This window comes from Xyrauchen texanus, chromosome 6 (assembly GCF_025860055.1).
Source record: "Xyrauchen texanus isolate HMW12.3.18 chromosome 6, RBS_HiC_50CHRs, whole genome shotgun sequence".
NCBI lineage: Eukaryota > Metazoa > Chordata > Actinopteri > Cypriniformes > Catostomidae > Xyrauchen > Xyrauchen texanus.
Window position 1 is genome coordinate 36,221,542 of NC_068281.1, and position 144,179 is coordinate 36,365,720.

A 144,179-nucleotide genomic window follows, 5' to 3' on the forward strand; every position below is an offset into this window, starting at 1 on the left:
GTTTGTGAGAAACAGACTGAAATTTAAGTTGTTATTCACTGCAGCTGTGTTGTTTGAAACTATGTGTTTTGTATCAACAATGTCAAACCTGGTGCAATGCTTCAATGCACCACTAATGGCAAAGGAGATATGAGAGCTTTGGACGAAGGCAAGATTATCAGAGAATAACATTTTATATATCAGTCTGCTTCTCACACAAAAATATCGTATGACTTCAAATCCTGGTGGAGAGTATATACCTGAAAGTAGCAACGCTACTAACTTACTATACTACTATATTTTTGAGAAGTATGACTGTGACTACAGTTATCACCACAGTGAACTGTAGATTTTCCAGCAACAAGCTACATTTTGCAGCAATTAGCGCTACTTCATTGTACTGCGAACGCAGCAATGGAGCAGGGGGAGTAATCAAAAATGCTCACCTAAATCTTCTCTCATGTAGCGCTGGGAAAATAGTTAATTTAAATCATTTAAATTTAAATGTATAAAATACAAAAGTAAAAGAGCAAAAAATGACAGATTTACCATTTTTGGGTCAACCTTTCCTTTAATGATTTATTTTTTGGTTTTATTCGGTGACATTTTTGGGAAGTACTACATTTGTATATACTGAGGACAGTGATGCGACCGCAGGTGTTAAGTGTGCATGGGCTTCAAGTTCTTCACACACACATTGTGCATCCCACACATTCATGTCAGCCTCACTGGCTGTGGAACAATATTGCCCTTCCTATTGCTGATATGCATGTGTTCTTTGGAGCTAATGTCACAAAACTAGTTTCTCTCTCCAATAGCTTTTCCAGCTGAATTATTCCCCTCACTCACTGTAACTACAGGAACGCATCTGCCACTGGGGCAATTAAAACCATCTATCTCCCCCCTTGTTCATTACACACACCTCCATGTCAGTCCATGGGGGCTGAACTATGTAAGCTCTGAATATATTTATATAATAGAGAGAGAGAGAGAGAGAGAGAGTGAGAGAGAGAATCATAGAAGTTATTAGGCATAATGTTCATGCGGTTTTTTTTTTTTAAGTAAATGGGTACACGGTCAAGCTCCACCAATGACAAAAAAAGCACTATTTAAGTATCATAAAGTAGTCCATATGATGTTTGCATATGATAGCTTTATGTTCACAACACCCCAAGTTTAAGCTGTTATTCACTGACAATCATACACTGTTTGTGTGTTGTGTGTTAACGTATATTAGATTACGACTTAGACTTTAGTGTGTTCCTCACAATAAGTATAGTATGTAGCTTCAGAAGACTGAAGGTAAGTAAATGATGATGAATTTTTATTTTAGGATGAAGTAGACTATTCCTTTAAAAAAGTTCAGGATCACATGTATCTGGGTGATCTTGTGATTTTGAACAGTTTACTTTGGCTATTACTTAATCGCAGAAGCCATGTACATATATTATGTATATATACTGAATATGTATGGAAATGTTTTGTCTCTTTGGAAAGTCTATTAATTATTTATGATGTGAGAAGGTGAATAATTAACATGTATTATCAGTGCTCATGGTTCATCCTCTTCCTCTCCCCATGTTAGGGTATGTTCTAGTATACTCCTACTATTTCTGTGCTATATTGAGCACAGTGTGAAAATCATCTGTGTGCATAGAATACCTACTGACCTACTTCTGGACATATGCTAAAATGTGCAGTATACAACAGAGTGCACGGCATGGGATAATGTATACCACAATGTGCTGTGTTTGATTTTGCCCTTCAATTTCTATTAATTCCAGGGTGATGAATGAACTGGAAGAAATATAAGCTGAAATATTTAACACTTCTTTCTTGATTCAATGATTGGAATGCCAAAATTTAACACATTTTACATAACATTTCAAATTACTTTTTTTGTGGAAGATGGGAATCTCAATGAATTAAACATGCAATGTGAGAGTGTTATAACAATGTAGCTACCACTACTTGAAATGTTAATCCTTACTGCGTAGTTTTTTTAGACACAATTTTGTTTTTAAGTAGGCAGTATACAGTATATACTGCACAGTAATCTGCAAGCTGTGTGCTAGTATTCCATTCCAGAGATTGTCTAGCTATACGGAGAACTGAGACTTTTCACAGTGGCCAGTCAAGTTGTGTGACGGTTGTCCAAACCAAGTACAGGTTAAGTCAGTAAAAACAAAACAAAACATAAAAAAACATTAAACAAAACACAAACACAAAAATCCCCCAAACCAAACACAAAAACAAAAAAACAAAACACGAACCAAACACAAACAAAAATAAAACAAACCAAACACAAACAAAAAAAAATCAGTAAACAAAACACAAAAAACCAAACCAAACACAAACCAAAAAAATCAGTAAACAAAACACAAAAAAACACAAACCAAACTCAAACCAAAAAAATCAGTAAACAAAACACAAAAAAAACCAAACCAAACACAAACCAAAAAAATCAGTAAACAAAACACAAAAAAAACACAAACCAAACGCAAACAAAAAAAACCCAAACCAAAAAAATCAGTAAACAAACACACAAAAAAAACAAACACAAAACAAAAAAACACAAACCAAACACAAAACAAACAAATCAAAACAGTAATCAAACACACCCCTGCTATTTAATCTTGGATTTCCTTGATCTTATGGTGAGACACCTGATTTTTGACCATGTGAACATTTAAATAGCAAACTGAAAATGGCTATTTTAGATGCATCAAAGTAAGACGAACATCACTATATATGATCTAAACAGTTCAATTAAGTACTGTTCATTTGATTACATGGCCCTCTGGAATACTTGATTCCGATCGCTCAACTGTGGCATACAGTGGTGAAATATTTCTGAATAATGATGTTGTCCTGGCAACACTGCATAACTGACCAGCCATCTGGGAGTTATTTCCATCATAGCTGTGCTCCGCAGTCTTTACAAGTAAGCTAATAAAATTATTTTACCTCAGTATTTCATGTCCGGTTATTTATTTATTTGGTATGTAGCTGTGTAATAAGTAGTATAATATTATCACAAAATTAGTGATCAGGACCCTGGTGCAAAGCGGATAATGACTGGCTGAATGTACATTATCCCTTAAGAATTAGAGTATATGCATATGTGAAACATATAGCAGGGGATTATCCGATTTGGGTGGAAATGGGCCAGCACTGTTTTTCAGTCCCAGTCCATCCGTGTTCCATTCTAAACACAGCCTCAGATTTTCAATACATAAAATACAGTCTTCCATTCATCAGTTCCTGATCTGCCCTATTTATTGAAGCACATCTCCAAGAGCGTATTGTTACAAAATGTGTGCTTGATTCAGTATGACATTTATAATGTTATAACTAATTACATTTTTTCCAAGCGTGTTCCACACAAAGAGCATCTGTGAACAACGTTTTTAATGCACATGCAACACAGCCCACTAATTCTGAAAAGATTTCCTTGTGTCCTCTGAGCCAATGGGAAAACCATGGCAAATTCCTGGCAAGTCTTATCTCCACAGGCATCTGGCAGAGAACCCAGTATGGGTCATGATTCCATTGTCCCAGCATCTGACACACTCTCAAGTCTTCAGTTCCACTCTTAAGTCTCTCTCTCTATTTCAGAGCCACCTGCTACTTTAAGGCTGTCTATTGTGGACCGGGTTCGAGTTAGAGCGACCCTGGATCATGTCATGCCTTGTTACTCACACCACAGTTTGTCTGGCTCTGGACAAATGTGAAGTCCCAGAAGATGCAGTCTTCACTCCACAGACCTTTCACACTGAATAGATACTTCAGAGAGTTGAATTTGAGTTTATGCCTCACAAAAGTACCCTTTATTATACTCTAAAAATGTATTGTTCCAATGTTATTCTTTCATCACTTTCAATAACTTTTGTCAACTTTTTCCTCGATAGATACATATCATACTAATTCCTTAGGGAAATAAAAAGAGACAAATGAGACCGTTGTTATTCCCAACCCACATGCAGTTATTTTTTCAATGGAACACACATGTACTGGAGACATTTCTGAATTCATGAAGATCTTCATGCAGCTCTTTGCAAACAACGATAACTCATAGAAACCACATCTATCAAGCTCCAAAAATAACAAAAAACACCATTAAGTCTAAAAAGCAATGTGTATCATATTTGATACATGATTTTCTAAAGCCTCTACATCATCAACATGATGATGAACTTTGCTGAAAAACCTGATGTATGCAATGTACTGAATGTCTAGTGCCTCCTGGTTACAGTTTTTGTGCTTTTCTGGAAGCAGAAGACCTTGTAATATCATTTCCAAAATGTCCGCCTTTGAATATTAAAGCATATGTCTTTTTGCTGGGAAATCTTTACTGATTTTATAAAGTAAAACTGCTTGTGCTTGTATAATATAATAATATTACATTCATGCTCACCACAATAAAAAACACAGGGCTTTGAAAATACTAATAATTTTTATATAATTATATATTTAAAGTGGGAACTTATATATGTATTTTTATAATGAATATATATCATTATATATTGTCTCAGGATAATAATTACTTTTAAATCCTGATGTATCACATTATTAAAAAATATATCATATATAAAAAAAAGACTATTTTCTGAAAATAGTACTTCAAATATAGTGCACAAGTTGTACGGACTACTATACACAAGTCATATGGACGTGTTCATATGAACTATTGTTGTATAGAAAGAGCTGTGTGAAGTTCTCCATTAAATCTCATTGCAGTTTTGGAGAAACAATTAAGATAGTATATAAAGATAACATGTGTTATTGTGAGTATGATTTTGTATGAGAATATACCATTCTGAGTATAATAAACAGTCAATGTTTTTTTACAATCCAAGACTTACTTGTGCATAATGTGAAAGAACAAAGAAAGTAATGTTGACCTAAAAGGTTTAATGACAAACTACACCAAGCATTCAGTGATACACACAAACCATGACAACAGACCATTTGAAAAAAAAAATCAAAGGCACCTTTGGAAGTATTTTGTGCAATTGCAAAGTATGAGTATACAGTATGAGAAGCGTATGACTCCAGGCAATAAATAAATAATCTGGCTGCTTTCGTAACCCATGCATCTAAGATCACAGGGTCTTCTATCAAATAGGCTCTCATGAATGTTTAATCAGGGGATAGGTTGTAAGTGGAAGCAAAGCAGTGAAATTACCATATTCAGAGCAGGCAGTATGCTAATTACACCTCACACCGAGGTCAGCGGAGAGAGAAGCTGACGCATATGCATGTCTACATCTGAGAGCTCAGACTAAAGCTCTCAAATATTCTCTGAAATATGACTGAAGAGAGGAGAGTAGCTCTATTAATGGGATAAATCACCCAAAATGAAATGCATTCCATGCAATAAAAGCTGAATCACTAATGATGTTTTTAGCATCATTCCAAACACAAGACACTCTGGAAGAATACCTGAGAAAATTGCTATATATATTGCTTATTGAGAATTAGCGAGTGAAATATAAAAAAAAATATTTCCCCAGGCCATTTAAACACACTCGCCATCCCCTCAGCTGTTCTTCGTCTGTATGGTCACCATCTGCTGCATTTGCATGATGGGCATCACTGACCAAGTAACCATGACAACAGCAGAGAGCATCTTTTGACTGGCTTTAGCAATGAGTGTGGACATAGTTAAAAATGAGACTAGATCTTTAGTGTTAACAACAGTCAATCAAACAGTGTTTGCATTGGCAACAATTTGCATATGCAACATTAAGCATCACTTTAGGTAGGCATTTTTGTCTGTACAAGGCTGTCACGTGACCACTGGCTATGTTTGTTTTAGCTCAGTGTGGTGAAGGGTACGTGGTCTTGTGTCTGTTTGCGGGAGAAAGAGAGCGGTATGGCTCATCATCTGGGTTGTCAGTATCTCTAACACCTGTTTCTTGTTGTAGTTACGGTGGAGGGAGACATAAAAAGGTGCACGAGGCGTCAGAGTATCAGAGAGAGACCTGTGTGTGCTCATTTGAGTTTGTGACTACTTCGTCACTGAGTGCCTTTTTGTTTATGTTTTATGAGTGACGCTAAATATTAATAAAAATACTCACATTGACTGTTCGCTACCTACTGACTCCTTCATTACCCAGACAACTAACCTTCTACAGTGGTGCCGAAACCCAGGAATTCTTGGAGGACAACGTCTTCATGGAGTCTTCACCACTAGGAAAATTAATCTAGTCCCTCGCAAGCATCCAGCAAACACAACATCAGGCCCTCATGGAGATACGCCTGGAGCAGGAGCAACATTTCCAAGTCCTGCTCTAGGCTCAAGCGGAGGACCAATAGGCTTTCCGGAGCCTGATTGACTGAGAAGATACTGCAGTAAACGGGGCAGGCGATAATCTCTAGGCCTTCCTCAACCTCTTTGAAAAGACCACTGAAGTGTGGAAGTGCCCTCCTGACCCTACTCTCCAGGGAAGCACAGCTAGTGGCCCAGCAACTTCCTGCTCCAGCCTCCTCGAGTATAAAGACCTTAAGAGGGCCATCGTGCAATGGGTTGGCTGTACTCCCGAACAGAGCCGCCAGTATGTCAGGTCCCTGAGGTTTGGGAAACACGGCCACCCGTTTGCTTCTGCATAACAGCTCTGGGATGCCTGCATGCTCCTAATTTCTCTCTCCCCTTTATTTTGCAGACAGAGGCATCTAACAGAGGGCTGGGGGTAGTGCTCTCACAGGATGTGGAGGGGTGATTGGCAGAGGAAGAAATAAAAAGGTGCATGAGGAGTCAGTGACAGAGAGAGACCAGAGAGAAAGAGACTGTACCTGTGTATGCTCGAGAGAAGCCTTTACTCATTTGTGTGTGACTACTTGGCCACTGAGTGCCGTTTTGTTTATGTTTTATGAACAATGCTGAAGAGCAATAAAAATACGCACATTGACAGTTCGCTGTTTCCTGACTCCTTCATTACCCAGACAATGAACCATCTACACTCAGTTATGCTATCAATGTTTTTTTGTGACTTTCTCAGTCTCTTTGAACTGACACCATCAACATTCCATTTCAGTTTGTTGTGACATATACTCTGCATTGTTTATATAGTCAACACCATAGATGTGTCACCCAAAATAGCCACATGTTCCCCAACCCCAACCCTAAACATAAACCTAACCATCAGTGGATTAAAAATGTTATGTCAGGAGGGAAAATGTAACCCCAGAATCGTACTCGTCATGCGATTACACAAACATGATTACTTCTTGGTTTCAATGTGGGATGCAAACCCGGGTTTCCATATTGCTGACTCAAATATGCTGCTGGTCGTGCCACAAAGAAAGGTAAATAAGCTGCAAAAATGTCTGAGTTGTCAGTGAGTTGGTATAATGTGGCCAATCCTAGGGTACACCGACTTCCCGTGTGATCATGTTGGACTTAATGGCACTATCAAACATTATTTTTTATTATTTAATTTTTTTTGCATAGCGCCATAACAAAAATGCCTCAACCACTGTGTGAGCTGCCAGGGCTCTCTTTTTGCCAAACCAATGGGGAGTGTTTGGGAAAACTTTTTGAAAACATTTGGTAGAGACTGATCGCACATGTAATTCAGAAATTGGACTGTGCTTATTGAAATTCAAATCACTGCCCCGTGTCTAGAGCTGGAAGTATTGTTGAACATATGGTCACGTGTGAGCTCCACTTTCCGGGTGAAATGTCCACAGAGTGGTGCCAAAAGGAGATGTATTTTAATTGCAAATTATGTTATACATTCAGTCAACAGGAATGCATGTTTTTTTAATTCTACCACATAAACCAAACCCCAACCCTTAACCTAAATGTCAGTGAAGTGAAGATGCAATTTTAAAGCTAAAATACAACCTATCCATTGATTATGTGAATGTGATTACTTCCTTTTTCCATGAGACCAGTACCTATATCTGGGACGCTGGTCATGCAACATGCTATCATTGGCACCAGAGGAAAATGTTTTTATGCTTTAATTGATGCAAAAATATCTGATGGGGGATGACGCTTGCCAGAAATTCGGCTGAATGTCGATTATAGGGTACATGAACATCCGAAGGAACATATTACATTTCCAAATTTCATGCTGTTTGGTAAAGCTTGTGGTGCTTGTGATTTCTCATTAACATATGCAAATAATTTTTTTATCCATGCAATGCTGTAACGTGATCATTGGCTACTTTTTGTTTGGGTTTGGAAACACTGTCAATAATTTTGAGTTAAAATCTTCAGCATTTAATTTACATTTGTTGTGCTAAAACACAGCATTGGTTTAAACTGTCATAACATTGGACTTACCCATAATAACCCCTGGTTTCTCCATATCTGGTAGGTCCCTGGATCTTACACAACTTGACAAAGACATCTTGTGATTCCAGAGGCATAAAGCCATATGTACTCCATGCTTTTTCAGACTTTTACTAATGTTGCTAGTCAGACAAAATTTCTGATGCTAATTTCTGAGACTAAGATTCATTTTAAAGACAATTAACAGGCCATCAGTGAGCATGTCACACTAAACAATCAAAGACTGCCAATTTTGCGAAATGACAAAATAAATCTTCATTGATTTCTTTTTAATTTGAAGGCAAAATAGTCCATTGTGCACCTAGCATAACACAGTACATCATCTAAAAACATAATACATTACAGATTATCAGGAGGCCATAATACCATGCAGCGATATCGCAGGATATGGGCGATAAAGAGATGGCGATAGGCCAGGAGCACTCACTGGATCCGAAACTGAATGCCAGAAGATCCTCAAGCCCTGCCATTCTGCTACCTCTCAACATCCGTCCCCTTCTCCCTCATGTGAGGGGCCTCCCTGCCCGCCACCCCCTCCAGCAGCTGCTATTTCAGGAAAACAAAGGTGACTCTCTCGTGGTTCCCCCTCACTCAGTTGCTCTCACACATGGCCGCAGTAACAAGACCAGGCACTGAGAGGCACCGCAGCCCACTACAGAGAATCAAGCATTATAGTCAATGAATACTCCCATGAGGCGCATAGTTTGTCTGAGATTTGTGAGCTACTACAGTTGACAGTCTGCCACTATGCTGTCCTGCATCAGTGTTATAGCATTTACACTGGCGACATGTTACAAACAGAGATACTGCTACTGTTGCACATATTTTACAGATGTGTTGGTCCTGTTAATATCCTTCACATTCTTGACACTACTATAAATGTGTAATAGCAATCTAGTTTATACTAGAGAACAGAGCTATTGGTGTAAAACAAAATAAAATTTTCAATAAAAACTACTCACTGTATTGATTGCAGTTCCAGCCCTGATTGCAAATCAACATGATTAACATGACAAGCTGCTTCCGAATGTTCCTGTGTCCTGAAATCAACCCAATTCTTCCACTAAAAAGCAACATTGCCATCCTACATTTTTGCATTATTTCAGACATTTTTAAAGGAATACTCTGGGTTCAATACAAGTTAAGCTCATTTGACACCATATTGTAGCATAATGTTGATATAAAAAAGTGCCCACTGAAACCCAGATTTTGGCTTTTGTTTTTTTAAGAAAAGAGGGGACAAGTCGAAATTAGTTTTTGTGGTAATCAACATTATTCAACAAATGCTGTGGATTGAGCTTAACTTGTATCGAACCTGGAATATTCCTTTAAGGATGTGCTTCCATTCGAACTCTACGGTATTTTAATTGGTAATATGGCAACTACTAAAACAATATTTAGCCCAGTGTTTGTCCAATGCGTTAGGCTGGTAAATAACACATCTGCTGTTTTTAAAGCATTTACAATATTGTCAATTGTCCTATTCTGCCAATGTCATGTTAACAGTATTGCATATTGTTGGGCCCATGCACATTTGTACAATAAATAATTTTGGGACTGTGTTGGGTTGCCACTTGATGTCCAATGTAAAATCAGAAGAAAAACAGTTGACAACCACTGTGCAATGGCATAATAAATTATACATAACACAAAATAATATATTCAATATATGATCTACTACTCCACTTTATTACTTTTACTCCTACACAGCTTTTAAAATTTGTGTTCTTTTCAGGTCAATCTGTGATGTTTAGACCATGTATTGGTCAAAATCAGGAATTTGTAGGTCAGAGACCTTGAACTTTTAAAATAATAATAATAATATTAATAATAATAAAATAAATAAAAGGGGTAACCTGCTAACTCAAGGATCTATTTTTACTTGATCTAACCTAAACATATTACTTCTGTTGGTGTAACCTAATTTAAATACCATTTTGAATTAAACCAGTTAATTAAAATTTTAATGAAGCTAATTTTTAAGGTTACCTAACAAAACATTCATTACAATGTCCACATTGCAAGACTTTGAGAGTAAACTCCTACGTATATCCTTCAGTTCCTGCTCTTCCATGCGTGAAAGTGTATATACACAAAGTGTACTGTGACTGCCTTTTGCGTGAGCGAGATTGTCAGTGCAGTGATATCCCTGTGCAATGTGTCAGTACGTCCTACATAATTTAAATGCAATATTTACAAATTATGAAAGAATAAACACAGCCATGAACATAGTGCAGTCCAGATTTAGGATTCCCAGCAGAGTGCACTTGAATAAGATCTGCTATGTTAAAACACGTGCATACTGTTAAAGAGATGATACAATTTTGTCACATAACAGGCAGTATTTTAAGACATAATTTGTGACATCTATAGGCTTCTCAAAACAGCAGCACAACTGTTTAATTCATCCACAGAGAAGACAGACATTCATCTGAAGCTATGTGGTTTAGTGGCAATGCGGTATCGAATCATCTTCATTCTTTTAACAACTATATATTTTTGTAAGAGGCAGATAATAAAACCTGCTTGACGTTTCATAAGAATGCAGTATTACAGGCCTCATTCAAACTAAGGGCACACAAATTCCTTCAATGCACTTGGGTATTAAAGACATCACAAATCAAATAAACATCCCTCTCATAGTATTAGAGGTGAAACTGAAACAAAGTGTGCAACTGGGAGCGAGTTACTATGTTGCACTAAGACAGTTAATGAGTGTGTTAACCCAGAGAAAGTCTGCAGAAATTAGGGCAAGTCTCAACTGAATTGATTAGAGCTCCACACACAAAAAAAAAATTCTAATTTGAATTAGACCAAAAGGACAATCAGTACGTTTACATGCACTGTAGTTTTAGAAAATGTAGTTTTCAGTCCGACTAAAACAATTAGTCTTTTTAAAATGTCATTGAACCTCTTACTACTGAAATCATGCCAGTCAGATTTTTGCAAAGTCGGATAAACAAACATAGATAATGCTATTGTAACTCAGCTTAGGCCAGCATGTACACGTTAATCAGACAACAACTGGCCTCAGCATTGTGCGCACGCTCCGAAAGACAGAGGTGACGCACGTGTATTTAACAATGCAAAAACTCACTGCAGCTCGATTTTAACTGCACATGTAAACTGTATGGAAAATAACTGTTGTTGTTTAAACAATGGGTTCCCAGACCTTATAAAGCATTAAAGGTGCAATCAGTTTTTTAAGTATACTGACGTATGGCTTACGCTGACACCTAGTGGCCTGGATGCATCATTCAAACACAGAAGTATTCCATTACCCAGTGCCATTGTAGAAATGTACTACGTACAGTAAAACAGGGTTAATTTAATCCATGAATGAGAGTGTTCAATAACAAGGTTGTTACTGAGATTAAGCAAGTAGTATTCAGCTGGTCATGAGATGCTAACCTGACTGCCCCCATGAGGCACCCCTCCCCCATGTAGAATAAAAGAGCTTTGTAAGGTTACTGATATGACTGAACTCTTTATCTCACATGAGTGGTTACATATGATTGTATACATATGTTTCGACATTACAATTAATTTCTTTAGAAGTGAAACTTTTTATATGAGGAAAAAAATGACTGAGTGCACCTTTAATATCCATGAAGTCATTTGTGATTAGTAGATTTAAAAAAAAAAATTTTTTTTATAAAGATACTCACAAACATCAATTTCTAGCAGTAATTTTTTTTAGAGCAGAGCATAGCTAGAAAAAATTTATATTACCAAAATAAATTACCGTGACGTTTTAGGATTTGGTTAATTTCCATGACTTCCAGACCTACAAATAAGGGCCCTGTAATATGAACAAAAAAACACATTTTTCAATGATTTAATAGATGTTGCGATTGGGTATTTAATTATGATTTTGGCAAATGTTTTTCCTTATTTATACATTTTACATTCTGAAATTTCAGTGCTCAAAAACACATTTCATGAACGGAAAAAAAAATAGACTTTACATAAGTGATAGATGATAGCATCTTTGTTCTTTATTCCCTATTTCTGTTGTCTCACTGGTACCTTTTTTCCTAACTGAATTCTGCAATATCTTGTCAGTGTGCAAAAGATGTGTACCAATCAGAATAGTGAATTAAACATAACAGAATTCTGAGTAAAATTTAAAAAAAAGAGGAAATTAAGCATGCTCATATCGCAATTGTATTGCGATTTATTGCGCGACCCTGCTGGAAACCACAATTTCCAAAATTCCCTGTTATTTCCATGTTTTCCGTGACTGTGAATTCTGTAGATAGTCGTCTCGCATGCAACGTAAAATGAGCTTTGTTTTGCATAATCAGGAATATAACAAAGCCAAAACTACATCTAAAGTTTTGGTTAAATAAATATCTTGCTGTACCTTTAATGATTAATGACACATTGTACACAACGTAATTGTTTTCCTCTCTTATTTGGTCAAACATCTGGTGATGCACAGACAATATACTGGTCCCAACATAAGTGGCTGAGTACAGTATGATGCAAACAGATACATTCCACTGAGCCATTAAGCACTTAACATAAATAACAGTTTGTTAAGAATGCGAACCAGGCTGCTATCAGCACAAATGCAAAACACAATGACTTCAATCAAACAAATGTCTTTGGCGACTCTTTAGATTTTGGGCAGCGTCAACAACGATTTGCTCAAATCCTTAGCCTCCCCGGACGTGCGCACACGCAGGTATCCGAGCAGAGACATCGCATGCTGACAATACTCCTCCACCTGCCTGATCTGCTGGTAGTTAAGTACAGTTCTCCAGGCACTCGCAGCTTGTGTTGCATTTCTGGATGAAACGATGAAGGGTTTAGAGGAGGCGCTGCTTCCTGTTGTCATATTCATGGCGAAGGCCTCAATGTCGTGATTGGCTGAAAGGTTGACGAAGCGATAAACATTCCTAACCGTTTTAACAGGGTTTTCCACTAAGTCCTCATAACGTACAGTCATGTATTTCCCCTTGAACCAGGTGGGCGGGTGGAGGGCGGTTTTCAGAGTTCTGGATGTCCGTTCACATATCACTTCCATGGCTCCTATGGAGTGATAGTCTGCACCGTCCTTTTTGTTCACTTTGTGGTTCGGGTCCACAAATGGCACACGACGCAGCTTGGGGTCTCTGCTGCGCACGACTTGCAGATTTTCCCGTATGAGTCCGTGTCGAGATTTAATCCTGGAGTTGGCCACCGCCCTGGGGTCTCGGACTAAATGGATGATTTTCAGATTCAAAGAGGGGTCCTCCATCAAGGGGGCCAAAACACTGATATCCAAAATACGGACTCCCTTAATGACTATAGTGTTGTACTTCAAACATTCCTCCTCCAGGACTTGGAGGCTCTGTGGAGGGCACTTTTTGCAAACTTTATCATCCACCATGCCAACTACATCCTTCCTGTAGGACGAACAGATAGGGAATGAGCAGATGACCTTATTGAGAGTGGCACCAAACAGTCCAAGCGAGGTTATGTTCTTTCCCCCAGGGCTGTTGTACAACTGGAAAACCGAGAAATCACACCTGTAAAGAGAGCTCAGCATGTCCCGGGCAGCTCCCTGGAGGGACACAGCATCCCCCGGGTACAGTTTTTGCCAGATATGCCACATAGGTTCATACAAGAAAAACACATCTGGGTTTTGGTTGAACAGTTCCCCGAAAAAGGATGAACCGGATCTCCAAGTGGTCAATACATACACAAGCTGCCTTTTCTTGATCTGGGGGGCTTTGTAAAGAAAACGGATGTCCGATCTGCTTTGGAAAGGCATTCCCTGCATTGGCTGGTTGCATTGCTGTGGCTCTTTGGTCCATTTGTAATTAGCCAGGTTCAACATCGTCAAAGCCACCAGCAGAAAATAGGCAAGAAACATAATGATCTTCTTCCGGCGCAGCACTTTCATGACAATGCCGGGGTTGGCTATTATTTTGGTGTGGTTTCTGGTACAAGGCTTGTGTTTCCTTCCAAAACCAGCATTCTTCTCCCATGGTGGTGTGAATTTTAGTGGGTAGGATTTGTTTTTCATTTATGACACAAGAGAGCCAGTGATATCCAAATAGTGCTGCACCGTATCAAATACAGTGCTGATGATGGCATAGAAGAAAGCGTGACATCTGCCCCAAGACCACTTAATCGATTATCGATTAGGTGATGCGTGTGACACCCCAAAATATGAAAACTAAAACAAACCGTACTGCAATGCGCACGGTTTCATTCGGATGCAAGACTAAGAATGCTGTTAATTTCGTATAACGGCTCACAAAAGCAGTGTAAAGCATTTTAATGTTCTCTTACCGATGAAAATACCGGAGAGATGCATCCCGACGCTGCTATACTGGTGAAACACTGAAATGAAATGTAAATGTAGCGCGTCCAGGCCACGGGCTGCGATAAAATGGCGATATGCGTTTATTTGTCTTCAGAGAGAAAAGAAACCATATTTTAAAAGTTAATTTTTAAAACGCCGAATCAAAAGACTGTAGCATCCCCCGTCAAAGTGGTACCCAGCTTCGGCTCTGTTGTTCAGGCGTCCGCTGTAACTAATTGATCCTGCACGAATTCAACCAGAGCATAGGAACACAATCCCGCCTCCTCCAAGCGCCGATTGGTGAAAAGAGGAGCATCTAGGCGTTCCCTAAGGAAGCTATTGGTTCGTGTATACATCTGTCAAATCTCACTGGAACGTCAGACAGTTTTGGCTACATAGCAACATCTTTATGATGCTCTATATTCAGAAATTAAAACTTTTCCGAATATTTTGGAGACTCCAGGTACCTTTTGCATAACATATGATCTTATATCTAAGATTCTATCTTTTTATAAAATATTTAGTTATATTTTTTTTCCATTATTGCTTTATTACATCGCAAAGTATGTCTCCCTAAATTATTTAGAAGATGTGTGTTTGTGGCTGTTTTAAACATCCGTCGTGACAATCCTGAATATATAAATGAAGAAAAACTAAATAATAATAATAATAATAATAATAATAATAATAATAATAATAATAATAATAATAATAATGAAAACACCCAGGGTTTTCATCCAGTATTTTTGTGTGTCTTAGAACCTTCAGGATTAAAATTGGTGACAATGGATGTTTTATTAGTCTAAATATCTTGACAACAATGACATGTTAAAAAGTATATTTGCCATACACTGTTAGTGCCTATTCTTATTAACCATTCCTTGTAGTTACTGCCACCTGCTGTCTCTTTCTGTCACCCACTCACTCTCTTCAGTGTGTCATATTCTTTTTCTACATTCACACTCTCACACAATATAAATGTGTAATTACCAGTTTGTAACCTAATTTTTTTAATTTGTAAACCACCCAAACCCGCCCACACACACACGCACACACACGCGCGCACGCACACATACACACACACGCACTCTCTCTCTCTCTCTCTCTCTCTCTCTCTCTCTCTCTCTCTCTCTCTCTCTCTCTCTCTCTCAATTTATTATTTTATTTTATTTTATTTTTTTTTCAATTTAAAAGTACTTTATTGGCATGATTGTGTTTAGGCAAGGCAAGGCAAGTTTATTTATATAGCACATTTCATACACAATGGTAATTAAAATAAGAATAAAAAAATATAAGAATAATTGAAACAGTTTAGAATATAAAATAAAATAAAATACACTACAAACAGTCGGACACACACAGTGGCACAGTGCTCATTCAGTAAATGCACAGCTAAACAGATGTGTTTTGAGTCTGGATTTGAATGTGACTACTGTAGGAGCACATCTGATCTCTTCAGGAAGCTGTGCTTCATACAATATTGCCAAAGCATTAATACACCAAACAGATAATGACTAGACAAATAATAATAATAAAATGGTAACAAATAGCAGTAAAGATAGAATTAAAATAAGGTGCCAGGTAATGAATCAAATCAAATAAAAACTATAATAACCATATACACTATACAATATAAAATAAAATATGCATTTAACAGGACATTATGAACATAAGGGAATAAAAGTACTGTGAATCTCTCTCTCTCTCTCTCTCTCTCTCTCTCTCTCTCTCTCTCTCTCTCTCTCTCGAACTGGCACCTCCGGCTCGTCTTTATCCCCCTCCGGGCTGATTAGCCTGATTCAGGGCATGTGTCCTCATGGCCTGGCCCTGCCCTCCTCCTCGTCACATACTGTTTATCTGATAGATGCTGCGATGGGCAAGGAAAATTGTCAGTCATTTGTTGATAAATAGTTGTGTAGTCCCAGCTGTTAATTAGGGCATTGCAGGCTTGCATTACTTTTTTGTGCTTGTGTGGCATTAATAATAATAGTAATTCATACTGGGAGTATGAAATATAATAACAACCACATTATCATTGTTATAATGTTGATGATGATGATTATAATATATATTAATAATATTTAATATTAATAACGTTTTGAAATATTATGAATAATAATAATAACCAGATTGTTGTCATTGTTATTATTGTTGTTATTATTGTTATTTATATTGCTATTATTATATTTTTAAGTTTAAAACCTGAAGGTTTAGTGACCAGAATAATTAGCAAAAAGAGAACAAAACAGAAAATTAAGCTTATAGTTTAAACAGGTAATAAAACTACCACTGTGTCTTTAAAGTTTAGGGCGCACATTTCCTATGGATTTATAGTTAATTTGCTCATGTTTGCTGGTATCCATAGATACTTTTCTGTTGTTACCTCTATACAGGAAGTATAGAGGTAACAACATGCTAAACAACACTGACTCAGTGGCTCACTTGTACTCTTGAGTAAGATTGTATCAAAGTCGAGAAATTATTGTTGCCATGCTTAGCCTACTTCCTGTCGCAAGGGCCTGGGTAATGTGGTAACTGATCCTCTTTTCAGAGCAATCAATAATGCAAGTGGCAACCCAAAGGACGATGAGTCTCTTAAAGGAGTGAGCTCCATATTGGGTATCAGTAAAACATTCTTGGATCTTAAAACTGTTTGTTCTTCCATCCAGAATCCTTATTAAACCTCTTGAAGGAGAGTAGAATCCACATTGCCTCTTCAGAATGGATTGCTCAGAGTTTGATTAGAGCACAGCAACTGTTGCCTGGATCCCTTGTAATACAGGAAGTGAGGAGCTTTGTGAGTGGTAAGGTTGCAAATGTTTGCATCTTTAATATTTAGCTTGCTTTGTGACTCAGCTGGATGAGTAATCATATTACTGTGTTAGACTTTTCAAATACTTTGCCTGGACAGATTGTTTGCCTTAAATTACATTAGATTTATGCATTCTGAGATGTGTATGATCCATCATACAGCTCACAATTGCATCATCCCCCTTTTCGAGCATGAGCTGGATCTCAGCAGTGTTTTGCATCATCATTTTCTCTGTGAATGTTTGATAAGGTGACTTGTTTGTTTATCTGAATTTATTTTTATGCTTTTTATTCACTTGACAGTAGAGATAGTAGACAAGAAAGGTGTGTGTGTGTGTGTGTGTGTGTGTGTGTGTGTGTGTGTGTGTGTGTGTGTGTGTGTGTGTGTGTGTGTGTGTGTGTGTGTGTGTGCGCATGCGTGCGTGCATGTGTGTGTGTGTTTGGGGGGTTCTGGACTTGAACCTGGATCCCCATGAGCCAAAAGCTTTCCTATGATATGACCATAAGTAAATGTGTGAAATGCTGTATTGTGTGTAGGGTCATACTTAAAACATGAAGCTCTGCAGCCAAACATCTGTCAACTGAGGTTTCTTGTTCCACCACCAGGATCTACAACAGCACTGGAAAACATTCAATTACTAGAATATTACTTTCCAAGTCATTCTTCTGTTTTATGTGTGGTGATTCCCTCTTTCCAATCATCAAGTCAATCTTCCCACATTTAAGATCTTATTACAGAGTAGGAGGCTATTTCTGCAGTAATGTGCTGTTCAGGAAGAGCGTGTGTTATCGCTGTACTTTCACCAATTGAACACAGTCCATTTCACTAATATCAAGGAGCTCTTCCAGATTCTATTAGTTCATGGGTTTGTGTGTGTATTTTGCATGTATGTCCATTACACACTGCGTGTCAAGCGCAGCCCATAAAAGGACACAGCAAATGACTAAACAGGTCGCCTTGCCCCATAAATCCTTGTTTCACAAGTTTCATTTAGATATACTGTTCCACTTATGTAATGCATCAAAGGCAAAACCAGTGAAATGTGAAGCCATTTTGTTAGGTCACTATGTTATGGACAAGTGTCAAGGAGCTAGAGTGTAAAGTATACTCACATGTCACTGCTTAGCTTGAGTTAGTACAGTTAGAATTTCAGCTCTGAGGAAAGCAAGTCTTGAGTGACATGACAGCTTTAACTGACGCAGCATTGGGTTGGTGTTAAACTTTAACTCTTGTGTTGTCTTCGAACCAGGCCCTCGCCTTTATTGGATATTATAGGCCAAAGGTCTGTTTCCTTGTTATACCAATGTCTTTATGAGCACAAGAGCTCCACACACACTGTGGGAGAGCACAGGATACACTGTGGAGGATTCAGTTCGAATATCCACATATTTTTTGCTATATCTGAAGTACTGCGGAAGTTTAGGGGAGAGGTACTGTTTTCATTTTCTGCTTGATATTACTATTGGAAGCATTGACATTAACATTAGTTAACATTATAGTTAACATGAACAAATAATGAACAGTACTTCTACATGATTTAATAATTTGGGTTAATTAATAGCATTTATTAATCTTGCTTATGACTTAATACTAAAATGTCAGTTGTTGCATTAAAGTCTTATCCTATCGAAATTGCAAAATTAAATTTATTTGCTGACATTTGTGAAAGAACAAGAGCTGCCTCAGTGGGTTAATCCTGTATCTATAAGTGTATACTGTTAAATAATTTTAACTGTCCAACACATTTGGGTTTTCATGGATGAATAATTTGCTTATCTTGCAAGAGATACAGCAGTGTTTGGCGGTGGACTAACAGAGTATATAACACGCAAACTCTCTATGTGGACATTTTTGGCAGGTCATTTGCTTGGTGAGCACTGCTGTGAGGAGACCAACATGGAGAACAAAGTCACACAGATCTCTCGAGAAGATCTGGAGGACCTGAAAGAGGCTTTCAACAAAATTGGTCAGTTCTGTGAAAGTTCTTTCACATTGCCTGAATCTCAGCAATAATTGTAGTGAATTGGTATGTTCGAACATGTGAAACAGTGTTAAATCACCTGACTTGGTGCTTGTGAGGTGTCAAACATTACCAAAGATTGCAATGAGGGCATAAATGTTATGTCAAAGGTTGCTTGCAATGATGGATTCAACTTTACCACTGTATAGTTTATCATTAATAATATCTTTCATTCTAGATATTGATAACAGTGGCTATGTCAGTGATTTTGAGCTTCAAGAGCTCTTTCGAGAGGCTAGCTTTCATATTCCGGGTTACATGGTACGGGAGATTATGGAGAAATTCATCGCTGGTGATACCAACAACGACGAGAAGATCAGCTTTGAAGAGTTTGTTGCGGTATGCCGGACTATCATTGTTTTTTTATCCTGTTATTACCTCATTACGTACTCTAAATGACAGTGAATGGGAGATTTGGGATGTTGAGTTCCAAAACTGATAAACTCCATACCCATTAGACATTTTTGCATCAATTTAATTGTGTTTACCTCTCCCTGTGGTGCTACTGGTAGTGTGTTGTGTGAGCAGCTTCAGAGACGCAGGTTCTGGTCCCATGAAAAAATTACCGTATTCACATAAGTAATTGTGACTACGATTAAGAGGTTGCATTTTTGCTTTGAAATGACATGTTCACTTAACTGACAAATAGTTTTAGGGTTGGGGTTAGGGTCCTTACATTTATATAGCGCTTTTCTAGGCACTCAAAGCCCTTTACATAGTATAGGGGGAATCTCCTCATCCACCACCAGTGTGCAGGATCCACCTGGATGATGCCATGGCAGCCATAGTGTGCCATAATTCCCACCACACACTAGCTATTGGCGGAGAAGAGAGTACAGTGATATAGCCAATTCAGGGATGGAGATTATTAGGAAGCCATGAAAGATAAGGGCCAATGGGAGAATTTGGCCTAGGACACTGGGGTTATATCCCTACTCTTTACAAGAAGTGCCCTGGGATTTTTAATGACCACAGAGAGTCAGGACCTCGGTTTAATGTCTCATCCAAATGATGGTGCTTTTTTACAGTATTGCGTCCCCATCACCATACTGGGGCATTAGGACCCAGACAGACTGCAGGGTGAACACCCCCTGCCCTATTACCACTTTCAGCAGCAATCTAAGTTTTCCCAGGAGGTCTCCCATCCAGGTACTGGTCAGGCTCAACCCTTCTTAGCTTTAGTGGGCAACCAGGCGAGTGCTGCAGGGTGATATGGCTGCTGTATTACATCATTTACAACTAAAAATACAAATAGCTTTTGGTGCCACTCTGTGGGCATTTCAACTCAACAACACTTCCACCTTCAACCACAGGGGATAGTGGTTCAAAATTCGGTAAGCACAGAACAATTTTAGAAGCAAAACTTTCAACCTCCTGTCACAGAATTCACTGTGGATTTAGTCTGTAAAATCTTCTCCACTGTGGCTTTCAAATCTCATTCACATTTTTGAGTATATTCAAATCAGTTGCAATGCATCATGTTTGACATTGATGACTTCAAATGCCAATTGATTCAGACAAAGATCTCTTTAAGAGATACCTACTGATGTTTTCTCTTTTGCAGTTTTAAAGCTGTTATCGCACTTTATTCTTCAGGTCTATCAGGAGCTCAGAAGTAAGGAAGTGAGAGAGACTTTCCGCAAGTCCATCTCTAGGCGGGATGGGATTCGGTCGTTTGGTGGAACATCAGGGATCTCAAGTGAAGGAACACAGCATTCTTATTCAGGTGAGGACATATACATCCTCAGGCCAGCCTACATTTAAGTGAACATTAAACTTACAGTATATAGTGCTTTTCTTACATTACACTCAAAGAGTTTTACATATTGAACAGGGAACTCCTCTCAACCACCACCAGTGGGCAGCTTCCAACTGGATGTTGCCACAGCAGCCATAGTGCGGCAACGGCAATACACTTACCACACACCAGCTATTGGTGGAGCGGTGAAAGTAGAGTGATAGAGCCAATTCAGGAATAGGAATTATTAGGAGTTCTTGATTGATAAGGGACAATGGAGAGAATTTGGCCAGGACACAAGGTTTACACCTCTACTCTTTATAAGAAGTTCCCTGGGATTTTTAATGATCACAGGGAGTAAGGACCTCGGTTTAACATCTCATCCGAAAGACAATGCCTTTTTACAGTATATTGTCCCCGTCACTGTCCTGGGGCGTTAGGACCCACAAAGACCGCAGGGTGAGCCCCCCCCGCTGGCCTCACTAACACCTCTTCTAGCAGCAATCTTAGACAAGTGGTCTCCCATTCAGGTATTGACCAGATTCAAACCTGCTTAGCTTCAGTGGGCAACATCTTAGAGCTACAGGGCAGCCATATCACCCAAAGTCAACATGAAGTCAAATTGTCTGTTTAATTTCTCACTGCACGTTCTTGGTCTTATTATGTACGTTATTACAAATAATTAAAAAATGGTCTTCGCAATCTTTCATCCAAATGTAATCACTTGCTCGGCCTCTGAAATTACTTTTCTGACATCAGGCATACCTCTTAATATTTCAATCCCTATCCTCCTAACTACTTGGATCTGTTTTGGTATGTAATGCTCACTTTTCATGATCCAATCATCCTTCCATTGTATGAAATCAAAGCCCATCCTAAATTTTTTTAATATTATGTTTCACTGGAAAATACACTCACTGACCACTTTATAAAGAACACCTATATCTATTCATGTGATTCTCTAATTAGCCAAGGGCAATGCAGTATAATGCATACAATTATTGTTCACATCAACCATCAGTATGGGGAAAAAATTGGATCTCAGTGATTCTGACCATGGCATGATTGTTGGTGCCAGATGGGCAGGTTTTAGTATTTCTGTAACTATTAATCTCCAGGGATTTTCAAGAGAATGGTGCAAAAACAAAAAAAACATCCAGTGAGTGGCATTTGTGAGGGAAAAACACCTGATGAGAGAGGTCAACAGAGAATGGCCAGATGGGTTCAAGCTGACAGAAAGGCTATGGTTATTTAGATAACCACTCTGTACAATTTAGTGAGCAGAATAGCATCTCAGAATGGACAGTTCGTTGAATCTCGAGGCGGATGGACTACAACTCCAGAAGACCACATCAGGTTCAACTTCTGTCAGCCAAGAACAGAAAACTGAGGCTGCAATAGGCACTGAGATCAAATATTTTCCCCATTCTGATGGTTGATGTGAAGATTAACTGAATCTCCTGACCCGTATATCTTCATGATTTTATCATGCTGCCACACAATTGGCATTTGTCTAGTGGCTAGGATTCGGTGCTCTCACCGCCGCAGCACGGGTTCGATTCCGGGTCAGGGAATGTGTTTTTCAATAATTAGCCCTGTCTCTCAATTATTATCCCTGTCCTTAAGAAACCAAAAATCACAGGACTTAATGACTACAGACCTGTCGCCCTGACATCTGTGGTCATGAAGTAATTTGAGAGACTGGTGTTGGCCCACCTGAGGGACATCACTGGACCCTTTCTATATTCCCTTCAATTTGCTTATCGAGCAAACAGGTCTTTGGATGATGCAGTCAACATGGGATTGCATCATGTCCTGCAACATCTGGACAGACCAGGGATATACGCAAGGATCCATTTTTGTGGACTTCAGCTCGGCTTTCAACACCATCATCCCAGCTATTCTCCAGACTAAGTTAAACCAACTCCCTGTTCCCATGTCTATCTGTCAGTGGATTACCAGCTTTCTGATGGACAGGCAGCAGCTTGTGAGGCAGGGAAAATTCACTTCCACAACCTGTACCATCAGCACTGGTGCCCCCCAGGGATGTGTGCACTCCCCACTACTCTTCTCCCTGTACACCAATGACTGCACCACCAAGGACCCCTCTGTCAGGCTCCTGAAGTTTGCAGACGACACCACTGTCATCGGCCTCATCCGAGATGACGATGAGTCTGCATATAGAAAGGAGGTTGAACGGCTGGCTGTCTGGTGCAGTCAAAACAACCTGGAGCTGAACACGCTCAAAGTGGAGATGATTGTGGACTTTAAGAGGAACACCCCAACATTGTCCCCTCTCACCACTCTAAACAGCACTGTGGCAGCAGTGGAGTCATTCAGGTTCCTGGGCACTACCATCTCACAGGACCTGAAGTGGGAGACACACATCGACTCCATTGTCAAAAAGGCCCAGCAGAGGTTGTACTTCCTTCGCCAGCTGCCAGTGGAGGAAGTTCAACCTGCCACAGGCTCTGCTGATACAGTTCTACTCAGCAGTCATTGAGTCTGTCCTCTGCACTTCAATAACTGTCTGGTTTGGAGCAGCTACGAAATCAGACATCAGAAGACTACAGAGGATAGTTCAGACTGCTGAGAGGATTATTGGTTGCCCCCCCTTAAAGAACTATACACTTCCAGGGTGAGGAAAAAGGCTGGTAAAATCACTCTGGACCCCACTCACCCTGCCCACTACCTTTTTGAACTGTTGCCTTCTGGCCGGCGCTTCAGAGCTCTGAGCACCAGAACCGTCAGGCACAGGATTTTTCCTCAGTCTATCCATCTCATGAACAATTAAATTGCCCCATTGAGCAATAATTATGTGCAATACACAGTTAACTCTGTTTATATTATCCTACATATCCACTTCTGCCATTACATACATTGCACTGTACATAAAATTCTGTATTTTTGTTCTTTATAGAACAGATTTGTAATAGATTTGAACTACGTGTGTGTATGTGGGTATGTATGAAGGTGAGTGTATGTACATATATGTATAATTATTTATTTTTATTATTCTTTTTTGTTTTTTGTTTCTATTATCTATGTCTTGCTGCTGTTTTTGTATTTTTGTACACTGGAAGCAAATTCCATGTATGTGTAAGCATACTTGTCAATAAAGCTGATTCTGATTCTGATTATATAATTGTTCGAATAAGTAGATGAACAGGTGTACCTAATAAATTGATCACTGCGTGTACGTCGCTTTATGGAAATAATTGGGAATAATGTTTCATGTTGACTTGAACTATCAACTATCTTTGATTCAGGTCATCAAGATATATTAGAAACAAGTTATATAAAAAAAACACCAAAAAAAAACAAGCTACAACTTCTGTATACCCTGGCTCAGTAACAGTTCATTACAGACACTTTCACATCAAGATATTTCTCTATATAAGATTCGTAGAGCCTGCCACTAGTTCATGGGCTTAATACCCAGGAAACACATACACACTAATAAATGCATAACAAAAAACAACTTTATGCATGTTGCTTTGGATGGAAGCAAAAAAGTTAACTTATGTAATGTCTACTGCTGCTACAGTAGACAGAGCCAACCCCTGATTGAAATTAGATTTGTAAGTCAATCTTAGACCAAATGTCTCTGAGATTGCCCTCATTTTTTTAAGTTTTGTGTTTTAAATTATTCTTAGATGAAGAAAAAGTGGCCTTTGTGAACTGGATCAATAAGGCCTTGGCAAAAGATCCAGACTGCAAACATCTCATCCCAATGGACCCGGAGACTGACAGTCTATTCAAATCTGTCAAAGATGGAATATTGTTGTGGTAATATGAGAAAAGCTGTGATTTTACATTCTTTGTTTTTCTGCTTGTTGTTCCTCCTTGAAGTGTTTATTGTTGGTTTTTTTCTGTTGTGAAATATGCTGAGCTATTAATGTGTCAATAATTACTGTTACTGATAAACAAGAGTTCATGTTAAACAACCTTTTGGCAATCTATTTGCAGCAAAATGATAAACCTCTCCCAGCCAGATACCATTGACGAGCGGGTCATCAACACGAAGAAACGCACCCCTTTCATCATGACTGTAAGCACTCTTGCTTTTGAAATTTCCAACATCAAAATTTTGATTTTTTAAAACCACTGTGAATCATAAAGGTTACATTTCACCCAAAATTACAATATATATATATATATATATATAAAACATATAGATGGGAACTCCTTCAATCCTGTATAAAAAGCATCCCAGGGTGATTCCTCAAAAAGTTGTATTTTGTTATTATGCATTAACAACATATTGTTTATAGTGACATTATTTTCATGACAATTAAGTACATCTAACCCCAATTTCTTATTATGGTAAGGTGTCCGGATATTTATTTTTTACTTTGTGTCTGTACATAATACTATTTATATATGAATTAATTAGTAATTTTACTTAGTAATTCTCATTATTCTCAGTGGTGTTTCAAATTAGACTCTCATTAACATAATGCAGTATTTTTGTATTGTTAATATTTAAATCAGCATAAAGGCAGGACAAATACTACCATTTTGTATAATAATTTTTTTTTGCATTATAGTAATACAAATTATTATTATATATTTTTTCCATTGCAGTAAAAAGAATTTGAGGGTAAAAAGTGCTGAATTGTCATGAAAATAAACCTCTTTGGGTGAACTTGATTTAATTATAGTTTTATTCAAGACAAAAAAATTTATTATTTAACATGTCTGAATTAACCTCAATGTGTTAGTTTGTACCAAGAACATTTTAAGGGTTAGGTAAGGTAGAAATAGCCCCTTAAGGCTATAATTGCAGGTTTCACTTTTGAACACTCTTTACTTCTCTTCGTAGAAAGTGCATGAAGTCCAGTGTTTCGGTTGAACGTTTACAATTAAATGATTATCTGAAATGCTGATTTAGAGACAACCAATAAACATTTATCTTTTCCTTTACTGCCCTGTTGTCTAATGTAGGACAATTTAGTGTTAGCACTGAACTCCGCTTTGGCCATTGGCTGCACCGTGGTCAACATTGATGCTCAGGACATGAAGGCAGGGTCACCTCACCTTGTGCTCGGCCTCCTCTGGCAAATCATAAAAATCGGCCTCTTCGCTGACATTGAGATCTCCCGCAATGAAGGTCATTCCCCAGCTTTAATAGCCTGAATTGATTTTAGTGTCCATGCTGTTTTCTAATGATGATAATGACAGCTGCATAAATAACTAATAGCATGAGTGTGCATGAGTGACTGATTTGTGCATATTTGTGTAACACGTGTCTGTGTACTTATGTGTGTATGTGTAGCTCTAATTGCTTTGCTGGATGAATCAGAAGACCTGGATCACCTGATGTCAATGTCCCCTGAGGATCTTTTATTGCGATGGGTCAACCATCACCTCAAAGCTGCTGGCTGGCAACCAATCAGAAACTTCAGTGATGATATCAAGGTACATGCACATTTCCCATCCCTCTTGACCAAAGGTCTTCGACCCACTCAGTGATACATTTCTTAAATATTATTATTTTACTTAATATATTTTAATGTGGGAGGGACAATGACATAGAAGCATTTCACTATAATGAGTTTGTTTATGTATCGTATGATACATATTGTACCATACGATATTAATATTTTTTTAGACCCCTAATATTTATATATATAAATGATTTGTGTTTATTTTACCCTTTGTTTAGATTATCATACTTTTTAACATGTTATAATTTGTGTTTTTATTCTGGATTGTCATAGCTTAATATTGAATGTCAGGGTCTGCGTCAAGGCTAAATCACTGAAGTCTATACATTGCAGGGATTTGAAAAGTATAAAAAATACTGTAAATGATTGAGACCTGATAAAAAGTTTGTAAGTCAGTTTTAATGTGACAATCATATATATATATATATATAAACTTGGAATCTGCTATTTATAATAAAAATTAAGAAACATCAATATATTAAAATTAAGTTATACGTTGTTGTAAAAGTTTTTATTAAATTTTTTATTATTATCATTTTTTTAATTCATGATCCATTATCATTACTAATGGAAGTTATCATAGCATTACTTTTAAAATCTACAGTTTTCTATGTGGCAGTCCCTTGGTGGGTGGAAAGCATTGACAACCCTGCTCTAGATCGCAATCAAGAGCATTGGGTTAAAGGGATAAAAAGATACACGTTTATTACAGTAATGTATTTAAATACAGTGAGTCATCAGTCCATTATCTGATTGATATCAAGCCATTATAATCATGCTTTGGACTTGCTGACTATGTAATACGTTAATGAATCACTGGCTTCGAAATAAAAGCCTATATAAAAATCCAGCCTTTTATCTCGTTTGACATAAAATTCTTTGAACTCTCATTTATGCATGTCAGTTAACAGTGCACTTTTTGTGCTCTCAGGACTCCAGGGCATATTTCCACCTGCTAGATCAGATCACACCGAAAGGAGAGGGGGATGATGAGATGAGGATTGACATTGACATGTCCGGTCTCAATGTAAGTCAGTCTGTATGTGCAGCCAATGGCCTTTGTTTCCTCACTGAAGGGAACACACTGATTTGCTTCCTGTGTCAGGGTTTGTTCCACCACTTAAAGATGCATTAGTGCAGATAAGAAAGAGTGGCCTTGTGATACCCAACACTGATTACTGCAACAACACAGTGAAAAGAAACACGAGAACAAAAGAAAACAAAACTGGATCAAGAAGGCAGATGTAATTGAAATGTTTTAAGACATTGTGGCTACGGCAATTGGATTTTTATGTCCCATCTGCTTTTTCTGACAAAACCAATCAGGTTTAAAGTGGGAAGGAAGGTTTACCACAGGTTTAAAGTGTTGATTTAAAACTCAACAGAGCATTACCCTTAAACACCTAATATGTTTGGGAGAGAAAGTAACTCGTTTTTAGCACCACTCTGTGAACATTTCACCATGGAACTGCCACGATATGTCTAAGGAGCCACGAAATATCATTTAGCAAAAAGTCGCTACAGTTACTGTAACGAACACTGGTGAGGGCACCTTCCCCTTCAGTCATCGGAGATCGGGTTCACCTGAGTATTAACCAGTAAAACCACATTTCCTATTAACCCACATACCTAGGTCTGATTATGCCCCAGCTGTTCTTTGTTATCTCGTCCCTATTTAAATCATGTCTGTTTTCCACTTCACTGCGAAGTCTTGTTTGCTCCGGCTACATTACCAAGCGTTATCCTGTTTACTCTGAGATTTACCGTGTACCAACCTTGCTTTGTTCTCCGACCCTGTTTGATTGCCACTGCCCTGTGAGTACCCAGCCTGTTTATCGATCTCCATTGTCTGCTGCCTGCCCTGATCTTCTGCTTGCCCTGTTATCGTATCTGCCTGCCTACTATATTCCTGTCTGCTTGTGGTTTGACCCTGCCTGTACGTTTGACTATTCCTCTGTCCAATAAAACCCGCTTATGGATCTCAACCCACTTGAGTCTTCATTACAGAAGACTTCGCCAAACATCGATCCAGCGGTGATTTCACGTATGGCCGAAGAACTCTCTGTTCAAGCTAACCTGCTGGCTTCACAACAACATCAACTCGGTCGGCTCACGTCAGCGGTAGAGGAGATGATGCGCTCCATGCAAGCCGTTCACCAGCCCGCGCCTGCACCGGCACCGGCAGAACCTCAAGCCAGCGCAGAAGCCGCCGTCAATCCCCAGCTCCTCCCATCCGCCAGCCCACGATTCGCACTACCCGACAAATTTGACGGTACGCCTTCAAGGTGTAAGGGGTTCATCATGCAGTGCTCGGTTTTTCTCTCACAACAACCGGCGCTGTATCCCACTGATGACAGTAAAATTCTCTTTAAGAGCTCTGTGCTCATGGGGAGAGCGCTCGACTGGGCCACCGCGGTCTGGACCAACCAGGGGTTCACCCAGTTCTCCTTCGACTCGTTCAGGCAGGGGTTGATTGATGTCTTTGATCACCCCGAGGGCGGTAAGAACGCCGGCGAACAGCTCCTGGCTCTCCGCCAGGGAAAACGCACGGCGGCGGATTACGCACTCTCCTTCCGCACCCTCGCCGCGCAGACCGGTTGGGTGGAATCCACTCATAAGCTCCTCTTCCGGCAGGGTTTGAATGCAGAGCTCCAATCTGAGCTGGCCTGTCGTGATGAGGGAACTTCACTAGAACAGTTCGTCTCCCTGGCGATCCGCATAGACAGCCTCATACGCTCCAGACGTCCAGTTCAGTGGTCCCCAGCTCGGCGCTCCGCACCTTTTCCAACGGCGCACCAACACCACGATACATCAGAGCCTATGCAGGTCGACCGAACCCACATCTCTCCCGAGGAGAGGGAGCGCCGTTTCTCCAATCACCTTTGTTTATACTGTGGCCAAGCAGGACATCAACGTTCCAGCTGCCCTACACGCCCTCCACAACCACAACGGCCAGGGGTGAGTCTGTTAATTTCCTCTACGCAGTCTAAGACCTGCCTCGAAGTTCCCGTTAAGCTCATTTACCTAGCGTCCAGTACCGGTGCGCATGCCATGATAGACTCAGGAGCGGCGGGCAACTTCATTGACGAAGGTTTTTGCAAACTGCACCATATTCCTCTGACGGCTTGCTCTCCTTCTTTGACAGTGGCGGCGCTAGATGGTCGTCCCCTGGGATCCGGCCGAGTGTGTTACACCACCATCGATATCCTCCTGCAGGTGGGTGTATTACACACCGAGACCACGCGCTTCTATGTCATTCACTCCCCTCACAACCCAGTCATTCTTGGTCTTCCCTGGCTCTGATTACACGAACCACAAATTTCATGGCGGAACAGTCAAATCACGCGGCGGGGTCCTGACTGCTCGGCGAGATGCTTGAAGCCCGTTCAACCCGCCACCGTGGGGGCTACCAAAGTCTCAGAGGGGTCTGACGCCTTCCCCTCGATACCCCCAGCATACGCTGACTTGAGTGAGGCGTTCAGCAAGGCCAGGGCATCACTACTTCCGCCTCACCGTCCCAGCGACTGCGCCATCGAGCTCAACCCAGGAGCTACACCACCCCGAGGCAGAATCTTCCCCTTGTCGGAACCCGAGTCCCACGCCAAGAAATCATACATCGCGGAGGAGCTGGCCAAAGGATTCATCCGTCCATCCACTTCTCCGGCGGCAGCCGGGTTCTTCTTCGTAGGCAAGAAGGATGGTTCTCTTCGTCCCTGCATCGACTATCGTGGCCTAAATGACGTCACCGTCAAATTCCGGTACCCTCTGCCCCTGGTTCCCGTGGCACTGGAACAACTGAGGTCAGCAAAGATCTACACTAAGCTGGACTTGCGCTGTGCTTACAATTTGATCCGCATCCGGGAGGGGGACGAGTGGAAGACCGCCTTCTCTACCACCAGTGGCCATTATGAATATCGGGTCATGCCGTTCGGCTTGTCCAATAGCCCCTCGGTGTTCCAGTCCCACATCAACGATGTCTTCAGAGACATGCTCAATCGGTGCCTGATCGTCTACATTGACGTCATCTTAATTTACTCTAACTCTCTCGAGGAACACGTCATTCAGGTCAGGCAGGTACTGAAGCGACTGATCGAACACCAGCTATACGCCAAGGCAGAGAAATGTGAGTTTCACCTGAAGTCCGTCACGTTCCTAGGATACATCATCAGCCCTGAGGGGGTGGCCATGGATGACAGTAAGGTTCAAGCCGTTCTAAACTGGCCTCAGCCCAACACGGTGAAGGAACTCCAGCGTTTCCTGGGATTCGCCAACTTCTATCGGCGGTTCATCAGGAACTTCAACACCGTCGCCTCACCACTCACCGCCATGGTAAAGCAGGGTCGAACCAAGCTTCTCTGGTCCATCGATGGTCTTCAGGCCTTCGACCATTTGAAGGAATGCTTCACCTCCGCGCCGATCTTGCATCACCCCAACCCGGACATCCCCTTCGTGGTGGAGGTCGACGTGTCTGCCACAGGCATTGGGGCTATACTCTCCCAGCGCCAAGGTAACCTGCCTAAACTCTTCCCCTGCGCCTTCTACTCCCGCAAACTCACATCGGCCGAACGAAATTATGACGTTGGCAACCGCGAACTCCTGGCCATGAAGGCCGCCCTGGAGGAATGGCGACACTGGTTGGAGGGAGCCAGACATCCATTCCTGGTCTTTACGGATCACCGCAATCTGGAGTACCTACGCTCTGCCAAACGACTCAGCCCCAGACAGGCCAGATGGGCCTTGTTTTTTACTCGATTCAACTTCACTATCTCCTACCGCCCAGGATCCAAGAACGTCAAGGCCGACTCACTCTCACGACTGTACGAGGCCGAACCTCATGGCCCCGTTGCCGAACCCATAATCCCCTCCAAGTTGATCCTAGCTCCCGTCCAGTGAGACCTCCTATCTGACATCGCCCAGGCCACTGCTCCGCCTCCGCCCGAATGCCCGCCTGACCGGACATTTGTGCCTCCCAGCATCCGGGAGAGGGTAATGCGCTGGGTGCACGACGCCCCGAACTCTGGGCACCCTGGCATCACGTCCACCGTTCGCCTCTTAAGGAACCGCTTCTGGTGGGAGACGCTGGCCACCGACACAGCCGACTTCGTGAGTAGGTGTCAAACCTGCAACATGGCCAAGACCCCAAAACAACCACCTGCAGGCCTGCTCCAGCCACTACCCATTCCACAGCGCCCCTGGTCGCACCTCGCTGTGGACTTTATCACGGACTTACCCAACTCCCGAGGCCATACCACGATCCTCACCCTCATTGACCGGTTCTCCAAGGCCTGCCGACTGATACATCTACCCAAGCTTCCCACAGCCCTCGAGACTGCCGAGCAGTTGCTGCAATACGTCTCCCGCTACTACGGACTTCCCGAGGATATTGTCTCGGACCGGGGTCCCCAGTTCACGTCCAGGGTCTGGAAGGCCTTCCTCCGGCTCTTGAACATAAACGTCAGCCTCACTTCAGGGTATCACCCACAGTCAAATGGTCAGACGGAGCGCCTGAACCAGGAGATCACCAAGTTCCTCCGAGCGTACTGCCACCGCAACCAGTCGGACTGGAGCCGCTTCCTTCCTTGGGCCGAGTACGCACAGAATTCCCTTCTCAAACCAGCTACCAACCTGACCCCCTTCCAGTGTGTCCTGGGGTACCATCCCCCTCTCTTTCCTTGGTCCGGCGAACCTTCGGAAGTTCCCGCGGTGAACGATTGGATTCAGCGCAGTGAGGCGGTGTGGGACCAAGCGCACGTCCACCTACAGCGGGCGTTAAACCGTTCCAGGGAACAAGCAGACCGCCATCGCCACCCCGGTCCAGATTACTCCCCGGGCCAATGGGTTTGGCTCTCCACCCGAGACCTTCGTCTTCGCTTACCATGCAACAATCTCAGTCCTAGGTATGTGGGTCCCTTCAAAATTCTAAGAAAGATTAACCCTGTCTCGTTTCGCCTTCAACTCCCTACTAATTATCGCATTTCCCCCACTTTCCATGTCTCCCTGTTGAAACCGGCCGATGGCCCGATGGCTGAGGAGGAGGGGACCCCCGGACCCCCCCCCTGACTGTGGGTGGCGAGGAGGCCTTCCTGGTGCGAACTCTGCTCGACTCCCGACGACACCGAGGTCAGATCCAATACCTGGTGGACTGGGAGGGGTACGGTCCGGAGGAAAGATCCTGGGTCAGTACGAACGACATCCTCGACCCCAACCTCATCACGGAGTTCCATCGGATCAACCCGGAGAAACCGGCCCCTCGACCTCGGGGGAGACCTCGGCACAGGTCGCGTCTTCGCGTCAGGAGCCGCTCACGGGGGGGGGCTCTGTAACGAACACTGGTGAGGGCACCTTCCCCTTCAGTCATCGGAGATCGGGTTCACCTGAGTATTAACCAGTAAAACCACTTTTCCTATTAACCCACATACCTAGGTCTGATTATGCCCCAGCTGTTCTTTGTTATCTTGTCCCTATTTAAATCATGTCTGTTTTCCACTTCACTGCGAAGTCTTGTTTGCTCCGGCTACATTACCAAGCGTTATCCTGTTTACTCTGAGATTTACCATGTACCAACCTTGCTTTGTTCTCCGACCCTGTTTGATTGCCACTGCCCTGTGAGTACCCAGCCTGTTTATCGATCTCCATTGTCTGCTGCCTGCCCCGATCTTCTGCTTGCCCTGTTATCGTATCTGCCTGCCTACTATATTCCTGTCTGCTTGTGGTTTGACCCTGCCTGTACGTTTGACTATTCCTCTGTCCAATAAAACCCGCTTATGGATCTCAACCCACTTGAGTCTTCATTACAGTTACGTTATAATCATGAGATCAGGCTGCATGGCAAATTCCTAGCAACTGAATAGTCACATGCTAAAAAACACTCAACACCTTAGCAACCGCATAGCAACACCATGACAGCCACCCACAGCAGCTTAGCATTGTGGCAGTGAATTTTGCACATGCAAGCACCACTCTTATTTTATTCAGAAAATGTAAAAGTCTAGTTTGAATTTGTCTCATGTTTTCCACATCTTGATGATAAAGTAATCTAGTGGGAGTGCATTCAAAATAACCTTGAGTTAAAGGACAAATACAACAATATACAACCATTCATTGCTAGCACAGTCTATTTTTAAGCATACAAATGAAAAATGTAGGTTACTCAAATTCAGAATAGGCTGCTGTGTGAGAAATGTGTGTTTGTATTGTTGCACATAAGTATTGTAGTATTATTGTGGCAATGAACACCCATAAATAACATTGTGACATGATGATTTATAATGCTGCAATGTCTACAAGATAAACAAATGTTTCTGCTTTAAAGCAATGTTATTTTGATTTGATAACTGTATCATTTAGGAGCGTGATGATGAAAGGCGAGCCGAGCTGATGCTGAGGCAGGCAGCCCGTCTGGACTGCAGACAGTTTGTCACACCGCAGGATGTGGTGGCAGGAAACCATAAGCTCAACATGGCCTTTGTGGCCAATCTTTTCAACACGTACCCAGCCTTGAACAGACCCACCAGCAATGGCATTGATTATACAATTGAGGGTGAGTTGCATTATTTTATTTCTTGAAGCTATTCTGCACAAAAAGTGGTGTATGCAATGTGGGACTCTTAGAACAGTGTTTCCCAACCACTGTGCCGCGGCAACGATGGAAAATTATCAGATTCCACAAAATAAATAAATGCATGAAAAAAATAAATGATAATTTCAGGGATAAACTCCTCACCTTTCAGAGAAATGTGCCATTTTGAAACCATTATCGGTCACTTTTGTGATTTTGAAGAGCAATGATTAATGTGCAGAAGTGAGTGATATTTATACAAGTTAAGCGTCTTTCATATGACTCACGTCAGCACTGCAGGATATATTGAAGTCTATGAAGTGACGTCACTTTACATCAAAGTGTTTTTCTCACACATGTTTTTGCTTCCCCAATAATGTCTTTTGAGAGTACTAAGCAACAAGAAATATTTAAAAACTGTCCAAATTTGTGAAGAGACATTGAATGTCTCATAATTTCTTTTAATTAAATAATACCTTATCGTTTATGAATATCAGAGACCCCAGTTATTGAACTAATTTAAATTCACAAAGAAAATGCTTCGACCTAAACATAAACGAGTCCTTTTATTACTTTCTGATATCAAAGCAACTGCAAGATTTTTTTCTCTCTTCCAAATACATGTTTTCAATGTTTATTGTGCACACATCTCGCTTTTTTATGTGGCAAACTTGTAAAATCGGCCCTCTGTGACGCTCTCTGCAACTCTTATCATGTAGAGGTCAATACTGTGCTTGACGCTGGGTTCAACCTCCAGAATCAAATTAAAACTGCCATGAAAGTCATCTGTACGAGGCAAAGACACAAAATCAAATGACAATTGCCTCAGCATCAGTCTCCCTTGATGCATTTGATTACGCACAGGCGAGTTTAAGTCGATGTGGACCAGGAGGAAGGTTTGAGTTGTCGATTGAGTTCTGTTCAGTTCATTTTTTACGTGTTTTGTTCATATTTTAACCGTATTTATTTTTTGTAATATTGTGTTGTTCATATGTCGTGTTTTAGTGGCCTCCGCTGTCACTGTGGGGAAAAACATTCATCTGCTTCGTGTCTGTTGTTCATCTGTTGTCTTCGTAAATAAATAAATGTATAATCTGCTGTATGCTTGTCCTGTAAATTCATGATTAAAAATTTAAATGTGAATGAAAATGAAAGCTATTAAATGTTGTAACGATGAGCAGGAAGGCAGACGAGGGGCGAGGATCTAACTGCAGTGGGTCTTTATTTAAGCAAAAATGACAACACAACAAAACAGGAACAAAGGAAATATCCACAATGGGAAAAATAAAACAAAACACGGAGGACATAAACTGGGAAACAGGCAAAACAAGCATCCAGAAACATCAACAATCGACAAAGACTGAACAAAGAACCAGGGTTTAAATACAGAAGGAACAAACAAGGGAATGAGGGACACCTGGGGAAACAATCAGGGAAGGAGAACCAATCAGGGGAAAACCAATCATAAAAAGAAACTACAGAGGACTACAAAAACCAAACAGGAAACAGGAACTAAACTAAACTTCAAAATAACAGCACAAAAACAAAAAACAACAGAGAACATGACAAATGTGTTATTATCATTAGATTATGAAAATTAAAATGACAGGTAATAATAGATTATGACGGAATTTTTACGACCCTGTCCGGACTATAAGGGTTCAAACTACATATACAATTTATTAACACAACAAGGGCTGGAATGGCAATCTGGGATACTGGGCATTTTCCCGGTGGGCCGACACACATTGGGTCCGATCATGGGCAGATTGGCTAGCGGGAGAACCGGAACGTGCCGAATGGTCCGCGATAAGCAAAAATGAGCCGCTGCATTATGCAGAACAGACCACAAAACAGCGCCGCGATATGCAGAAAAGGACAGTGAACAACACATACCCCCCACCCCCCAGTTGCCTTGTGAAATCCAGGGCTGATTTCTCTTTTCAGTCCAGCCCTGAACACAACACTGGTGTGTCTAAGAAATGATCCCTTTCTCTTCCTACAGGGGAAACAAGAGAAGACAGAACATTCAGAAACTGGATGAATTCCCTGGGGGTGTCTCCACACATCAATCACTTGTACAGGTAACGAGGCCATTTGTTTAGTTTGCTTCTTTGACATCCTTTTCTACTACAGCTTTGTTGAAGTATCAGAACCAATGCTGGCCCTGGAATCAGAAGCTAAAACAATACAGATAAATAATTCAGCAGTGGAGTCTATGTTTCCAGCAACGTTTTTTTATGCACATTTTGGGATACCACATTAAAACTGCTGGATGGAAACACAAAGATGCGAATAAATCTCCAAAATGTGCATAAAAAAATTATATGCTCACTTGAGGTGGATACATTTTTATTCGATAAGAAGAAATGCACATAAACTATGATGGAAACACTTTCAGTGGCTACAATTTCTCCGGAAGTGACATTTCATCCTTTTGCACTCCCTTGAATGGAAATTTGGCTTTGAGCACTGTTTTTCAGATAAATTTCGCATAAATTAATGTGTCCTTCAAGTTGACTTGAAGAAAAAATCGTAATTACGAGTTCCGAGCACATGAATGACCCAGAGAAGTTGGAAGTTCAAGTGGGAAATTCTGAATTCTATCTAGATGATTCCGGAGTTTTTGAGATGGGAGGAGTCCTAAAATATCAACATGGCGAAGGAGAGTACAGTTTCTGTCATGAATGGTTTTCTTCATTTTTCTAAATACAGCTAATTGTTAGCACTTGCCATTTTGGTCATATTCATTTATGTAAATCAGCAACCTTTCTATGCATGTTGTACATATTTGCACAGTGAATATTTAACTTGTATTTGACCAAAATTCCATTATCGTCAGCAAGCTAACTGAGAGATATGTATTATGGTGTATGTATTAAGTTCCTCAATGAATCTGGCGTCGTCCATGTTTCCTGTTCTTTCCGACAACAAAGTACTTGAATACAACGTACTCGTAATTACCATTTCAGAATTGGGAAGTAGGCATATTCCGATAGCACATGAAGGCAGCATCAATTCACAACTTGGATGGAAACATAGCTTCTTGCATCATCTTGGCTTAACGCATATTCGTGAGTCCCTTTAGGGTCCAAAATAATTGCCAAGGCAAGCATCACTTTTTTTGTTGCTCATACCTTAGGTTTGTTCCAAACCCTTAACTCAAAGTAATAAACTTCAACACCCATGCCATCCCAACAATATCCAACAGTAGAGAACACTTCAAAAGTGTTGTTCAAAGTCACATCCCATAGCATTTGCTTGTTTAGGAGTGAACATATTTATGTGATAAAAGAGATCTTTCATTCGTCCCTCTCAAACTTACTGTTTTAATAGGACATATGCCAACACAGAGGAGAAAACTGTCCTCATCAAGCCATTTCATAGGGTCTTTGACATGTGTGCTAACATTGGATGCTTTTTCCATGAGGATATTATGAAACATGATAACAAATTGTGTGCATTTTTTCATTATTAACATCTTATTCTTCAGAGATCTGCAAGATGGTTTGCCCATTCTTCAGTTATATGAGAGGATCCAAGTACCTGTCAACTGGGCCAGAGTCAATAAATCTCCATATCCAATACTGGGCTCCAACATGAAGAAGGTTTGTACCAGATCAGCTTTGAATTTCAATATTTTGAAAGTATTTTCCAGTTAACCCTTGAGATGAAAGAACTTGATTGCCAGTGAGTCTCAATTTTATTCTTCATTACTTTAGCAGTCAGTATGCAAATATATGTTTGTTTCTGACAGCAAATGAAGTAGCCCTGCACTAAAACATGCAGAATTTGTATTATTCCCACTGAAATTATTTGCACAGCGCTGCTTCAGGGCGCTAGCTAGCTCAGATTGAAATTCAAAATGTATACTATATTTGTCTAAAATGATATTTATGTATGAAGAACTGCTGTAGTTCTGGGTTGAATTATACATGTAATGTTAATTTGTCTAACACATGTTTGTTTTGTAGCTTGAGAACTGTAATTATGCAGTTGCACTGGGTAAAGAGGAAGCAAAGTTTTCCTTAGTGGGAATTGGTGGTGAGAATATCAATGAAGGAAGCCCCATGCACACCCTGGCATTGGTCTGGCAACTTATGAGAAGGTACTTCATCTGCACTATATAGAACTGGGTCATTCCTCTTATGCTCTCAGTAAGTTTAAAAAAAAATAAAATTTCATGAAAATCCTTGTATTGAAATTTAAGGAAGTATTTTTTAAAAGACATGCTCTTGTCAAGATCAGGCCCTTAATATTATGTTAGAGGGGCAAAATGCAACCACAGAATGGCGCTTGTCCTTGATTATGCAAACATGATTTTGGTTTCAACTACTTCATTACTTCCTGGTTTCAACGTGGTATTCCAAGGAGAGTTTAATATTTTATCCAATAAACTGAAACATGCAGTATATGATGGGGACATAAAAATATATTGCATACAGTGTGTAACTACTGCCAGTGCCCGTGAGAGCAAAAATGTGCAATCATCATTCAGAAGGGATATCGGTAGTTAAGGTTTCTGTGATCCCCATTCATTATAAGAGAGGCAAGAAATACATGAAAATACCTGGAATATTCCTTAATAATGAAACACAGCAAAAATGGCAACATCTGCTCAAACCATATTGAAGTTATTTAAAGTTCACCCTTACATTCACTTAATTGTGATGTTGTGATAAAATAAAGCTAAATAGTATGATTTCCATTTTTTAAATTGTGAGTTTAGTATTTTATCCAACATTTTGAGATAAATATGATGGGGACATGAAAATGTACTGCATAGTAGGAATGATCCAACTATTCCTGATGGTTATAGCTTTGACGTCTATTCATTGTGCTGCATATTGTAGATTAATTAAAACATGAATTACATTGTCTGCAAATACTAACTCTCTTGTAGGTATACACTGAAGGTTCTTTCTGACCTCGGAGAAGGAGAAATTGTCAGTGACCAAATTATTGTCAACTGGGTGAATGACACATTGAAAAAAGGCGGCAAAAACTCGTTCATCAATGGATTCAAGGTGACTGGACCAGCCACGCATTCTATGCTCAATATCAAAATTCCTTTCATGTATAGAAGAAGAAAAAAACATTTCAAATTTAAATGAGCACATATATCATTTCACATTTGTAACCTCTTTGCAACAAGGCTTGGGAAGTGAAACCTGCTTTTTAAAGCATTGAGTGATGTAAAAGTACACATACTACATTCACATGATACCAGATATGCCTAAATGGAAATGAAATTTCTCTCATGCATTGTAAACAATCTATCATTTCAGGACAAGTCAATCAGCACTAGCCTGCCAGTGATCGACCTGATCGACACCATCGAGCCCAAAGCCATCAAATACGAGATGGTGAAGAGTGGAGACATGACCGCAGAGGACAAGCTAAACAATGCAAAGTATGTTTCCACTCGGTTCCTCATAAATTACGCTGATATCATCTGACACCAAATTGCCTCTTGTCTCGCCACCGGCAACCTTTTTCATATCTGTGTTTCCCACTCGCAGATATGCAATCTCTGTGGCACGAAAAATAGGCGCCAAGGTGTATGCCCTCCCCGATGACCTTGTGGAAGTCAAACACAAGATGGTGATGACAGTGTTTGCATGCCTTATGGGAAGAAGCTTGAAGAAAGTAGATGGCTGACCTTTTTGAAGGACATTTCGCTTTTGCACAAAACTCACTTTAGCACTTTTCTTCCACTAACTTAACTCACCAGCTCTTAGAAATTATCACCTTATCTGTACTTGAATATTTCTTTAGACCTTGATCTTTGATGAATTTTCCTCCCTTTAAAGACCCCATGAATTAGCTTGATGAGCACAGTTTTTTCCTGCATTTCCTATTGAAATTAGAAGTTAGTGGGACATATCGAAGTGGTCGTCCCTTTTTTAATAGCAAATAGTGTTTTTTCTCGTAATTTTTTTTCCCAGAGGTATTTCATAAAGTACTTAAAGAACTTTAAAAAAGTTCTAAGCCATAAAACCAAACCAACAAGCTCATCCTTGAATCACAACATTACAAATGTTGATTTTAAGTAAAAAACGTTTTTGAACTTTGGACAAAAAGACAAAGGTACAAGACTGTGCACATTCCAACTTTCATAAGGGCAAAAACTACAATCCCATGAAGCATTGCGAGTACGTTTTTAAAAAAAGAAATATAAAAATATAACATTTGATTTAAAGTTGTTGATTACAAGTATAGAATCATCTTGTTTTAAATTTATTGCAAAATATTCAGCAAATGATACAGCAAAATATATAAGTAATTTGAGAGTATCGGGAGACCGACTCGATTTGAAATTCAGCTATTTATTGTGATTTTTTTAACAGAAGCATATACCACCGATTAACAACTACTGAGCTCACAGTAGGTCTGTCTTTAAAGGTTATGTTATATTTTTTTATACTCTAGCATATATACCAATCAGCCACACCATTAAAACCACCTGCCTAATATTGTGTAGGTCCCCCTCATGCCACCAAAACAGCACCAACCTGCATCTCATAATAGCATTCAGAGATGAAATTCTTCTCACCACAATTGTACAGAGTGGTTATCTGAGTTACCATAGACTTTGTCAGTTCAAACCATTCTGGCAGTTACAGAAATACCTGGCCCGTCTGGCACAAACAATTATGCCACAGTCCAAATCACTGAGAAATATTTTTCCCCATTTTGATGGTTGATGTGAACATTAACTGAAACTCCTGACCCGTATCTGCGTGAGTTTATGCACTACACTGCTGCCACATGATTGGCTGATTATATAATCGCATGGATGATTGTTGGTGCCAGACGGGCTGGTTTGAGTATTTCTGTTACTGCTGATCTCCTGGGATTTTCACACACAACAGTCTCTAGAATTTACTCCGAATGGTGCCAAAAAACATCTAGTGAACAGCAGTTCTGTGGTCAGAAATGCCTTGTTGATGAGAATGGTCAACAGAGAATGGCCAGACTAGTTCAAACTGACCAAGTCTAAAGTAACTGAGATAAACGCTCTACAATTGTGGCGACAAGATGCAGGTTGGTGCTGTTTTGGTGGCACGAGGGGGACCTAAACACAATATTAGGCAGGTGGTTTTAATGTTGTGGCTGATTGGTGTAGATGGCCTCAAAGTTAACAAACATGGACATAAAGCCAGAAAACTCCAATATTGATTTTATGGGGTCTTTAATTTCAGCATTCTCTCAATGACATAATGACTGCAGGAGAGCATACACGTCTATACAATGATCATTTAATTACTATATAAGATGCTGCGCCGAGATATACGATTATTTAAATGCATTCTTTATTGCCTTTATATTTGTGAATCCTTGTAAATGTTTTTAATTTCCAGTGACTTATTAAAGTGCTTCTATCAATTGGAGACAGATTGTAAATTTTTTTAGAATTTTTTTACAATACATAACTAAAGAAGGCATCTACAAGAAATATTTGAGACACTTAGATCTGTACATTCATTCCATTTATTTAATCAGGCTTGCAGTAGATGAAGTTGGCAACCTGCTCTGGCATACGATCTGACAGTTAATGCATTCTTTTAATTTTGGGTGTCAGTCTAAACAGTGTTAGTTCATCCAGTGACGCGCATGATTCTGCAGAGGAGGATATTACACAGTGAAATTTAAGTGTAAAGCAAAGGAAATGTGCCAAAATGTTAATCTTCTCAAGCCATTTTGGCTTTCCAAATAGACTGAAGTAATAATTTATCCAGCACCCACATGATTTAAGAGTGGCTAGAAATTAGTTTTTGACAAACAAAAACTTTCCCTGAGCTCTGCCTCATTTTCAATTCAGTTTAGTTACTCTGCCCAGTACTGTTCTAAAGGGAGTTTCTCTTGGTGTGGTTGTGAAATTCCAGATGTGTTGGAGATCCTGGGACGATTACAGCTGAGCTGAGCGTTCCCCTTTTACAAACATACCATCATGTAGAGTTGTGCTCAGTTTTGCCCAAGAGATTATTGAGTGCCCAGAAACATTCCCACTAGGGGCAGTTGATCTTGGTGCATAGGATACACTTAACAATTTGTCTCATTCCCTCTACTGCATTTGAAGCATTACCAGATAATAAAAATCATATGGAAAACTCAAAGGATTCCAGTTTTCAGGTCAGTCTTTATAAAAAAAGCAAGTCTCAAAACCATATTCACAAAAAAGTATTCTCACAATGATGTGCCCCCAATTATGTAGTAAATTAATGGTGATCACTGAACACTTGACTACCGATAACTCTTTTGAATGATGACTGTGCATTTTCGATGAAGGGTCCGGTTCTCATGGGCACTGTCGTTAGTTACGACACAGTATGCAATAAATGTTCATATCCCCGTCATACAATATATGTTGTATTTTAATGGATAAATTATTAAACTCGAAATTTTTGAAAAACATATTTTGTGGTGAAGTAAATATAGCAGAATTAATTAAGTACTTTCTATATATAATCATTTAAAGCATGAACTTGAAAATATTAAGTAAATTAAACATTTGTACAAACTTACTGTAATGCACTAGCTTGTAAGTAAATATAATTTATGATTGCTTATAATTTAGATAAAATCCAGTTTGTAACAGGTTCAGGATGGACAAGGAGGCGGCGGGAACCAGCAGAACAGTCAACGTAACTTTAATGACAGAAATGAAATTTTAAAAACATAAAACATATAGACGCACACACACACACACACACAGTGGCTGTGTGTGTCTCTCTCTCTCTCTCTCTCTCAAACTGGTGTCTCCAGCTCCCATTTATCTCTCTCTCCCGCTGATTAGTTATCCCCCCCCCCCCCATCTCTGGAAGGGAGACGCTGCCCTTATTTGACACCAGCCGATGGTCCAACATGCCTCCTGAGAACCTGGGGAGATACAACTGGAGGGAGAGAGGAGAGTGAAAGATTGAGCGGGAGAGACACAGAGAGAGAGAAAAACTTGCTCACTGGTCCCCGGATATGCCGTCGCCTGGTCCTCAGCCCCTCCTCCACCTTCTGGCAAATGAGAGCTACTCTTCCAATAACAGCCCAGCCCTCCTCCTTCCCGGGTTTCGGCACTAATGAAACAGGTTCAGGATGGGCAAGGAGGAGGCGTGAACCGACAGAACAGTCCACATAACTTTAATGACAGAAATGAACTTAAAACAACAGAGGCTGTGTGTGTGTCTCTGTCTCTCTCGAACTGCCGTCTCCAGCTCCCCTTTATCTCTCTCTCTCCTGCTGATTAGTTGTCTCAGCACCAGCTGTGCACCCTCATGGCCCGGCCACGCCCTCCTCCTCCCCTCCTTAAATTTGTCATTTCTCAAATCAAAAAGTTTCTTGGGAATAATTTGTATTAATTGATAATAAATGTTGTGGCGAGCAGGGTGTGGCAGAGTGAGGCCGGGAAGATAAGTGGTGAACGAGTTCCACCTGTGTGCCACACCGGTCTCACGTTCCAGTGAGGAGCGGCAGGAGATTTTAAGGACAGGAGACAGCGGCAGACGGAGAGAGAGAGAGATGCACGGAGCTGTGTGCGTCATTATGTTATGTGTGAAATTGAGAAGTGTATTGTGTTTTAGCTAAGCTATGCTAAGTTCGTTGGAATGGTTCACCCGCTTCCCGCTTCCTCCTTTCCACTCAACGATGAATCTACTACAAATGATTTTATTTTCATCATTTTCTATCCTGTTAGTCTTTTGTAATATCCCTTAAACAAAATACAATTCTCTAATGATATCATCCTCCAGGATGCCTCCATTATTGGTGGAAAACCTCACAAATATCACTATTTGCAAAAGAGTTTGTGATGTTTTATGGTATTAGTTGTTTTGTTTCGCTCTACAATATTCCATCCTGTTTGAAACCATTAAAGAAATCATAATAATAGTATCAAAAGGTCAGTAGATGACAATTAAAAAATAAAGTTAACCATGTTGGCACGTCACGCAAGGTAACTCTCAATCCCTTACTAAGTAATGCCTAACTTGAGCTGTTTATTTACATCCTGTTAGGCACCTTGTTCAATTTATTGACATTGTGTGAATAATCCAGTTATAATTTTCAGTATTAGTATGATAGTTTGGAATAACTTTTTTAAGAGATTCTTCTAATTACAATGCAACTATATTCATGTTTTAAAGGTTACAAGTTCAAAATGTATATTGCATAACATGAATGATCCTGGACCTTTCTGTACTGACCTCAACATATAACCAATTTTACAGGATACTTCATTTCAACAACATTTCATTTTGTCATCTTTAATCTACGTTCTCTCATCACAACACTAGATATATTAAACAAATGTAAAATGCAAAGGTCAACATGTCCACATCTCTTGCAACATAAATGCCATCACCCTCCCGGCTAATACAAATTAGTTTTTGTTGCCTTGATTTTTAAATAGACCGTTTCTCCATTGCTCTGCAAATGTACAGATCTTCAGCTGTGCTCTTGAAGAAAGAAAAGCTTTTCTGATGTGTTTTCTATTCAAAACGTTTACTAGAAAAGTGCTTGTTGGAGTTGTGGCAAAAAATATTAAGTAATCACTTGTGGGCAAGGCAATGTCCAAATTTGATGTCATCATGGATTCATGTAATCAAAGATATTTAAAACCCATTGAAAGTCTTCCAAAGTTAAATGAACAACAGGAACAATACAATGTAAATGCTTTTTGTTGTTTTAATGGTATTATTTCTGTATCTCCAACTGAAACTTACTGTAGATAATGTTTACTGTATGTTACTGTCAAACTGAGCTGTATTCTTTAGGAAACAAATGAGCGGGAAAATAATGACATTAATTTACTGTTACATTGCATGAGAACTGCCCCAATCTCAAACCTGTACAAACACAATTTAGAGGGAAAATTTGTGGTATTATTGAGTGATTATCAAAAAGATGAAACCCAGGAGATGTCTTCTCTGCATTGGATTTGTACAGTCACATAAGAACAGTATGGGAATGCACCTGGCAACTTATGAACAATGAGCCTGAACTCGACTCCTCATCACTTCAGCCTTGAGAGGAGCAGAAGCAAAGTTATCTCATTTCGAATGACCCAGGTAAGTGCCAAAAATCACAGAAAACATCTTTCAGCAGTTTATAATAATTTTATCAAACATTCATCATTTGACAATGAAGATCTGCATGTAATCTTTAACAAGCAGATTTTTAATGATAAACTTTGCATTCTCAAAAAGATACTAGCATTAGTTATAATGGCCATACTATTTAGTATTGAAGTAAGCACTTACAAGTTGTGAAGTACTGTAAGTAACCAAATGACCTTGTGTGTAAACAAATGTTGTTTTTACACCAGTCGAATGTGTGCAACTCATTGGATGCTCAGTTTATTTTATTTTGATGTGCTGTTGAGAGTGTATTCTTTCCTTTGTTTCTAAAAACAAAACTGAAGTTACATGATATTAATAGATTTTTTTTGTATTTTTGTTCTCTAGGTCTGAACAGGCAATGAATTGGAGAGTGTTCTTTCAGTCATCTGGTGAACTTAGTATTGAAGTTTTTGAATAGACTTTTATATGTTGTCATAATTTACCTTTATGTGCTATTGGAGTTGTCATTGTGTAATACATTTTCTGTTTGCAAAATGCCTCAATTGTTTCTGTAAGCTAAAACTGTGCTTACTGTGGTTAGTTCTATGGTATGGACACTGCAATTTAATATTCAATCTCGAAATAAGCAATTCAAGTATCTAAGTAAGTCCACTATCCTATTTTTCAGTCTATTTTAACTGATCCCATAAAAATTCATCCCAGAGGATGAATTCTCAGTTATGTTTTAAGTATCAACTTGGTATCAGACATTCCTGAAAATTACTTTGGAGAAATAAAAAAAGAAACAAATTAGACAATTATTGACATTCAGTAAAATGATTGAAGTTTCACATTTAAAATAGTATGTATTAATATTAATAGTAAAACTATAAAATGTAAAACTATTAAATTTATGTGGATAGCATAGCCCATATAATTTGGTCTTGGAAGAACTGGAAGAGAAATGCTTCATTCAAAATATTCTTTCAAATGTTTTCAATGTTTCAAAAGATCATATCGAAATCTCTGACTTTTGATTGCAGAATTTGGTGTCAAGTCATATCTCAACAATCACTTGCTACAGTCTCTTTCTAAGGAGAAAATCTGAGAAGCAAAAATGTCATGGTTACTGTTGTAACCTCCGTTCCCTGAGGGAAGGATCAAGACACTGTGTCGAATGAAGTGACACAAGGGGTCTTCCTGGGACAACAACAAATCTCTGAACCTGAGAAAAGGCCAATGTGAAGTTGGCAGACAGAATTTGCATGCCCTGCCCTGGGCATACGGTATAAAGGGAAGCGGGGCAGCGAGTGCCAGTCAGGATTTTGCACTGAGGAGCAGAAAATAAGGTACAGCCTTTTACAGTGGTAGGTCTAGTGCTGTGGCAGGAGGGACACAACGTCTCATTCCTTCCCTCGGGGAATGGAGGTTACAACAGTAACCATGACGTTCCCCTTCTGTCACTCACTTGATGTTGTGTCGAATTAAGTGACACAAGGGGTCCCATCTAAAAACGGCATGCACTGACCATGTTCCTGAACTGTCGAGACAGGTGCAAGCAGGCTACTGCGTGCTAGAGGCAACTGTGTCAGCTGCACGTAGCCCTCCCCAATGCCCCCAAAGAGATGTCACATACAGACCTTAGGTTCCCCGCACCCCTGAGGGGGGAACAGGTGCTACATAACTAGCATGGGAGCAAGCCTGGCAGCCGCGGCCTTTTCTCTCACTATGTCTCTCACATAGGACGTGAAGATCTTAACGCTATGAAAGGCGTCGGGGAAGGTGGTCTTTCCCAGTCCTATTTTTTCAGGGGGAAAAGACCCTGCGGATGCCACATCTTCAGCCCAGTCAAGGGGGAGGTAGCATGTGGGATGTGGGAAATGGTGCGGTGGTAGGTCCAGCCTAATGAGGGGGGACTCTACAGCACGGTGACTGGGCAGTGGGACTGCCCCAGGGAAATGCTGGTCTGCCGACAGGGGGACCGTACCATGGGAAATACATCACAGGGAGTTTGCCTGAGAAGGAAACTAAGCCCGTGGATCCCGACCCCAGTACACAGCACCTGTGACTCGTAGTAGGCCTGGCAGCAAATTTCTCCGATGAATTCGCCGGCCAGAAGACTAGGGAGGAGAAAATCCAGGGAGCGACGCTTAGTGGCTAACCTGGGATAGTACCAGAGCGGGCAGTGGGAGTTGTCTTGGGAGGCAAAGAGATCTATTCGTGCCATGCCGAATTGGTCCCAAATCAGCTGGACCACCTGGGGGTGGAGCCTCCACTCGCCGCTGGGCAAAACCTGCCACAACAGTGCGTCTGCCATCGTGTTATGGTCACCAGGGATGTAAGCCCCCGCTCAGGAAAGCATAGCGGACATCTGCGCGTCAGCCTTAGACTGGGCGATGCAGACCCGAAGGTGGCAGCCTAAACGAGTCATCAGCATCGCTGTGACGCTCTCCGATGCAGCGGCGATGTCGTCATCCATTTCCGGGGGCTCAAGGAAGAATGCCGGCTGGCCGTGAGGAGAGCTGCACTCATCTCGAGCTCGGACGGAAGCAAGCAAGCGTGCCGGGGGGGCGGGTGGTTCGTGGGGATTTACCCGGCGAAACCGAGCCATCGTCATCCCCAAATCGCCTTCATCGCCAGCCAGGTCATCCTCAATCCCGTGGGAAGAAGGAACGACGCGGGGGTGGCTGAAGTGGCTTTCTCCCTTGTGGAAAGAAAGCCGTGACCGCAATGTTGCCATGGCTATGTTCTTGCACTGAGAACATGAACCATTCATAAAACGCTGCCTGCATGTGTTCGCAGCCCAGGCACGCGAGGCAGCTTTTATGACCGTCGGAAGTGGAGAGAAATCAACCGCATCCATGAACTACACAGAGGCGGAAAAACATCTTTAAAAAGACGCGTCCTGAAAAGTACATTCAATGCCTGCTGTGTATTGCTCGTTTATGAATGGGAGCTCAAACTCTTTTAGAGGAAATAAACTCTTTTTAGGTGGAGAAACACTCTTTCAGGCAACGAAAGCGCTGTCGAAGCGCCCAGGGGCGTGGACTACACAGTGTGCAGAGAGAGAAAACACCAGCTGGAAACGCGCTGTAGATCCAACAGCAGTGCTTATTGCCAACAGAGGTGATTGAAACAGTGGTGAACTCAGCTTTGCTGTTGCACAACCGTTCGGCTCCGAAGAAAAATTCTGACTGGCACTTGCTGCCCTGCTTCTCTTTATACCCGTATGTCCGGGGCGAGGCATGCAAATTCTGTCTGCCAACTTGACATTGGCCTTTTCTCAGGTTCAGAGGTACGTTTGGCGTCCCCGGAAGACCCCTTGTGTCACTTAATTCAACACAAAGTCGAGTGAGTGACAGAAAGGGAATCTCAATTTGCTCTCCATCTATTCTCATTTCTGTCTGGGAGAAACCAATACAGGTAGTCATATGACAAATTGATATAACAAAACTATAAGATATGTTCATATGACTGAATAAATGGCTTGGTATGACTTTTTATTCCCAGAGACACCAACCAATCAACAAACAGAATTGCAAATTGACACAATACAGGCATCAAATCTGAGCTAGCCTCCAATCCAACACTTTATTTAAAAAAGGAAACGTCAGTGAACCAATTTGATTAGTAATAACATAATATGCATGCGATATAATTGACCAAATTGTTAGTTGAGAAAAGGTTGTTTGATTTCATCAACATTAACGAATAAAAGACACATCATGACGATAATAAAACTAATTTAATTCAAACATACTGTTGCAGAAAATGTGACAAAATACTGCAAGATATTAACAGTGCACAAACAGAGGAAGAAAAATTGCTTCCCTTGTCTTTCATAGGACACGATAGTGATTTACCTATTAGTTTGTGTTAGGGGTTAAACTTTAGGTGGTTAGGAGGAAAGAATTTTTACATTGTCCATTTGTTTTATTTTTCTCTTTGAAAGAAAAAGTCATACATTTTTGTACAAGCCAACTTGTACAATTTCTTATGATTTTGCCATCTCATATTATTATTACGACTTGTGATAAAACCAGATTGGAGAAGCGACTGAGATGTGAAAGAGAGATTGTTTTTTCTATTAAATGTGTTACACTGAATAAAACAGAAGTGAAACTATATCTACTGTATGTATCCTCTTTGTATTCTTAAACAATTAAGGATAAGGCTCACATCAACCTTATCAACATCTAAATCTACATATTATCTGAAAACTAGGATGAAAGTAACCCCCTAGTAACTCTCAGTCACCATAAATCACTGTTATTTGCTGTTATAGCAAATAACATTTATATCCATGTTAAATGGTTTCTCTGAACTAACTCTAAAAATTCCCTCATGCATATTTCTAATCAAATTCTTCTATGGCACATTTCTAGAAATGTCCTTCCAAACTAAATATTCGATTCTCTGAGTTTCCAAGCAGTGGCTTAATATTTCTAAACTGTATGTGATGTAAAGCATGGCACACTAAAGTCACATTCCATCTATGTGGTTGAAGAGAATTGTTATTCTAGCTGCCTATGCCTATGCAAACCAACAGAGACCCTCTCCTGAGCGAGCTTTAAGTTACACACCGTGACAGTGAAAAAGGCATATCCTTCCTGAAATATCTCAACACCACAAAAGGCACCAAAGGACCTTAGCGGGGCTCTAAATTTGTAAAATATCACCTTTCAAAGTGCAGCTAAATCAACTCTAAACATCTGCATGACTCACTGTGTTTTAGCGGAGACTGTGATGGTTTCAATTAACATGATTAAAGCTGTAGTGTGTGTTTTTTATTTATTTTTTGGAATCTTTCTCCAATTCCAGCTTAATAGGCAGAGACAGCTATAATTCAGGCATTTAATTTCCCATTAAAGTTTAAAAACTGTGGCCCTGTGGTGCTTTCAAAATATTGCTCGGTTTGTTTGAGTAACCCTTCAGCCAATTGCAGCAACACTAGCCAACACTATGCTGTGAGTTTGGGTTGGGACTATCTGTTTGCATAAAGAAACTCACCTCTTCTGACCAAAGGACATTTTTCACAGAGGACCAGGATTTTGGCACTCATGGATTTCCTGGCCTGTTAGATGGCTAAACGTCCTTCTTTAAAAAGGTGCATGATGGGGAAGATGAATGCTCTGAATAATCATGGCGGCTGAGATAAGAGTGAAAGTTAAGTGTAAATAGTATTCACTGAATTATGGTTTCTTCTTTGTACAAATGCATAAAGGTGTTTTCATGTCAATGCAGAAAGTATGTGTATAGTTTTGCTATGCATGCTGCCATTTTTACTATGCTCAGCAGCTTTATTGCCACTACAACAAAAATTCAAAAAGAGCTGAGTCTCAATATTAGCCAGAGCATATTTTCCATCTTGTGCATTGTTAAAACAGAGACATTGGCTGAGAGGTTTAGTTAACTTTCAAAACCAAGCACATTATTTCTGTTGGCTAATTAGGTTTGTATAACTTTGTAGACATGTATGTCACAAAATGTTGATTAATTATATTCATATATATATTTAAATGTATATGAACAATTGATATTCTAAAGGAATAGTTCCCCCCAAAAATAATGTACTATCTCAAACTCGTATGACATTCTTTGTTCTGCAGAACACACACAAACAATTTTTGAAGGATGAATGATGAGATTGTTTATTATTTATATTATTGTCCAGTCAATGTATGTAAATCATGTAAATCAATAGGGTTGAAAACTTTCAAGCTCCAATAACGATATAATGGCAGCATAAATTTAATCCATACGATTCAAGTCATGTCTTTTAATGCGAAACAATCACTTTGGTCAAGAAACAGAGCAAAATGTAAGTCCTTATTCACTATAATGCTTGATTTAGGAATTGGAACACAATGCAAGATTCAAGATTATGATTTTTTTGATGCTGCACGCAGTTGCCAGGTTCTCCTGGTATCATTATACATCAATTAGATGTTGCATTTTCATTTTCTTGTGTTTGTCATCAACCTTTGGCGACAAAACTCAACCCACGACTCATCATTTTAACATACGTCTGTATATTCAAAATAGCCCAACTGGTCATTAAAACAGCGAACCTGGCAATGCTCTGTCAGGATTGTGTACAGTTTTTTGTACATGCGTCAAGTGTGAGACAATGTGTGAATGAGCTTCTCTCAGGAACGTGCAAAGGACACTGCAGATGTCAAGATTTATAGCGAATAAGGAATAACATTTTGGGCTATTTCTCACCCAAAGCAATCATATCTCTGCAGAAGACATGGATTAAACCACTCGAGTCATATGGATTGTTGAGATAATGTTTTGTTTTTTAAACAACTCCTTTAAATGCTATAATGATTGTTAATGGCTCATTAAAAGTCAACATGAAGCAGCATTCGTAACCATTTTACTGCTGTAATGTGACTTATTTCTGAGTGAAACAGTCGTGTGGAACTTTTATTCATCAGGAATTGATTGGATTGTAAAAAGAGGTCGTTACATACCAGAACGGAATCAGACATGAATGTAAGTTTGCGATTAAACACATTCAAATCAAATGAAACCCACTTACAAAAGTTGCAAGAGCAGTAATGACTTTCAATTTCCCAGTCCTTTTTGCATTTCTGCTAGCAAAGATCTTCTGAATATGTAAGGGCTTTTAGGGAAAAAAAGAATGCAAAGATCAGCATTAATGTTATATAGTGATGACAAACTATAGTGGTTTTTATCATAATGCACTAAAAAACAGCATAAAACACACAAGTCACATATATTTATTTATGTTAAAAGCACTTCTGCAACAGAATGGGAGTGCATTATTCATCCAATGTGACCAGCTTAATGCATTCCATATGAACCAAACATAATAAATCTTCAATACATTCCAATGTTATAACCTAAACAAATATATTCACATAATCTACAGCCTTTTAACACCACACTGCTACTTGCATTTTTCATTTGAAATGAATCCGTGGGCTGTGGACTCACCTACAGGCTCCGTGGTGGGTGGGATGGTGCTGATGGGGGTAAAGGGGGCACTGGCTCTGGTCAGGCTTTTGAATTTAAACCAGTAATGAGAGAGGAATCTGTCCGCAGTTAGACTCAGATCAAATAGAAACATAACCAGTAGGTGACTGCCATCAGAATAAACTGGCCTATAAGAAAACATTTGTCATAAAATTACCACTAATCACCATAGATACATTAAAAATACCTGTCTAAAATAAAATGTAATTGTCCTAACCATGTAGACATAACACCAGTTTGAGAGTGTACCAATAAGAATAAACTACATTGGCATTAAATGTACACCTATTACAATCTCAAATAAGCTTCTAAATTTAAATAGATCCATAAACAGATATGAGCGGGTGGTAAATGGTCTATTAAAGCATCTGTGATAATCTGAGGGTCTTACACGGGTGGGCTGTCTCCACAGAACTTGCCGATCTTCCATTTATTTCTTCCCCATTAAACACGTCCACATAGCCATAGCGGCAGAAACTGTCCCTCGCCACAATCAAATTTCACAAACTTCAGCTCAATGATCTGAGAAGAGGAAGGTTATTGCAATCTGAATCAAATATTTAGGGAATGGAGATAACTTTGGCAGCTCATCTGCTGGAAAGACATCTTTGCTTTTTTTTCTCCACACTTAGTGTGTAAGCAGATGTGTGATCCTTTGAAACTCATGTCATCCTTAAAAGCAAGCTGTGCACTATAAAAAATTTAATAAAAATGCAGGTAACCTAAAAATGTGCTTCATGTGGTAACAGCTAAATTAACTGCTTCTATTTAAGTCAAAAATGTTATTTTATCCTATTAAATGTACCTGTCAAATTAGATTACACAAACCAAAGTACTTTTAACTGTTAGATCAAGAAGAAAGTTCTTTGAGGTAAAGGCTGATTTATACTTCTGCGTCAAGCCTACACCGTAGGTACTGTAGATTTGCATTTTCTTCAGGATTACTTTTTAAATCCATGCACAATATTACATTGTATTTGTGCACATTTTAATCTGGAACATCTGCTGTTTTTATATTCTGCTTATGTTTCATAATGTTATCCATGAAAACATGATATGGGGGTGATTTTCCTTGTGATAACCTCCCCACCCCAATGGCAAAACACGACCAAGGACGGACCAACCCAATCAAAATTATCAAGGAGAAGCATTCACTGGTATGACAAAGAGATCAAAAGTTGCCCACCCTGAAGATCAAAATGCCAGCAAAGATTACATCATATTACTACTCCGATTTTAGCTAAAGAAAACTCAACCTAGTCATTCCGATTTCACTGTGAGATCAGTCTGGACAAGGCATGTGATGGTATTCAATTATACGGTACATCACTGTAATTAACATGCACAATATTGTTATCGTGGACACTTCAAAATAACGTAAATAATTCTAGATAACCTTTTAGCCAAATTATTTATATTTTTATGATTGCACAGTAGTATTTGTCCCATCATCGAATTAAGATTCACAATACTGTGTGTATGTGGCACAAATGGCACATGCACACTCTGATGTAAACAAACCAGCATGGACTTGAAGCATGGCTGAAGGAGGAACGTAGCCGAGACTTTATCCACATTTATAAGGATTCAGTCGGATGTGTGGAAGTATTTTGGGTTACATAAAAATGCAGAGGGATTGTTGGTTAGTAATGCTTTACATTTGTGTAAAACATGTGGCAAAAAATTGGCAGCGGGACAATCATCCCATGCAATTCAGCAAGATAAAGGTAAATTGTGACAATTCTGCTCATTTTTGTGTTTTAAAAATTACTTTAAGAGACACATAGCTAAGTGACAATTAAGACGACAAAGAAATTGAACTGTTGTTGCCACTTGCAGATAATGTGTAGCTTAATTTCAAGAGTAGTTCGCTAAAACTCTGCTAGGGACACGGTAATGTTTGTGTCTCGTAGTAACAATTAAAATACAGTTGTAATCAGCTAATACCAAGCCCTGTAATTAATAATGGCAATGTGGCAGAATTATGATTTCAATATTATGTTGCCATACAGTGTGAGTGAACTTGCAGTTAATACATTTGTAGCTAACAGCTAGCTATATATTAGCAACTGGCTTGCTATCCTGAAAAACATGCATACCTGTTGTAGCCAATAGCTACCTTGATAAAATTAGTCTAGCCTTATTTTAACATTAGCCTCAGAAAGACAAGGTCTGTACTGATCTGTAATGATCAGTGGCCCTGTGGCATAATGAATATTTAAATAATAAGACATCAACTTAATGTTATATTTGGCTATGTATCTACGGTGTTGATGGTAGTTCTTTAAATGTTCAGGGTTCTTTTCAAAGTTGTTTGTTATTTGTTCATTCATTTAAAGGCCAATTTGGTATTGAAAAAGTTATTACATTTGTTATTAAGAGAACAAAAATAAAGTTTGTTTATTGCTCAACCCGTTTTTGTAATGTAATTCAATACCGTGATAATACCGTATACTCTGAGGGTTACACCAGCTGTGCGTAAGGTCTCACTTAAGTTGGGACGTAAAGTTCACACTAAGGGTTTATTAACTACTAGTTTTTATTACCTAATTTGGTAATAGTTTGTAACTAGTCAGTGCTTAATTTACTTGCACCACTTGTTCTTAAAGCAAGACTTGACTAGTAGGTTGTAAACTCTCCATAAAGTGATGCGTTGTCGCACAATATGAAGTTTACCTGTATTGATCCAATAAACAGCCTTCAAATTTGTACACAGAAGTGTTAAACATCCGTGAATTTAAATTTTATCTCGCTACGGTTGATGTTCAAACCTTGTCTGCTCGTGCAACTGTCAGCAGTAATAAATGATCTCCCATTAAAATATGATACGTAATAAAAGTAGACTTAATAAATAGTACAGTTGGCCTGTGTAAACAACAATATATATGAACTGTATCTAAAATACATAAGGGGTGATAAATAAAGGCTAATACAACAGACTGGAAAAATAGACATTTATTCATTTTAATATCCAATATATATTTTGAATGTTTTGAAACACCGGGTGACACACCCTGAAAACTGCACCGCTAGATCGGCTTCATGCTTCATCAACATTACGTTTTTAAGGTTCAAATTTATATGAATGAGCTGGAGAAAGTGTATATCTTAGCATCTGTATATTGTCACCATCACCGAAAGAAAAAAAAGTACAAATATTCCTTGTAGTCTCTCAATTATTATGAGGTCATAAAAGCTGCATGTATTATTAAACAAAAATACTTCCAGAGTATGTCATATCACACAACAGAAAAAACTTTCTGTATTTCATGTCAACTACCCAAATGCTTGTCTTGGTAATCTTTCATTAAAATGTAACAACTTGCTCCGCCACTGAAACAATTTTCCTTTTCAGCTGATGTCACCCAGCCCTCTTATTTTTTTACCACTCCCCTCCAACCACCTGTCATTTAGAGACCACTTTTCACAATCAAATCAATTACGGAAAATCAAAAAAATCAATAAATCATATTACAGAAGGAAAAACTTGTTTTCATGGAAACTCAGTTTCATAGTAAATTTTATCTGCTGAGGTGTTCCAGTGATACATCAGGTGTCACAAAACAATCTTGTTGTAAAAAAAACATACTTTGAAAGGCACAGAAAAACTCTTTTAATTGTCTTCTAAATTCAGTCACCTGGTCTGGAGGGGCAACAATATGCCAGAAACAAGTTACTCCTGCAGGGTAGTCCCTACCTGGCCTGTTAGGGGTCTTTATTGTCTCAAAGGGTTTGTCCAAAAGATCCCCACAATACCGGTCCCCTGCCATGGAGAACCATTAAATATTACTGTAACGGCATGGACTGTTCACAGATTTACTTAAAACACTGTGGGCCATAGTACTGTACTTAGGTGATGTGTAATTTTTTTTCAAGTGTGGCGTAGAAATAACACACTTCACCTTTATTAAGTTATTGTAAAATGTATGTCATGCAATTAAAATACAGTAAAAGTTCAATTTGTCAAAAAGGAGAGAGGATTCCAAAGACCTGATGAGCAACATAAACCACACTCAAACTGCATTTAAAAAACAGGGAAGGGCAGCTTTCTACCGGGTGGTAATGAGTTGGTAGCCAATTTATCTTTTTCGTTTGGGCAAATCGCAGAGTACTCAACAAAATCTCAACAAAATCATATCTGCAAAGACCATCATTCTCAAGATCCAGAACAAGAGGTAGGCTGCTCGCCCCTGAGGGACCTGAAGACACTTGGGTGATTCAGAGGAGAAAAGAGTGGAAAACTTATTAGTATGAGAGAAAACTTGGGCTACCTCTATTAAGAGTCATGATCAGGAAATGGACTAGCATTATAAATAAAACATTAAAAAATAAGTTTCTAATTCATTAGTGGTGCTTGCTAAGGTGCAAAACTCCAGTGGCGGAGCTAGGGGGTGGCCATCCCATTGTTCAGTTACACCATTAAAGTTATGTTGACTGTCCTGCCAGTTCCCGCCTCCTCATTGCCCATTCTGAACCTGTTACAATGTTTACAGTAAAGACATGCATAAAGACTAAGGCTGAAACGATTAGTCGACAATAACAAATTGGCGACAAAAATTGTAATTGTCGAATAGTCGTTTGATCTCATTTAACATAATATGAGATCACATTAAACTCTAATGATGAGAGCAGCACTGCAGTTCGCACCTGACTGTGGTGAGGAAGAATTACACAAATCACAGTCCAGATGCACTCTAAATTTTCCAAAAAGCTTCAGGTGATGTAGATCGTAAATTACAAGAATTATACAAAAATACCAAATAAGTAAATACAGAAGCACTCTGGTTGTGTAATAAATAGAGTTGGTGCTCTTTAAAGGAAACACCACAGTGTTACATCATAAATGCAGTTTTAATGCATTATAGCTTTATTAAAGTTCAAATAATTTGGAAGTAGGTCATGTAATTAACTACAAACTCCAAAACTGGCATTTCTCTGTGCGGTCAGCGCCTTTTCTATGAGTTGCGCGAATGTCCCGATCTAAGGGGGAGAGATTGAAACTGCACCCAGCTGATGAACACTGTCGCGGGGACGAGGGCTGGACTGGGAATAGAAATCGGCACAGGATTTTACATGGCAACTGTCCTTTTCTGCATATCGCGGTAGCGTTTTGTGGTCTGTTCTGCATAACGCGGCGGCTCATTTCTGCTTATCACAGCCCATTCGGCATGTTTCACGGACGCACCACCGCCCGCTCGGTTCTTCCTCTGGCCAGTCCAACCATGATCAGCCCCAAAGTGCGTCGGCCCACCAGGAAAGTGCCGGTATGCCAGATTAACAGTCTAGCCCTGGCGGGGACACACATCCCTCGAGCCCACACTTGCTAAAGCTAGATTATAACGTGATGGCTCACAACTTATTTTTTTGCAGTGAATGTCTTTACTGAATTAAAATTAATAAAAAGTATTACCTCTGTAATTCAGTGAATGTCAGAGGTATTTTTAAAAGATTTTGCCCTCTATTGTTAGTAAGCACGTTTAATACAACCTTTTAGGTCGGGACACAAGCAGAGTAATCGGCTAAGTACTAATGATTAATCGTTAGATTAATCGATTATCAAAATAATCATTAGTTACAGCCCCAATAAAGACTGATATCTCCCATATATCTGTCCCTTACTGTAATTCTCCACACACATTTGCTCTTGGATGGGTAGATGCCGGGATACCCCTGACTCCCAGTCAGTCCTGTGTCTCCAGTAAAGTTCCCGCAACAGGTGAAAACTGGAAACAATGGGGCAAACAGGGATATTCAAGTGGAGAAAGCACATGTTGAGTTTGGCATTCATCAAAAAGACAACACTGTCACACTTCACATTAGATTGCTCATGCAGTGTAGTCTACATGAGTATAAGTAATATAATTAACTCATCTACAGCCAGCTGAATATGTAATGTTAAACTACAGACATCGTTATTGCAATTATAACTTATGATATTAAAATACAATGTATAAAACATGGATTCTGTCATGTCAAATGTGTCTAACCACTCTTATAACTATATGCAAATCACCAACAGGATTCTTCTATCCTTCTCACTTCTTAAAAGCTATTGTAGGTACAAACTAAAGTGGACTATACAATGTAAATGCTTAATTATTCAACTACGTTAGGCTACTGAGAAACTTTGTGGCTCCGTGTATTTATTTAAGTATTTTTTCCACATACCTTCGCTGTCGTTGTGCGAAAATGAAGTTGAACAGGAACTTGCCTGCAATACTCCAGATTATAATCCTCATTGTATGCGGCGCTTTTGAACAAATGTGACATTCAGTGTGAAAGAGAAGTGAAATCTCCAGAGAAACATACTGCTGACTGCGGACTGCAGCTCAAATGAATGTGCTGTTTGTTCTGCTGCAGATCGCGGAGGGGAACAGGTTTCCTGTACAGCCCTGTAAATGAAGACAACTCACATCATCAAAGTCTAAGATATTAAAACGGCGAATGAGATAAAACTACAGCTTGCGTTAAGATATGCAATTAAATGTGTAATTGAACCGTTACTTGTCAGGTTTTTTTTTTTTAATATCATTATTATTGCAATGACTCCACAATGTGTAGCCTACATATTATGCATCTGTTCTTCTTACGTATGCATTATAGCCTATTTTTAAATAATTATAAATGATAATTTAAACAACAGCGAATTTTACGTTAAATCCTCTGATTTAACTCATTTCACCTCACGCGCAGGCACTTGATGAAAGACCACTAGATGTCTACCTTGTACAAAATGTTATCAAAATGGTACTGCGTGCTGCCTACATGTTATTGTAATATAGACATTTTATATTATAATAAATTATGTTGTTATCACCTTGTCTTTCAACTTTAACTGAAAATTGGATTTAGAGTTGGGATTATAATTAAAACCATATATGATGTCTAACTCGATGTTTTGACATTTATTTATATAAAAAAAATAAAATATATATATATATATATAATTTTTTTTAAGGTCATTGACCCTGATTATCTTGATTGTTGGCATTTGCACAACATCTTATGTATCACATATGAAGCATATCTTGGGCTGACAATATGATTTCCACTGAAATTCCAATGGCAGTCAAGTGTAGAGGGCCAAATTTCTCAAAAGTAAATTATTAAATAAATATTTAAATAAATAATTTAATGCATAATTAAATCGTTAGAAAAACTATAAAATAATTATATTAATCAATAAATCACTAATTATATAAATAAAAAAATTAATTATTATTTTAGCTCTACATTTTTGCACTAATTTGCAACAGTTTTTACTTAAGCATTATGTCTGGGTTGATTTTTGTTTTAATTATTATTCAAGCACGAGCTTCATGTATTTTCATTTTTTATGGTTATGGTTTTCAGCACGTCACTCAACGACAGTGGGCGTCACCTTTCAAAGTAGGACGTCCGCTTCTATCATGACGTTCTCTCGCAGAATCAACACCTTAGCCAATGTAACAGTCATTTAAACCATTTATTTTATCCAACAATATATGTGTGGGTTAAAATTAAATGATTGTCAGATATTTTTAAATCTGCAAGATTTAAAAATCTCTTATTTTACCAAGCTCATCAACCATGCTGTGTGGAAAAACAGACCTAAACTAACCAGAAAGTCCAAAGACATCGATTTTGAAAGGTGACGCCCACTGACGTTGAGTGACGTGCTGGTAACCGCAACCCTGAAAATTAAAATCGAAGCTTAAAGGATAGTTTACACAAAAAAAGATAATTCTTTCATCATTTACTCACCCTCGTGCCAGCCCAGGAGTGAATGACTTTCTTTCATCTGCTAAACACAAACAAAACGTTTAGAACAATATCTCAGTAGGTCCATACAATACATGTGAATGTTGGCCAGAACTTTAAAGCTCCAAAAAGCACATAAAGGCAGCATAAAAGTAATCCATTCGGCTCCAGTGGTTAAATCCATATTTTCAGAAGCGATATGATAGAAAACATCAATATATAAGTAATGTTTTACTAACAATTTCCACTGTCATCATTATTTTCTTTTTTGTATTTGGTGATTCGCATTTTTCGTGCATATCGCCACCTACTGAGCATCGAGCAGAATCCCTCTTCAAAAGACAACAACACTTATGAGCGAGCAACATGTGGGATGAATTCATCCCTTACTTTCTTGATTCACCATCACTTTGAACCAAATATTGCACACATATTTGAGCAATTTCCTGCTGACCATATGTTTGCTGATTGGGCTCCAGAATACCTTGGCCCGCCACAAAATGAGGATAAGTGATTTTTACGAAGCACTTACAAGGTCTTATTTATTGTGCTTGTGTCAGTGCCTTGGCTCTGCTTAAATCGGCCTCTGGCACAAAGACAAGCACCTCCATTTGGGCTGTAGCCATTCTGTGGATTAATATTAGGCTTAATGGAACGAGATGTGGCCATACTGCCAAGTGTCTGACATATAATTCATTAATGCAAACTGGTGGCCCAAGGGAAAGTGGTGACCTAGTAATGTTTTCTCAAATGTAAATTAGGATCTAATGACTCAACTACAGGTTTTACGTGCAAAGGGGAGACAATGTTGGAACTGACAGGAATCAGTCTGGGTAGGGGGACCTTTCACCATGCTTTCTGACTTTGAAAGAAGATCAGATTTCAGTTTTGTTTTAGCCAGATGTGCGTCCATGCAAAGTACACTGGCAGTTTTATTATCAATGTTATCTGACTTCATATATAGCCAAATATTTTAGTTTTTCTTGCCAAAATATACTTGAAACATATCATAAATATGTATTGTAAACAGCACAATTGAAAGAAATGTATTGTCCAAATTGACAATATATTTTGTTAAGCCTTAAAATATCAAAATAAGTCTCAGTTGCATTTAATGCAATGCATTGTAAGCTTTAGCATCTGCCATACCGTTTTGGGTATGTTACTCAAAAAAAGTAGTCCCATGCAAATGACTAATTACTTCTCAATTGTGACTTTACTTATTTTTAATAATCTTTATACATTGTTGTACATCCTTCTGCTTTCACAGAAACACAAGAGAAGTACATATGAATTCATATTTTATATGTATTATACATAAATAACATTATTTTATAAGTAACCCAAGCAATGCACTTGAAAGTAATTACTTTAATTGAAAGTTATTAATTGTAATCTGATTATAAAATGTGGTACACTACTTTTTTAACTTAAAAGTAATTATATTACAGTAACTAATTACTCTGAAATCAGATTACACCCAAAACTGGTTGTAAACAGCACAGTTGAAAGAATTACAGTTTCCAAATAGACAAAATATTTCGGGTAACTATTTACAGTAAGGTTTCGTTCATTTACATTAGTTAAATACATTAGGTATCATGAACAAACAATGAACAATGTATTTTTTATAGCATTTATTCATCTTTGTTGATGTTAGTTAATGAAATACGTGTAGTGTGTACATTTATTAACATTGTACAAAATGTAAAAACAGTGCTAAAAACCAACAAAATTATTTGTGAAATGTACTTTTTAAATATATTTTGGACAAATTGATTTTAATAAAAATTGCCCGAACATTTATCAGGAAACATAAATAATTAAAACATGTTCAAAAACATTTATCTATTTAACCACTATATTTTCGTGATTTGTTCAATATATTAAAATATATACTTAAAAAACATCTATTAAATCAACTCCTGAACCTCCCTTAAAAATGTACACTAAAACAATTACAGGTAAATTGAAGGTGTGCTTCCCCTCTGCCCCCCTGTCGAGGGGACTAGAGTTTCAAATATGCACATGGAAGTCATGAAGACCATTACATGGTTTGTTTTTGCATGCAAGGGTCCAAATATCTTATGTCAGTTTCTGTTTCTTTTTGAGTCTGTGCTTTGATGAGGCCTGCTTTTATTTCCCTATATAGTTTGTGAGAGCCTGTCGGTACGGCCATCATTTTGAACAGCCTTAGTAAATATTCCTGTGCCCAACCCCCCAGTAAGCTGGTTTTCATTCACACTGTTATCTGAGCCCACTCCCAAAAGACGCACTGTCAAGCGATGCCAGACTCTGCTTAGTGTTTGATCCGCAGCTTTAATTGATTGACAACAATGATGGTACTTTTGAGGGAGGCTCGGAAAAGCAAAGTTAGACTGCATTCAAGGATAAGAGGAGACACCGATTTAGATCATTTTAGTCTTGACACCAACCATCAGCAATTCGACGAAAATGTCTGGAAACAATGCAGTCCCACGTTAAATAAATGGCGAATGGGATGGGTTTACTCAACTCAGAAGGCAGGAAATTGATCAATAGAAACCAACCACATCTCATGTTTAGAACCTGTCATGTCAGTTTTTGCACATGTTCAGTGTTGGGATTTAGTGTAATGAACTGGCTGTATTTAAGAAATAAAAAATTCTAGTGCTGGGAGATTTAGTTATTATGGAATCCAGGGGCATTGCTAGTATTTGATGAGGTAAGAGGCAAGCTTTGCCAATTCTCCCCACCCCTAGGTATTCGCCGGCAGATTGGGGTGATGCCATTGATGTAAAAATGTCTCTTGTGAAATGTGAAAACATCACAAACAAAGGAGAGAGATTATGGTTATGGTCTTAAATAAACAGTAGTTTAATATAAGGGAAAATGCAGCCTCATTATTTGTTACTGTTAATAAGAGTGACACAAGATTAAAACTTATAAGTCTCAGGAAAATGTTTAGCTGAGATAAATATTGTTTGTTAATATATAATGTTGTAATTGCATAATGTATAGAGAGAATATTTTACTCAACGGGAACAACAAATCAAATACTGTATATCCAAAAAGCAAATGGCTATCACATGCAACTCAGTAATCCCAATAAACTCAGTTATCCCAATAAGCCTAAAACGGCTTTTAAAGTTCCTTAGAGGTCCTTCCATTGTAGTTATTGCTACAAAGAATATTTTCTATTATATTATTCTACAGTGTCTGTTAACTCCAGCTGTGTTCTTTAGACACCATTTATTGGGAGTTTTACACAAATCCTGTTAAATCTAACAAATTTAATTTAAATGTGAATGAAATGTGATCTGGAACCACAGGAAATCACAGAACATCAATTTAAACAATAATCCCATTTAAAATAGTTGCAGAGTAGATTGGTAAATATATAGTGTAAAAGGTGTTAAAATACAATTCAAACATACTTTTCTCTCGACCAGGGCCTACTTAATCAATATGGACAAGTGCAGACAGGGGGAACACTCTCCAAATGGAAAATGAATTCTGAGTCAGCTCACTGGAGATTAAAAACGGGGAGCAAATGAATAACGGAAGAAGACCATGAAGCAAAAACAGCACAGAAAATGTGGCAAGTCATCAATATTGCCTATTAAGATTGTCTCTCAATGAAAAAGTACAGCTGAAACAACCTACTAATGCAAATGTTTTCCTTAATTTTTGTTTCCGAGCTAAGGGACCCTCTCATGATGTAGAAAATTGGATAATGAAGGGAATGGGGAAATTTCAATTCACATAATCTAACCTGGACTCATTTGTATAAAGAGTCTCAAAGTAAAAGTGCTGATCTAAGATTTCCATCAATTCTTATTTCACTGCAGAAGACCAAAACTAATCCAAGATCATCACTCTCGCCCTGAAACCTGACAACTGTCTACGGGTGTGCAGCAGCTTGTTAGAGACTGTCCTGGGAAGAGTGAATGTTTATTTAATTAATGCAACACAGACTTGAAACGTCAAGTCCGTTATCATTTAAATGTCCCAATTTTTCTTTAACAACCAACCCAATGAATTACCAGTGATTTATACACTAAATGACCAAAAGTATGTAAACACCCAAAAAGCACACCCATATATGCTTGTTGAACATTTAATATATCAAAAGCATGGGCATACCAAGTTGGTCATTTGGCTGCTATAACATCTTCTTCCGGGAAGGCTTTCCACTAGATGTTGGAGCATGGATCCAGGGATTTGTTCCCATTCAGGCACAAGAGCATCAGTGAGGTCAGGCACTGATGTTGGGCTATGGGATTCACTTGCTATTGGCTTTCTGATTCATCCCAAAGTTGTTAAGAAGGTTTTCATGTCTTTGTGCTGGCCAGTCAAGTTGTTCCGCACCGGACTCATTACTACAATCATTTCTTTATGGGCCTCGTTTTGTGCACAGGTTCATTGTCATGCTGGAACAGAATAGACACACACATTATAATTGAAATGCTTGTCTAAGGAGATTGCATAGCTGTATGCAGTTATGCTGTATAGCCAGATCATACTGTTCATGTGTTACACTTGCTATAGTTTACTTCCATGTTGCTTCTTCTTCAAATAACTATGTCAAATGTATATCAAGTCAAAAGTGAAACAAAAGTGCTTACTTGGGTAAAAAAAAATAACAAGTATGTGTCCACGCGTAAGGCAGACTGATAGTTGCTCGGAAAATCAACATGATAGAGTGGTGATTTGTATTTGAATAGTGCTCTCATTTGTCTTGTAATAAATAGACAAATAGATATCCTCTGATAGTAAACTTGAATATATATGAAATAATAATTAAAATGTGATTTATAGTGGAAATATACTGTATATTGCAATACTATTACATATATCAGGTAACTAAAGATCCTATACACTTTTGTTCATGTAATAATCTGGGTTCAGTGCAAGTTAAACTCTATCAAACCGCATTTGTGACATAATATTGATTACCACAAAAATGTATTTAGACTTGTCCCTCCTTTTCTTTAAAGAAAACAATAATTGAGGTTAATTAATTCTTCTGTTAAAACTCATGTATAATTTGAGCTGATTTGTTGTTTAAATTATAATTATTATAATGATTTCAGGGTTTTACAGTTTGTTGACATTATTTCGTCATGGCAACAGTGTTGTAAAAATTGGCTATAATTAAAATGTTAGTAAGTGATTTTATTACACTATAATCATGTTTATGTCTTGTGGCTATGATTTTGAAAAAGTGACTATTTTAATGTTTAAAAATTGGCCTTCCAATCACTTTCATTGTAAGTGCCTCACTAGAACCTCAGTTTTTATTTTTTATAAAGAAAAAGAGGTAAAAGTCCAAATAATTTTTTGTGGTAATCAATATTATGCCACAAATGCTGTTGATTGAGCTTTACTTGTATTCAGGGCTGGACTGGTAATCCGGCATGCAGACTTGCCGTGTGATCATGCTGGAAAAGCACAAACACCAAAATATGAGAAAAACAACTTTCATAAGCCCATCATTCTCTCCACCCATTCTGATTTGCTTCTTGTCACTGGTTAGTTCTTGAATCATTGTTGTGGTCATTGAGGCCTTGATGATAGAAAAACAAGTCTCTGATGAAGTGTTTTGAACGGAGAGAGGAAGTAGGTCACAGCTACATGGTCTAATGCTTTTGTAATGGCCTAATGCTCTTAAACTACTGAGAAAGAATAAAAATCCATTGTCTGGCCAGAGTTTGGCCAGTTCAGGGGTACCCCATGACAAAGAGAATAGAGCAGAGACCTTTGTGATGGCATTTACCAGCTCTACTCTTGGTTTCTGAGAGAGCTCGATATTCCTGTGATTTTCAGGCTCAGCGGTGACAAAGTGAAAGCTGTTTTCATCGCCACGCCAGTCTATTGCACCCATGCAGCCCGAGTGGCTCTATATTTCAGCAGCGTCTTGAAAGCGAGCCACACAGGGAGACTGCTTTATCCACCTGTCAGCTTACTGTATTGACACAACGCTTGTCCCTCCGGCACCCTCCCTCTGTTCTTCCTCATCCTTCTCTCTTCTTCCTGTCTTGTGTTCCCTAGCCAAACTCTGCCAGTGGCTAACTGTCCAAACACTAAAAACAATCCCTGTTGACATCGCTGCTTGAAACAGATGTGAAGATGTTTTGTGTGTGTTATGAGCTTGATCAAAGTCTTTTGGTAATTGCTGGTGAAATCATCAGATGATCAGACATGATTTAATTTTTTTTTTTTTTTAATCGACTCATCCCTCCTTTTCTTTAACAAAAAGCAAAAATGCCATTTTGCCTGATGTTACACTTTTCTAAAAAGCTTAGGATGTCTCCAAACATTTTACAGCCTATACTGGTAAAGTGGAACCCATGTATATTGTAAAAGTGGGACACTTGTTTGTTTCCCCTCCTTAACAAGACAGGGGGCTGTACTTGGAAAAAAATAAAAGTTTATTAGAGGTATTTATTATGTTTGCAACCTAGGCTTGCATAAAGATTCAAGTATTAAACTAACAATTTTCCTTAAAGTCTCTTTAATCATTTGTAATGTTTTAAATATTAGGTGAAAATATTTCTGAAAAAGATAAACACAGTTAAGCATTTCAATACAGTATAATTTTGCTTGCAACCTTGTAGGCTCAAAGATTAACATAAAACCTCAGAAAGCATGCACAACCACAACCCAAAGATGCAGGAGCTCTACTAAAACAAAATCATCAAAAAAATGGAAAATAAGGTACATTCATTTGTATTTCATATTTATGCTACATAAATATTAAAATATGTTCAATAGAAACATTTTAAATATTTCGTTACATGTAAATACAAAACATTACGCACTGAACTGCACTACACTGCCATTTGATCAATATATTTATTGCTATGTAGTTAATAGTAAACTCATAACTCCTCTCTAAATCACTTGACATGCTGTCCCATTTTACCAGTATGCTTCTGGTATAGTGGGACAGAGAAAAAAATATTCTATAGGAAAAAGCTGCATTATTTTCTACATTTTATTATATACTTTCACATTATAAATCACATGCATCATTTACAAGCATTAAGTCAACTTTTACTTTTTTGTAACCTTAACCAAATTTAGTGCATGTCATTATGTCATTTTCCTTACAATTGCTTTTCCCACCGGGGTTGTGAAATGAGATCTGCCACAATATAATAATAATATAATTAACTTGGGAACCAAAGAAGTTAATGAATTACTTCCCAAAGATTAGTTTAATAATGATTTTTAACCATTTAAGGAAATACATATGGATAAATGTGGCATTTCCTAAAACACTATCAGGTCATTAATATACAGATATTGAATCATCAAAGATTGTCTTCCCTCAAACGTTTCCCTCAAAGAGTTGTTTACCATATATCTTTGGATGATCTCACATGATTTCCCAGGAAACATGATGCACTGATTAAATTATAAGAGGTGTTGCTCTTCTGAGCATGATAGACATTATTAGGAACCCAAAAAGTTCATTGTTTACTACCTAATTTACTTACTAAATATTAGTTTAGTAAGGATTGTTAAACATTTAAAGGGATAGTTCACCCAAAATGTATTCTCTAATCATTTTCTCACCCTCATGCCATCCCAGATGTGTGACTTTCCATCTCCTGCAGAACACAAATGAAGATTTTTAGAAGAATATTTCAGCTCTGTAGGTCCATACAAAGCAAGTAAATAGTTGCCAGAACCTTGAAGCTCCAAAAAGCACATTAAGGCAGCACAAAAGTACCAATATGACTCTAGTAGTTAAATACATGTTTTCTGAAGTGATATGAAAATGTGTGGGTGAGAAACAGATACATATTTAAGTCCTCCTGTACATGCAATTTCTAAAACACTGTACCTCAGCACAGGACATTAATATGCTAATTTTGCATCATCAAATATTGTCTTACCCAAAGATTGAAGCTGTTTCCCTCAAAGAGTTGTTTACCACAAATATTTGGATGATCTCCCATGATTTCCCAGGAACAATGATGCAATGATTAAGTAATAAAAACAATATTAATAATTTCAATTTATAAAGTGCTTTTCATTGCATAGCAATCTCAATGCACTAAAAAAAACTCTATGAAGAGATCCAAGTGGTTGTGATTACTTGTAATGCAACTCATGATAACATTGATTTACAGTTTTGAAGGTTGTTTACAGTGTCCCTTTGCCTTCCTGTCAACATGCATCCCATTATTTAATCAGCAGAAAGCTGGATGGTGATTTTATTATTGGCAGTGAATGACTGTTTCGAATATCCTACTTGTGGCCACTTGCCAAGTCACTCCCTTCATCATCAATTCCTGCAGTAAACAAACAGCGAGTGGCGCTGTGCAACAATGAATACCAATGCATTGAATCCCCACAACCCGGATTCTGGGGTCTTGGATGCTATTTGTCTTCATAATAGTGTATGCAATAAGATAGTTACCAGTCATTATAATACTTATCTAAAAAGACAATTAAATGCATAAATGAAAGAACATGGGGGAGTAGTTCGTCTGTAAGTTATCTGCGGTGTCCCGCAGGGGTGTGCCTTAGGACCAATAGAGCTTTGGCCCCCCTATTCCACACAGTTGACACTCCTCCGGGTAGTCGCAGAGAATCAACAGCTTCTTTCACACTGAGGATGATGCCACACATGTAGAATAGCAGCATGAGAGACAGAGATCTTCCGTGAGCAGTTCTGAATGAAATATGTGAAGGCATCCTTACCAACAGAAACTGTGCTTTTTATTTCCCAGGCGGAATTTTATACTCGGACAAGGCGTGAATTTGCCACTCCAGCACCATGTACTACTCTGAGATTTAACGAGTCTTTCCGTCCCGACGGCATATGGGCAAACCGCTATTCATGTTGCAACCTCAAGCTTCATGACAATGGATTATTCGCTGTTCTTATACAGCCTTTGGGTTCCCGTTATTCTCGCTGTTGAGGGTAAGTGTGAACGCTCTTTGTTACGGAGCCGCTTGTATGGCCATCAGTTGTCTGATCCCTAATGCAGACCAAACCTAAACATGTAGGCTACTCATGTTTGTGGCAGTTGTAAACTTCACAATTTACGAAATTAAATGTTTTATTAATTATTAAATATTTATTTATGTATTTATAAAAATGTAAAAAATTCACATTTGACGAAGTTTTAAAATGACGAAGTGCCGTTAACGCTTCGCTCTGCAGTTGAATACCGATAAACGAAAAATAGCGACAAATGTGCAATATTCCAGAGCCTATAAAAATACATTAAAGACAAATCTGTGTGAGGGGAGAAGCGATAACGTCCGTTTTATGTGCGGTATCATCGTTCAGTTTGACTCATATGTGGGCTGTACGTGTGTGTCTGTTTTATTATTATTAGGCTATTATTTTGTATATATATAGGCCGATATATATATATATATATATATATATATATATATATATATATATATATATATATATATATATATATATATATATATATATATATCAACTACGACTTATAATAATAATTCTATTATTTCTAAAGAATCTTGATTCCCAGATGTCTGTTTTCATGAAATGATTTTGCTTAGTGTATCATATTTCTCACAGCGCTGTGATGTTTGTGTGTTAACATGTCTTCTGTATTGATACTCATGGTGCTTCTCCACATGCTCTCTGCCTTTGCTATTACAACCAACTCTAAACCCATAGACTAAATCAATTCTATTAGCAATTGTTGTGCTGAACAAATCTGTTCTTTACACATCCCAGCATCTCTTTCATAACCAGCTTGGAAGTGCAGACTGTGTTCTGCTTTGATCAATGCTTTATTAAAAATGGCATATTGTTGTTCGATTTTCAGGTGTGCTCTGGTTTTTGCGACACATGTTTTATAGGACCGCTGAAAGCCCCCTGTTGCTCTGGTGTGACACATTTTCCCCCAAAGTCTTTTAAGTCATCTAGTGATGATAGCAGCATCACATCGGGGTAATTGCCACACATGTTAATTGGCTTGTGTGATCGCAGCTGTTCAAAGGACTGTACTATGTTAAGAAAAGGAGTAACATCAACGGGACAACATATTTTGCTATTTTGAAAACAGTGGCCAGGTGTAACGTGCCGAAATTGAGAATATAGGTGTGGTTATGAGAAGCTATTGATACCCTTCAGAGTTTAGGCTACATCCTGTTACACTGTAAAATACATAAATAAATAAATAAATAAATAAATACACGTTTTGTCAGGTAACCAAAAATGTCTTTCATGTGGTCACAACTAAAATGTATGGTTTTATTCAAGTCTGAAAAATTATTTAATACGCATAGGCTAATCAACCTGACTGCGTTAGGTTACACCAACAGGTAGAAATCGCTGTTTATACAGTGAAGAGTTGTATTCTTGCAAAAATGTTTGCATCATAATTTTTATAACAGTCCGTTTCTGAGGGCGATAGAAACCTGTAGTTTGCATATTTGGCCAAAAAATACATTAATTAAAAAAATACATGGCAATTAGTCTTCCCATTTCCTTGTAATTTAACACTTGACAAATATTAATTGCATATTCAAAATTATATCGTTTTATAAGGAATAGTTCTAATCATTTACTCACCCTCATGCCATCCCAGATGTGTATGACTTCTGTAGAACACAAATGAAGATTTTTAGAAGAATATTTCAGCTCTGTTGGTCCATACAATGCAAGTGCATGGTGACCAAAACTTTGAAGCTCAAAAATTCACATAAAAGCAGCATAAAAGTATCCCACAAGACGCCCGTGGTTTAATCAACGTCTTCTGAAGTGATTTTTTCTGCCTTTATGTGCTTTTTTGGTGCTTCAAATTTCTGGCCACATACACCTGTATTGTATGGACCAACAGAGCTGAAATATTCTTCTAAAAATCTTCGTTTGTGTTCTGCTGAAGAAAGAAACTCCTACACTTCTGGAATAGCATGAGGGTGAGTAAATGATGGCAGAGTTTGCATTTTTGAGTGAACTATTCCATTAATGTGGTATATTTAAATTGTGCAAACATGCATAGCTGGCATTATTATGCACCTCAGTTGTGTCCCAGGAATCCTTAATTACAGTGCAGCCAGATACTCCTTCACCTTGGCCATGGCTACCTCGATTCTTCTTCAGTTTCACTGTCAGGATCTCAATCGATACAGTGTGTGTGTGTGTGTGTGTGTGTGTGTGTGTGTGTGTGTGTGTGTGTGTGTCTGTGTGTGTCTGTGTGAGAGAGAGTAGGTGTGTGACTCACAGGCACAAGTTTCCAAGCAGGTTTCTTAACAGACTGCATTAGTTACACTTGCAGTGCAGGTCAAGTGGGCCCGAGCACCTCAGACAAGAGGAAAAGAGGACAAGATGCATCCCTTGGGTCCCTTGTGTCAATTCAGTCCATCTGTCTAAAGCCTCCCAAGCACTGTGGTATCTATTTATAAAACAAATGAGGAGTTTTTGTTAGGCCTGTTAGCAGTTTTGTCACTGTGGTCTAAAGTTTGGCGATTATCTGTTATTACAATGTTATTATAAGCTTGTAGCATTTGAATAAAACATTTCCCTTTTTTTCTTTCTGAGCGCACATGGTGGAAGCATACCAAAATTACAAAAAATATTTACAAGAAAAATGAGTTTGGTACATCTGCTGACAGTACAAAGCAAAGTTTTAAATGATACTAATGTTACTGTATGTTACTAATTTCTGTGAAATACACTGTATAAGCTGCTTTGTTTGGAAATGAAAGAATTGTGACACTGTGTTCCCCTATGAAGCCATATTCGCAGATGCAAAGAGACTTAAGGCACTTGACTGGATGCGGTCATAAGGGATTGATCAAAGCATCAAAAGAACTTCAATCCAATTTTATGAATATTTCACACAGTGAGATATCCTTACAGCTATTTCATCACACAATTAGCTTTCTCTTTCTATGATTTACAGCACTATAAACGTGGAGGTGCAATATACACATAAACACCATGTGTCTGTTCGCCAGTGTGCACTACATATGCAGACTTATTTGCCGGGGCCTTAATCAGCTAAGTTGATGTTATGCTCTAAATATTCCATGGACTTGCTTGCAGATGTGTGTGTGTCACATTAATTAGAAGCAACGCTTAGCTTCATCGAACACCGACTTATAAAGTGAATACAACTTTTGCATGTGCAGTTCATTTGCAGAAATTGGCACTTACAGTTTTGGTCCACTGATTGGAGTGTATTTAGAGAAAAGTGAGTGTCTGATGCAGAATGTCACTGTGCGGAGAGCACAGGATCTGTTCTGAGATCAGGCACAGGCCAGTGCTGTAGTGTGTAGATAAATGCAGATTGCATTATTAGTGTGCACATTGAAAACTGTGATTACGCCTTCCACAGACTATGCGAGGAATTCAAATGTGTGAATTGCATTGATATGTATAAATATATATACGTAACGTTTTTTAGCACAGTGATGCACTGTTGTGTTTGCAATTGAGGCTATCAATAACGTTTTTTAGCACAGTGATGCGCTGTTGTGTTTGCAATTGAGGATGCTGTTGTCTGGAGCCTCACTGATTGTCTATTTTGCAGAGACGCTTATGGACAGCAGGTGGGCTACTACAGAGCTGGCATGGACCACCTATCCAGAAAGTGGGGTGAGTGTGTTTGTTTTTTCCTCATTGTAATTGTCTATAAGGGTGTGCATTTATCAACTTATGCATCGAAAATGTTGTCATCATTTATTCACTCTTATGTTGTTACAAACACTTATGGCTTTCTATCTTCTGTTAAGCACAAAAGTATGGAAAAAATATGTAATGAAAGTGAATGGTGACCGAGACTATAACATACTACCTATCATCTCCTTTTGCATTCCTCATAAGATAGAAAGTCAGGCAGATTTGGAGCAACCTGAGGGTAAATCATGTCAGAACTTTCATTTCTGGGTGAACAATCCCTTTAAGACAGCAGTTTATTTTGCACATGTGACTCCTTAGAAAATTAACCAGAGCAATTGTGACCTTAAGCTTGACACCTCCACTCCCCACCCCCCAAATCCACTCTGTCCCATAGTACGATTTGTCTTTGGAATGTGCATGCGAATTCAGTCAATGGAAATGATGGGTTGCCATGGCAACAATCTTAAGCAGCTCAGCCCTTTCCGCAGGCTGGTGCTCCATGTCTGGCATCTCAAAAGCAATGCATCATCATAAGTAATGTGTTCCTTCACACCTGGAGATAAACACATGCTACCCCTCACTGTGATGCCTATTAATTGTGTTGTGAGAAGTTCAGGAAACCAAAATGTCACCTTTGAGAAAACATTTCTATTTACCCAAACCCTCAACATGAATATAATTGAGCATTTTAAGCTGTTCATTATTCCCACTTTCATTTAGTGCTACTTTGGGGCACAAGTTGAAGGTGTTGTCGTCTTTTTAATGATTAGTAAATCTAGATTTACTGGATTACTGGTATTGTTTTACCTTGAAATTTAAATGAAATACAGGGATGGCTTAGAGAACAAAGAGGATGATGAGTGTAACAAGTTATGCCGTTTCTGGGTTCCATGTTTTTTCTTTCTAGTTTTATTGTAACGAGTAAATTTGGAATAGTGGTTGATATATGCCTGATGCTTATACTGATATCTAGAGGCCACACATATACTTCAGTATCTTCTACAGATCCTTTAAATTATATACATTTACCTGATGAGCAAAATTGTGCTTATTTTTAAAAATATTTTAAAAGTAATTGGTCACCCAAAAATGAAAACTTTGTATAATTTACTCACCCTCATTTTGTTCCAACCCGCATGTCTTTCTTTCTTCCATTGTGTACAAAAATTGGAGCATTGTATTTTAGGTACAATTTTACCCTCAGTCACCATTCACTTTCATTGTATGGGAAAAAAAATATGAAAATAAAGTGAATGAGATTAATATTCAGCCTAACATCTCCTTTACTGGTTCATGGAGGAAAGAAAGACAAACAGGTTTTGAAAAACATGAGTGTAAGTACATTTTTATGAAGCTTGTTTTCGAAGAATGTATCTTGAATAGCATTGGCAAATAAAAAAAATTCAATAATAACACAAATCAACAGTCTCAAGGGAGTTGCCAGGAAATTACTTTTTGGTGGGCCTAAATAAAAATGGCTGGGCCAATTTATTTTTATTTTTTTAACAAAATTTCCTTAACAGAGATGCTGCACATTTCAAACAGTTCTTCCACACTTTCAGAAATCATAATTTATGCATTTTTTTTAACTATTTTATAAATATATATTTGAAGTAAAAAAAAATATATGTAATATTATGGGTGGGCCTGGATCTTTGAGTAGGCCAAGGCCCACCCTGGCACACCCTTGTCTATGCCACTGAACAGTCTCAATAGAATTCATCAGGATACTACGAGGTGGCGAATTAGTGTAAATGTACCAAAACGTACAGCTTTACAGAAAACAGAAAAACACAAATTGTTTATTATCCATTGAAAAGGATGAAAATGATGCTGGTAGATGAGTGAGGTAACAGCCAGCGGACATGATTATAAGCTGATGCCGTTAATCTCGTAAATATTGGCTGATTCATCAGCCTGGCCAATATGTTGGTCATCACTCCCTCGAAACTGACTGATAAATTACTCTTCATACAATTTCACTGGTCCCTTTGTTGGAAACAGTTAAAACAATAAAAATACAGTTACTTTGCCCTTATAAAGACAGTCCATTGTACACTCAGTCAGTGACAGTCATTTATCATCTTCTCAGTGGGAGGAAGTGAGTGGATATGATGACCACTCGAGCCCCATCAGGACATACCAGGTCTGTAACGTGCGGGAGCCCAATCAGAACAACTGGCTCCGGACAGACTTCATCCCCCGTCGAGGAGTCCTTCGAGTCTACGTGGAGCTCAAGTTCTCTGTGCGGGACTGTGGGAGTATCCCTAATATTCCCGGGTCCTGTAAGGAGACCTTTAATCTGTTCTACTATGAATCAGATGGAGACACAGCCACAGCCAGCAGCCCGCCTTGGAGGGAGAACCCCTACGTAAAGGTCAGCTTGAATGAGTTTGCCTTTTAAATAATGACTTTGCATAGAGATTTATTTTACTACATTTAGGTGAATGGTGGTATTTTCACTCTTGACTTGGGGACATATATATATATATATACTGGATACTGGATACTGGATATATACTAGATTTATTTACAAAAAGAATCCAGGAATCACAATTCAATCAATCAATTGGTCGGGATGCCGTACAGTTGTCTTCTAAGTAAGCTGGGATATGAGAAAGTATTTTAACATTGAAAAAATTACACACTTCAGCTTTAATATCTCAACTGATTCTCCTAGACAGCATTTATTAGGGATTAAATGAAAAGTACTTGAGGTCTTTTGCTTATGTTTCCAGGTTTTCAGATTGTTCTTCAGAGAATTAAAGTTTGGCTGCAGCCTAGTCTCAAGGAATGAACATTACCATAATACAATTTTCGCAAACTGACTTTTACGTGTCAAATTCTACATTTCATCGCAGTTTCCAGGTGAAATAAAAATTTTACAGCAATAGTGCCTTTTGTTCACTGTCACAGAAATCACGGACACGTATTTTTTGTTAAATTACTCATACTCTGCTATGTTATTATTTCGAAACACTTTTACTCTAATGCATTACACATATTTTAACACTTGTATTACAAAATACATACTTGCGTGGTAGCTGATCTGATGTCAGTGGTTGGAGAACAGTCAAGCAAGCAAGCTGAAACATGAGACGAAAGTGTCATAGAACTTACACGAGATGACCTGGTTGCTTCCAAAATTTTTCTTTTCATGTCTCATCTTGTATTTGGACACTATTAGTTAAGATAAGGTTATAGTTTTAGGTTAGGAAAAAGGGACAGATTTTTTATATCATCTTATTTTCCTTATACTCTGTCTTCTTGTCCTCTGTCCCAGGTGGACACTATAGCTCCTGATGAGAGCTTCTCATTGCTGGAGACAGGGATTGTCAACACCAAAGTACGGAGCTTTGGTCCTCTTTCCAAAGCTGGTTTCTACCTGGCCTTCCAGGATCTGGGCGCCTGCATGTCTCTCATCTCTGCCAGGATCTTTTTTAAAAAGTGCTCCACCACCATCGCCAACTTCGCAGTCTTCCCAGAGACAGCCACGGGTGCCGAGGCCACCTCACTAGTCATCGCTGCTGGAGCCTGCGTGCTAAATGCCGTGGAGGAATCAGTCCCTCTAAAGCTGTACTGCAATGGAGATGGAGAATGGATGGTCCCCGTGGGAGCGTGCACCTGCATGCCGGGCTTTGAGCCGGCCAAGACAGACACTCAGTGCCAGGGTGAGTGTTTGGCTTTTTAAATCTAAAGCGGATTGTCGCCAAAGCTTTTGAGTGTTTGCTGGCAGATGCTACAATACAGATTATAAATCTGTATGGAAGAGATGCAGAGGTTACTTGCAGGTCAAATAGATTTTATTATGTTGTTTTAAGCGGTCACCAGCAATGCTAATTTTAAATCTGTGTTTTTTTAACACATAAATGACACTCTGAATTGCTTAACCCTACATTATGTCAATTTTTTGCTATATATGTTCACATGAATTGGTAGCTTTTTAATCAGATATTCCATTAATTCTTTAATTAAGGTGTCTTTGATCATGTGACTTTTTTGCCATCTTACATATATATATATATATAGTTGAAAAGAAGGAGTTGCAACCAAAAATCAAAATGTCTTACTTCGAGGTGCTATATATAATATATATTATTATTATTTTTTTTTTTATTTATTTTTTTTATGATGTTATGGCCACCTTCAGGGCTTTGGCAGTCTGATGAATGCTTTGATGGTGGCTGAAATGTCATGTATATTTTAATCAAATACATTTAAGGCTCTATTTTAATATTTTTTATATTACGTATATATATGTACCCCATGTTTTTTAACGTGGGTCAAAATATCATGAACAAATATTTGTCCCCAAAATTATAGCTAAGGAAACCCACACATGGTGGAGACTTTCCTTTGATTTTATACTGAGCTAATAATATCTTCTATCATCTACCCCTTAACCTAACTCTCATTGAAACCGTAGTAGCATTTTAAGGTTTTAATGAAAAGATTATTAAGTATGTTTACTAAGCTGTTTTCCTCATGGGAACCATTTGCTAGACCCTAAAATATAGGTAATTTCAGATTTGATTGCCCTAGCGAGGACATTTGTTCCCCATTATATAGGGAAAACCTGGCCCACATACACACACATTTGTTTTTCTACCATGTTGGGACCTCTCCATAGAGATCTAGTTTTATATATAACTAATGCCATTTTATGTCCCTTAAAGGGATAGTTCACCCAAAAATGTAAATTCTCTCATTATTTACTCATGCTCATGCCATCTCAGATGTGTATGACTTACTTTCTTCTGCTGAACATAAATAAAGATTTTTTGAAAAGTATTTCAGCTCTGTAGGTCCATTCAATGCAAGTGAATAGTGATCAGACCTTTGTAGCTCCAAATATCACAAAAATGAAACATAAAAAATAATCCATATGTCTACAGTATATGTATACATCCATATCTTCAGAAGGAATATAATAGGTGTGGGTGAGAAACAGAACAATATTTAAGTCATTTTTCACTCTAAATCTCCAATTTCACAGATGTGAAAGACGTGAAAGTGAAACTAAACAGGCACCACATGTGACTTTCAGATTTAAAAGTGAAAGTGGAGATGTGGAGTAAACAAATTACTTAAATATTGGTCTGTTTCTCACTCACACCTATTACATCCCTTCTGAAGATATGGATTTAACCACTGGTTTCCTTTATGTGAGTTTTGGGGCCACAAAGGTCTGATCACCATTCACTTGCATTGTGAGCACCTACAGAGCTGAACAATTCTTCAAAAAATTCTTTAATGTTTGGGCGAACTATACCTTTAACCCAACCCCTAAAACTATCCCTCACAGAAATCTTTTTGCAATTTTACATTGTCATAATTTTTTCAGATGTGTATTCTACTGTTTTCCAATGTCAGAAATTTCTGATTTTACTATCCTTGTGAGGACATTTGGTTGGCACACACACATACACACATACACTAAAATATGGTTAAAATGCAAATTCATCTACCAAACAAGCAGTGTTATAAAAAAATATGAATCTAATTGATTTCAACATGCATTTTAGTGGGGAGTTTGCGATGAGGCCAAAAATACTAAGAGGATAAAAGCTTTTGTAGATGAATATAAAAAGGCCTTGATTTTGGAGCTTAGCATGGCTAGTATTTCGTGGCATTAGGCAGAATCTGGAGTCTTGAGCATTATACAGTCTGAACAATGTGCGGATTCAATCATGCTGATCCACAGTCTCCACACAGACCTTATCTGGGCTCAGCATAGAGGAGAGAGAGAGTCTCAGTAATGGGCGGAGGACTGCAGTGGTGTCAGAGATAAAAGCTGCCAACAGCAGCAGTCCACAGCTTCCACTGACACATCTGATAGGGTCCTAACAGAGCGATATACCAGAGACGGATGGTGCTGCAGAAGGCGAGACGAATTCAGAAACGCGGAGGGGAGAGTAATGGTGAAAATTAAAAGACAGACTACAGAGAGTGGGGAGGAGGGAAGGGAGTGTGAACAAATGATGAGGTGGACTCACAGTAATAAAATGCGAATTGGACGGGCCTCCTGGACTGTTCGCTGGGAAGGAGCTGGTGGACAGAGCGGAACTTCCTTTGAGAGTGCCAGAATGTGGCAGCTCATTTGTTTCCATATGGTTGTTCAAGGTTAAGAGTCTGCCTTAAAGGACTGATAAACGACTCTCCCGGCGGCGCTAGATCTGCGAGATGCACCGTGGCCAATGGAGAGAGTGTCTAATTTCCTTTATCACCTTCCAGCTGTAATCCACATGCGGCCGTGCCCACACACACACACACACACACATGCACAGGGAAAAAGTAAAGCCCATTTCAGGGCTCAGCAAATGAGTATTTTTTTTAGTTCTGCTGGCCCGATGGGGCCAATAGTCCATATTTGTACTTGTCCGGCCAACATTTTCACTGAGCCACCAAAATTACCATTTATAAAAATATACAAAAAGAAAATAAATGTATTTTTACAAATATTTCTCATTTCACATTTTATTATGTATATTTTATTTAATATTTGCATTACATATAAAAAACCTGGTCTCGTGACAAGTGTGAGTTTTACATACACAAAACAATAAAGTTTAAATTAAGGGCAGTGGTGGATCAGTTGTTAAGGCTCTGGGTTACTGATGGTCGGGGGTTCAAGCCCCAACACTGTCAAGACAAAACTGTTGTAGGGCCCTTGAGCAATGCCTTTGACCCTATCTGCTCCAGGGGTTCTGTGGCATGGCTGACCCTGCACTCTGACCCCAGCTTAGCTAGGATATGTGAAAATTTTTAATTTCACCAGGAAACTGTGGTGAAACATAGAACACGGCATGTAAAAGTATAAAAAATTGTATAGTAACGTTCAGTCTATGAGACTAGGTTGCATAGCCTATCAGTCATTTGTATTGCATAAATAAATATTAAATGAGTAACCAAAATAAATAACAAATGAATAAGTAAATTAAAATTAGGTTTTACATTTCTAAAAATATATAAAAACAAATTAGACAGGTTTAATAACTGCATGACTATAGAGAAATACATAAATGCACTTTTGCTGGAAAACAATGGGATTTAATTCCAAACATTACTGACTGGTTACTGACTCAACCCATTCTTATAGATACTTCCAAGACTTTCACAAGGCAATCTCCCAATTTCATTTCAAAATACATCACTGGAAATCAAATGTTTAAGTTTGCAAGGCATTAAATCAGATGCACAATATCAACAAATATTTAATGACAATGCAGCATTGGCCTAAAAAAACTAGTGACTCCCGCACTAGTCCGGACAGTCTCAGCCATCCTTATTTTTGATCCCTGACAGTTAACATATACCTGTCTGGCTGGGCATGTTCTGACTGTCTCTCTGTGTGTTTCTAAGGTCTTCCTGTCTCTTCTCTCGCTCTGTCTTAATGCGGAAACACCATGCGTGTTAAGTCAGGGAGCAGGGGCCACTCGCACAGATTTTCCACTGTCTTATTACACTCGCTCTCAGATTTAGCTGTGAAGTAATATGTGTCATGGGAGGAATATTGAGGATTATTTTTTTCTCTACTTGCTATCATTTGTCTTCAGTGTCATATGCAGCATTGATACAGTGGGGGGAGGGGTGGAGATTGTTTACAGGGAGAAAAACATTGGAGCTTTGTGAAAGCAGCAGATTTGTCAGCCAGACTGTTACATCAGCCTTTTTCTTCAGACAGAAACTGACTCACTTTAATGCAGCAGGCTATTATAACACAGTTTGTCCCTAGTGGTGCTGTTAGCAAACTAACTTTATCTGAGCTTCGATGATAATTCTTGTTCAAAAATGTTTGAATCTTATATTTTATGATTCTCATCTGGTGTATTGTGGCCTAAAAATCTGTTCAGGTAGGGTCATGGACAGCAGGGAAAAACAATGCTAAATGCTAATGCTAACATGCAACAAGCATAGTTAAGGTAGCAAATTAAATAGGCTAATAATACTTTTAAAAGAGAGTATAAAACAATTCCCATACTGCATCTTTTGTTGTTGACGTCAAAAGGCTGTGAATTCAACGAAATGGGTATTTTGGTGCAAATTTGCTGTCGCTTAGTAGAAGCTAGCCAAACAAGGCAGATGCTAACATAGGCAAGTTACATATATTCTTGATAAATATGAACACAACTATGCAAGGTAAAATATGTGTTCACTAGCAGTAAGGATACACATTTAGATTTGTTTGTGCTAAATCAGGTGGTGCCGAGACAAATTTTTATCAGACATAATAATGAAATCTATCATCAAGTTCCTCTTTGCATTAAAACATTTATCTAGACTTGAAGTATATCAGTTGGTTCTCGTTTATACATGTTGGTACACATTTTTTACTGCAGATCATCTGATTTTGAAGTCTAGCGACGCGTCTGAAGTGTCTGGTTTAGCAGCGTCAAATACCAGGTGGAGGCACAACCTCGGCTAATGCACCTGTATGACTCTAGGTGGATACGGCTCAATGGAGCAGTTTGAGCACAAAGCTCTTAAAGCTTGAGCTCTTAAACTTGCAGCTTTGCGAGAATCAGTGAGAAGCAGAAACCATTTGAATTGGGCACAGAATTCTACCTCACCACCCTTGACTTTACTATAGGAACACTGCCTGTACTTTAGGCAGAAATAGATTGATAGTAAATATGATCATATCACTACTTCAGCTTCAGCTCTATTACATTTGTCATAGGCTACATTAGGGGAGTGAGGGAATATAATACATTTTTGTTACAACTTTTAAATATTTATATTTTGTATTCTTTTTTTTTTTTACATGAGTTTAGAGTAGGTCTACTTTTTATAATATCAAAAATGCCATAGTTTGTTTTATAGAAATCATGTTACATCTACCCATATGGTAGTGAAGAAGATCCATGCTTCGTGCTTACTATGTTAAGGCAATTAAGTAGGGGGGCGTTCATCAAAATAGATTGAGAACTAGGCCTACTGTGCTAAATTATTGGTTGCCAAAAGCATGAAACCATTTAAGAGACATTTAAAAACCAAAATGTTTCTATTTAGCCTATATTATGGTAGTAATTTAGCACATTGTTGGGCCTATTCAGTTTGCTGTATTTTTTATTTGCTTTTTTGACATTTTTGTGTACTTTTGTACGATAAACATATTTTGGTAATGTGCTGGGTTGCCAATTCATGTCCAATATAACATTTGTGTCCTAAAGCAAATTTGTTTGAGGACCTCTGCTTTGCTTAACTCTTTTAAACTTTTTTCTTCTACGCCACCCTTTAGCATGCACCCCGGGGACCTTCAAATCCAAACAGGGCGATGGTTTGTGTGTGCCGTGCCCTCCCAACAGCCGGGCCAGCTCTAGGGCGTCCAGTGTGTGTCCTTGTCAAAATGGCTACTATCGTGCTGACAATGACTCACCTGACAACGCCTGCACTAGTAAGTGATGTATCATCAGTGGCACTTGTTAAATCAGGACAGGAAATATGTTTTAGCACCACATTGTGCTAATTATTTGGTGAAATGTTTCCTGCATTTGCCCTGAGGCGAACTTGACTGATGACACGGAAAAACAAGCAGATAAAAAGGTCAACATCACTAATGCAAGTTTGCCGGTTGTATCTAACACATAGAACACGCGATTACAACTAGTTAGCTTCAGGGCAGTTGAATCTTGACACATGGGTTTAATTGGAAATACCACATTAATTCACACGTAGATGCAATGTGTTGCACAAGCCTGTGACTGGACAGCATTTTTGCATTGGTGGTCTTTTGTAACACATTTTTCAAGAAGTCTGGATGTTTTTCATAATAATAATTGTAAAAAAGTCAATTGTGCTGGAGGTAAAAATGAACCAATTTTTTTAAGTTACAATTTTTTTTTATAATTGTAACTTAAGCTTCAAATTCCTTAGGTGGTTGTGCGTTGAAATTCCAGCCTCTGGTTTAAATTATTTTACATCATGATTCACTGATGCAAGATTAATTGGTGAGAAATTTGACCCTGACAAGTTAACACTTTGGACTTGCGTTCCCCATAAGTCATTTTTGGAACAAATATGCAAGAAAAATGTAATAATTTACCAGTGACAGCCTGCATTTTTTAACCCTCCTGATTTTTTAATTAGTGTCAGATTACAGTGTGAGAATCAATGAAAATGTGGTAGTTAATAAAAAAAAGGGAGTCTACTGGATTTATTATTTATGATTAAACAAAGTATTCTGCAGGATAAATGCTTGCATACATGTCGCAATTGAATAATGTAAGATTTTTTTGCTGCAGGACATCTAATTTGCCCTATTAAATTACTTGTAACACTTTACCAGTAGCTTTTATTTGTTAACATGAACAATGAAGCACTTATTAATCTTGCTTAATGTTAATTTCAGCATATACTAATATGTTTTTTTGATGAAAAGAATCTTATTGTAAAACGCTTCCAAATTATAGGACATGGGTAGATGATGATAATGTGTCCATGGATTCTTTTTAATCAACATTTATTTTAGATGAAAATGTAAATGAACATATAAGAGAAAGTGTATATCTGAATTCCTTTTACTGCTCACCATAGTACAAATATTACATGTAGTCATTCAAATAATATGAGCTAAAAGCTGCATGCATAGAAATAATACAATAATTAGCAAAATGATGTTTACATTTTTTTAGATAGATTATGGCACGTTACACCACAGGACTTACCACCGTTCTAAAAGTATTTATTGTTAACTACCCCATATTATGTTGCATTGGTCCATAAGCCTAACACTTTACCGTTGTGCTCTTAGCTGTTCCCTCAGCACCTTTAAACGTGATCTCCATTGTAAATGAGACTTCTGTGTCGCTCGAGTGGTCCGAGTCACGGGATCTGGGTGGGCGAGGTGACGTTGTGTACAATGTGGTGTGCAAAAAGTGCCTGCATGATGGTGGGTCCTGCGTCCGATGTGACGATAATGTGGAGGTGTCGCCACGGCGACTGGGTCTGGCTGAAAGGCAGGCGGCAGTGAGGAATCTACAGGCACATACGCATTACAGCTTTGAGATCCAGGCCGTCAACGGAGTTTCCTCCAAGAATCCATCCACGCCACACTACACCACAGTCAATATCACCACCAATCAAGCAGGTGAGAGATTAGTTGTGTTTGATAAGTAAAGCATCAATATTACTATTGCTCATACATGGGGTTAGGGATTTAATCAAACCCCTAACCCTAAGTATTAAAAATACATGCATACATGTCCCACACTGTTTGTGCTACGAACATAAATCATATCTCAAATCACATGGCTTGTTCAGAGAAGGTGTACTATTACTTTTCTAGCAGTCTGACAAACGATTTTCACCTGGCAGATGATAAAATGGGTGGAAAAATGCCATAGACTTACATTGAAGGAGAGACTCTAGTCATTTCTTTAGACCAAAATATCATAGAGACTCAGTGGTGGACTCTTTTAGTTTGGGCCAGTAAGCTACCACTCAAGAACACCCTAGCAACACCCTAGTAACTACTTAACAATGTGCTTACAACCACTCAGAACACCCCAGCAACTGCTTAGCAACGCACAGTCAACCATAGTATTGTGGCAGTGATTTTTGCATAGGCAAGCATCACTGATTTGTTCATTAAAAATATATAAATATGTATTTCTTTCTGTTTAATTGTCTATGTTCTATATATCTGACTATGCTTCTTTGAAAGCTTTATCATATAGTTTGTTGATTGTTTAATCATTGATATTTGCATGTACTGTATCTCTGCATGTTATGCCAAATTCTTTGTACCCCGTTGAAATTTCCATCTGATCTTTGTTCTCTAGATTTCCATTTGCACCCTCAAATGATACTGAACCTTAAGTTGAGTTGCTTTGAGGCCAACTATGTGCTAGCATACTTCTAAAAGTTAACAAAATGTTTGTTTAGCAGATATATAAGCATTTAAAATGTACAGATAAAAAATATTGATGACTCATCTTGCACTCAGAGTCATGCCCATTTTTTGTCCAATCAATTGCTCCCTTGAATACCTCCCCCTTATAACGTAAACTGATTAGCAATAGCAAATAGCAAATCGTGGTTCATGACTTTGTGATGTAAATTGAAGGCTATTGGCTGTTTTTTGGTTTTTGCCCTTCTATATGTCCCGGCCAACTTTTCAACAAGAAATATGTCAAGGAAACATGAAAGATAACTGCCAAGCCATTTCACAGGGTCTTTAAAGAATCTATCATTCCTGTAATAAAGTTAATGATTTTTTCTCTGTATATCCCTTTAACACCTCTAGCCCCGTCTGCAGTCCCCGCCGTACACTTAATGCGGGCCACAGCTGGCACTCTCAGCTTCTCCTGGCTGCCCCCAGAGCGGCCCAATGGTGTGATCCTGGATTATGAGATCAAGTACCAGGAGAGGGTGAGGAACTGCTGTGCATCTAATTCAACACTGATTGAAGAACTCTTGAACCTGAGCCAGATAACATTACACCAGGCACCCAGCATGCCTTTAACTGGCTTGAGCTCAAAGTAGCCCTGGCTCTACTTAAAGTGGAAGACAAAGGCAGAACAGATGGCCTCTGGTCAGAACCCAATGGCTAATGCTAAAAGAATGGGGCTTAATTCGCCTATAGGATTTACTTACAGCCATGTGTTTGGATAAGTGTTTTAGCTCTTATCTTTTTATATACTTTTGATCCGATAATTGCAGTGGAAACAGTGAACTAAAGATTCACTTTAAGCACTGAATAAGCTTGGAAGTGTCTACTTTGGGGAGTTAAGTGTTCATGCTTGTTTTTTCTTAGGGAGAGTCATTTTCTCACACCGTCACTGCCCAACACACTTCTGCCAAGGTGGAGGGTTTGAAGGCTGGCACAGTATATGCGGTGCAAATTCGTGCTCGGACAGTAGCCGGTTACGGACGCTACAGCAGCCCGCAGGACTTCAGTACAAGTCTCTATGGTAAAGACATATCCATTATGTTCTTTTTATTTCTGTTAATAATATACTTGGTGGCCAAGCATATTTTCATGGGACAAACAATGTATATACCTAACTAACAAACTGTTGTTCTTGATTCATTCTTTATTTGCAACAATATTTTTGTGCAAGGATACAAGAAAAGGACTTTTACATGCATATTGTAGTCCCACTTCATAAATGGTGATTTCGACAAGAGATACATATTTATAAAGGAAGAATTCATGTGAAAGTGCTGTAACAAAAGAACAGGCTTCACTTTTCTGCTTTTTAAACCTTAAAGCATGTGACCTTGTTTATATCCATTGTAAGAGCGTTATTGTAACCATGATTTTTCAGGGATGAGTCAAAATAATTTTCTGTGGTAATGGATACCATGCCTCAAATGTAGAGCTTAGCTTGCACTGATTTTGGATCATTGCTCTAACTGTGTCTCAAAGTATGACTTTGTATATTTTGCGCTTATTGGTATGCTGGTGTATGAAATGAATGTGATTTGTGTGACAGATGACCCAGAGCGGTCAGTACAAGATCTGCTGCCTCTCATTGTGGGTTCAGCCTCAGCTGGATTTGTGGTCATCCTCGCCATGGGGGTGATCGCTGTCGTTTGCCTCAGGTAAATATAATTGTTGAAAACATTATCCGTACATGCAGTGGTTAAAGTGGGATTTTGCAGGTGGGGGAACTCTCAAATTTTGTGTAGGTGCAACAGGGAAAAATGACTCGCTGTGGGACAACATATTGAGCTACATTTTTTTTAACAATAGCCTACCATCGCGCTTTCATTGATATTAGTGAATCTACTTATTTATTCATTTATCTGAGGTGCTGGAACGCAGTTCTGGACCATTCCGGCCCACTTCAACCCCTGCGTACATGGATGAATTGCAGTTTGCAACCCATTTTACTTCTGCGATGTAACATATTTTGAGAGAAACAGAACATTCAACAAAAAATTTAGAGGCGAGACTTGAGTTTATTAATCAAGAACTGATTGAGAAGTAGACGTTATATACCAGAATCGAGATAGGTGGTTGGAGGGGAGGGGTTGAAGAAGTAGTTATTTGTGACGTCGGCCAAAAAGTAATATATTATTGCCCGATAACTGAGAAAATTCAGAATAGAATTATTGCACCGATAGTGGTAATTTATTTCTCTTTTACATGTCATTAGGACACATCTGTAATATATGTCAAACTCCTTGCAGCAGTTAAGAGATTAAATCACAAAAAGTAAAATATGGGTTATTAGTATTAGTCAACACTAGTATTAGTCAAACACTGTGGCCCGATCAAATCATTCCTCTGTATGAGCTCAATGAAAAGCATGAGAGTGGTTGTGACTATTTGTTTGGCCAAACAATAGAACGCGGTCGGAATGTTCGAAAAACGTGTTTTAAAAATTCAGAATTTTGGCAGTTCTGTTTGGTGCTTAAGTTTTCTTTTGCGTGTATGAGTTCTCAAGTGAAAACGGATTTAGTGTGGATGTGGGCCTAGTGGTGCAGAAATAACACATGGCACCTTGAACATTTGAATGCCTTAGCAAATGGCAATGTTAATTGTTTGTCATTTCAACACTTTAGTAGTGTCAAGCAAGCTCAATGGGACAACAACAAAATTAGATCAAATAGGACACACAAAAAATACTTCAAACTCTGGATATTTATGAGAGTGTCACAAGATGCTCATTTGAGGCCAGTTTGCCCCACATTAGAGTGAACGCTGGGACATTGCCAATCACTCCAGAGACGGCAGACTGCCACTGTGTCCATTTGACACATTCTTCTTGACTGTGACCGCCTTGTTGGGCCAAGCATCCCATCCCCTCCGCTTCAGCCTCTTTCTTCTCTTTCATTCATGCTCACTACACTAGTATCCTAATGTGTTATTGTGTGAGGGCTGAAGCTTTATTCTTTTCCCTCTGGCATTTAAATTGGAGATGAGATGCTAATTAGCAGCAGGCGTCATTGTTAGCACAGGTCATGAGACAAAAGGAATCCACAGATGGTGAATTCCAATAGGCCCCTTTGGCCCCTGTTTCCTTTCAAACGCACTACTTATGCAGAGTTAGTGAAACAAAGAGATCTTAATGAGAAGGCTGAGATTTAAATAAACTGTTCACTGTCTGCAGATACATGATGCTCGCATGAACCGAGCACAGATTTGCATGTATGTTTTGTGGTTGGTTAGTTGTTCTCTGCTTAAGGATTTAACCAGTGATTTGGTTTTACAAGACCAACCTGGTCTCAAAGTGAACCGTGACTATATACATTTTTGCAAAACTTGTTACAAGTGTGTCCAGGTACAATTTCCTGCAGTTTCCAGGTGAAATGAACACTAGAGGCACTACAACAACTGTGTTTTAGTCACTTTCACACTGATTATGACTTTTATAAATACTATTTTTTTTCTTTATTACTCAGATCCTGCTATTTTATTATATCCACACACTTTTACTCTAACACATCTTTTGAATACCTAGCATGGTAGCTCAATTGATAAGGTGCTGAAATTAGAGTTGGAGAATTGCGGTTCAAATCTAGCCTTGAATTCAAACTGACATGTGACATAACAGAGTCTTAGAAGCAGCACAAAATTAGGTGGTTGCTCAGAAAATATGCTTTTTCATTTCGCTTCTGCATTTTAAAACACTAATTTAGGCATTGATCAGATAAGGATATCTTTTTTAACTTCTCGTATATGTTTAAAAACATTAACAGTTAAGTTTAGCCGTTGATTTGGTAAGGATGTTTTTTTAAACATCTCTTTTATATTTTAAAACACTATTGGTTAGGTGCAGGCAAAAGTTTTAGGCGCTAGGTATAAAAAAATTAACTTTAAAACAGAGTCTGAATACGACACCATTTTACTTGCTTTTGGCTTCCCCACCTGGATATTTCACTGAAAACCTGCAGTCAAATGTCAACGTTACTGTCATAACCTCCGTTCCCTTATGGAGGGAATGAGACGTTGTGTCGATGTAGTGAGGGGTCACTAGGGGTCACTCTTGAGAGCCCCGAACACCTACCATTCTTTGAGAAAATGCCAATAAGAATTGGCGAGTGGAATTTGCATGCCACTCCCCAGGACATACAGGTATAAAAGGAGCTGGAATACCCACTCCATTCAGGTTTTGTGCTGAGGAGCCGAGACAAGGTCCGGCCATATCAGCGGCTAGTACAGTGTTGTGGCAAGATGGAATGGAATACGACAGTAACCATGACATTCCCCTCTGTCACTCACTCAATGTTGTGTTGATGTAGTGACACTAGTGGTCCCTATAGAAAAACGCCACAACAGCTGAACCATGTTATGTGAACTGCTGATGCAGGTGCAAGCAAGCTGCAGCGAGCATAAAAGCAGGAGCATCAGTCTGCATGTAACCTCCCTCAATGCCCCAAAAGACGTCATGTAGTTCCCCACATCCCTGTGGGGGGGAAGCGATGTAACTAGCATGGGAGCAGGCTGTGCCAGCCACGGCCTTTTCTCTCTATGTTTTCTCTCCACAGAGTATTAGATTCGGCTGGGGCCAGTTAACACGATTGTATGCGCCGCGGAAGGGGTTCTTTTCCTATTCTTTCAGGGGGAAAAGACCCCATGGAGGCCACACCCTCCTCAGATGTGGCGATATGTCATGTGGGCTCAAGAGTCGCACATGGAAGAGGCGCGTTCAGTGCTCAATTTGTAAATTGCGAGGTCCTGGAACATAGCGGGGTGAACAATCCGGCAAGGATTAGGGGAGGGAGAAGTAACGGAACATTTGAGAAATCACATTAGTGGACTAACTCAAGTGATTAACAGCTTGCATCAGTTGCTTTTATTACAGCGGGCACTTGACAAACAAACCAAAAACAGAATAAACAATGTAATCAACATAAGCAATGCCACAGTAAAGTTACTTTTAGTTGTTTAAGATAACGCTATACAACAGACATTGCTTTCCCCTCTGTCTCTCTATTTCGTGCTTTGCTTCTGGTGTCTTTTGCAGTCCTGTGTCCTTTTGATTTCCATGACCTCACGTATGGAATGAAGATAGTGGGGGTCCAACAAGGCAGAGAAATAGAAGCAATGAATTTGTGGAGGTGTAGAGAGATGCCAATTACAGAATAGAGGTTGTTTATTACCATGGAAATAGGAATAGTTATAGCGGTAAAATTGAATCGATCACCTCCAAAACATGGCATGGACTACACACTCCATATAGCTAATTTCTTTCTTTAATTATTATTTTACATGTAAAAGGTATATAGCAAGTTATTGATGACACTATCATTGTTATACATGATTTTTCATAAAACATATGTAGGTTACAGGTCAGCATTAACGTCTTTCAGTGCTGTATGAGATGGGGATCCCCCAAAACAGGTGCCGGATCTAAATTAGGAGGTACCGCATCCGTTTTTTCCCGGCACAAATTAAGCCCTGGGCGCAGTATTAGGTCCTGCCATGAAGGGTAGGAGCTCTACAAACACAGCGACCAGGACAGAAAGGACTCTGCCCAAGGGAGATTCGTGTCCGCTGCCGGGGAGACCATACCGTGGAAAATACATCACAGGGGGTTACCGGAGTAAACAGCACCTGTGAAGCACCTATCCCAGTACAGGGCATATTAGTACCCATAGTGGGTCTGACTGCAAACTCCTCCACCGAATTCGCGAGCCACAGGGCTAGGGAGGAAGGACATCCATGGTCCATGACTTTGTGAACTCGACTGGGGCTAAAAGCACACATTTTAGCCTCAGGGAAGGGGAAAGGCGCTATACGCAAGCGATGCACCCAGCCAGCTGTTCTGTATTACCAAACTGTACCTGTTTGTACCTGACAAAACATGGGATGAAATCGGCTCAACCCGGAGATTGTAAAATCTCGCAAAGGTGTTGGGTGTAGCCCAGCCCTCTGCTCTGCAGGTGTCTGCAAGAGAGGTGCAATTGGCCAGTGCAACAAGGATGCCACACTCCTAGTAGAGTGTGCTCATATTCCCAAAGTGTCGTATGCCAGAGCAATGGCATCCACGATCCAGTGGGCAAGCCTCTGTTTGCAGACAGTGTTCCCTTTCCACTGTCCGCCAAAGCAGACAAAAAAGCCCTGCATGCAATCCAAATAGGTGCGCAAAGCAAGCACCAGACACAGCAACGACAGGGCTGGGTCTGCCTCCTCCCGGGGCAGCGCTTGCAGACTCACCACCTGATCCCTGAAGGGGGTTGTGGGAACCTTGGGCACATAGCCCGGCTGGGGTTTCGGGATGACTTGAGAATCTGCTGGACCGAAATCCAGGCAAGTGTCGCTGACAGAAAATGTTTGCAGGTCCCCAACTCTCTTGGAGGTGAGCGCAATCAGGAAGGCCGTCTTCAAGAAGAGGGCTTTCAGCTCGACTGAATCTTATGGCTCAAATGGGGCTCCCCGAAGGCCCAGGAGGACCGTGGAGAGATCCCATGAGAGGAAGAGGCATGGGCTGGGAGGATTCAGCCTCCAGGCGCCTCCGAGGAACCTGATGTTGAGGTTGTGCTTCCCTAGGGACTTACCGTTCACTGCGTCGTGGTGGGCCACTATAGCGGTTACATATACCTTCAAGATGGAGGGGAACAGCCTCTCCTGCAAGAAGGAAAGCACTGACCCGACTGCGCATCTCCGGGGGCCTTTGGCTCAGGAAGAACACCAATTCGTGAACAAACGCCACTTCAGGGCATAAAGCTGCCTGGTAGTGGGAGCTCTGGCTTGGTAGATTGGCGCGTTGAGAAAGTGTGCTTTGTCAGTGTCCATCATCTCGACCAGGTTCAGCCACAGGTGGCGCTCCTGGACCACCAAGATGGACATCACCTGCCCAAAATGCTCGCAGCGGCCCGGGCAAGCATGGTGGTCAGCTCTGCGTCAGCATCAGACTGGGCGGGCAGACCCGAAGGTGGCAGCCCAGTCGAGTCATCGGCAGTGCGCTCTCCAAACCATTGATCAAAGTCCGATATCGCCAGTGCGCTCTCCGATGCAGTGATCGAAGACTCATCCTGCTCGCAGGCCCTGAAAGAAACATCATGCTGGCCGTGAGGTGGGCTGGTCTCATTTCGGAACCGGACGGGAGCAAACGAGCATGCTGGAGAATGAGAGGTCCAAGGGGAATTACCCGGTGAGACCACACCCATTGAACTCCCCAAATCGCCTATATCGTAGGTAGTAGGCGCCGCGCGTGTGGTGGCTAGAGTGGCTTTCCCCCGGAAGAAGGAAAGCCATGACCGCAACGTTGCCATGGTCATATTCTCACAATGAGAACATGAACCATCCACAGATGCTGCCGGATCGATAACGACCGCATCCAGGAATCACTCAAAGACGGAAATGCATCTTTATAAAAACGCATCTTTAAAAAGACGTTCAACATCAATGTGTGTGCTCTAATTGAGAAAATATACACTTTTAGCTCTGTCGAAGTGCCCAGAGGCTAAATCTGCACTCGTCATGCAGAAGGAGAGAAAGCCGCTGGAAATGCACCTTATATCCAACAACATACGCTTCTTAAGAGGTGAATGGAACAACAGTAGTATTCAGCTCGCTGATAGTACAAATGTTTGATTCCTAAGAAAAAATCCTGAATTGAGTGGGTATTCCAGCTCCTTTTATTCCTGTATGTCCGTGGGAGTGGCATGTAAATTCCACTCACCAATTCTCATTGGCCTTTTCTCAAAGAATGGGAGGTGTTCGGGGCCCTCAAGAGTGACTACAGAGTGACAGAAGAGAAATGTGATATACAGCAGGTAAATTTTGAATTGCAAAAATGTTCTCATGTTCACGTAAATTTCATGAGACCATGATTGACAGGACAGTCTTGACAGTTGATCTTTCAAGTTTGTTGTTGTGGTGAATGACCTTTGAATCCTGTTTGTACCATATTTCAATTAGGAGGCACTTTCCATACAGTATGTTTTTACTTTTTGTAAAGAGATCAAAGTTTATTTATCTTTCTATATATATAACAGTCCAAAAATAAATATTCACACAAACTGTATGTAGTCACCCAAAGTTTGGTAGGAGTGTTGTAAAATAATTGCAAACTGTGATGAGGAGTAGGGCATGGCCGGGCTGGTGCTGGATCAGCTGATCAGCAGGAGAGCGAGATAATGGGCAGCCGGAGACACCGGTTTGAGAGAGAGAGAGAGAGACGCACGTGGCCGCGTTGCATTTGTGTCTGTGTTTATTTTTGTTAAGTTAAGTTTCTGATTAAACTTTACGTTGACTGTTCAGCCAGTTCCCGCCTCCTCCTTGCCCTTCTTTGAACTGCTACACAAACATAATATAAATTATTAAATAGAAAATAAAGAAACTCAAATAATATTTAGTTTGATCTCAATTTGGCACGCACCTTCTTTTACTGACATTTTGCTAACCATTGGCCAACCTCAACCACTCAATATTCTTTAACACAAGTTGTTTTGCCTGCACTCAATGTTACGTCTTAAGCCAGACTCTAAATATGAGTATTATTTGCTTACAGACGGCAACGTTCTGGCTCAGAGTTGGAGTATACTGAGAAGCTGCAGCAGTATGGTGAGTATAACTGCTTTGTATTTTACAAAATACAGACAACCATCATCAGAACAGCAGAAATTATATAAATTATATATGATGATGCAATGTGCATTTTGTTATGTAGTAAACGTGCTTTGACATGTTGAATCATGCAGGTAATTTTTTTCAGCTGGAACGGGATATTTCAACCCATTCAATTTCATTATAATACACATAGAATGATTAAAAAAGATTACATTATTAAAAAAATACATTATAAATTTAACATTAACAATAACAATATAAATTCTTTACATTCTTTTTATTTTCAGTGTCTCCAGGAGTAAAAGTGTATATCGACCCTTTCACATATGAAGACCCAAATGAGGCGGTTCATGAGTTTGCCCGAGAGATTGACATCTCATGTGTGAAGATAGAGGAAGTTATTGGAGCAGGTAAATCACACATCTCAATATTAAGATGAATTACATCTAAATCAGACTTTTCTGATCATTTAACTGTATGAAAAATGTACTAAAACTGGTAACACCTTACAATAAGGTTGTATTAATTAACATAAGTTAACATGAACTAGCAATAAACAATACATATTTTCAGCTTTTATTTATCTTGGTTAAAGGGATAGTTCACCCAAAAAAATTTATTCTCTCATCATTACTCACCCTCATTCCATCCAGATGTGGAAAAAAAACAAATAAGATTTTTATAGATTTTTATAAATATTTCAGCTCTGCAGGTTCAGAGGTCCAGGTGACCTTTGTAACTCCACAAATCACAAAGGAAACATAAAAGTAATCCATAAGACTTGAGTGATTAAATTCATATCTTCAGAAGCAATATAATAGGTGTGGGTGAGAAACAGATCAAAATGTAAGTACTTTTTTACTCTAAATCTCCTTTTTCAGTTTAACATCTGAAAGTCACATGTGGTGCCTGTTTACTTTTACTTTCACATCTGATTTAGAGTAAATAAAATGACTAAAATATTGTTCTTTTTCTCACCCACACCTATTATATCACTTCTGAAGATATGGATTTAACCACTCAAGTCTTATGGATTACTGTGATGTTTGCTTTATGTGAGCTTTGGGGCTACAAAGGTATTCACTTGTATTGTATGGACCAACAGAGCTGAAATATTCTTCTAAAAATCTTAATTTGTATTCTGCTGAAGAAAGAAAGTCATACACATCTGGGATGGCATGAGGGTGAGTAATGATGAATTTTAATGTTTGGGCGAGCTAACCCTTTGATGTTTATTTTAACACATGCCAATACATTTATTAAATAAAAATATGTATATGTTAAAGAAATGTTCCTGGTTCAATGCAAGTTAAGCTCAATCGACAGCATTAGTGGCATAGTGTTGATTACCTCAAATTAATTTAGACTCGTCACTTTAGGTCCATTAACAGGTGTTTTGCCCATGATATAGCATTAGTGGAGCGCTCTTGGAGCAAGAGAAAACAACGATGCTCAAATATAAAAAAAAAAAAACGCTCCTCGCACCAGGCAAAATCATGCCGCTCCCACTCCGCTCCGCTCGCATATGTCCCGGTCTAAGGGGGAGAGATTGAAACTGCACCCAGCTGAAGGACACTCTGTCACGGGGATGCTCATCCCTCAAGCGCACACGCTTAATGCAGCTAGATTATAACGTGATAGCTCGCAACTTATTGAATCAATATATGTCACTGTACATTTCTTATCATGAAGAAAATTGGCAATACGCAGCTTTAGTAATAAGAGAGAGAGGTTTTTTTTGGTGAGTTAAAGATGGATTGAAGTGAATAGAAATATCTTATATGTTGCTTCAAGTAAATGTGTTTTGTTTTAAGGATTTTAAGACAATTTTAAATGGAAAACAAGACTTGAAACTTGATAACAGTAGTTGCAATCATCGCGAATAGTCGAATAATTGTTCTAATAATCGTTAGATTAATGGATTATCAAAATAATCGTTAGTTGCAGCCCTAATTTCAACAAACCCTAAAATGACTGTAAAAATTATGATTTAAGCAACTTTACAGCTCAAATATTAAATTAGTTTTTACAGAATAATTAATGTAAGTGCTTTTATAAAATTTATACTTGAAATTTCTGTTTAAACCCTCCAAACATTGGTCACATTCGCTTTCATTGTAAGTATCTTAGTGTAAACTCGATTTTTGAATTTTTTTAAAGAAAAGGAGGAACGAGTCGAAATACATTTTTGTGGTAATCAACATTATTCCACAAATGCTGTCAATTGAGCTCAACTTTTATTGAACCTGGAACATTCCTTGAACATCAGTTTATGCAATATGAACTTCATAATAAACAATTGTACCTCCATGAATTAAAACAATTATAAAAGCTATAAAAATGTATTTTTCATTGTTACTTCATTATACCTAGTGCATTAACTAATGTTTACAAATAGAACCTTATTGTACAGTGCTATCTCGTTTCACAAACCAAATGCACATAAGAAGGAAATAAAGTAGAGAGATCTTTCTATAACTAACCGTATGCATGCTGCTTGCTGCCTTTTTGTGTTTCTTTTATCATTTTACCCCTGTGCTTGGTCACTCCCTTGTTTTACGATCTCAATCACTTCTCTCCGCTTCTTTTTAAACATTAACATCCTTTTCATCAGAGTCCAGACCCAAAACTCCCAAAGCCCTTAAATTTCTCTCTCCTCCCTCTCCACAATCTGCTCCTAAACATCTCTCTCGTCCTCTGTCTCCATCCGCACCCTGTCTATTCAAACCCTAAACTGTTGCCATCCATTCTTAAGCACTTTCCTTATTCTTTGCGGTTTTATCCTAAACTCAAACCAATAATCCCCCCTCTCCCTCACTCTCCTTCCTCAAACCCCCCCACTCCCTCTCCCCGTATTCCTCTCTGTTATGTTCATTCAGGAGAGTTTGGGGAGGTGTGTCGTGGGAGACTGAAGCAGCCTGGCAGAAAGGAGGTTACCGTGGCCATCAAGACGCTGAAGGCGGGCTACACTGAGCACCAAAGGCGGGACTTCCTGAGCGAGGCCAGTATCATGGGCCAGTTTGACCATCCCAATGTGATTCACTTGGAGGGAGTTCTGACCAGGAGTTGCCCGGTGCTTATTGTCACGGAGTTCATGGAGAATGGAGCTCTGGACTCCTTCCTTAGAGTAAGCTTGAGATCACCTTTGATAACAATACAGATTTCTTACATTGTGCAAAAAATACAGGACACAACAACAGATTGTTTTCACTTGCCCCTCAGCAAGTCATTTCTTTTTCTTTTTCAAATAGATAAATAAATGAATACGTTTAGAAACACATTTATATGTGTTTAAGTTATAAAAAAAATCGTTTCCATTTACCTTTCTTTACCTTAATAAAAAATACATCAAATAATTTATTAGGTTTACAATTTAATGAACCCATTCTAACAAAATGATCTAAAGGTATTATCAAAATTATTTAAAAATTATTTATATCAAATAAACAACAAATAAATACATTTTGCTAAATATTTGAATGTGTTAATGAAACATCTGTCTATATTTTTATATTTATGTTTTTATTACAATAAAACAATACAATACATATTTTATTAGGTTTTTAATTTGCAATAACAGCTGTAAATTATACAGCTAGAATGTAGCTCCATGATACCTATTAATTCATACTTTTGCTATACTACAGTGCAAAACGTGTTGTTTATCATTTTTGTTAATAATTTGTTTATAATTTAATGAACCCATTCTAACTGACACTTACAAAATGATCAAAAACATTCTCACAATTAATCTTTATCAATTAAAAAATTAAATAAACAAATAAAATTAGCAACACATTTTTATTTGTTTTTGAAAAATACTTCTATATGTTTTATTTACTTCTTTAAAATAAAATAATACAACAAATCATTTATTAGTTTTGTAATATGCAATAACAGCTGGAAATTATACAGTAATAGTGTATCTCCATGATACCTATTAATTCATACACATACTATTTATGGCATAAACTGCAAAATATTTGTTTATAATGTTGGTTCATAATTTATTTATATTTGAATAAATCCATTTTAACTGATGTTATCAAAATTATCCAATTAAAAAAAAAAACGTCATCAACATACAGTATGTTAGCCAGCTATATAACATTATCTTGGTAAAATATTTACATCAGCATAATTTCCAATAACAATTATAAAGACGTGACTAAACGCCAATAAGTTTGCAGGACATAAAAACAGATGAACTGATCCATGAACAATAAGATGTAGTGGCAAAGTAGCATCTGTCTGATTCGTCAACTGGCCCAAAACTCTCTCACACTGGCCACCCTTATTGTTGAGCCCTGTTGTGAATACAAAGGTCTAGCTAAATGTTTAACAAAAGTCAGTTCCCCTTGCTTTGAATAAATCTGTGGCCAGCCTCCAATAAGGAAGAACTCTCAAACTGATGGGTAACTTAATAACCCATCAGCATAAAACAATTATTCATGGTACTTTAGAGAGGACCTTGCTTCACCTTCAGCTTGTATCAGCATGTGGCTTCTTTAAAACATTAAAATACCAAGATAACCTCAGACAATTCTTGTGTAAACCCTCATCTGAGTTTCTACGATGCTACTCAGTAAACACTGTGCACCACAGAACCTTAACCAATCTATGCACTCAGTAAGAGATAATCTAATGTATAACACCGAGACTTTAGACATCCAGAGGTGATGAGTTCTTGCTCTCTCTGACCATCAGATAGATTAGTCAACCTAGAGCCCACCCCTCTTCTTCCTACGGCATGGCTTGTTCTCAAATCACAGTCCACTCAGGGACACAAGCACACTTTTGTCCACCCATCCACATAAACACACTCCTAAAAATATCTATATGCACAGTCTTTGGAATGAGTCATCTTCAAAACCTAAAAAAAACCCAGCATCAACATCAAAATCTTGTACCAGAATGTTTATCTTCATTGGAGACGTACCAAGTGAGAATGACTACTGATGTGTTGATGTTCCTTCTTGCTTAGAGGTTTAACCATCAATCGCATGCTATTTGTGAGCACAAGACGTGTGAATTTCCCCTTAGAGGATACTTGAGCACCAATACTTGGACTGTTGTGTGCACCCCTTGTGCTGTTAATAATGTTTGTACTTTAGACTTTCTTTATTCAGAATATGAAAAAGAAAACATCTGGCTTTAATATTCCATGTGAAGTATGTAATTGAATAATGCTTTTAAGTATGCAGTGTTATTGCAAAAGGAAATTCCTCCATGGAGATTGTGTGGCGACGCTTCTTCATCGCTTTGGCATCCTGATACTCTGAAGAAGATTATAGACTGCTGCAAGTAGAATTAGTGAAACTCTGTCAAAGTCAGGCTGATTAGAATGTGTAGAGCCGGTGTAGTGTCATGTTTACATCAGTTAATATCACTCTTATTTCTATTGTACACTTCCCTTTCAGTTGAATGATGGCAGGTTCACCGTCACACAGCTGGTGGTCATGTTAAGGGGGATCGCGGCCGGCATGAAGTATCTGTCTGACTTGAACTACGTCCATCGTGACCTGGCTGCCCGGAACGTGCTCGTCAACAGCAACCTGGTGTGCAAAGTGTCAGATTTCGGCCTCTCTCGCTTTTTGGACGATAACTCAGCGGACCCAACCTACACAAGCTCACTAGTGAGTTCAGATAAGGTCTTGCATGTTTTTTAACTTGTGCAAGCATAAATGATGCTATTTAATTGCACAAATTGTGAATTATTTGTTATTTGTTGGAGGTTCGTTTCCACTTATATTCAATTATAAAATTGTGTTTAAACTTGCGATTGCGCAAGTAACGCGAACTCGCGAGTATTCCCCCTTCTCTTCTGGAAAATGACAGGATGAGGGGCTTCTACGACTTGGTTCATAGTAAAGTACAACTGTAGAGGCCCTCTGCTGCCTGTAATTCTCTCTCTCCCGAACCGTCGTCACCGGCTGCCTTTATCCCTCGCACGCGCCCATCAGGCTGATTGGGGACCGGGCATGCATTGTTCCAGCCTGGCCCCGCCCTCCTCCGCTCTACAACAGCCAATAGCTGGAATCAAGTAGATGTGCATATTTAAACTTACCAGATATTCCAACTTCCTCGCTTAGTTTCCTCCAAGCAATGTCTTTTTTCGTCCGGTCTCTGTACATGTTTGACGTTGTGTCATACAATTCTGGGTGCCCACACACCGCTACAACAATTTTTTCCATTTATTCATATTTCTTCTGCTACTAAGTCAGTACGTCAGTGACATCTGGACAATCTCAATGCTGACAACGCGTCATGCGTCACATTTCTCACTCGAGATGAACATTTTCAGTGAACCCGGTGCGAATTCGCGTCTATTCGCGTCTGTGCATTAACTTTGTATGTAATCGCGTCATGCCAAGCGCTCGCTTTGTGTTGTATGTGAACGCGCCATAAGGGATTTGGGCTCACATGATGCCTTCACAGGGCTTCTTGATGGGAGAATAATAATGGTAGCCAAGTTGCAGGGTCATTGCAAACAGAACTTACGATAAAATTGACCAATAACCACTATTTGTGATCCCCACACTTTTCAGACCTTCAAAGCTCTCATAATGGAGGGTAAAGTCTTTGAAGGAAATAGGGTGTTGGCTTGATCACTTCTAAAATGAACGCATCCCATCATTCAGATGAGTTAGAAAAGATTGAACTGCCTGAACACTTTGCCAAGTTTCACAAAACCCATGCTGTAGGGGTCTTATTGCCCTGTTAAATATATGCAAATATATATCTTGTTTTTTTGTATGCATAATCTGTAGTATTTACATTATGTATAACAAATGTTAAAATGCTACGATTTCTTTAAAAACACTGGCTGTTGCACAAACCTGTTTCGTTGAGTGGTTTCTTTACCACGTCCATGCTGTATGTTTGAGTTAATCTGACTGTAAATAACAGAACGGGTATTAAAAGACTTAAATCAATTAAAATTGATTGTGTGGATCTCAACTTTTAAAGATAATTGGCCCCGGAGCCCTTGCTAGTCATAATCCGCCCTTAGATAGAACTCGTTGTGTCCTTGCCTTATTCCTTCTCAAGTTAACTTGAATGTTGATGTGTTGAAATTTAAATCTAAATCAAATGTTGTTTTATAATGTTAAATGTTGTGGAAGAACCCCACAAATGAGAGTTAGAGAAAGCCAAGCTGCCCCAATGGCTGTTGCAGTTCCATATTTGACCACAGATTTCCATTGGGGAAAAAAGGCGCTGTTGAGTTCTTGTGGCCAGAAGATTCTTTACCCCATGTTCGTTAATACCACACAAAGTGTAATGGAGGTTTAGGGTAATTTGTGACCTCTAAATAAAATTTAAAAAAATGTTTACTTGGCCTGCTTTTAAACACAATTCAGCAATTTGAGGCACACTTAAAGGTTAATAAATTACATTATTGGCAGTTGATGATGTGGATGATTATTTTGGTGGGGCATTGCCCCACTATCCGTACAGTCACAGTTGGATAAAGTACTTTATCCTATCCCAATTTAATATCTGGTAGAAAAGTAAAAGTATGCCATTTGCATGTATAGTCCCCCAAAAAGTGTAAATACTGTCGCTCTGTGACTTTCAACATTACTGTTTGTTTAAGCATTGTTTGAAAAACGTGTTGCGATTCCGTTTGGTGACACAAGTGCCGCAAAATGAATGACAGCTCAACCAACATAGTTACTTCGGTTTCGAAAAACAGATTTACAGCGATACACTGTACTATGGCAGTTTCGCAGTGAATTACGTCGTTGTACGGTAAACACACCCAGATCAGCTTGACGTCTTGTCAGTTCTTCAGTAAAAGAAGAAGCTCATTGGTCACTTGATGAGAACACAAGACCCCGCCTCACTGACAGAATGATTTTTTTCAATCAAGCCTGATGTGCTTTTTCAGTTTTGAAACCATTTACTTGGTACCTAGTCGTGACAGGGATTAACAACCTCCCGCTGATAGACGCTAATGCACCTGCAATTATGTTAATGAAGCTCACACCTGAAAGTCATTGGAAAAAAATAAGTTTTTTCTGATATGCTACCCACTTGAAAATTTAGCACATTTCAGGGAAAGCTACACTATTTTAAAAACAGCTGAGTTACAGTTTCACTACTGAAAAATGTAGTTAAGTTAGTAGCATCGCTTCTTTTAGTTAACTACTCTCTAACACTGCATGTAGGAAATCATGTTTTATGACTGTAAAAGAAAAAGTTAATAGAATATTTAAACAGGGAACAAGCACCGAACCAACTTCATGTTTTAATAGGAAATAAATCAATGGGACCTTTAAGAGTCACCATAATCCCTTGTCTGTGAACATAACAAAGGGAAGAAAATATATGATCTACCGGTAAGTCCAGGCGGAAGACAGAAATTTTGCTATATCACATTACAGTTATTGTGTGCATTAAGAACTGATAAGTCTAGCCTTTCTTATCGGAATTGGGAAGTACAGATGGCATGCTTGATATGTGGAAAAAGCTCTATCTCTGTCTGTGTGAAACATATGGATGTAGTCAGTACGTGATGGCTTATTCAGTGGATCTGACATGATAGGGCTACTGGCAATGGAATTTAAAGGAATAGTTCACCCAAAATTGAAAATGCTCTCATTATTCACTTACCCTGCTTTTTAAAAGCACTTTACATTTTAATTATAATTTTTTTTTGTTTTTACACAAATTTATCAATTTGCTTCAGAAGACATTCATTGATCCACTGGAGTCGAATGGCTTACTTTTATGCTGACTAAATGTGACTTTTGGACCATCGAAATGCTGGCACCCTTGTACTAGGATTATAAGAATCTGAGAGAGCTCTGCCTTCTTCTAAAAATCTGTTTTTGAGTTCTACTGAAAAAGACATAAACATCTAGGATAAATGAATAATGAGAGAATTTTCATTTTTGGGTGAACTATTCCTTTTATGACTAGTATCCCATATAATTCCTTTAATTATATTAAACTTCTCAAGACTTCAGTAGTGGCTTCGTTCATGCAGCTTTATCAACATACATTTTTCTACATCTTTTTTTCTTAAATTGTTGTTTTGCATAAAAGGATAGCTCACCCAAATTATCATTTTTGAGTGTACTTCTCTTTTTAAATATTTGGTTCATTCTAGTACTAGAATCAATGCTCGTGAAAGTGAAGATTTAGTGCTAGCTAACTCGTTTAGCATGTACTTTCCTTGGATTAGTGTATCGATCACCCTGTTCCTGTCTTTTTATTTATACTGTTTTTTCATCTCTCTTTTATGAAGCCAGCAAGCGATGCTGTGGGGAGAAGCTTTGAGTTGGGGGCTGAGTCTTCGCTCTAATTAGGCTGCTGAAGTCTCGAGCACTGTTGGTGATTTAAAGTTGGGCTTTGAGTTTAACAGCTTCTCTCTTTATGTGTGTTTGTGTGTGTGTTTTTGTAGGGGGGAAAAATCCCAATCCGCTGGACTGCCCCAGAGGCTATCGCCTTCAGGAAATTCACCTCAGCTAGCGATGTGTGGAGCTACGGCATTGTGATGTGGGAGGTTATGTCTTTTGGAGAGCGTCCATATTGGGACATGAGCAATCAAGATGTACGTCAGCCTTAGCTTCGCATTTCTTTATGTGTGAATCTCACAAAAACCTGTCTCGGTCACAATTCACCCACAATTTAAAAAGAAGAAAGTAATATGTAGTATTTAAATTAGATTTTCTTAATGGATTATAGTAATAAGAATGAGATTTATTTTTGCATGTTCTTGATTAGTTTTGCAAGATTAACCCTTTCACATCTAAAATGATTGTGTTTCAATACTGTACATCCTTGCTATTTCATTGCTTATTATATCTATATCACAAGCTGCAAGCACAATTCTATGTCTTACCTCTGAGAGGCTTTTATAAACTACTTATATCAACCCCATTAGTCTTAATTCTGATTGAACAATCGTTGCATATACTGTATAAATATTTTATTCTGTCCACCTAATAAAATTCTGTATAGTGTCGAGTTTATCCTATTGCAGAAGGACTTGTGTAATTGCACAATTGTGTGTGATGTTGCTGTAGGTGATGAACGCAGTGGAGCAGGACTACAGACTGCCTCCACCCATGGACTGCCCCGCAGTGCTGCACCAGCTCATGTTGGAGTGCTGGGTGAAGGAGCGGAACACGCGCCCACGCTTCGGACAGATCGTCAGCACACTTGACAAGCTCCTGCGCAATGCAGCCAGCCTCAAAGTGCTGACCAGCACACACTCAGGGTGAGCAGAAAACAGACCAGACTGGACGCAGGTCAATTATAGCTTTGAGGTATAGGAAAAGATGGATCTTTCCGGTGAATATATACTGTATATACAACAAATAGAGATAAAGTGTACAAATTAGTGTTCGAGTCCATAGCTATAAAATGGGTATCTGGAAAATTTATTTTGGGGAATTTCTGTACTGAATATACAGTATATACATATATATATATATAGGTATAATAGAAATGTCATGGAAACTCATTGGACAAAAGGTGTGGGAACCCAGTGGATGAGCAAAAAAACTAAAACTTGTATGCTCGATTTGAGGTGGATAAAGTTTTTATTTAATAAGAAGGCATACATAACTGTGACTAAATTATTTGCTCCGACAATATCATATAATCTGGTTATTCTGAAATGCCAAAGTCCTCCCAAACCTCCCAGAACTGTCTGACACACTTTAGCTCTCAGACATAAAGCTTCTGCTGCTGAACACTTGCAAACATGCAAGTTTGTCTAAGCCTTTTGTCTGTGCCGTCTAAACCGCAAGTAATTCATGACATTTAATAAAAGAGCTACAGTGGCTTTAACCTCCATTTTCATTTTGAAGTGAGGATTTTGTTCTCTTGAACACATGGAATGGAAACACTGCTCTGTTAGCAAATTGTTTTTGCTATATTCACATCTTTTTTGCATAAAGAAAATTGGTATCTTGGATGGAAACAACTTGAGATCTCATCTGAATCTCTAGAGACACGTGAAATGGAGTCTTATTCTCAGGAGTAAAATCTGAGAAGCAGGAGACTCAATAAGAGCAAAAGTCTCAATTTGCTCTGCATTTAATCTCATTGAGACCGTAGCAGTTTGAATGGTGCCCTGCATGAAGCCCTCACTGACCCTGGTGGAGTTCAGGGCGTCCACTTGTCTGTGTGGGCGCATCGGGCTGCCATCCGCAAGATGAGCAGCTGCCCATGTCTTCTATGCCTAAATCCGCCACTGCATTGAGATGTTAAAATTATCTTATTTGTCCGTTTTTTTACAAGTGAAGCTCTTGCAAAATGTTTAAACAGAACATTGTGCGTTATGTGACAATATAGTTAGCTAAACCCTCTTCAGCGGTCCACTGTAAACCAATGTATACAGTGTAGGACTTTTCCCCCCACCCGTAACTCCTCAAGAAAGCAATTTCAACCACATAAATTATCCAACACCAGCAGACAAAAATAAATGCAATCCATAACACTGCTGAATTTGACTTGGTATAAATAAGCATGCTCATTTCACTTGCGTTTGTTCACGTGCGGCTTTCGCCTAGAGCTCTTTGAACCACACCATCTTGGGAACAGTGTAATGGCTGACTTACACACAGAGCAGTGCCCTTTTTCTCTTGGCCGGCTGCTGCGTCTGGCCACTAGGGAAGCTGCTTCTGTTCAGACTGCAGCTTGCGGTGACGGAGAGCGCGTAATAAGGGAGATGGAGGAGAAGCTAAAAGAGAGCAATGACTTTAATTAGTTGGCTAATGAGCTTTTTAATGTGCCTGCGGTGGAGCCCCATGCCCAATGCAGGACTCAGTCGTGGATGTACGTGTGCGTGTGTGTCATGCCTTCTTGTGGCGCCGCATGCTGATGGCCTATGTATGATTCATTTATGATTTCATCTATATGCATGAGCAGCCCTGACTGGGCTGTTGACATGCCATGATCCAGTCTCAAGAGACAGCTGTGTGTGTGCACACGCGTGTGTGCGTACGAGTACGTGCTTGTGTGTATGTGTGATTATTATCCATCTATGAATAAGAGTGTGCACATTTTGCCTACTTTTGTTGTACATTAAAGGAATAGTTCACCCAAAAATGAAAAAGATATTTGTATTTATGTGTATTCTGTTACCCATATGTTGTTCTAAACCCATGTGGTTATTTTTTCTGTGGAAAACAAAGTATTTTTATTTTTTTTTATTCTTAAAGAAATATTACAGATTCAATAAAATGTAAGATCAGTTGACAACATTTGTGGAATAATATTGATTACCATCATTTATTTCATCACTCTTTTTAAAAAAACAACAAAAAAAAACATTTGTGTTACAGTGAGGCACACACAAATGGAAGTGAATGGGGGCCAATCTGAAAATTTTTAAATACTCACTGTTTCAAAAGGATAGCCACAAGACATACACAGTATGAGTGAAAACATCATTTTAGTGTGATAAAATCCCTTTTAACCTTTTCTGTGTAAAGTTATAGCCAATTTTACAACTTCGTTGCCATGACAATGTAATGCTGAAAACCCTAAAACTACTGTAACACGACTTTACAGCTCAAATAACACAAGGAATACATTTCTGCATTTAAACAAAAATTGGCCCCATTAATTTACATGGTAAGTGCTTCATTGTAACCTTGATTTTTCTTTCTTCTTTTCTGTGTCAAAATAATTTTTTGTGGTAATCAACATATGCCACAAATGCTGATGATTTAGCTTAAAGGTGCAATATGTAAAATTTTTCATGTAATATTCACCAATGTGTGAACGGCTTGTAATGCAACTTAAAAAATGAGCCCATCCCGGACTTCCTAGGTTGCCTATAAAAACCCATAGACTGATTTTTATGTGAAGGGAGTGGGTCAATTTTGCTGGGAAAAAAGATGTGACATTTATGCGAGCTCCTGAGAGCCTTGCCTTACACAGTAGCTTCTCTTCCGCTATTCAACAGCGTCAACAGACAGTCTGCAACACTAGGTAACATTATCTTAGAGATGGAATCCAGCAAACGTCCGGCTCCTAGCACAATACCGAATCCTACACAAACTCAGAGTAAGCCAAAAAAAAAAACAAAAAAAAAACATTTATCTACTGAATCCCATCCGGATAAGCGGAAACGTGATCTTTGTCGAGTTCAAACTAGAGTGAACATAAGCAGGGCATTTGATTCCTGGAGGAACCTTCATTCGGTTTTAGGGATCAAAACCGACCATGAATTGGCGTTCTTCTTATTGGACAGGTAAGTTACATAAATGCAAAGCATGTGAAATATATAGTTCAATAAGGATTGATCTGTGTAATTTTAGCTAACTTGATCTTTAGCTAATGCTGACAGATTGCAAGATGCCTTGCTTCATAACTTTCAAATAATTAAAACGATCTTCTCTTTATACTAAAAGTCAGTTTAATGTCAATGCTAATCTGTAATTATTCAGCAAGGTAAACTACAATAATACATGAAATGAATGCTAGACAATGTTCAAGATCATGCAAAAAGCTCCATTTATTAGTGTAACTTAACATGGTTAAACAGAAAATATATAAATTCTATTATTATAAAACAATAATGCATCGATATATCAAAATGACAGTTGTGATGTAATCACATCAATACTGAATTGAATCAACATAATGTACAGTATTTTTTATAAACAGCTACTACCATAGTCCACCAAATGAAGCTAACAGCTAGCTGGCTAGCTAACGCCGACATAGGCTATCGTATAAATGCAGTCAATGTATCATGCAAAGAATAGTGATTACTTCAAACTACAGTCTTGCATAGTCAGATCTATATCCACACTTTGTTTAAGCCCTGTTCCAGCACTGGAGAGTCAAATATAATATGCAGTCTCAAAGATTCTGTTAAAACAATCATAACTGTGTAATTTTAATTATGCTACCTCATCTGTCAGCATGATGCCGGTGAATCACGTTCAGTCTCTTTTGTGTGTTACATCATTGTTTTGGTCAATGCTTGTGTCCCTATGGAGTGTGCGCGCGATCACGAGCAACAGGTAACTGGATGCAGTTCACTTAATGGCCACAGGTGTCAGTAATATCAAGGGTTTCTGAATCTTACATACTGCACCTTTAACTTGTATTGAACCTGGAATATTCCTTTAATGCAGCTTTATCTATACAATTACAGTTCGTAGAGATCACAGTCATCATTCTCCAAAAAGGGAAAAAAAATACCATAAAACACCATTAAAGTAGTACAGTGTGTAATTTTCCATGTAATAGCTTTGTGTGAGGAACCAACCAGATTTTATTTATAATAATCTTTCCCTCAGCCAAATCTTGCGTCTATTCCGCCTTAGTTTCAAGATTCGTTTTAAAATGCTGCTTATGTAACCGATCTTAATATGCAATTTTTTAATTCTGCACAAGATTATCAGAAAATTCTTCAAACAAACATGTCATATGGCTTTAGAAAACTACTTTTATGATACTTTTATGGTCCTTTTGGTGTTTTTGTCCTTTTTGGAGCTTGTCAGACCTGTTATCTATGTTGTTGTTGGATATAAAGAGCTGCGTGAATATTCTTCAGATATCTATTTTGGGTTCCACAGAGAAAATTGATTAGGAATTACATGCAGGTGAGTAAATAATGACAATTTCTGCATTTGCTGATTTTTGTTTTGAATTTCCCTCTCTATAGGGATCTCTGTCGAATTGGCGGGACCATGCCGGGCCACCAAAGGAAGATTATAGAGGATGCACAAGACATGAAACAACAAATGAGCCAAACTCTGCCCATACGGGTTTGACTGATTAAAAACAAAACACCTATTGAGCCTCCAGGCTAACAACAGATTCCTGTTTGTAGAGCAAATTTGACTGGGACATTCCATCGAAAGCCCATGGAAAATGATTGGAGCCGACCAATGCTTGAAGAGCCAGTGGAAAACCTGTGTATAATTTGGGACAGCAACGGCGCACCCCCTCACAAACAGCCTGTGGAAAACTATGGCATGTCCAATGGAAAACTGTCTCCGCTTGACTGGTAGCCTGCATATCAGGCACCTGGAGAGAACTGGGATAACACAACACATGTTAATTGGAATTTTATGCGATGGCGCCTCCGGCAATCATCTTTGTTCTTCGCACATTTGTCATGACTTTCTCATATTTACAGTGAATTTTCATTACATGGATTAAATTGACGACGTTTCTACTTCTCAGGTTCAGTTTGCATGTGTGCATGTGCTTCTTTAATGGAAAAAAAAAAGTATCTCTCTCTTCCATAATTCAAATCCCTTCCATACTTCCTATCAGCTGTCTTTAATTACAGAAGCCACAAATGAAGAGGTAGACTAAGAATTATAAGCTAACTGTAATAATGTTTAAAAAATTAAATAAATGTAAGTCGGGACTGTTTGATGTTGGCTTGAGTATATTTCGCCGCTCATTTCCCTTCCCTCAAGACTTGTTTCTTCTAATCTTTACTTCATATTGAAGAAAGGAGAAGAAGAGTGCAGAGGGACTTGAAAGTGTCAAATGAGGCAGGATGGACTCAAGTTGTGACTTTCAAATGAGAGAATTTTCAAAGAGAAGAAGGTCCTTCAATGGGACGAGTTGACTTTAAAATGGGGATTATAGTTCAACAAAGGCTGTTTTATTTACCTCTGTTGTATCTGGTCTTCCATGGAATGCTGTCAAGAGACTTCTCATCGTGGAAGACATCAGACTGTGATTCAAGAATTGTTGTTTCCCCTACCTGTGTCCGATGAGAGATTGTGCTCATTGTGTGATTATGTGTGTGTACAGTATGCTCTAGTGTGCTTGAGTGAGTCAGCGAGCTCTACAACTTAACATGCATGCCATATTCAAAACTCAAACCTATCCGAGATGTGAGACAATGACACATTGACTAGAGCTGTTGTTTGATGAATATTCCAATTATTTGAATTCAATCTGTTCAGATATGCATAACTGTGTAAATAAATATGCCTATTAAGAGATAAGGAGTCACCGAGATGATTGACACTCATGGCACCAACATACAATGTTCAAGCATACAGTGCAATGCTTTTTAGAAGGAAAATAATTAGTTAATATTGCTGTTTACCACTATATTTTAATTCAGTTAAATGATATTATATATGAATTTTCATAAAGGAATGCCACCCTAATTAAAGTTACTACAGAACTTTGTGCTCTCTAGTGACACCTGTGGTTGAAACTTAAAATTACTTGCTATTTGTGGAAGAATACTTTACGTCAATCGTGTTCTGGCACTGCTCTTCTGGTGGATGAATCTCCCAATTTGAGCTTATCTGGACATCGCCTGTGTGTGGCACAATAATGATGGAGATAAAATATACTTTATTAAATGTAAAAAATAATATGCTTAAATAATTTTTAGAAGTCATCCATATTAAACATGTCACAGTAAATTCACAGGACAACGTAGATGCATCGTGAATGGTTAACACATGAGAAATGTTCGATTCATACAAGCATGACAAGCAATGTAAGCTTCAACAACCCTACCAGAAAACATATCCAAGCATTATAGCAGGTAAACAACTTCGCCAAATGGATAACAGATAAACATCCATATAGACTGCAATGATGCTGTCCTGTACTGTGAGTGTTACTCAACTGAGCTGAACAGCTGTGTTAGTTTCTCCAGCCAGAACATGAGACAGCCGGTACTTCTTTCCTGTTTGTGTGGACATGACTTAAGGACGCAAAGATGAACGTCATAAGCCAGCGATTTCACGCTAAATCGAACCCAACAGCTCAAAATACAAATCACATCAAGGCTTACCAGTGTGAAGTGGGGTAAGGTAAGAACATTGTTTTGAACACTGGTTGTTTATGTTCTCAATCAATAATGGCAATTAAATAATATACTGTATAACTGTCAGGTGATGTTATTGAAAGAATGTAAAGGTGCACTCAGTAATTGTTTTCCCCATGAAAAAAGTTTTACTCCTAAAGAAATGAACTGTAATTTAAAAACATGTATAAAATCATGTCCTCTCACATGAGATGAAGACTCTAGTCATATCAGTAACCTTATAAAAGCTGTTTTATTCTACATAATAGGGAGGGGCGCCATCATGGGGGCTGCCATTTTAGAATCGCATGACCAGCTAAACGCTGCTAGCTTAATCTTGTTATTGGACACTTTGACACTTTGGGTAGTGGAGTTCAGGGTGCCTACTTGTCTACTTGCCTTGTGCCGCCACGGTTGCCCATGTTGCCCATGCCAGTGGCTTGACCACCTACAGTTTCAAAGTAGAAACTTACCCAACACTTCCAATTTTGCAATTGAAGCCCATCTGCCTCCAACCTACGATTAACTTCCCCTGGTATATAGTAATAAAGCATAATCCTTCAAATCACCAGTGCTTTTTTCTTTACATGCAGACTTGGAAGGCAGTTTGTTAGTGTGATCAGAGCTCCTCCATCTCTTGTGTATCGCCCTGATTTCCCAAGTCAAAGCTCCCTATGCGCCACAGACCCGCATTACCCACACTGCACAAAAGCACGTTTGATCTTTCCAATTATGCTGGTCGTTCTGTGCAAGGCTGCAGATTGCAGAGAACAGCTTGGCAGCAGAATTGGTTGCACATCAGGCTCTTTTACTGGTGCGTAGTTATTCGCCCAGAGGTTGGAGATCCGCCGTATCTGCCTTTGCTGCTGCCTCATCAGGAGACGGGAAATGTTTGGGCCAAAAGTGCAGTAATAATCACAATGCATGAAGCCTCATTAGAGAGTGTTGGTGTGGGTGGTGGAGAAACAGTCAGTATGTTTACAAGCACAGTTATAATCGAGCAGCAGCTGGTTTTTGCATAGTCAAGCTACAATCTTCATCTGTCTGTCCAAGCAGGGGCGAAAATTTCATCAAAATGTTGGGGGGGGACAATAAACATAACAATACTCCTGACCCCCCCCCCCCCCTGCGATTTCCGCCTATGTGTCCAAGTATATATGACACAATGCGTAGAGATTTAAAAGATGTCATCTGAGGAAGTGTTAATATATCTGAATCACACTTCAAATTACGCGCACAATGCTGAGCCAATTGCCAATTGTTGACCGATTAACGTGTGTATATACGAGACAACGCCCAGCTATAATTGCATTAGTTGTCTGTTATTCTGACTTTGCAAAAATCAGACTGGTGCAATTTCAGTTGTATTTACAGGTGAAACTCGAAAAATTAGAATATCGTGCAAAAGTTCATTAATTTCAGTAATTCAACTTAAAAGGTGAAACTAATATATTATATAGACTCATTACAAGCAAAGTAAGATATTTCAAGCCTTTATTTGATATCATTTTGATGATTATGGCTTACAGCTTATGAAAACCCCAAATTCAGAATCTCAGAAAATTAGAATATTACATGAAATCAATAAAAAAAAGGATTTTAAATACAGAAATGTCGGCCCTCTGAAAAGTATAATCATGCATATGTACTCAGTACTTGGTTTGGGCCCCTTTTGCATTAATTACTGCCTCAATGCGGCGTGGCATGGATGCTATCAGCCTGTGGCACTGCTGAGGTGTTATGGAAGACCAAGATGCTTCAATAGCGGCCTTCAGCTCTTCTGCATTGTTTGGTCTCATGTCTCTCATCTTTCTCTTGGCAATGCCCCATAGATTCTCTAAGGGGTTCAGGTCAGGCGAGTTTGCTGGCCAATCAAGCACAGTAATACCATGGTCATTGAACCAGGTGGGCAGGTGCCAAGTCCTGCTGGAAAATGAAGTCAGCATCTCCATAAAGCTTGTCTGCTGAAGGAAGCATGAAGTGCTCTAAAATGTCCCGGTAGACGGCTGCGTTGACTCTGGACTTAATAAAGCACAGTGGACCAACACCAGCCGATGACATGGCTCCCCAAACTAACACAGACTGTGGAAACTTCACACTGGACTTCAAGCATCTTGGATTGTGTGCCTCTCCATTCTTCCTCCAGACTCTGGGACCTTGGTTTCCAAATGAGATGCAAAATTTGCTCTCATCAGAAAAGAGGACTTTGGACCACTGAGCAACAGACCAGTTCTTTTTTCTTTAGCCCAGGTAAGACGTTTGACATTTGAAGCCCATGTCCAGGACCCGTCTGTGTGTGGTGGCTCTTGATGCAGTAACTCCAGCCTCAGTCCACTCCTTGTGAAGCTCCCCACACATTTGAATGGCCTTTTCCTGACAATCCTCTCCAGGCTACGGTCATCCCTGCTGCTTGTGCACCTTTTTCTTCCACACTTTTCCCTTCCACTTAACTTTCTATTAATGTGCTTTGATACAGCACTTTGAGAACATCCAACTTCTTTTGCAATTACCTTTTGAGGTTTTCCTCCTTGTGGAGGGTGTCAATGATGGTTTTCTGCACAACTGTCAGGTCAGCAGTCTTCCCCATGATTGTGAATTCAACTGAACCAGACTGAGAGACCATTTAAAGGCTCAGGAACCCTTTGCAGGTGTTTAGCTGATTAGAGTGTGACACTTTGAGCCTACAATACTGAACCTTTTCACAATATTCTAATTTTCTGAGATTCTGAATTTGGGGTTTTCATAAGCTGTAAGCCATAATCATCAAAATGATATCAAATAAAGGCTTGAAATATCTTACTTTGTTTGTAATGAGTCTATATAATATATTAGTTTCACCTTTTAAGTTGAATTACTGAAATTAATGAACTTTTGCACGATATTCTAATTTTTCGAGTTTCACCTGTAAGTGCTTACATGGCATCTTAAAAAGACAAATTATTGTTGTAGTCTAACTAAAATCAAACTTTTAATGTTCACGTACTAAGTGTGCAAGTTTGTGTGACTGAAAAATCAGAGACAGAAGAAACGAGAGTGTTTGCATCTGTGTTGTAGGTGTGAGAGGCAGAAACAGCAGAAGAGAGTGAATTGTGTGTGTAACTACCCACCGAAGACTCGGGGGGCTGTCAGAAAGACAGCACAGCATGCTGAAGAAGTTGCATTTAACGTATAACTAACGTTCTCTTGGCGCTTGTGTAAGTGGATGCTGTCAAGACATGCTCATTGACTGTCGGCTCAGACTTAAAATTCCAATTAGATGGACATGGCAGATTCACTATGTATGCCGCATGGAAAACAGCTTAATGTATCGCTCCAGATGCAGGGAATATTGGAAATGTGCTGACCTGCGTGGTGTTTACACTGATAGATTTTCACATTGGGGGAGGAAAATGTGAGTGTTCTTGCTGTGTGAAACTCAACAATGTAATGTTAGGTAGCCCGTTCTGGGTGGCTCCTTATGTGTTGCTTACAGTTGCAGAGTTGTTTTTTTGTAGTTGTTTGTAGTAGTTGACTGATATGGATTTTTCAATGGCTGAGAGAAGGATGGCAATTGACTGATATATATTGACAAATAAATATTTGATACAGGAAAATACAATTTAATTATAGCATATGATTTTTAGACTTAAAAGTCTGAAATGAAACAAATGTTTTGGTAATACTTTACAAAATCGCTGTATTTGTTAACATTTGTTAACTTGAATATGAATGAACAATACTTCTACATCACTTATTACTCTTGGTTAATTTTAATGTTCAAGATATAGTAATACCTTAAAAGTTGAATACATAAACATTATGTAGAGCATTATAAACTAGCAAACTTACCATTAACAATTGTATTTTTGTAAATGAACATGATCAAAGATTAATAAATGCTTTAAAAACATTGTTCATTGTCAGCTCATAGTACCTCTTGTATTTAAAGTAATAAACCTAATAAACCAAACCTTATTTTAAAGTGCTGGCAATATTTCTACTGACAATATTAACTTGAAATTTACTAAATATACTTGGAAACAGAAATTGTGCATTATCCATTGACTATGTTGTTGCCAGATGTTTTTAAACTAACACTAGGGAGAGTTAACCGTATGACGTTTGGCCAATCCAGAATAGCTAAATATTGGTTGTATCAGTCAAGGTATTATTCAAGGCTGTGTAATCGTTGCTCTTACCAAGCACCACTAACTATAATTCTACGCAGCTTTAGTGACAGTGCATCATTTTCTGTCCCATCACACCTCTCTGCATGGATTAGACGATCTCGCTTATAGACCATTCTGTCCCATTGATTCCCTCCCACATACACACAGGAGCAATTCTGTGATACCAAAAAACTGTATCTACTGACATTCATGCTCCTTTACAAGTGTTTATTCAGCATCTACCTGGCAAGAGAGTGCAGAAACAGAGGTGGGGGTGTAGATAAGAACATGCTGTCAGTTCGTACTTGTTTATTTAAAAAAAGGAGACATGGATTACAAGGTTGTCACCAGCCGCCCATGAAAAGGTCACGTAGCGTAGCTCATTAGCATGCCTTGTAAAATCAAAAGACTAAACACTCAAATATCACATGGATTTCTGATGGAATCAAATATGACAAACTAGTTGTGGCAGGGCACAGGCCAGGGCCGGGACGTGATGCTGCACACCCAACCCCTAATCAGGCTAATCAAGCCCTCAAGAGGGATAAAGGTGACCGGAGATGGCAGTTCGAGAGAGAGAGAGAGAGAGAGAGAGCTATGGGCAGCTGCATTGCATGTGCTTATGTTTGTGTCTTTTTGTTTTATTAAAAGATTATTTATATTGTCAAGCCGGTTCTCATCTCCTCCTTTTTGTTACACTAGTGTTGACAACAATTATAGGGTTTCAGCTTGTTCAAGTTCAAATGACATGTTTCATAGTGGCTCAACAAGCCTCTTGATAGGGCTGAGAAGCTTAAATTCAACATGAAACGTCTAGGTTACGTATGTAACCTCCGTTCCCCGATGGAGGGAACGAGACGTTGTGTCAGAGAAGCGACACTAGGGGTCTCTCTTGAGCGCCGATATTCACCTCTGAACTATGAAAAAAGGCCAAAGAGAGTTGGCAACCAGTATTTGCATGTCCCGGCCCCGGACATACGGGTATTTAAGCGGCGCAAATACGGGAGTTCATTCAGGATTTTTCTGAGGAGCGGAAATGGTCCGGCCACAACAGGGGCTCGGCTCAGCGGCGTGGCAGGGGAGACACAGCGTCTCGTTCCCTCCATCGGGGAGCGGAGGTTACATACGTAACCTAGACCTTCCCCTTCTGTCAGCTCTCTCCACGTTGTGTCAGAGAAGCGACACTAGGGGTCCACTTAAAAGAGCCATGCGGCTGAGCGTGTATGTGATCCGCTGATACAGGAGCGAGCAGGTATTCCTACGTGCAGAATGACCAACTGTATCAGGCTGCACGTACCCTTCCCCAATGCCCCATTTAAGCCATCAGGATTCCTTATCGTTACCCTGGAGGGGAACAAGCTGACGACCGCCAACATGGGAGCGGGCCAGCCTGGCTGGGCCTCTTTTCTCTCTATGTTTCTCGCATAGAGCAACTACGGCCGGGGCCCTTACGCATTGAGGGAAGGGGGTCTTAGCCCTTATTAGGGCGGAGAAGACCCTCTGGAGGCCACACCTACCGGGAGGGAGGCAAATTTTGAGTGGCAATACATCGCATGGCCTATACTTATGTCTTATCTGGAACAGTAGTGTGGTGGTAGATCCAGCCCGCAGGGGGAAGCATACAGCACGGCACCCGAGGCAGCTGTAACTGCCTAAGGAAAACACGGAGTCAACTCTCGTGAGGGGACAGAACCGTGGTTTTACACACAGGGGAGTCGAACAGGAGGCCTTACCTGTGGGGCCCCTATACCAGTACAGGGTAGCTAGAGGTACCCGCAGTGGTTTGGGTCGGCGAGTTCCTCCATGAGAACTGCGACCCACGAGGGCTAGGGAGGAGTCAACCAGTGTCCCAAACCTGGGATCTCCTGGGAAAGAAGAGCACTGTTTCCCTGGTTAGGGGAAGAGCTGGGTGCAAGCGATTCACCCAGTCAGATCGTGGGCGTGCCACCCGATTTCTACGGGCTCGGTACCTGAGAGAACACGGGCGATACTGACTCAACTTCGGAGATTGTAGAATCTCGCAAAAGTGTTAGGTGTTGCCCAGCCAGCTGCTCTACAAATGTCTGCTAGGGCAATGCCCTAGCCAGTGCCCACGAGGGCCTTAACACTCCTGGTGGAGTGGGCTCGGACCCGCAAAGGGGGGCACGGCCTGGGTGTGATAAGCCAGGGAAATGGCGTCGACAACCCAGTGGGCGAGTCTCTGCTTGGAGACAGCATTCCCTTTCTGCTGTCCCCAAAGCAGGCGAAGAGCTGCTCAGAGCGTCTGGTGCTCTGTGTGCGGTCCAGGTAAATACGTAAGGCACATACTGGACACAGCAGTGAAAGGGCTGGGTCTGCCTCCTCCCGGGGCAGCGCTTGCAGGTTCACCACCTGATTCCTGAAGGGTGTGGTAGGAACCTTGGGCACGTAGCCGGTCGCGGTCTTAGGATCACAAAGTGTCCGCCGGACCGAACTCCAGGCAAGCGTCGCTAACAGAGACCGCATGCAGGTCCCGACCCTCTTGATGGAAGCGGCGCGATCAGCAGGGCGGTCTTGAGAGAGAGGCCCTGAGTCCAACTGAGTCAAGCGGCTCGAAGGGGGTCTCGGAGTCCCATAAGGGCGACCGAGAGATCCCAGGAGGGAAACAGGTTAGGCGGGAGGAGTCATCCTCCGGGCACCTTTTAGGAACCTGGCGATTAAGTCGTGCTTACCAAGAGACTTGCCGTCTACCGTGTGCGTGGTGGGCGCGATAGCGTAACATACACCTTGAGGGTGGAGGGGACAGCCTCCTCTCCAGCCTCTCCTGAAGAAACACGAGCACTGACCTAACTGCGCACTTCTGCGGGTCTTCGGCTCGGGAAGAACACCAGTCCGTGAACAGGCGCCACGTCAGGGCGTAAAGATGCCTGGTCGAAGGGGCTCTGGCTTGGTTAATAGTGTCTATGGCGGCCAAAGGTAGGCGGCTAGATCGCTCAGCGTCCGTCCAGGGACCAGGCGTGGAAATTCCAGAGGTCTGGATCGCGGATGCCAGAGCGTGCCCGTCCCTGAGAAGAAGGTCCTTCCTCAGGGGAATTAAGCCAGGGAGGGGCTGTCATGAGGGCGTGAGATCCGAAAACCACGTCGGTTGGGCCAGTAGGGGCCACCAGAGTGACTTGCTCCTTGTCCTCCCTGACCTTGCATAGCACCTGTGCAAGAAGGCTCACTGGGGAAAAGCGTGCTTGCGCGGCCCAGCAGGCCAGCTGTCGCCAGAGCATCTGTCTCAAGGGGAGCCTCTGTGAGGGCATACCAGAGCCGGACAGTGGGAGGTTTCCTGGGAGGCAAACAGGTCTACCTGGGCCTTGCCGAACCTGTCCCAAATCAGCTGGACCGATTGGGGTGGAGCCTCCACTCTCCGCCCGGGCAAGTTTTGCCTTGACAGTGCGTCCGCTATCACATTGAGGTTGCGGGGATGTGAGTGGCGCGCAGTGACTCCAGTCGCTGCTGACTCCAAAGGAGGAGGCGGCGGGCGAGCTGTGACATGTGGAGGGCGTGCTCCGCCTTGGCGGTTTATGTAAGCCACCACCGTGGTGCTGTCTGTCCTGACTAGGGCATGCTTGCCCGCGAATCAATGGAAGAAATTTCTTCAGGGCAAGAAAAGCGGCCAGCAGCTCTAGGCACTTGATGTGCCAGTGCAGCGAGCCTCGGTTCCACCGGCCTGCGACTGCTTGCGCCCATTGCACCGCGGCCCCAACCCAATTTGAGGCGTCGGTTGTAACCAAAACACGACGGGACACCTGCTGCAAGGGTACTCCTGCCCGTAGAAAGCAGAGGTCTGTCCAGGGTTTGAAGGTTTGGCGGCAGGCAGGGGTAACTTCCACGCCCGTGCGTGCCGTGGCGCCATGCTCGTCTTGGGACTCGAGTCTGGAGCCAATGCTGAAGTGGTCTCATATGCATCAACCCCAGTGGTGTGGCGCGCGGAGGATGCCATATGCCCCAGGAGCCGTTGGAAGCGTTTCAAAGGGACCACGGTGCCTGGTTCGAAGAAGCGAGGCATTCCAGCACTGACTGAGCACGCTCGTTGGAGAGGCGTGCTGTCATTGAGACTGAGTCTAACTCCAAACCGAGAAAGAGATGCTCTGGACGGGGTGAGCTTGCTCTTTTCCCAGTTGACCTGAAACCCTAAGCGGCCGAGGTGCTCGAGCACCTGGTCTCTGTGTCTGTATAGTAATTCCTGCGAGGAGGCCAAGATGAGCCAATCATCGAGGTAATTGAGTATCGTATGCCCGCTCCTCATAGCGGGGCAAGAGCCGCCTCTGCGACCTTCGTGAAGACGCGAGGGACAGAGACAGGCCAAAGGGGAGGACCTTGTACTGATACGCCTGGCCGTCGAGCGCGAACCGTAGAAAGGGTCGATGTCGAGGCGAATTGAGGCGTGGAAGTGCGGCGTCCTTCAGGTCTACCGCTGCGAACCAATCTAGATGCCGGACGCCAGATAGAATTTGTTTCTGGGTAAGCATTTTGAGCGGGAGTTTGGACAAGGTCCGATTGAGAACTTCGCAGGTCCAAGATCGGTCGTATGCCGCCGCCTTTCTTGGGTACAACGAGTAAGGGCTGTAGAAACCCTTCTTCGTTTCGGTCGGAGGACAGGCTCTATCGCATCCTTGATTAGAAGGGAGGCGATTTCCTCGCGCAGGGAGTGGGCATGTTACGCCGTGCACTGCGGAGAACGAGCGCCCACGAAGAGGGCGGAGACCTGGCAAACTGAATTGCATAACCGAGTCGGATGGTCGGTGCAGCCACCGTGGCGAGCTGGGCAGTGAAAGCCATGCCTCTAAGCTCCGTGCTAGGGGCACCAAGGGGATGAGTATTTTGGGCGTACCGGCGAGGGCTCATGGCGGTCGCGAAACAGGTAATGCTGGCGTCGGGAGGAGCTGTGGCGTCCTGAGGCTCTGGTGCTGAGAATAAACTCAAAGCACTTACCTTGTTCAGCGCACCCGGCAGGGCGGGTTAAGTGACTGAGGAGGAGGTCTGATGCTGGCGTCCTCTGGACTCGTCTGAACCGGCCGGCCGGGGAACAGTCGTGGGGCTGAGGGCGGAAGCACCGCATCCTGGGCGCCGAGACTGTTGAGGCCTGAAAGCAAAGTTCGTGAGAGCGGCATTTGCTTGCCGTGTGACCCAGAGGTAAAGGAAATAGCTCTTTTATTGAGAATTTGGGTACCGCAGCCCCGTCAGGAGTGCGGCAAATGAAAAAACAAAAGATTCTCCTCCGGCCCTCCGGGAGCGGAGTGGTCTTACCACCTCGGAGCTAACTTCTCGTCCTCTGGGTCCGCTGTCTCAGGGGCGGCTTAGGAGCCTTCCGGGTCCTCGAAGGGGTCCGTGAGGCAGGGGCGTACGCTTCCTGCAGTTTGCTCGGCGCCGTGGCTGAGAGCTGGGCCCAGGTTGGGGTGGAGCAGAAGGTCTTCTGGCGCGGGAGGGCGCCCTCGGCGAGCAGGTGGGGCCTGGGCGTGGCGGCAAGCTTGCGTGCGGCATGATGTGCTGAAATGGCCTCCGTCTGCTTCTTCACCAGGGAGAACTGCTGGGCAAAGTCCTCAACGGTGTCGCCGAAGAGGCCGAACTGGGAGACAGGGGCGTTGAGGCGAGTCTTGTCAGCTTCACGCATCTCAACCAAGTCCAGCCATTGCTGACGTTCCTGGACCACCAGAGTGGCCATCAGCCTGCCCGAGTGCCTGCGCTGTGACCTTCGTCAGCTCTCAGGGCGAGGTCGGTCGCTGAGCGCAGTTCCTGCAGCGTGTCGGGATCAGGGCCACCCCGTGCATGTTGCGAAGTGCCTTGGCTTGGTGGACCTGCAGGAGAGCCATGGCATGCAGAGGCGAAGCGGCGGCGTCGGTAGCGCTGTAGGCCTCGCGGTGGCGAGGATGTTGCTCTACAGGACCGGGAAGGGAGTACAGGGCGGCCCCGCCAGGTAGTAGTGCTTCCGGGACATAAGTGGAGCGCAACAGCTCTATCCACCTGGGGATCTCCGTGTACCCGTGGCGCTCCGCCGTCGAGGGTGGCGAGGCGGATGAGCAGGTGGCGGTGTGACAAGTGGAGAGGGTGCTCTCCACGAAGACATCAGCTCATCATGCACCTCCGGAAGAAAGGAACCGGGGGTGAGGCTGTGGCGGTGCCCACGCCCAAGAACCAATCGTCCAGCCGTGATGGCTGTGGGGAGGATGGAGGGTTCCAATCCAGGCCCACGCTGTTGGCTGCCTGGGAAAGCATATCGGACATCTGTGCGTCGGCCTCCTCCTGGGCGTGCAAGCCCGAGCGGCAGCCCAGAGGAGCCCTCAGCATCAGAGCCCGCCCTCCGATGTCACGGTGAACTCATCTGCTTCCATCGCCAAGAGGATAGGCAGACTGGCTGTGAGGCAGTCGCCGCCACCTTGGCGGGGGCGGGAGTCAACGGCGTGCCGAGCGCGGGTGGTCCGAGGCGTACCGGCGGAGCTGCACCGCTGCCATCCCGAATCGCCTCCATCGCCAGCCGCATCGTCCTCAATCCCGTGGGAAGAAGGAACAAAGCGGGGGGAGGCTGGAGTGGCTTGCTTACGGTTGTAAGCAAGCCGCGACCGCAACGTTGTCATGGTCATGTTCTCGCAATGAGAACATGAACCATCCACAAACGCAGCCGCAGTGTGATCACTGCCCAGACACACGAGACAACGCCTGTGGCCGTCGGAAGCGGAGAGTACTCTACCGTATCCAGGAACAACACGGGCGGAAAGGCATCTTTATAAAGATGCGTCCTTAAAAGGACGTTCAACGCCGCTGTGTTTTTTGCTCCTTTAGAGGAAATTACTCTTTTAAATAAAATCACTCTTTTATGTATGAAAGAACTCGTGAGAGATCTTTCTTATCTGCAACTGTCGATGCGCTCAGGGGCAGGAAGTGCACAGCCGTGCAAACAGGAGAAAGCAGCTGTTGTGCGCCGTAGAATCCAACAGCATGCAGCAGAGGATAGCAGGAACTCGGTGTGTAAAGCGCAGCAGTCTGCAAACACGACCATCGGCTCCGAAGAAATTTTCTGAATGAACTCCCGTATTTGCGCCGCTTAAATACCCGTATGTCCGGGGGCGGGACATGCAAATACTGGTTGCCAACTCTCATTGGCCTTTTTTCATAGTTCAGAGGTGAATATCGGCGCTCAAGAGAGACCCCTAGTGTCGCTTCTCTGACACAACGTGGAGAGAGCGACAGAAGGGGAACTGCATTTGCAATTGGTTTCACATTAAACAATATTCAAAGAGGAAAGCTATATTTTTATTTTATCCATCTGTAAATGATTGTATAGTGAAAAGTTGGCATTCCAAACCTCAAAGTAACCAGACCTGAATTTGGGTTCCAAGTTGATTGTGGGCAACACATTTGAGGAGGATTTTTGATTAGGACTTAAAGGCTTATGGTCAAGTTCACCATCAAATTGTCTGATCTCACTTTGAATTTAGAGGCCGTAGGTCAAAAGCTCTTCAGTTGAAATCAGTTACTACTTTCACTTACCAAAATTCAAATCACTGTCCCCAGGGGTAGAAGCTGGAAGTGTTGTTGAACGAATGGGCACATCTCCAGTTTCTGGGTAAAATGCACACAGTGGTGCCAACAACGAATTGTAAAGCAAGTTGAATTTTAGTTGTAAATGATGTGATACAGTGTAAAGGAATGCAAATTTTATTAATAATTCGCCCTAACCCAAACCTCAACCCTAAACCTAATTACTACCTGGTTTCCATGTTAGGGTACTGAAACGTTTGGAAGCAACATGTTGAGTTCTGTTTGATCATGTTGCCTCAGAAACCTCTTGCCACATCCTAATGCTAATGTTGCTTTTCAAATATAACATTATTTACATTAGCATTAAGTGGCAATGAAGTAGTGATTTACTAGTGACAAGATATAACAATAAATTAAAGCTATGCCTAAAAAGCTGGTATGATTATTCAATAGCCTGATGGCTTAAGTAGCGTTAGATGAAAAGTCACTTCAGAGGTGTAGCCAGTTATGACATATGATGAAAGATTACAGCAGTAAACCTATTTTCATTGGAATAGTGTGCACCGTACATTGTTCACAGTAAGCAAGGACGGATTAACCACCGGTCCGATTGGGCCATTGCCCAGGGGCCTCTAAACCCAAAGGGCTCCGAGCTCTAAATCAATTATTTATTTATTTATTTATTTATTTAGAGATATCTATTATAAATCCATGTAAATGTCAGCCTTATGTGACATACCATTTGTTCGGCCAAATGCGAGCAGCGCGAGCCAAGTCACTTGAGTGCGCGCTCAGGGAATCTGCGTCTTTATTTGAAGGACTACAGAGAACAGTGACTGATTTACAAAACGCTTCTAAACAAAGATAAGGTGCAGTTTACCCTGGCTGTGTACAAAGCTGATGGTTTAAATTCATATAAGCGACAGAATTCGTGAAAAAGTATAGATGACTTTAAAATGTTTAAGCCATGCATGCATTTAATGTTAAATTATAAAGCAAAAGATGCCTTAATACCCTAAGTATGTGCATGGTAAACGTTTGTAATATTTGGTTAACCCCGAGAGTTCACAAACGGTTATTGTGTTATTTGTCAGGACTCTGGAATTAAGAACGTTTATTGCCATGGATGCATGAAACACAATCTCAGATAGCAGGGAATAAAGTGCACAGTGAGCTATGAGCTGAAATAGCACAAGACATAGATCTTCAAATGATAAAATTACATTCAAGTCGAACAAAAATAATCTCTGTCACTGCCTGCAATATAGTAGGCCTATTCTTTATAAATGGAAAATGTGTAATTCGGCCAGGTTCACTTTCCATGAGGCAGTGAATGCTACGGTTTAGAGGACTTCTTCTGGATTATTTGATGTTTAAATGATTCATCATTTAACTTGTGTAATTATTATCTGTGCACCAGAGCTAAAGGGAGGAAAAACATTGGCTCACTATTTAACAAGTGCTGAAACTTTGCCAGGTGAAAAACAATCTGGAATAATGTGTAACAGTCACATTAAGTGTGTAAAATGAACACTGAAATGTTGATTTGTGACACCAGCACTGAAAGAGTTTGATCTAGCACAACAAATGGTGAAACAGAACACAGGTGTCATGAGATGCGTTCATAAATATTAAAGTTATTTTAAACTTAATGCAGTGTCTAAAAATGCCATGGTCCTGAGCTGTGGCGAGACACAACAATCAAAGACGTCCATCCAGTGTGTAAACAGTGCAAAATCTGTAGGTTTGTCGGGTACTGTCAGACTCAGATCGGGTTGAAGAACTCATGTGCAGAATAACCAAATAGTGATTTTGATATTTGAATACCGTGCACATCCCTAATAATAATGCATTATTTTGAATTGGTTCATAATTGAAATGTAGCCTACATATAATTGGCCTGCATTGTTTCAAACTTTTCTTCCATCTATTTGAAATATCCAACCACATCTGACAAGTGAGCGTCCTGTTGCGCATAAAGGTGAACGTAACCACATCATGGGGGGCCTCCACGGTGTACTGGGCCATGGGCCTCTCAGGTCTTAATCCGTCTTTGATAGTAAGGAACAAACAAATTTGACTTATCGAAGCACCTTCACATGACAGTCAATCTAGCACTCTTTATGAAGCACAGCCTGTGCATGCTATAAGCCTCACGTGAGGTCTCAACCTTTCGTCAAACACTCCTCGGACTATTAGCGTGAACGTTAACCTCACAGACCAGCAGTGTTTGAGTCTTTGGGGCATAGAATGAGCTGGCCTGAGACCAGTCCTTAAAGGCACACTTAATTCCTGCCATTGATATTTATAGGGCACTTTGACTTAAACACCTAGTTAAGCTCTGGTGCCCTTCACTGCCTGCTTGAATGACTGAGTGAGTTTTACCTTAGTAGAGCAAAGTTGCCCCAGTATGGACTTTTTAAGTGCTAGTGCAAGACAGAGAGGCTTCCAGAGGCTAGATAAAGACTTTCATACTGCACAAAAGATTGAAATCTGTGAAACACAAAGCGCAGATTAGAGTCCCTCTGTTTGCCGAAGGGATTGTGGAGGTTTGGGAACCCCCCCCCCCCCCCCACCCCCCGATGGCATTCCTGCCAGCAATGCCAGATTGTAAATCAGAGGATAAAGGCAAAGAGAAGTGGGAATAAAGAACCAGCTGGAAGCTCATACATTATCCTTGACGTCAAAATACAGTAAGGATATCGGCCTGTAGAGTGCACAGAGGGGTCTTTTCAGTGGGCTAGTATGCACACCAGTGCTGAGTAACCTGCTGAGGAGACCACGCTGCTCAATTCCCGTCAACTTTAAGAAATTAAAGTCGCCCTCAACGGAGGCCCCCAGGAAATCTGCAGAAAATCTGCAACATTCCAGTTCAAGGCCCCTGCTCCACCACCTGCACTATTTTTCCTTTTGATTGTGCATGTACCTGATTCTGCATCCGAGCTGCAAACTGACATTTGCCACCTGAGTCATCAAACAAAGATGGACCAGATACTCCCTTATGATTAAATCATGGCTCTGACCTCCTCCACCCCCCACCCCGCACACCCTTCTATTTGTGCCTGTCCTCGCCTTAAGCGGAGATATAAATAGCATCCACTCCTGTTTGTTTTCCTGCTGTTGCAAGAATAGTGTATATTATTGTATACCGTGATGTATGGACGCTGCATATACTGAAGGCTCTATTCCACCTACCTAGTTAGCTGCCTCGCTGCCGACCACCTACATAGGCAGCTGTCTTCTAAGGTAGAGTAGCATCCTGACAACTCTGTCATATCGATGTAGTATATTATGTCGCAATGTATACGTCAGAGGCTATTTATCCCAGGCCAGAGCAAATGTATTTAAATTAATGGGAGAAATTTGAACGGCCAATATGGAGGGGTAGAAAAGGATATTCCACCTTACAGGTAAAAGAGCCAAACACCATTTAGAATCAGATACAGACATAGAGATATTGCCTGTTGGTAAACAAGAATGCCCAAGCGCATAAAATATGTTCTGAGATCGCAACCTTAACCATCTGTTTCCACTTGCATCCATGGAAAATAACTGTCAAGGAGAATTTCCAAGATGGCTGCAGAGTGGACAAACTTGTCTTGAAAAGGGCCTTTGGTTTAAGTCCACAAATATATATATATATATATTATTTTTCATTTTTATTCATTAGATTAAACGTCCATAGTTCTTGGTGAGGATTAGTGAGGATTTTGTATTTATTAATACTGAGTACAGTTGAGCCAAACTCATTTGTCACAAGACAGATCAAAGTCAAAGAGACTCGATTCTGATCATAACTCCATGACCAAAATGTTTGACAAAATCTGTAGTTATTACTTTTTTGTCTTTGTAGGGCAGTATAGATGCAATGCATCTAACGATAGAATACTTTAATAAGCATGAAAATGCATTGCACACACAAATGTTGGGTAAAATAATCCATACTTACACAACTATTTTTATCATTATTTTTAGCAATGAATGAAACATACGTTTATTTATAATCAACATTAAATTTGCCTCATCCACCATCTTGGAATATTTGATTGTGCACTGTGTAACAATGCTACCTTAGAGTTTTGCAAACATTAGGTATCTTATGAGGCAGTCAAATTAAGTTGTATTTAGGAACAAACTTTGTATTGGAAGCACAATAATTATGATGACTTAAAATGAGGCATCCACACTCGGATGAGGCTAAAACCCTCTCCACCTTTAATTATGCATTATGCACTCACAGTCTCAAGATTCATGGATGTAAAGTATATTGGGTCAATACAGAATTGTGATGAAATTCCACTAAAATGTAATCAAGAATATGGGATATTTTAGAGGGCTCTGATATAGAGGAAAGGCGGCTTTAAAATGAATCAGTGACACAAATTAGTAGAGTCGACCCCAACCCCAGGTTAAATGTTTTTGAAGATGATCCAAAAAGCAATTAAGAAGCATGCGAGAGGAATGCAATGATTGATTGTTCTCCGAGGGCTGTGTTTTACAATGCTCTTGTCCTTGCCGAATGGTTGCTATAGCAACAGGAAGAAGGAGGTGGACTTCAGAAACGGGAGAGGATGACAGATCAGTTTTGGAGAGTATTGACCCTCTGTTCTCTTCTACTTGTATTTCATTTGAGGCTGTTGTGCGGAAAGCCACATTTTAATTCCCTGATTTCACATTCGTGGATTATTTGTCTTGGTAGAGTGTAATGCTGAGTCACAGGTTTCATAAGAGCAAAATTAACTTTCATGTTTGAGTGGTAAATGATATGTGTGCTGCCGTTCACCTGTCTGAGATGGATTTTTATGGTGTTATTGCAAAAGTAAGTCTTTTTAATGTCGCGCAACCTCACAGGGAGGTGACATGCTTTCAAACTGTCTGAAAATAACAGTGCACTTGAAGTCACAAATTAAAATGTTTAGTTGATGCAAAGATGATGGCTCTGACATGCTTCTAAGTATATTAAAGTCAATTAATGTGTCTACAGTGACATGGAAGCAGATTCAAAACAATTTTAGATGCAGTTACCCTTAAAAAAATGACAGGTAAAGAGGGTACTCAAATCTCAAGCGAGAAAATGTTTTTCAGGGTACAGATCACATAATCTCTTTTATAGAGAGCGTTGCAAATTTTCTTCCAGATTGCACAATTGTTTGTTTCAATTGTGTTTGATTTCTTTCAATGAGAAAATACTTTCTCCCATCTGAGTATAATATGCAAAGAAACTATAAGAAACCAATTTTTTGCTTGATATTGCCAAAAGAAGTGCAAACACTGTGCCCTGTGGTGCATTCAAACCATTGATTGTTTGAGCATCCAATCAGCTCGATACAGCAGCACCAATGGTGTGAGCTTAGGGCGGGACTATCTTTTTGACCAACCAATGGAAGACTTGGGGAATGTTTTGGAAACCCGTTTGAAGACAATTACTTAATTCATTTCAATTGATTACGGCAGTGGCATAGAAATATATAGTTTTTAGGAATTTTTGGGAGGTGGACTGACTAATTTGTCTTAATTGGACAAGCAAATGACTGTCTGTCTGATCGTTTTTTGTTTGTTTGTTTGTTTGTTTACTTGATTGTTTGTTTGCTTTTCAGGTGTTAGGAGAAGGCATACTTCAATCCCATCAGGCAAGGCCACCCAAACAGCAGCTGTGCTTTCTACCATCCTGAGACCTCCAGCACCGTCTTCAAAGCATTGGGACAGATGTGGCCCGAGATTAGTTTTTGGCAGACGGGCTGCGTCTGTTAGGGCGGTTGATCACACAAGATTCAATACACGTATTCAGATTTGAACTCTTGCGTTTGAGGACCAGGTGTGTGATTGCAACAAATAAACTGACTTCAAATGAACTCCTATTGTCCACAAGCTGTGTCTGCACATGGGTATAATACCCAATTACATGAACTGTGTGTGGCTAAGAGACCGAAGGGGGACTCAGGGATATATAGAGACAGAGGCTATGTTTAGAATGGAAAACTAGTAATCTAATGCTTACTGCAGTACACACTGCATACTGCCTACTATTTTTTAAATAGTTTGTGAAACAGTACACATTTAGAATGGTACACATTTCAATCAATTATATAATACAAATTGTTTTAACATGACCTCATTATGTTGTATGTTTAATTAAGTGAGAGGTATCCAGTTATTCTAAAAAATGAGGAAATCAACATAATTCCTCTAATGCTGTCAATTGAGCTTAACTTGTAGTGAACCCGAATTATTCCTTTAACTACAAGTTCAATTACAATAGTATGGTAGAATGAGAAATGTCAAAATATAAAGTGAGTGTAAACTAAATTGAAAACAAAGACAGAAAGTGGTGGATGTCTAAGATGTGATGATTGAAACGTTCTATTTAGTGGCTTCTTTTGTAGGGGATTTGCAGTAAGCCTGAGATGCCACCAGTGAAGAGAGTTTATGATGTTATAACACAGAAAGATAGATGCTAGTTTGTGCTTCAAACTTCCACTGAGATCACTCAAACAAATCACAGGTGACAGTGTGAAGTCAATTAGCCATGGAACCCAGGGGTGACTTTGACACTCCTTTAAACGTCAATACTATCATTTCACAGCATTATATTACAAACCATTTAGAGCAACCTGCTGTGGACCAACTGTGGAGTTGTAACCCCTTGCATTCCTATATACTTGTCCTTGCACAACTTTTCTAATAGAAAGTGAGGCCCCTCATACTCACAGTTAGCAATAACAGATTGTGAAAGTGACACTGCAATGGAGCTAAATTGGATTGATTATATGATTAATGGTGGCATCGAGGTTAGCTGGAATTTTCCTTTTCTTCTGCAGTGACACTGCCATCAGAGCTCTGGCATGTAGACAAGACTGAGGTCTCTTTAATCAGATTTGCTAAAGTGAAAACTCTCCTGCTCACAAAGACACCATTGAGTGGGTGTTAACAAAGGAAGAGTTTCGACAAGGGAAGTGGGGGTGGAGGGCAAGGTAGTGAGAAAAGATGGGGGGCGGGCATGAATGAATGGGTGCATTTCATTTAAAGTTTACATTTGTTTGGACTCGGACAAATTTACCAGAGGACTGCTGAGGAGCACAAATGTCACTCAGCTGACTGAACATGTCCGCAGTCTCTAAAAACTGCTCAAAAACATAACGCAAATGTTACATAGCTTTAAGGAGAGACCTCTGGGGTACAAAAGTTATTTTTGTGAATGCTAAATTTCAGCTTGTTGATTGTTTACAGGTGGTTCAAAAGCCTGAAACCACATTTAAACCTGGAAATAGACAAAGTTTTCGGATTTTGAGGTTATTAAGTAAAATAAAGTTTTAATGTCCTATCAGTGATGGGTAACGATAATGATACCGCTGGTTTCAGTGGATCTACAATCAATGGAAACCAAAACTGCAAATGCATCCTGATGTTTGCCAGTAGGGATGGGCGATACCACCTATTTTCTTTTTGATCGGATACCAAGTACTTTTAGGCCAATATCGCCGATATCGATACCAATACCTCTATTAAATAGAATTTTAATGGATGAAAATAGTAACTTTATCATTACTTAAATTTGTTATATATTTATGGGCGTAAACAGAAAATGATTAAGCTGTTTTGTTTACCTTTACTTTTATTTACCTATTTAGTATAAGCCACAAATAAAACCTCAAAATTAACCATAGATATTATTATATGGTTACTATTAAAAAACTAAGTTACCATGGATACTACAGTAATAGCAGTAAAGCTGTAGTTAAACCATGGTTAATTAATTAACTTTAGAATCAATATTTTTATGTGAGGATCGATATGCTTGATACCACATCAGTATCAGAAGTATTGATACTTTAGTATCGATCCGCCTATCCCTATTTGCCAGTGATGAAGAAGGTCTTTATTAAGTTCAACACATGTGCAGCTTATAAACAGCACTGCAGGTAAAGATATTTTACCAACATAAGAGTATCAAAACATTTAGTAGCCTTAACGAAAACACATTAAAAAAAAGTACCATGGTATTACCATGTGTTTTGGACATGTTTTGTACCATTACCTGGGGGCACCAGGTTAAGACAATGGTATATGAATGAGTTAATCATATAGTGAAGTACCATAGTAGTACCATGATATTCTTTGAATTACCTTGAAGCACCATGTAAATTAAATTGTAAATGAATATGGTATTCATATATCAAATTACCATGGTAGTACCATGGTATACTTTGAAGTACTTTAAAGCACCATGTAAACACTGAATTGTACATAAATATGGTAATTGTATCTAAACGTACCATGGTATTACCATCTGATACCAGATGTCATGTTGTTATTGCCCAGATGTGCTCTCCTCACACACACACACACACACACACACAAGGAATTTGGCCTCTGATCAGAAGCTTCCAGTATATAAAAAATATACAACAGCTAAACACAGAATTATAGAATAAGATGAATAGTATATGTACACGTTTTTACACAGGAATGTGCAAAATAAATTATGTTCAAATGGACGTGGCTTTGTAGATGTAGTAGTATAAATATACAAATTAGGGATGTCGATTTAACACGTTAATTCAGTGTGATTAATTTTATAAAACATAACGCATTAAAAATTGTTACAATTAATCGCATGCCCCCGGACCGTAATAAGGAAGATTCCTGAGAAATGCAAGCTTGTAGTACCACCTGTTTACTCCAGAGGGCAGTAAAGGAAACTTCAGCTGTGTGGCAATGTGCAGTTTGTACAGTGAAGAAAAACACCCTTGAGCAGACACACAAAACACACATGCGTTATGTTCTTGCCTTCAAAACACTTGATGGAGCGCAAATTCAAACTAAGGGATCTCAAGATGTGTTCTAAGAATTAAACTATATTTAACTTGACACTTTGACCTAAAACATTATGTTTATGACGCAACACACCCGAGACGCTACACTAGCATGTCTGACGCAGGTGTACATTGACTGGGTCCTTAAACAAACCCTCATACTAAATCTTCAACTGATTGACAAATTCACTTGTGAAATGGATTGCTGTGAACTGAATGCCAATGATTGACTTATGATCAATAATATGGTAGTAAACAATACACTGTATTGTAAAGCCGCTTTTAGTATTGTCTTATCAATGATTAACTCTTCTGCCACAAGAATATAATGCATTTTAATTATCTGAATATTTTGTATATATATATATATATATATATATATATATATATATATATATATATATATATATATATATATATATGTATAATTTTTTACATTTAAAGATAACTATGTATCATTATTTCATCATTATATATTGAGTTATTGTTATATGAGGGGCTTTCTTCACGATTAATTAATCGGGACACCATGTAATTAATTTGATTAAAAAAAATTATCGACTGACAGCCCTAATAAAAATGTAACATGTTTTTTTGTTGAGTAGTTGGTAGCATAGCTTGCTAAATTTTTTGTGTAGCTTGTCCAACACTGTGTCCTATTGTATTAGGGTCATTTCTGACATGGTACAGGTAAAGAATGTGTTTTATATACCACCCCTGGAGTTGCAAGTTCGAATCCAGGGTGTTCTGAGTGACTCCAGCCAGGTCTCCTAAGCAACCAAATTTGCCCGGTTGCTAGGGAGGTTAGAGTCACATGGGGTAACCTCCTCATGGTCACTATAATGTTGTTCTTGCTCTCGGTAGGCCGCATGGTGAGTTGTGCGTGGATGCCGCTGAGAATAACGTATGCCACCAACACAATGTTGATGCTACATCTCCGCGGTAACGCGCTCAGCAATCCACGTGAAAAAATGCGCGGATTGACGGTTTCAGATACGGATGCAACTGAGATTTGCCCTCCACCACCTGGATTGAGGCGAGTCACTACGCCACCACAAGGAATTAGAGCGCATTGGGAATTGGGCATTCCAAATTGGGGGAGAAAATATATTAATGCTTCCTATTATGGGTACATTTTGACACATAGGAAGAATAATTTGTGACATTTAACTTTCTGACTTTATAGATGTTATACAGCTTTAAATAGTTTTTTGTGCATGTTTTAATAAAATTTGACCAAAACATATTCAAAATTTTCTCACATTTAGCTGCTAGCCCCATGCTGTTCTCTAGCTTCCTCACCTGTTTCACTGGGAAACTGCATATTTCCCACAAGGGGTCTTTCACACTTACAATTTAGTCCGAAAAAGAGCACGGTTCGCATGAAAAGTTGGTCATTTGAAAGCTGTCTTGCAGACCAGGAAGCGCACCATGGTATCGCATGCTTTTTGCCAATTTAAGCACTATGACATTATCAATTGCAAAAAACAAACACACACACACGTGCACGTTTGTGAAGACATAAGTTGATGATGTAAAAACATTGGGATTCGACAGAATGTACAGATGTCTGAAACCAGACCAAAGCTGAGGGGTACGCCAGGAACAATCGCGCTCGGATTCGGACAGCAGCAAACGTGCCCAGTGTGAAAACAACCTAAATTGCGTACTTTTCTCTAAAACGGGGTTTGTGCTCAGTGTCCACACACACAAGCTGTTACAGTTTTGAACAGGTATTATGTTAGTATATACGTATACTAACATGGTTTTATATAATAGGGAACAATAGCCCCCCCCCCCAAACCCCCCAATGATAAAATACCTATTGTGATTCTATTTTCTCCTAAAATATTAGATGACAGAAATAACTATTTTAACACCTTCCTAAACATCTGTAACAAAGCAACAAATTGTTTGACATTAGAGGGAGGGAGTGGATGCATAGACATGCAAAGTGGGCCCATTGTGACTGCTGGAAAAAGCAATAGAGATTCATTTGCGAAATAGGCATGTACTTAAATTGTAACTCTAAAATGTACATTTTGATTTTCTACAAGCAGAATAAATCAGTCTTTAGTGCCGTTGTACACTAATAAAGAATTTATGCAATGGTTTCCAATACAGGTAGAACATAATATGAGGGTTCACATTCAGCACTTTTTAGGTCACTACTTTGACCATGTTGACTTAATACAAAAGGACAGATTTCCTTGCTTCCATTAAAGCACATGGATCCATGCCATGGATCGCCGGTTTAAATTCCACTCGGGGTGAGTCAAGTAGGACACACAAGATAGTCATTTGAGTTTTCTCAACGTATTTTATGTCATGAGACTATATAATTTATAGTACACTATATGCATTATAACTACAATGGGTCACTATAACTATGTAGACCCATTAGAAATGATAGCGTTTTTGGTCTTTGAAATTAAATTAGTGAAATTAATGCATGTTATGAAAGTCATAAATGTACATTGTGATTCAGTGGTACAGTAGGTCAAAGTACTCCAAAAGTGATTGGCTAAATTAAATCATTCATTTTGCATAAATTACCACTTGAGTTCTTATGGTTAAGCAAATGAGTATTAGCAAAAGTACATTTGTACTGCACTGAAACATTTTAAGCCCACTCAAAATCCACTGTAACCCTACATAAAAGGGTTGTTTATTGAGAGCTTCATTAGCACACTTGTTCACCTACGTGCTTGGATCTCAAGTGTGGAAAACAATGCATTTGTTGGTTTCCAACTTGAACAGTGTGTCCCATATTATATTCCTGATCAACTGAGGACAAGTATTCAGCACCATGGGGAAGTTAATCCAATTCAGGAAGTCTGAGTTCATTGCTTATTTTTCCGCAACTGTCTCTGTCACGGTATCATGCGCAGTGGCAGGGCACACACAAACTGGCCTTTCACAGGCAAAAATCATACAAGGTTTTGGAACTTAATTTATCGTTACGGGGACAGCAGATTCAATTAGGGACAAAGTCGTGGACAACAGTGACCTTCCATTGGCCTGTTTCTCCTACACTGTATTCAGGTTTGGCTCATTTCAGTGGGAAATATCCTTAACCTACTGTAAGTGATATCAGATGATCTGATGCCCAGTACGGGAACATTAAATGGTACTTAGGCCAAAAAAAAAAAAAGCTTTGCTAGGCGCATGAGATTTGCATTATTATGAGTTAATTTTGGATTAAGTTTTGAGTGTTTTTCAAGATATTGGTCTCAACATGTAATTATTTTTTTTTTTTTAATGATGAAGTCTGGGCACATCTAACGTTCATAGAAAATCTTGGCACACTATGAGTTTAATAATTCTTGGAATTGCCACTACAAAAATTCAGGCCCACAGTGTATAAAACGTTGAGAAAATTAACTAACCAGTTCCACTTTGTAGCGTGGTATTTCAGTGGAAAAACCTGCATCTTATTTAATAAGCACCAGCAATCCAGTTTAACCACAACCGAAAGACACTGAAAAAGTTTTGCACTGTATTTAAATGAAGCTGTTGTCATTCTTTACAGTGCAAACATGCCTCCTTTGTATGCAAATTAGACTATAGAATGCACCTTATTCACTAAACTCTACTTCACTGTTGCGCTATCAAACAGAATTTAAAGAGATATGTTTGTGCACATTTTCTAGGGATCATGGCAGTTGTAATTCATCAAATGATGACGATTAAAATATGGACAAGAGCTGTATTGGTGGATATGATGTCAAGCACATTTTCAACATTTTAAAGAGCCGATTCAGTACTGGGTGCCAAGTGTAAAATGTCTAATTTTGTGGGCTGAATAAATTACGTGAGATGAAATGCAGTATTTCATGACGAAATGCAATTACACTTAAATACATTACGTGTACAGAAAGACAAAGGCCAGATGCAGTTTGTCTATAAAACTTTAATATCAGCACTACTTCCATTTTGTGGACATAAGGGAGAATGTAATTTTCCTTTCGTGGAAAAAAGAAAACCACTGTCGTAGACAAAATTCACCCAGCACAAAATGTTGTTGACGAAATGCTCATTCTGTGAATGAGATATAGGATGCATTTCCCAAAAGCATTGCAAGCTTATGTTGATCAAAAAGACCATTGGCACCAATGGTTTCTACAATCTACTTAGGCTTATGATGATTTTGGGAAACACGGCCAAGTATTTTGCCAATTAAATGCATTTCATTACATGCCGAATGACAAAATGGAATGTACAAAAAAAAAAAACTGGCAAGTTGCTACTGTGCACAAAATGCATTTAAGAACAATTGCATTTCGTCATGAAATACTCATGTCACTTACATTTCGAAATTAATTTAGTCCATGAAATTTAGCTTTTTACTCTTGAAATGGTTCAGGTGTCTGGATTGCAGTGGTGGAGTGATGCTGTTCAGTCCCAGCAAATTTTGCCAGATCATGGAGGACTGCTTCATCTTCCACAACCTAACACTCAGAACCAGCCTGTAAGATGGGGAATTACCCTGCACAAATTGCATTCAGCGCTAATCTTTTTGGGCGCATTTGCGGCGTTAACTGATTAAGGGCTAAAACGATTAGTCGACGTCATCAACAACGCTGACAATAAAATTTTGTCTACAAAAATGTTAATTGTCGAATAGTCGTATGATCTCAATTAATGTAACATGAGATCACATTAAACTCTAATAATGATGCGTGAGAGCAGCACTTCAGCTCGCGCATGACTGAGGAGAGGAAGAATTACACAACTCACAGTCCAGATGCACTCTAAACTTTCCAAACAGTTTCAAGTGATGTAGATTGCAAAGTATGCCGCTGCGTTTAAGCAACACTTACATATTAGAGCATCTTTAAATGAAACACCCTGGCGTTATATCTTTAATGCATTCTTTATTAAACCTCAAAAATAAGGAAGCAGGTCATGTAAATCACTACAAACTCAGAAACTGGCATTTCTCTGTGCGGCCAGCTCCGCTTCCATGAGTCGTGTGCAGAAACCCGAAGGGGGAGAAACTGCACCCATATGAGGCACACTCTTGCACGGGAATGCTCTTACCTCACACGCACTTGCTGCAGCTAGATTATAACATGATGGCTCGTGACATATCAAAACATATATCACTGTGTCTTTCTTATTGTATGTGTGTGTGTGTGTGTGTGTGTGTGTGTGTGTGTGTGTGTGTGTGTGTGTGTGTGTGTGTGTGTGTGTGTGTGTGTGTGTGTGTGTGTGTGTGTGTTAAAGATGGATCAAGGTGAACAAAATGGTGAGAGAATAGTCTTCGTTCCAGTATACACTGCAACAAAATATGTTTTTGATTTGTTTTTGTTTTGGCTTTTTTTCCAAAATAATATCTAAATCTCCTTTAAAACAGCGTACATTTACTTTAGCAACTATACAGCAGAAGAAAAATGTGTTATCTGAGAATAATACTACAAATATTTTTTTATATCTAAAAATCTTTAAAAAAGATGCAGTCAATTTTTACTTTTTATTGTTAGTAAGCATGTTTAATACAACCTTTTACGTCAGAGCACAAGCTGAAGTGTCATTTAAGAGCAAATGATTTATCGTCGCAATAATCACCGAATAATCGTTCTAATAATCGCTGGATTAGTCGATTATCAAAATAATCGTTAGTTGCAGCCCAAATGTGATTGCCATAACTCCTCTATCTTATTGGGCACTAGAACAAAGCAGAGAGTGCATGCAAATAAATGCTTTCAGCAGAAACATATCATTCTTAGTGAAACGGATCTCAAATGTTAATGTAATTTTCATAGAATTCCAAGAAAAGGTGTCGTTTAGCACAAATGTCCCAGAGAAGGCAAACCATAAGAAATGTAATTTCCACACATGCGTATTTAAAAGATATGCTTGAATAAAGAAAGACAAGCAAGCCTTAGAATCTTTGTGGACCCCAAACAAATAGATGTCTATATTGTTGATTCGAAGTTTGTCTGCGATGACAAAGCAGCTGGCACTTCAGGTTCAGTCTTAATGCCAAGAGGACAGCTGGAGGGCCGCCATGTTTGTGTTAAGGAAGGAATGGTGATTTTCATTGGCAAATTGGATTGAGCCATTGTGTCTCCCACTGAGCAGCGAATGGGAGAGATTCCTGAGAAAATGGCCTGTGCACAAACGCATGCACGCATTTGTACAGAAAGAGGATCAGAGGGGAGTGCAAACAATAAGCTGAACAAAAACCAGACATGCTGCTTTGCAGCGGCTTAGACGTTCAGAATTCGCCCCACCCCGTCTCAGGGCTGTAACCTAAACCTGTTCGCTTGCAAAAACACAATACTGCAACAGTTAATTAAGAAATATCATCAAGACCCAGTAAAATATTGCTTCGATTGTTTAATTCAAGTGGAATTGTATAATATGGAAGTGGACAAATGGATGGCTGACAAAAGCAGATTGTGTAAAAAACATTTAAGTTTCTCCCCTTCAGGTTTAGCTAACTGCTATCTTTGTTATTGCTGAGCAGCACACAGACTGGCTATTGTGTAAGGCAATAGATAGGATTTGCATGCATGTTAGACAGGATTACACCCTCCAAAGTCTGGGTTGGGAACCTGGACCCTTCCAAACAACTTCCAGTGGGTGTCTCCACTGTGCCCTTGTACACATAAAACATAAAACATGGTGTCATTGCTAATTTAGCTTCATGTTTTCATTGCATGACTTAGTTCAGTTGCTTTTCCCATAACAAGCTACTTTTTCCAACTAGTTTTTAAAGATGCATTGCATTGCACATCTTCATAGCCAAGCAAAGGGAGCCAATATACATGCATTCTCTCTCTCTCTCTCTCTCTCTCTCTCTCTCTCTCATATGCATGCTATGTATGTTTGTTCAGATGATTCTTTTCAATAAAACAATAAATGATTTTCTTTTTTGTATTTAATAAATAAAGCTGATGATCTAATGTCAATTCAGTGTGATTCGTTTTATAAATATATGTAACCAGGTCAAATGTTACCAAACACAGTACTGTACTAGTTAACCAATACTCTGGGATAAGGGAAGTTACACTATGGACTGTTTCGGGGTTTTCTCACTCATTGACGTAATAATGCACTAGCCCTTTAAGAAACGCGATGTGTGACATTCTAGAAGTGTCGGAAAAGTTGCCGGTGAACAGCGCGTGAACACAACGTGATTGAAGTGCTGCTCATGCGGTGGAGTGTCGAGACCATTAGACTCCGTGTTACTGTTAAAATAACGGGAAATATGCACATATAGTGATTTGGAAGTCTCTCTTAGTGTGTCGTGAGGGTTGTGTATTGTGCAGAGGGAACTTTTAACTTCTGTCGAGATGCATATCTATGTGGAGAAATCTGATCGACACTAGATCTCGAAGCAGGGGAGAGAAGTACTCTGAAGGCCTTTTGAGTGTTTCCAGGCCGAGTGTGAAGCAGTAAAAAGGGAAATGGAGTTCATCATTTGCTGTGGAAGTGTGTACATGATATAGAGGGTGGTGATGAACAGTAAGTTTGGATCATTTGATTTTTGTTTAAAGTTTACAAGTGTTAATTCACTGTGATTTGACATTGAGTGAATATTAGTCAGTGTAATGTTCTTTAATGTATCAATGTTACTGGGAAATGTGACTTCTAATTTTATTTTTATGCATGTTTTATGTAACATAAGCAGCTTTATTTGATCTTGTAATAATCTGTGTATTTGTTTTACAGAACGAGAATCCACTATCGTTGTCTATGTTAGTGGTCTATGTTAGTGGTCTATGTTAGTTAGATTCCTGTAATTGATTTGTTAATGGGGTGACTGAGAACAGAAAGGCAAGAGAGACTCAGTTGATAATAAGAAAAACACCTGATTTATGTCACTCAATTTAGCAAGCTTTTCTGTCTAACATTCTAAATTTGCATAGTTAACACTGCGCTGTTCCAAGTGCAGTCTGGAATAAACGACCCCTTGAATAATTTATGTTCCTGTGTCCAGTGCTGTCATTAACACTCACACCGGGTCACAGAGAAATTTGGTACCAGAAGTGGGGTTCCATTGCTAGTTTAGATAGGATAGCACTAAAACATAGACAACGGTAGTGGAGGAAACGGGTCGCGTGCAGGGGCCAGAGAGGTCAACGACGTGAAGTGTGACGTGCCTGGAGGACCGGAAGCAAAGCAAAGGACCAGCTTTGGGAATGCAGGAGGGTGTCTAATCGTCGACAAGGAGACCGCAAAAAGAATCGCCCTTTCAGGTTGACCTGCATTGACTGTGACTGTTTCTGACTCAGTGCCATTTGAAATAGGGACATTGCAAGAGCATGGACCAGGACGACGATGTTCCAGCTGCTCGGGCCGGAGCCAGCCATGGTATGGACAATGCTGGGGCTGCGGGCCATGATGATGAAGGTAATCCTGTGGCGGAACTGCAGTCACAAATTCTAGAGTTAGGTCGAAGACACGACCAAGTAATGTCAGCCCTAGCTAATATGAATAATGCTACTAGATCGTATGTTTATATTCCAAGGGAACGTCAAATTGTGCCATTTAGTGGTGATCATGTTAAAGATGGTCAATCTGTAGATGAGTTCATCGACGAGGTTGAACGTGTAATTCGGGTAAGGGGGTTGAACACTGATGACCAATTGGATTTCATACTTTCCCATTTAAGAGGTTCAGCCTTAGACGAAGTCAAACTGTGTATGGGGGGGAAACTAAACAACCCAGTGATCTGTTTTCATATTTGAGGGGGGAGAAACGCACTACCCCACAGTTGTTGCATGCTTTCTATGCACGTAGACAGTTAGAGGGGGAAGACCTCTGTGACTTTTCTCATGCTCTCTCCCAACTTCTTAATTTTGCTCTCCAGCAGTCTTATAATGCTGTGTCTGACCCCCAGCTCACATTAAGAGATCAGTTCATCGAAGGCATAAGAGATCAAAACCTGCGTAGAGAGCTGCACAAGCTTGTCAGAGAAAAGCCTCAGTCTACCCTGTTTAATGTCCGAGAAGAGGCCATGATGTGGGCTGTGGAGGACAGACCCCGTGGAGCTAATGTGGCCAGGAGTCGAAACATCGTGAGTACATGTTCGGAAGGGATGTCAGAACCTTCAAATCCGGTCAGTACTACACAAAGTGACATGGTTGTGGCTCTGCAGGAGGTAGTAAAGATAATCACTCAGCAGGGTAAAGCTATTGGAGAACTCACTAATGCGGTCCGTGAACTCACCGTACAGAAGGTTGGTTCACGTGGCAACCAGATTGGAAATCCCAAAGTCAAGCCCAAGTATGCAGATGATGGTCAACCCATCTGTCTGAGATGTGAAGGAGTGGGACATATAGCTAGACAGTGTCCTGTACCTCGTGGTTTCAAAGGCCAGCCTACTGCCACCCAAAGCTCTACGGTACAGGGAAATGGGGTCTCTCCATTGCTGTGAGCCGAGCAATGCCAGGAAAACCAGAAGGCTCGGGATGCAGTACATTAACAAAAGAACGGTTCTTGGAGCGTGCCGTGGGAAGGTGCCCTGAAGTTGATATTTGCATTGGTGGTGTCCCGGTGAGATGTCTGCTAGACACAGGAAGTAATGTGAGTACCCTAACGGAAAGCTTCTTCAGAGAAAACCTACATGGGGAGGACGGGGACCTTCATTGCACCTCTAAATGGCTAAGAATAACTGCAGCGAACAAGTTACCCCTGCCGTACCTGGGATATGTTGAATTGGACATCCAAGTGATGGGTCTAACGATACCGGAGTGTGGTTTTCTGATAGTCCGAGATGTGGCTGCTGCAGAGCCGGATCCCACTCCACCCGGTATCATAGGCATGAATATCACCCAGAGATGCAGAGAGTCAGCACTGACGGAGTTTGACACCACATTAGGAGGAAAGTTGGACTCTGTTTGGCGAGAAGCCTTCACCCGTGTACAGGAAGATGAACTAGGGAAGACAAGGTCAACAGCCAGAGTTAGTTGTCAGGGCAAAACCCATATTCCAGCCTCCTCTGTAGCCACCGTTTATGCCAGATTAAATAAGAGAGCCCCTGATGCCAATGCTTGGCTATTGCTGGAACCAGGAAGCACCCCATTACCAGGCGGGTTGATTCCCATGCCCACCTTAGTGTCGTCAAGAAGTCGAGTGTTCCCAGTTCAAGTGGTCAACTTCTCCCAAGAAGATGTCTGGCTGCCACCTAAAGTTCCGCTTGGAGTACTTACCCACTGTCAGTGTGTTGAGAGTGAAGCTTGTCAGGTGAGATTCCAGCGTATCTCTGCTGATCACGAAGAAGTGAGAGTCGATCAGAAGGATAAACCAGAGTGTGGTACTGAACTAAGTAATCTGTTGACTCGACTGCATATAGGAGGTACACCGGAACAGCAAGCAAGGCTTGGAGTGCTACTTTTGAAGTATGCAGATGTGTTTGCAGCTTGTGATGAAGACCTGGGATATACAGATCGGGTGAAACATGAGATCCACCTGACGGATGAGGCTCCCGTTGCTCAGCCATATCGCAGAATACCACCAACTCAATTTGACGAGGTCAAGGAGCATATCTCTGGTTTACTCAGGAAGGGTGTCATCCAGGAAAGCTCTAGTCCCTACGCTTCACCCATCGTTCTGGTACGCAAGTCTGATGGAAGTCTGAGGCTGTGCGTGGATTATAGGAGACTAAACTCGAAGACTAAACGTGACACTTTTCCATTGCCACGCATTGACGAGAGCTTGGATGCATTGGGCGGAGCACAAGTTTTCTCAACAATAGACCTTGCCAGCGGTTACCATCAAGTGGCGGTCCATGAAAAGGATAGACCAAAGACGGCATTTATCACACCGTTTGGCCTCTATGAATTCCGGCGGATGCCTTTCGGGTTGTGTAATGCGCCTGCAACCTTCCAGAGGCTCATGCAGGCCGTCATGAGTGACTTGGTGTTTCAGATTGTGCTCGTCTACTGGGATGACTTGTTGGTGTACTCGTCCACCGTTCACACACACCTGGTAAGGCTGGAAACTGTGTTGAGAAGGTTAAGGGAAACTGGACTGAAGATAAAGATAGAGAAGTGTCATTTCCTACAGCCTGAAGTGAGATTCCTGGGCCATCAAGTCTCACACCAAGGCGTGAGCACAGACCCCGATAAGATAAGCGCAGTCCGGGAGTGGCCAGTCCCTGGTACTCTCAAGGAACTCCGATCATTCTTGGGGTTCTGTAGCTATTACCGGAGATTCATCGAGTGTTTCTCCCAGATAGCTGGACCATTGCACGATGTGGTGAACGTGTGCCTTAAAGAGACAAGCCACGTAAAGGCAGTTCAGCGGTATAAGAGCGTATGGACTCCTCAGTGTCAAGCGGCATTCGAGCATCTTAAGAACCGACTTACCAGTGCACCCACGCTCGGTTATGCTGATTTCACGCTTCCCTTTGTGATTGAGACTCATGCGAGCAACCTGGGACTGGGAGCGGTCTTGTACCAGCAGCAAGAGGGCAAGAAGGTTGTAGTGGCTTATGCCAGTAGGAGGTTAAGGGGGGCTGAGAAAAATGACCGAAACTACAGCAGCATGAAGCTGGAACTGTTAGCACTAAAGTGGGCAGTCACTGAAAAGTTCCGAAGTTATCTGCTGGGGTCCAAATTCACCATCATAACAGACAACAATCCCCTCTGCCACCTCGCGACTGCCAAATTAGGGGCCATCGAACAACGTTGGGCTGCCCAGCTCGCTGTGTTTGATTTTGAAATCAAGTACCGCCCTGGACGGTGTAACACTGCTGCTGATGCTCTTTCGAGGAGACCAGGACTCGACGAACCAGACTCTGCAAGCGAAGACGCAGAGTATGATGGCTGTGTGGCAATCTGTAACTCGCTCAAGACTGGAACAGCTCTGGGACCAGACCTGTTAGCAGCAGGAGTTGAGTGCAGCAAAGTCAGGCAGTTACAGGCAACCTTGGCAATAGAAGAGGATTTTGAGTGTGAGAATACCCCCACCTTGCCCGGGTATTCAAAGTCAGAGCTTCGTCAGTTCCAGGAGTCTGATCCAACGCTCTGTGTGTTCAAGGAGTTCTGGAACAGGCAAAGGAAACCTACCAAACAAGAGAGGATAGGTGTGCCCAAAGCGGTTCGATCTCTGTTGAAGCAGTGGCCAAAGATAAAAGAAAAGGATGGTCTGTTATACCGTGTGATAAATGATGTCCACATTGGAGAATGTCATCAGTTGTTGTTACCTACCTGTTTGACAGATCAAGTCTTAAATAATGTCCACGATCAGATGGGTCATCAGGGTATAGAGAGGACTTTAGGCCTGTTGAGACAGAGATGTTTCTGGGGAGGAATGTATGAGGATGTGGAACGGTGGATAAAGCGATGTCAGCGTTGCGTGTTAGCAAAGATGCAGCAACCAAAAGTCAAGGCACCCTGGGTTTCATTCTTGGCCACACATCCATTGGAGGTTGTAGCAGTAGACTTTACAATTCTCGAACCAGCCACAGATGGGCGAGAAAATGTTCTAGTAGTGACGGATATATTCACAAAGTTCAGTCAAGCATTTCCCACCCGTGATCAGAAGGCTGAGACCACTGCCAAGATCCTCCTCAGAGAATGGTTCCTGAAATATGGAGTGCCACAACGCTTGCACTCTGATCAGGGCCGGAATTTTGAAAGTGCTGTGATTGCGGAGCTCTGCAAGTTGTATGGAGTCAAGAAAACGCGCACGACACCGCATCACCCCCAGGGCAATCCTCAATGTGAGAGGTTCTAGAACCCTTCATGACCTCTTGAAGTCCCTTCCACCTGAAAGGAAGAGCAGGTGGCCTGAACACTTATCAGAGCTTGTCTATGCATATAATGTGACGCCACACTCATCCACAGGGTACTCACCATACTATCTGTTGTTTGGGATCCAGCCGCATCTACCAGTTGATGCTCTGTTGGGCCAGGAGCCTGTAACCGATGACAAACCTGACTGGTTAAAAGTACACCAGGAACGCCTCCAAGATGCCCATGTTCGAGCAAAGGAATATGCGGAAAGGAAGGCTGTGGAAAGAGCAGTGCGGCATGAGGGGAAGGTATTTTGCCCTTCTGTAGAGATTGGACAACATGTGTACCTACGACACCGACCACTAGGAAGAAACAAGATTCAGGATGCATGGTCTTCAACAATGTACAAGGTGTTAGAGGTTCAAGGGACGACCTACACCGTGGAGCCTGTCGAAGAAGGTACGGTGAAGAGGGTGCACAGATCCAACCTCAGACCCTGCAATAATCCAGCCCCAGTGCCCATGTCAAGGCGTCGGCAAACTTCTGTGGAGGAGGTACCTACCCCAGATTGTGAGTCAGATATGACCTCATGGGAGGCTGAGTGTGTTCTAGTGGAGGAAGTTCCATGTCTCAAGGAGAAACTGACAGTAGCACCAGCATCTAAGCATCAAAAACAGCCAGTTCCTGGACACAGAGACTGTTTCAAGGATCAGACAGAGGAATCTGATAGGAGGGGTTATTGCTCAGAACCGGAGTGCAACGAGACCCCTGATGATACTCTGAAAGGGACACCAGTATTTCTGGAGCCAGAAACAGAAAGTGTCCACTTACCTGCTAAGAATCCAGCGATGAAACCGGTGCCTACACCTAGAAAGAAAAGGGAAGAGTGTGTTAAGCCAGAAGTGCCTTGTCCTGCTGTGCGTAAAACACAAAGGACAACTGCAGGAGTGCATGGTAACCCAAACCGATTGCCCAAGTCGACGTGCAATGCAGTGTCTTTTAGTCCTGATGTGCTCTCCCAGGTGCTAGCTGGAATGGTCCTCTATACCACAGGGAAGCTTCAAGGGGGACAAGATGATTAGAGTTGGTAGTCACCGAGGACGTCGACTATCAGCAGGGGAGAGCGTAACCAGGTCAAATGTTACCAAACACAGTACTGTACTAGTTAACCAATACTCTGGGATAAGGGAAGTTACACTATGGACTGTTTCGGGGTTTTCTCACTCATTGACGT

At 40.1% G+C, this 144,179-nt stretch overlaps 3 protein-coding genes across 4 annotated transcripts; 2 read left to right on the plus strand and 1 right to left on the minus strand.

Annotated features, from left to right (window-relative positions):
* Positions 1-12,137: 12,137 nt before the first annotated feature.
* Positions 12,138-14,825, minus strand: chst2a (carbohydrate (N-acetylglucosamine-6-O) sulfotransferase 2a). Its single transcript, XM_052129146.1, has one exon. The coding sequence runs from the start codon at positions 14,298-14,300 to the stop codon at positions 12,906-12,908; it is 1,395 nt and encodes a 464-aa protein (XP_051985106.1). The 5' UTR covers positions 14,301-14,825; the 3' UTR covers positions 12,138-12,905.
* Positions 14,826-17,145: 2,320 nt separating this feature from the next.
* LOC127645500 (plastin-1-like) lies at positions 17,146-41,567 on the plus strand. 2 transcript variants are annotated; one of them, XM_052129141.1, is made up of 16 exons: positions 17,146-17,386; positions 19,253-19,360; positions 19,593-19,753; positions 21,011-21,140; positions 24,809-24,941; positions 25,122-25,203; positions 26,100-26,265; positions 26,431-26,573; positions 27,534-27,629; positions 33,950-34,142; positions 36,166-36,244; positions 37,654-37,768; positions 38,135-38,268; positions 39,064-39,187; positions 39,449-39,573; positions 39,683-41,567. In XM_052129141.1, the coding sequence occupies exons 2-16, from the start codon at positions 19,291-19,293 to the stop codon at positions 39,819-39,821; spliced, it is 1,890 nt and encodes a 629-aa protein (XP_051985101.1). In that variant the 5' UTR covers positions 17,146-17,386; positions 19,253-19,290; the 3' UTR covers positions 39,822-41,567. The 2 variants fall into 2 exon arrangements, with proteins under 2 accessions (XP_051985101.1, XP_051985100.1); XM_052129140.1 differs by lacking the exon at positions 17,146-17,386 and adding an exon at positions 18,674-18,824.
* A 26,956-nt stretch (positions 41,568-68,523) lies between these two features.
* On the plus strand, positions 68,524-108,975 carry LOC127645499 (ephrin type-B receptor 3-like). The gene is made up of 16 exons (XM_052129139.1): positions 68,524-68,879; positions 72,481-72,545; positions 74,662-74,946; positions 75,853-76,240; positions 81,811-81,966; positions 83,323-83,658; positions 84,817-84,941; positions 85,327-85,483; positions 86,009-86,117; positions 92,981-93,033; positions 93,327-93,449; positions 95,919-96,166; positions 98,460-98,675; positions 102,449-102,598; positions 103,074-103,267; positions 107,681-108,975. Exons 1-16 carry the CDS (start codon positions 68,816-68,818, stop codon positions 107,787-107,789), a joined length of 2,778 nt encoding a protein of 925 aa, XP_051985099.1. The 5' UTR covers positions 68,524-68,815; the 3' UTR covers positions 107,790-108,975.
* Positions 108,976-144,179: the final 35,204 nt, after the last annotated feature.

Coding starts and splice junctions, on each gene's coding strand:
- chst2a (XM_052129146.1), bottom strand. CDS start 14,300: ATGAAAAACAAATCCTACCCACTAAAATTCACACCACCATGGGAGAAG.
- LOC127645500 (XM_052129141.1), top strand. CDS start 19,291: ATGGAGAACAAAGTCACACAGATCTCTCGAGAAGATCTGGAGGACCTG. Junction 24,942..25,121: donor AAAGATGGAATATTGTTGTG/GTAATATGAGAA, acceptor ATCTATTTGCAG/CAAAATGATAAACCTCTCCC. Junction 39,188..39,448: donor CGTTCATCAATGGATTCAAG/GTGACTGGACCA, acceptor CTATCATTTCAG/GACAAGTCAATCAGCACTAG.
- LOC127645499 (XM_052129139.1), top strand. CDS start 68,816: ATGACAATGGATTATTCGCTGTTCTTATACAGCCTTTGGGTTCCCGTT. Junction 68,880..72,480: donor CGTTATTCTCGCTGTTGAGG/GTAAGTGTGAAC, acceptor TCTATTTTGCAG/AGACGCTTATGGACAGCAGG. Junction 93,450..95,918: donor AGAGGAAGTTATTGGAGCAG/GTAAATCACACA, acceptor ATGTTCATTCAG/GAGAGTTTGGGGAGGTGTGT.